The 144179-nt window shown below is 45.6% G+C and overlaps 1 protein-coding gene and 1 pseudogene across 1 annotated transcript; both read left to right on the forward strand.

The window, feature by feature from the left end:
• Positions 1–20515: 20515 nt before the first annotated feature.
• SLC45A4 (solute carrier family 45 member 4) lies at positions 20516–74628 on the forward strand. Its single transcript, XM_077493858.1, has 7 exons — positions 20516–20540; positions 24733–24921; positions 31287–31466; positions 41596–42659; positions 47302–47401; positions 53180–53391; positions 55743–74628. Exons 1-7 carry the CDS (start codon positions 20516–20518, stop codon positions 56100–56102), a joined length of 2130 nt encoding a protein of 709 aa, XP_077349984.1. The 3' UTR covers positions 56103–74628.
• Positions 47430–47532, forward strand: LOC143999809 (U2 spliceosomal RNA; annotated as a pseudogene).
• Positions 74629–144179: the final 69551 nt, after the last annotated feature.

The following is a 144179-nucleotide window of genomic DNA, read 5'->3' on the forward strand; positions in this document are numbered from 1 at the left end:
AATAACCCCAGCATTTATATCAGTGGACGCGATAACCCCAAAGATTGGTGTCAGTAGACAAAATAATAACCCCCAGTATTGGTGTCAGTGGACGCAATAATAACCCCCAGCATTTGTGTCAGTGGACACAATAATAAACCCCAAGATTGGTGTCAGTAGACAAAATAATAACCCCCAGCATTGGTGTCAGTGAACGTGATAATAACCCCCAAGATTGGTGTCAGTAGCCGAAATAATAACCCCCGGCATTGGTCTCAACACCGTTAAAGCCCTCCTCACACTGGTGGCATTGAAATGTAACCCTTTCCCCCATGACCACCAAACCGCATTAGCGTGTTACCAATTAATGGCACCTCCATGTGTCTGCTAAAAAGCAGCGCTTTGTTTTGTGCATGTCAGGAAAGCACACGATTTTGCTCATTCCTGACACGGGAAGGTGTGAATAAGGTAGTTTTGTTAATTCGTGAAAGGGAACTCCCATAAAGGAGACGGAACTTTCCCACATCAAATTAGGAATAGCATCGGCAAGAGTACTGCGGAAACACAGAACCTTTTTCTCGATGTCTAGTTTTCAGTTTTATCTGTAGTACTTCGTATTGGTGAGCGCGCGCCTCTTCCTTTACACACAATCGGCTTCAGTGAGAGGAAAATAAAATGAATGTCATCCAGATAAGAGAAGAGGACGCGGGGGGAGCGAGCAGCCACAATATCACAGTCATGTTACATTTAATAAAGGACAAATCATAAAATCCCACAATTACATTTTCTTCTAAATTGAGATTTATCTACAAGAAAACCAGAAGTGCGCACATTTACCAGAATGTCTCACAATGCATTACAATGTTTTGCTTCCTAAATAGATTTAAGTCCATAGTTAATGACACTTAAGTTTGCTTTTTTCGATTGTGTCTCAAGCATTTGCACAGCTGTCATGAATAGTCCCCATAAGTCGCCTATTATGGTTATTTCCTGTAATCGTTAGCTCCATCTTGTGGCTGCAATGTTGTATTTTCCTGAAATACTTCAATCCAGAAAATACTCCATTATGAGCACTAGATGGAGCTGAATATCATAGAACCATAAACGTATTGGGCAATTTACGGGATTATCCATGACGGCTGTGTAAATGTTCAAGACATTCACACAGCAATAGGCCTCCTTCACACGTGCGTACTTCAGCGTACTCCATTCGAGGGCTGCGTTTTCCTGCACTTGGATACACTGGTGTTCTGTGCATCCCTGTGCAGGAAGTCTCATTCATATCGATTGGGGTGCATCAGCTGCACAGACACAGCTGCGGCTCCCAATTTGGTGTCAAGCGCAGGCAGTGTGCGTTCAGGGCCGTGCACGTGCATGGATGTCCAATTAGGGGCAGCGGCTGTGTCTGCGCAGCTGCTGCATCCCAGTTGACCTGAATGGGACTACGTGCACTGGGATGCATGGAATACCTGTGCATGCCCATGCAAGTAAACACGACCCTCGCACGGGTGTAGGCTCTAGTCGTTTTCAGTGCTGCTGATCTCCTTCAGCCTCTTTCAACTGTTTTCTGCCTATCTTTGCTGTGGAATGGTTAAGTCTAAGCCCTTGAACACGCGGTCGGACATTCCGACAACCAAATCCGTCGGATTTTGTCCGAAACTGGTGTTGCATACACACGGTCAGACAAAGTTGTCGGAAAATCCGATCGTTCAGAACGTGATGACGTTATTTCGTTACGACGGGACTAAGTTCAGGCTAGTAGCCAATAGCTTTGGTCTAGGAATTTGATCTGAGCATGCGTGGCACTTTGTCCGACCGGAATTCTCTACCAACGATCAAAGTCCGATTGGATCATGTTGTCGGGAAATGTTATAGCCCAGCTCTAAAACTTTGTCGGTCGGATATTCCGACGGAAACAGTCCGATGGAGCCCACACACGGTCGGATTATCCGACAACAAGGTCCGATCGGACATTTTCCGACGGAATGTCCAACCATGTATACAAGGGCTAAGTCTAGTCATTCATTATGCAATTTTCTTTCCTTCATCCACTGGTGAAAGGAAAGAAAATCACTTGTTTTCCCCATCAGCACAGTTAGACCCCTTTCACGCTAAAGCGCCGGTCGTTTTTGCGGTGCTTTAGCTGTGCTGTTGCAGAGCTTTTCAGGCGCTAGCAGGTGCAGGTGCCGCCCATTCCACACTATTGATGTCTACCTGTCAACCCTGAATGAGTCATTCATGCAGTGGCGGTGAGCGTGTGCAAGAGCCATACATGAATTACTGCAAAGGTCTTTCTGCACATGCATCATTGCTTTATAAATCTCAGCCACCCTCGTCCCAGAAATCAAGAAATCTCATTGGCAAGGGCCCCCTACATGCTGCAACCAATAGGGTATATGCATGCTGGACGCATGTAAAGGTCAGCATGAATGTTTACATGCATACAGCATAAAATACGGCCTTGTGTGCAGTTGTGTTTTCTTTTTTTTTCCCCCCCCACTTCTGCATGCAGTGGATCATTATGCTGCTGGATGCAAGTGCCTGAATATGCCCATAGACCCTAATATTACTGCCTACATATGCATGCAAAACCTGTACAAATCTGCATGCAGCATTATTTGCACCTGTGTGAATGAACCCTTAGCTCGCTTTCACTCTTGCAAATAAGGGGCCGTTTGCAATTACCCGCAGGAGACTCAGCAGGGATCCCTGCGATACTGTAGGCAGGAAGCCCCATTCAAAGCAATAGAAGGCTGGCCATGCCTGCAACTATTTGTGGCCATTTGCATGTAATCAGTTATGTAGTGATTACCTGCAAATAATCATCCACCAGTAATCGTTGCATGACTGCAGCTGTTCATGGCTGTTCGCATTGGTTTGAATGGGTCTTCCAATGAATGGGGAGATGACAGCGCCCAAAGCTATTCATGGCTGTTTGCATGGGTCTTCCAATCAATGGGGAGATGACAGTGCCCGCAGCTATTCATAGCTGTTCGCATTGCTTTGAATGGGACTCCAAACAATCGGGAGGATGACAGTGCCTGCAGCTATTTGTGGCTGTTCACATTGCTTTGAATGGGTCTTCCAAGCAATGGGGAGATGACAGTGCCTGCAGCTTTTCATGACTGTTCACATTGCTTTGAATGGGTCTTCCAAGCAATGGGGAGATGACAGTGCCTGCAGCTTTTCATGACAGTTCACATTGCTTTGAATGGGGGCTTCCAAGCAATAGGGAGATGATAGTGTCCGCAGCTATTCACAGCTGTTCGTATTGCTTTGAATGGGGCTTCCAAGCAAAGGGGGGATGACGGTGCCCGCAGCTCTTTACGGCTGGTCACATTGCTTTGAATGGGGCTTCCAAGAAAAGGGGATGGCAGTGCCCACAGGTGTTCGCATTGCTTTGAAAGGGGCTTCCAAGCAAAGGGGGGATGACGGTGCCCGCAGCTGTTCGCATTGCTTTGAATGGGGCTTCTGCCCACAGCTAACCACAGAGAACTCCAAAGTCTCCCAAAGGTGATTGCAAACAGCCCCTTTCACAAGTGCAAATAAGCACTAAAACATCCATCGTATCCATATATGTATGCATTATATGTAATTCAGCGGTGTATTTGTTTTATCCAGCTTTAATTAAGCTGCACCTAAAATAAATTGATGATTTCAGGTCTATTTTTAGGTAAGTTTCCTTTTTTTAGCCTCATTTTCTGGTGTGCGCAAATTCAATCCCAGTGTCAGTCCATCTCCCTCTTGTCCTCTACCGCCGTGACCTGCATTCTGTATTCACAGCTCAATCTCCCAATAGACAAGACAATCATTCAGCCTTGTCCTACGGACCGCTCATTAATATTCCTTCCAGGCAGGGGGACCGATTGGCTGAAAGCTCCTTTAATATCCTATAAGACCTTGTGTGAGTGTATTGACCCTGTCCCTGTCATGCACAAGCCCTGCTAACAGCTGGAATGTATAGTGTGGTATAATCCATCATTGTCAGAGGGTTTTATCTGCTGCGCACTGCGTTATCCATACTAAAAATATGACTGCAGAGGCGGGATGTAATGCACACATCACTGGAAAAATACAGGGCGATCTTACAGTAAAAGCTGCAGCGCGACTATATTACAGGACACATTCACTGGGATAGGCTCTGTCCTACAGTTGGGGGAACGATATAGTACCCCGAAATGGGTTTTAGGACCCTTTTTACCAACAACTATTCAGCATGACATTTTTTTACTATTGGCTTTTTGTTTGTGTATATGACCTGAGCTCAGAGGAAGTAGGCTGAATGATGCGGGCCATTAGAATGAGAACATCTAGTGGCAGAACAAAGTACTGCAGTGGAAATTTCTGGACCAAAGTTGAAAATTACAGCACAAGTTGACTTCATCTTTTAATGGGCTTTTTTTTTTTATCCTGTTGTTTTTGGTTGTTTTTAGTCCTTTAACTACTTCAATACCGAGCACTTATACACCCCCTTCCTGCCCAGGCCAATTTTCAGCTTTCAGCGATGTCGCTGTTTAAATGACAATTGCTCGGTCATGCTACACTGTACCCAAACAAAATTGTTATCATTTTGTTCCCACAAGTAGAGCTTTCTTTTGGTGGTATTTGATCACCTCTGCGGTTTTTATTTTTTGCTAAACAAATAAAAAAAGACCTAAAATTTTGAAAAAAAAAATGTTTTTATTTTGTTTCTGTTATAAAATTTTCAAAATAAGTAAGGTTTCTCCTACACTGATGGGCACTGGTAGGCGGCACTGATGGGCATTGATAGGCAGCACTGATGAGCACTCATTGGTGGCACTGATGGGCACTGATAGGTGACACTGATGGGTACTAATGGGTGACACTGATAGGCGGCACTGATAGATGGCATTGATAGCCATCACTGATGCCACTGGCACTGTCAGGCATTGGGGATGGACACTGATTGGCAGCTGTCTGGACACTGATTGGCATTTCCCTGGAGGTCTAGGGTGGCATTATACATGGTGGTCCAGTGTGGTGGCATCCCTGGTGGTCCTGGATGGGCATCCGAGGGAGGGCTTCTCTGATAAGCAGTCAGCACAGACCCCTCCCCCCCCCCCCACAGAGCAGCCCGGATCCTCCTCTTCTCAGCTACCTCTTCTGTGATCCTGGTTCCTCCCTCCTGTTGGGTGCACCCACAGCAAGCAGCTTACTATGGGGGCATCTGAGCTGAGTCACAGTTCCCTGACCATCTTCTGTACCATGTCCCCAGTCTCTGACCATCTCCTGTACCATGTCCCCAGTCTCTGACCATCTCCTATACCATGTCCCCAGTCTGACCATCTCCTGTACCCTATCTCCTGTCTCTGACCATCTCCTGTACCATGTCCCCAGTCTCTGACCACCTCCTGTACCATGTCGCCAGTCTCTGACCATCTCCTGTACCATGCATGCAGTCTCTGACCATCTCCTGTACCATGTCGCCAGTCTCTGACCACCTCCTGATCCATGCCAGCAGTCTCTGACCACCTCCTGCACCATGTCCCTAGTCTCTGACCACCTCCTGAACCATGCATGCAGTCTCTGACCACCTCCTGAACCATGCATGCAGTCTCTGACCACCTCCTGAACCATGCATGCATTCTCTGACCACCTCCTGAACCATGCCGCCAGTCTCTGACCACCTCCTGTACCATGTCCCCAGTCTCTGACCACCTCCTGTACCATGTCCCCAGTCTCTGACCACCTCCTGTACCATGTCCCCAGTCTCTGACCACCTCCTGTACCATGTCCCCAGTCTCCGACCACCTCCTGTACCATGTCCCCAGTCTCTGACCACCTCCTGTACCATGTCCCCAGTCTCCGACCACCTCCTGTATAAAAATATTTTTTAAAAACAGTCATTTTCGGTATCGGTGTTGTTTCGGTAACGGTTTCGGTTTTCGGCCTAGTGTATTTTTCATTTTCGGTATCGGTTTCGGCACCAAAAAACCCATTCGGTGCATCCCTAGTCTCTACCAAGATTGACCCCCCCCCCCCCCCCCCCCACCTCCCTCCACACAGAGACATGGTGCAGGACAAGGCATGGTAAGTCTGTATTTGGGAAAAGCTCAGCTACAGGAACACCATAGGCAATACTGGTGACCAGTCCTTTGTTCTCTGCCCGTTTTTGTTTGATCAGAGCTTCCAGAGTTCGGTTTTTTAACCCCTTTTTTTTTTATAGCGCAAAATATAAAAAACGCAGAGGTGATCAAATACCACCAAAAGAAAGCTCTATTTGTGGAGAAAAAAAGGACATACATTTTGTTTGGCTACAGAGTTGCACAACCGCGCAATTGTCAGTTAAATCGACGCAGTGCCGTATTGCAAAAAAATGACTTGGTCAGAAAGGGGGTAAATCCTTTCAGGGCTGAAGTGGTTAATGTGGAGTCCTGCCACTGTTAAGGATTTCCACAAAATTTTGAATGTCTCCAGTGTAATTTGTGCCCATTTAACCAAAGAACATTTGGGGTGTCAGGTACGGATGTTGGATGAGAAGACCGGCCTTGCAATCAGCGTTCTAACCCATCTTTTACTGTCTGCGTATATGGGTGCAGTGACCCCGGAATCCCCTTGTTGATCAGAGTCTTCATAATCAGCGATGATGTTGTCATTCTCCAAGGACGTACAGTTAATCTCATTTCACAGGGCTGTCAATTCAGATTCCTACCGCATCTTGCTGTCTTGTATATCATGAAGGAGCCAGAAGGAATGTGTGAGTGGATCATATAACTGGATTTATTTGCTAGCTGGGGAGTGTGATCCTGGAGGTCTAGGCCTCTCGATACGTCCCCACACATTTCTGTTTTGTATTTTTTGCTTTTAAAGAGAGGAAAGTGAAGATGTTTCTCCAACCCAAAACAAAAATGTGTATATGCACAGTATATTATGTCTAGAGAACGGTAATATAATGGATATGTTTCACCTCTGTTCATATCCCTTTGCAATTACTGGTTGGTCCTGCCAGTTTACACCTGCGCATGAGATTCCCACTGATGGGCCAATATCACTTTCTGGCTGCTATTGAAATTGTCTCTTCTTTGTGAGTGCTTCCTCCAGCATACAAGCTCCATCAGTAAAGGCTCAGGGTTGTTGGTGCTTCCACTGGTGCACAAACTGACAGGAAAGGCTTGACATTGTTGGTGCTTCCTTTGGCGCTCAAGCTCCAACAGTATAGACTCAACATTGTTGGAGCTCCCACCAGGGTATAAGCTCCGACAGTAAAGGCTCAACATTGTTTGTGCTTCTTCTGGTGCACAAGCTCCAACAGTAAAGGCTTGACGTTGTTGACGCTTCTTCTAGTGCACAAACCCTGACAGAACAGGCTTGAATTTGTTGGTGCTGGCGCTCAAGATTCAACAGTATAGACTCAACATTGTTGGAGCTTCCACCAAGGTATAAGCTCGGACAGTAACGTCTCAGCATTGTTTGTGCTTCTTCTGGTGCACAAGCTCCGACAGTAAAGGCATGAGGTTGTTGACGCTTCTTCTGGGGCACAAACTCTGACAGTAAAAGCTCCACATTGTTGGCACTTCCACCAGCGCTCAAGCTCCGACAGTAAAGGCTCAGCATTGTTGGCACTTCCACCAGCGCACAAGCTCCGACAGTTATGGCTCAGCATTGTTAGGCCGCGTACACACGGGCGGACTGTTCGCCCAACTTTGTCCGTCCAACAGTTTCGGCAAACAGTCCGCTCAAAATTAGCATGGACGGACATGGCCACACACGACGAACGAACAGTCCGCTGAAACCGTGCGCGATGACGTGAACGGCACGTACGACGGGACGAAAAATACGACGTCCTATACACTGCATTATAACTTTCGGCGTGTAAATCCTTTCTGAGCATGCGCCAAACTTAGTCTGTCGAACAAGCCTACACACGGGCGGACTGTTCGCTGAAACAAGGTTTCAGCGGACAGTTTTTCGGAATTTCCGAAAAACCTTGTTCGTCCAACTGTCCGCTGAAACTGTCCGCTGAAAGCCCACACACGAGCGGACTGTCCGCCCAAACACTGTTCAGCGGACAAGGTTGGGCGAACAGTCCGCCCGTGTGTACGCGGCCTTAGTGTTTCCTCTGGTATAAAAGCTCTGACAGTAAAGGCTTGACGTTCTTGAGGCTTCTTTTGGCTCACAAGTTACGACAATAAAGGCACTGGGTTGTTGGCACTTCCTCTGGTGCACAAGCTCTGACAGTAAAGGCTTGACTTTGTTGTTGCTTCCTCCGGCACATAAGTTCCAACAGTATAGGTTGAACTTTGTTGGCGCTCCCGCCAGCACAGAAGCTCTCATAGTAAAGGCTCAGCGTTGGTGCTTCCTCTGGTCCACAATCTCTTGACAGTAAAGGCTTGACATTGTTGGGGCTTCCTTTGGCGCTCAAGCTCCAACAGTATAGACTCAACGTTGTTGGAGCTTCCACCAGGGTACAAGCTCTGCCAGTAAAGGCTCAGCATTGTTTGTGCTACTTCTGGTGCACAAAAATCTTGACGTTGTTGACGCTTCTTCTGGTGCACAAACTCTGACAGTAAAAGCTCAACATTGTTGGCACTTCCACCAGAACTCAAGCTCAGACAGTAAAGGCTCAGCATTGTTGGCACTTCCACCAGCGCTCAAGCTCCAACTGTAACGGCTCAGCATTGTTGGCACTTCCACCAGCGCTCACGCTACTCTGGTGTACAAGCTCCGACAGTAAAGGCTTGACGTTGTTGAGGCTTCTTTTGGCACACAAGTTACAACAGTAAAGGCACAGGGTTGTTGGCACTTCCTCACAAGCTCTGACATTAAAGGCCTGACTTTGTTGTTGCTTCCTCCGGCACATAAGTTCCAACAGTATAGGTTCAACTTTGTTGGTGCTCCCGCCAGCACAGAAGCTCTGATAGTGAAGGCCAAATCTCACAAAGCTCCTCCGCTTCCAATTTTGGGAGTGGTAGAGGGCTGTTATTTGAATGCACCACTGTTCCCTCAGTATGTCACTTCCTACCATGATGTCAGCCCCTGAAAGATCATGCCCACCACCCAGAGAGAAAGGATGGGTAACCATAGATACGTTTAAAAAGGCATTTACACAATGATTTTAATATATTAAGTTAACAGACAGACAAATCAATGCTAGTGGATGCTATTGGGCCTGTCTTTTATATAGCATTTCTAGCTACTTCTAGTCATATGGTGGGGGGCAGGCTTGCAGTACTAAAGATATATGTTTTGCTGGTTGGCCTGAGTGGAGATGCTTAATCCATAAATCGATCCGAGCAGAACCCCCCAAGCAATAAACCCATGGTAGACATAATATAGAACTACCCATTCCCCATGCCAACCTGTGATCACAGCGCCTGAAAGTCCTCCAGCACCAACTTCCATTACTGACTTGAAATGTTATGTGATCGCATACCAAGAGTTACAAAGAAAGCTGATGCCGAAAGGTGTGCCCCAGTTAGCCATGTCCTCTAGGGACACCCACCTTTCAGCATGCCCGTTAGATATATTTTTCCTTACCAAAGAGGTTTCAGTTCTGTTCAGCAAATCTTGTGATCCAGATCCAGGCACCTCTTCCAGACATGTTGGTGACCCAACATTTCTCTACCAGAAGTAGGGAACACAACTGTATTACCGTCAATAGCCTGCTAACAAATGGGCTGACAACACAACATAATGTTAGCAAAATGAACATGCAACATTTTTAGCAATGCAGGGCACCACAACACAACACAATGTAGTGTGTAGCTTGCATTGTGGTGTACTGCAACATATCAAGTCGTGTGCCTTAGTGCATTGGGGTACCATTCAAAATCAGTGACACTGCAATGTACTAACACAATTAACATTGTGGTGACAATCACGACAAGACAATCATGACAAGACAACTCTCCACACTGGAAAGGTTGGGAAAGTTTACATAACCGGATTCATTGGCGTTTTTGTAAATTTGTAGTATGGCCTTATCACCTCATCTTTTATCCCATCTTCAATAGGCGTGAATGGCAGATGGAGATTAACCGCGCCATAGTCGTTCTTTCATGAGGTTGTCGGGTCGTTTTTTTTTTTTGCTCTGTTTACGTATACCCGGCAAGATTAATCTTCTGATCTCTCAGCGGTCACCCGGTAATCTCCTGCTGTACCATGAACTGGGGACTTAATCTCTGGCAGATTTTTGGAATCTTCGAGATTAAAATTCACATGTGCCGGGCCTGTGTTGTGTGATTGTATGAGACTTGGGTATGCAAGATCTAGTGTGTGTGTTTGTATTGATCTATATATGATTATGTGTGAGGTATTGATCTGTGTTGATATGTATTGTACTGTGTTGATATGTGAGGTATTGATATGTGTGGGATGAAAGGGGGGGGGGGATGGGGTATTGCACTATATGTGTGTGCGTGTATGGGATGGTGAGGGGGAGGTATTGATCTATGATGTGTTTTATGTGTGAAGTATTAGTCTATGATGCTTGTGTTTGTGGTGTTGATCTATGAATGATATGCTTGTGTTTATTGATATACCATATTTATCGGGGTATAACACGCACCCCAAGTTTAGGAGGGAAGTTTAAGGGAAAAAAAACTTACATTTAAATGCCCGTCAATGCAGCCTTATCAATGTGCATCTGCAGCCTTGTCCATCATTGCAGAATGATCAGTGTCATTTGCAGCTTGCCCAGCATCATTTGCAGCTTGCCCAGCGCTGTTTGCAGCCTTGCAGAGTGTCATTTGCAGCTTGCCATGTTTACATTTCCCGCCGCCGAGACAGACCGAGCGCGCGCCGCCGAAAAAGACCGAGTGCCGCCGAAAAAGACGGAGCCGACTGCTCGGATCCGCTCGTAGTCCCGCCTCCCTGCTGTTTCTGGAGCGAGCGCTGCCGAAAAGGACCGAGCCGACTGTACTGTGTATTCGGCTTGGCTCCGCTCGCAGTCCCGCCCAGTATGTCTTGTTCGGCGGCGCTCTGTATTTTTCGCTTGCAGTCCCGCCCAGTATGTCTTGTTCGGTGGCGCTCTGTATTTTTCGCTTGCAGTCCCGCCCAGTATGTCTTGTTCAGCGGCGCTCGGTATTTCGGCGGCGCTCAGTATTTTAGAGTCGTAGACAGTGGGGATCGGCGTATAACACGCACCCACGACTTTCCCCCGATTTTAAGGGAGAAAAAGTGTGTGTTATACGCCGATAAATACGGTATATTGAATGTGTGATGCTCTTTGATATACACTATATTGTCAAAAATATTAAGACCCTGCCTTTACAAACACATGAACTTTAATGACATCCCAGTCTTACTCCGTAGGGTTCAATATTGAGTTGGCCCACCCTTTGCGGCTATAACAGCTTCAACTCTTCTGGGAAGACCATCGACAAGGTTTAGTAGTGTGTCTATGGGAATGCTGGTGAACCTTGGCACACCAGATGTTTTAGAACTACATTTCCCATGATGCTCAAATATACACTGCAGAGTGGATGAGCATCATGGGAAATGTAGTTCCAAAACATCTGGGGTGCCAAGGTTGAGGGGCCGCTGCTGTCAATCAAATCCAGTGACGTGGGAGTCGGGGGGTGAGTCCTGCTGTCTGTGTCAATGGACGCAGCAGTAGGACTCGGGAGCACGCCCGCATGAGTGCCCCCCCATGGAAAGTGGCCATCCGTGGGGGCACCCGATGAAGAGAATGAGCCAGGAGCGCCACCGGGGCACCCCAGAAGAGGGAGATAAGGGCTGCTGTGTGCAAAACCCTTGGGCAGAGCAGGTAAGTGTAACATGTTTGTTATAAAAAAAAAGATATATGAACCTTTATGCCGCGTACACACGACCGTTTTTTCCATCACACGCGATCACACCAAAGTCCGACAGTCTAGAACGCGGTGATGTACAACACGTATGACGGGATTAGAAAAAGGAAGTTCAATAACCAGTAGCCAATAGCTGCCCTTTTGTCGTTTTTGGTCCGTTGGAACAGCATGCAGACGAACGGTTTTCCGGATAGTAATTGATTCCATCGGAAAGATTTAAAACATGTTCTATTTCTAGGTGCGTCAGAATTTTCGAAAAAAAAAAAAAAGTCCACACACGATCGGACTATCCGATGAAATGATTCCGTCTGACTTTTTCTGCGGGAAAGTCCGACCGCGTGTACGCGGCATTACAGTCACTTTATTTTTGTAAACAGTGCCAGTGTTCACACTTGCCATGACTGTGATTGCTTCACAGTGATTACCAGATACAGAGCCACCCTGATTAGCTCTGTACATTATGCATGTAGTCTACGCTGTTCCAATGACCTCTCGATAACAAGTGTTCAGTGGGTATACCGGCCACACGTGTGTTTCCAGCAGCGCAGTTTATAAACAAAGCCACTTACCTGATGATTTTCTACAATACGGCAGTAGTGCGGTGGTTATCCTAAAATAATTTACGTACGGTAAATAACTTCAAAGACAAATGATTCCCTTAAAAATTTGATTGCGGTAGTTATCAGCCTGGCTCCTATTGCTGACCTCTATGTAGTCTATCATAGGAAAAGGATTAAAAAATTTAACAAGAGAGTAAAAAAAGGGGGGGAAAAAAAGTAGTATTACATTAAAACAAAAAAAAAATAAAACAAAAAAAATAACTAGTTTTACATTAAAACATAAAAAAAAAAGAAAAAAAAAGTAGTATTACATTAAAACATTAAAAAAACAAGAAAAGAAAAAGAAAAAGGTAGTATTACATTAAAACATAAAAAAAAAAAAAGTAGTATTACATTAAAGCGGTAGTAAACCCGCTATTTTTTTATTTTTTTTTAACACCTGCAAAGCAAAAGGCATAATGAGCTAGTATGCACCGCATACTAGCTCATTATGAAATACTTACCTTAGAACGAGGCCCCGACATCTGGCACGATCCACGCCGAGGGAGCTGACATGCTCCCTCGGCGTTTCTTCCGGGTATCGCGGCTCCGGCGCTGTGAGTGGCCGGAGCCGCGATATCGTCACTCCCGCGCATGCGCGCGGGAGATTTCTTTCCGGCCGCCGGTCACTGCCGGATTTTCAGGCCGAGAATCCCCTCGTGCGCATGCGCCGCTGCAGTCAGCGGCGCATACCGAGGGGAATATCTCCTAAACCGTACAGGTTTAGGAGATATTTTTTTTTACCTACAGGTAAGCCTTATTATAGGCTTTCCTGTAGGTAAAAGTTACAAAAAAGGGTATACAACCACTTTAAAACATAAAAAAGAAAAAAAAAGTAGTATTACATTAAAACATAAAAAAAAAAAGAAGAGAAAAAAAAAGTAGTATTACATTAAAACATAAAAAAAAGTAGTATTACATTAAAACATGAAAAATAATAGTAATAAAAAAAAAATATTATGTATATATGTGTATATATATATATATATATATATATATATATATATATATATATTATATATATTTATTTATTTTTTAATTTATTAAATAGTAAAAAAAGGTAAAAAAAAATAGTAAAGTAAATAGTAAAACAATTTTTAGTAACATTTTTTAAAAATTGGTCTTTTTTTCTGCTGACTTTTTTCTATGTTTTTATCAGCCTATATAAATCATTTTTTTTCCTGCTGACATCCCTGTAAACTCGTACCTTCAAGATATTATTGTAGTTATAGAATCTTCTAAGATTTTATTTTATTTATTTTTTCTCCCCTCCGTACCCCCTGACCTCAGGCAACCCTCAGATTGGCTGTGACACAGTTTGCATTTCCTGTGAAATGCGGCTCGACCAGCTCTCACTATTGTTAGCCGACGTTTAACTGGAGGAAAAATAAAAATAAAAATGAAAAGGAATTATTTACTACGCGCAGTGTCCTGTTTGTTTAGAAGTTGCTGGGAATCGCCTCACCGGTCCAGTCTCAGTGGCAGCCGGGACCTCCTACATAATAACCACGGGCTGTATTCTTCATTTTTTTTTTTTTTCTCACCGCGTTTTGAATGAATTGTGTCGTAACAGGGGAAGTGTGACTGGAGAACCAGGTAAACAGGATCGGCGGTGCCAGAGGATCGCTCCGCGATATTTGTTTCCAACGCGGCCTGATAAGTCTCTAAATAATAGCGTTTCCTATGGAATGTTGTCAACAACAGCTGAAATGAGGCCGTTTTGTTTGTTCCTGTGCTGCCCTGGTTCCGTTTTCTCACTGGAAAGGTGAAGGCTCCGCCGCTGCCCTTTCAATGGAGGCCAGACTTGGCCGGGAATTAAAAAAAAAAAAAAAAACTTAGCGGCATCACAGCAGACCTGGGAAAAAAAAAAACGTTGTGTTCCCTGACGGCAGGAATTCTAATTTTGTTTTGAGATAAAATATATTGCTTGATCTGATCGAGATTAATAGAGCGGTTATTGTTAATGGAACTAAACGGAAGTCCATCGGAGAAAAACAATTTCAACTGTTTGATGGGAAGAATTACAGAAGACTTTTAATGCCGCGTACGCACGATCGGAAATTCGGCCAGCAAAAGACCGATGAGAGCTTTTGGTTCGGAAAATGCGATCGCGTGTATGCTCCATCGGATGGTCGAATTTTGGCCAGCAAAAGATTGAGAGCATGTTCTCAATTTTTCGATCGGAAAAAGTTCCTTTCCGAAAATGCGTTCCTGTGTATGCAATTCCGACGCGCAAAAGCTCACGCATGCTCAGATTCAACTACGAGACGGAAGCTATTGGCTACCGGCTATTGAACTTCCCCTTTCTAGTCCCGTCATACGTGTTGTACGTCAGTGTGTTCTTGGCGGTTGGAATTTGGTGCAACCGTGTTTATGCAAGATAGCTTGAGCGAAATCCCATCTGAATTCCCTCGGGAAAACCATCAGAGCTTTTTCCGACCAAAATTCCGATCGTGTGTTTGCGGCATTAGTGTATGTAAAGCCAAAACTTGTTTTTTAGGTTTGGTAGAGGTACCGTAACAGCCATTGATCGATCGATTAATTAATTAATTAATTGATTGATAACTCCAAGTTGAGAATGATTAATGAGTTATTGGCTAACATAAAGAGTAACTTCACTCTTGTTAAAAAAAATAAAAATTAAAAGTCAGCGACTACATATACTAATAGTGACTATACAGGAAAGAATTAAAAAAATAAATAAAATCACATTGCTTCTTCAAGTTTTATACAGTTTTTATATCAGGGTATAAGTTTAGCGCAAACAAAACAGTCAAAAAAGTTGATAAACCAACAAGTCCCAGAATGTATTTTGTAATGCCCCGTACACACGATCAGAAATTCTGTCAGAAAAAACTTGGATGGTTTTTCTGACGGAATTCCACTCAAGCTTGGCTTGCATACACACGGTCACACAAAAGTTCTCAAAAGTTGAACTTTTGACCATCAAGAACGCGGTGAAGTACAACACTACAGCGAGCCAAGAAAATTAAGTTCCATGCTTCCGAGCATGCGTCGAATTGTTTCCGAGCATGCGTGATTTTTTTACGCGTCCAAAAAAAACACATTTTCAGACCCGAAAAATAGAGAACCTGCTCTCAATCTTTTGCCGGCTGGAATTCTGACAGCAAAAGTCCGATGGACACGGTCGGAATTTCTGACCAAAAGCTCACATCGGACTTTTGCTGGCAGAATTTCTGATCGTGTGTATGAGTATGGGGCATTAGTCCAGAGAGTTGATGGACAACAGGTCCCAGAAAACCTTCACCGTTGATGATATAATCCACAATAGATGACAGTCCCTCCACCTCCGGTCTTATTTTCTACTCTCACCCTTAAAGCATGGACTAGTGAACAAACAGGTAGTCATGCAAGAAGATCCCAATAATCATTAGGTTGAAACAGATCACATACTCCTTTCCAGACTCCTCAAAGCTCAATACGGACACCGGACCATAAATGATAAAAAGAAGAAGATCTAAGTACTCACTGTATGATAATAAAATGTAATTATGTCCACACATGGACGTAATTAAATGTTATTATCATACAGTGAGCACTTAGATCTTAGAACTCTTAGATCTTCTCTTTTTTATCATTTATGGTCCGGTGTCCGTATTGAGCTTTGAGGAGTCTGGAAAGGAGTATGCGATCCATTTCAACCCATTGATTATTGGGATCTTCTTGCGTGACTACCTGTTTGTTCACTAGTCCATGCTTTAAGGTGAGAGTAAAAAATAAGGCCGGAGGTGGAGGGACTGTCACCTATTGAGGATTATATCATCACTGGTGAAGGTTTTCTGGGATCTGTTGTCCATCAACTCTCTGGACTTACTCTCATTACTGCACTGAAAATACATTCTGGGACTTGTTGATTTATCAACTTTTTGGACTATTTTGTTTTCACTGCACTTATAACCTGATATAACATTTGCTATTTTGGATTTTTCTGAAAATTCTTTAGTGTTCAGCTTGCATGAGGGGGGGTTGTTTATATTATTTCTTTTATATATATTTTTGCTCTGATTGCTCCCTCTGCTTTTTATACAGTTTTTAAAATAATATTTCTAAAACCTACATTTTTTGTACACAGGGAGGAGCAATGGAACATATATTTTTAAAAAGATACAGCACTTATTTACATTTTTTGGGGTAAAGGCCATTGTAAGGGGTTAAAGAGAAGTACACACACATATAAAAAAAACTCTTAAACCCCCCCCCAGGGGACCAGGTATATTGAACATTTATCCCTGATCTGTGCAGTTGTTCCTGAGCTAGTGTGGTTGACAGGTTGACCTCCTACCCCTCCCATCCACGGCTGTCCAACCACACTGCTTACAAGATTGACAGTACTTGTCTTGGGCAATAGGTGCATGCTGGAGATGAGTGCTGTCATTCAGCACAGCTCTATTCACAACACAAGTGCTAGAAAATAAAAACTTCCAGGGCTGCCAGTGCAGTGTATGTTTACTACAAACCAACAAATATATCATACAGCCCCGCAGACCTGACTGATTTTTGCTATTGCCAGTGCTGGCGGGTCTGTATGATCTATCTGCCGGTGCTTACAAATGTAAGCTGTGGCAGCAGATCATACAGCCCTGCAATGAGTTATCCTTTACTAGTGCTTGTATTGTCAATGATCAGTCAGCACTGGCAGGGGAGGCTGGGGCACTACACAAAACCCTTTTCACAGATAGAAGGGACAGTGGCCATAGTGCTGCCTGTACCTCCATAATTGGAACACCCACAAATTGGGCTTCAGTCTAGAGAGGAGCTACAACCAGAACAGCCAAATAAAATTGGGCTTTTAATACATAACAGGATCTCGGAAACATGCACTTGGTCCCATGGTGGATTCAATAAAGATCTGTGGTTATGCTTCTATAAGGCACCCATAAACAGCTCGAAATTTGACCAATTTCTTCAAGCACCACAAATATTTGGGCGAACATTGATGGCACTGTTCAGCAGCTGGGGGTGGTGTGGCTGCCTGAGTATAACTAAGATTCCACCACCCCATTAGCATGCATTGGGAAATCGATAGATTTTCTTCCATTTCATTCAGTCCTGTCGGCTGAGCAGCCGAAGTTGAAGTCTGAGTCGTCTTTGGGAGCCTTAAAGAAGTAGTAAAGTCCACTTTGTGATTTTTACCTACAGGTAAGCTTATAATAAGACTTACCTATAGGTAAAATGAATATCTCCTAAATGTGCACCGTTCAGGAGATATTCACCCTGCATGCAGCCGCTGACGTTACCGGCGCATGTGCTCTGATACTGCTGGAAACCAAGGGCTCTCCCCTATGAGTGACGTCATCGCGGCTCTGGCCACTCACAGTGCCGGAACCCGCGAACCCAGAAGAAAGGTCAGAGGAAGATGTTCTCTCAGCGGTGAGTGTGTGCCTCTGGAAGGACTTTGTTCTAAGGTAAGTATTTCATAATGTGCTAGTATGCCATTGTCTTGCAGGTTTTTTTTTTATTTTTTATTTTTTTTATTCTGCAGCGGTTTACTACTGCTTTAAGGTTATAAAGATATAAATCAGAGTTATATGGTTAATTGAGTGTTTATAGGGTAATTGACTCCCTTTGCAAGTCATACAAGGTGAAGAATGTACCTGGACTTCTTATCTTTGACCCCAATAACACTTCTAAACTAGGAGTTTTTTTTATCTTTCTAGCCTGACCTTTTCACCATAGTCTTCACTATGTGTATAATCCTTTTAAATAATCATATTTCTTGAAATATAGAACTCTGTGTATAAATATGCAAGTTTTCTGAACTTTTTTCAGAAGTGGATCCAAGACATCCCGGAAGTTTGCATCTTTAATAAATTAAGTGAACCAATAAAGGGTACCATTTAAACTCCAAACTTTGTGCCCCCATTTGGGAAATCCACCCTTCTCTTTTAGTCCTGGTGACCATTATCTCCAGATGAAGAAAGTAGCAGGAAATCCAAAATCTTAAGCTGACCATAGGTTGCCATTTGGCTGGTTCAGCAGGGTCCGGCCAAATTTCGATCCATGTGTGGTCGCCCCTACTTGACATCAGTCGTTTGGGCTTGTTGAAAAATATTTCTCGATCGGCCAGCTGATGGGAAAAGAAGAATTCATCTATGGTCAGCTTTAGAGTTGTCACCAAATATTAAAGTGGTTCTAAAGGCTCAAGGATTTTTACCCTAATGCATTCTCTGCATTAAGACAAAAAACCTTTTAGCTGCAATCCCCCCCCAATACTTACCTGATCCTGATCTTAATCCAGCATTGTGCCCAAGAGCAGATGCAATGCTCTCTCTCTCCTCACAGAACTCAGTGAGAGTAGCAGGAGCCATTGGCATCTGCTGCTGTCATTCAAATCCAGTGACAAGGAAGCTGTGGGTGGGGGTGGTATCAAGCCTGCACAAGTACCCCCCCAGCAAGCGGCTTGCTAGGGGGGGGTGCTTGTAAGACAGAGCCAGTTGCACTAGCAGAGTACCCCAGAAGTGGAGAATCGGGGTTGCTCTCCAAAATAATTAGACACCTGTTACAGAAGCGGTTCCCAACCTTTTTGGTACCAAAGAACACTTTTGGTGTAGCTAAATTTTCCAGCGACTGTGGGGCGGGAGGGCCCTCTATTGGTTTGTATTGTAACTGTACTGCCTTGCCCCCATGTTGTAAAGTGCAGCGTAAACTGTGACGCTACATAAATCCTGAATAATAATAATTAGGGCTGTGGAAATTAAAGATTAATTCCTCGATTAATTTTTTTGATCGATCAAAATTCTTTTGATCGGTACTCACCTCTCCGCCGACTTCCGGGACTTCAGGGAGTTCCGTCGGAGATCCGGTGACGTCACGGACAGCGACGTCACTGGACTCCTCCCCCCTTCCCCATGTGCCTCTTTGAACACAAAAATGAAATCTTATACTTAAGCGGTGAGCACTTGGATCTTGTTCTACCCATGACCTGCCGTCCTTGCTGAGATCTAAGGAGACGTGAGTGAAGTTTATGGTCCGTGTTAACCCTTTTGATACCCGCTTGCAAGACCACCTGCTTGCACAGGGGTCCATGCCATAAGGTGAGAGTGATTAGTTAAACCAGAGGTGGAGGGATGGTCACGCTACTGTGGAAAAAAATGTAAAATTTATTTGTGTGAACTGTGAAGTTAAGTCATGGATTGTGGAAACAAACTAGTGATTGTATATAGTGTATACCACATTTACCACTGACTAATGCAGAGTTGCAATGCAAGGAGATCAGCTAAAAGTAGTTGGATCTGTAAGTGCATTATAATTAATCAAAAGTCGATTAATCGTTTAAAAAAAAAAACGATGAATCGAACACGAAAATTGTAATCCATAACAGCCCTAATAATAATACATAGGGTACCGCAGTTTGTCGCTGCTTCACAGGCGCATGCAATTTTAAGGCTTGACGTGTTTGGTGTCTATTTACTCAGCTCAACCTTATCTTTTGTATTTTATTAAAATATGTTGCTTTTCTGTGCCCTAAAACTAACTTTATTGAAATTTTGCAATTCATGAACCATTGTGCTAATATTGTGTAATATAAAAAAAATAAAATTGGAACTACCAAAACTTTACTTTCTAGAATGCCGGTTTTCAGAAAATATAGAATGTTTTAGGAGTTTTATGTAGTCTTTAGGCCTAAAATGATTTTTAAAGAGGAAGTAAACCCTGATGAGTTTACTTCCTCTTTCATTCCCTGCAAAGGTAAAGCATAATGGACTACTATGCATCGCATCGCATAGTAGTCCATTATGTGTCACTTACCTGGCACAGGAGCCAGCGAAGTCACCGCTGTCCCCTGTAGTCCGGCGCATCCATCTTCTCGGTGGGTCTCACTGCTCCACCGCTGTCATTCGGCGAAGCCGCGATGACGTCACTCCCGCGCATGCGCACGGGAGCCACCACATGCGGTATATCGCGGTCGACGGCGGCCCGCTCACTGTGACTGCGCGCTGCTGTCTACAGCGCATGCGCCGTAGACAGCGGTGCCTGTCTTTCGGCAAATATCTCCTAAACCGTGTAGGTTTAGGAGATATTTCTTGGACCTACAGGTAAGCCTTAATCTAGGCTTACCTGTAGGTCAAAGTGTGTTGTAAGGGTTTACAACCACTTTAAATGTGTGCACAAAATGCAAAAACGGCTCTGGCAGCGAAAGGGTTCATGGTAAATCTTAACAGACCAAATGGTAATGGTTGCAAACACTTAAAAAAAAAAAAAATAGTTGGAGTGTTTAGTGTCATGGTACTGGTAGTGAATGGGTTAACACATCCTGGCAGTGATTAGTGTACTGGAATTACCTTGGAATACCTACGGCCCAGGTCATCGGGATTTGCACAATGTGATGACACTCTGCATAGCAGTGAGTTGAGGCAGCGCTGGAACGCAGGGAGCGATTCAGGGAGTGACTCCGGCCAGCTGATCAGTACATTCTCCGAGTCCATTCATCTATCTCTACCCGTGTTCATTCACACTCATACAATGAAAGGACTTTATTATTTTATTTATCTCTGCATCCTTTAACTACCAAATAAATCCGGATGATCCCGGACCTGTTGATGTCGAATTTCCTGGAAGCGGCACACAATCGGGAGCCTCATTCCAATGTAGGATGTTGGGCTTTGTGCATTCAGGCCAGGTTTAGTGTATTGTGAGAAGTATACACTGCCGGCTTATCCTCTGAATGGCTTCCTGCGAGGAGATCACTCTCACGCTTGTTTACACCAACTATCATCGGCCGCGTGTCCGTCGTGTCACATCTATTCTGACAACCAGGATTTAGACCCCCTAGGTTTAATAGGGTATAGAATTGGGGGGAAAAAAAAAAAAATATATATATATATATATATATATATATATATATACAGTATGTCACAAAAGTGAGTACACCCCTCACATTTTTGTGAGAAGAAATTACGCTTTACTACAATGTAAAGTAATGACAGTACAGCTTGTATAACAGTGTAAATTTTCTGTCCCCTCAAAATAACTCAACACACAGCCATTAATGTCTTAACCGCTGGCAACAAAAGTGAGTACACCCCTAAGTGTAAATGTCCAAATTGGGCCCAATTAGCCATTTTTCCTCCCCGGTGTCATGTGACTCATTAGTGTTATAAGGTCTCAGGTGTGCAGGTGTGTTACATTTTGGTGTTATCGCTCTCACTCTCTCATACTGGTCACTGTAAGATCAACATGGCACCTCATGGCAAAGAACTCTTTGATGATCTGAAAAAAAAGAATTGTTGCTCTACATAGAGATGGCCTAGGCCAGTGATGGCGAACCTTGGCACTCCAGATGTTTTGGAACTACATTTCCCATGATGCTCATGCACTCTGCGGTGTAGTGGAGCATCATGGGAAATGTAGTTCCAAAACATCTGGGGTGCCAAGGTTCGCCATCACTGGCCTAGGCTATAAGAAGATTTCCAAGACCCTGAAACTGAGCTGCAGCATGGTGGCCAAGACCATACAGCGGTTTAACAGGACAGGTTCCACTCAGAACAGGCTTTGACATGGTCAACCTAAGAAGTTGAGTGCACGCGCTCAGCGTCATATCCAGAGGTTGTCTTTGGGAAATAGACGTATGAGTGCTGCCAGCATTGCTACAGAGGTTGAAGGGGTGGGGGGTCAGCCTGTCAGTGCTCAGACCATAGGCCGCACACTGCATCAAATTGGTCTGCATGGCTGTCGTCCCAGAAGGAAGCTTCTTCTAAAGATGATACACAAGAAAGCCAGCAAACAGTTTACTGAAGAAAAGCAGACTAAGGACATGGATTACTGGAATCATGTCCTGTGGTCTGATGAGACCAAGATAAATTTATTTGGTTCAGATGGTGACAAGCGTGTGTGGTGGGGCAACCAGGTGAGGAGGACAAAGACAAGTGTGTCTTGCCTACAGTCAGGCATGGTGGTGGGGGTGTCATGGTCTGGGGCTGCATGAGTGCTGCCGGCACTGGGGGGCTACAGATCATTGAGGGAACCATGAATGCCAACATGTACTGTGACATACTGAAGCTGAGCATGATCCCCTCCCTTCAGAGACTGGGCCGCAGGGCAGTATTCCAACATGATAACGACCCCAAACACACCTCCAAGATGACCACTGCCTTGCTAAAGAAGCTGAGGGTAAAGGTGATGGACTGGCCAAGCATGTCTCCAGACCTAAACCCTATTGAACATCTGTGGGGCATCCTCAAACGGAAGGTGGAGGAGTGCCAGGTCTCTAACATCTCTGTGATGTCATCATGGAGGAGGGGAAAAGGACTCCAGTGGCAACCTTTGAAGCTCTGGTGACCTCCATGCCCAAGTGGGTTAAGGCAGTGCTGTAAAATAATGGTGGCCACACAAAATATTGACACTTTGGGACCAATTTGGAAATTTTCACTTAGGGGTGTACTCACTTTTTTTGCCAGCTGTGTAGACATTAATGGCTGTGTGTTGAGTTATTTTGAGGGGACGGCAAATTTACACAATGTTGTATCTATAAACTCTGTAACTGAAGGTCCTTTAAGAACTATGTAGGTATGCTTCTCTACAAGAAGTAACTTCAATTATGTATCAGATAAGCAAATGTGTCTGCGCGTGTGTGTGTGTGTGTGTGTGTGTGTGTGTGTCTGCGCGTATGTATGTGTGTGTGTGTGTGTGTGTGTTGCAGAACCCTAGATTTTTGTATTGAAGGATCACCTGCAAATTATCCAGAACTTCAGATTCACATATGTAGTCATAGGATAGAAGTTTCGGGCTTAGCCTTCTTTAAGTCTGACACATATATAACAATTGTTACAAAGCATCTACTTTAATTACCAGAAACTGGTAATGACAAAAGAGGAAGAGTTAACCATTTCATCAAGTAAAGATTAATAACTGTCAGAAACCAGGGTGGTCCATAGATGGAGTGACTACTGTGTTGATGGGGAAATCCTTCCCGCCATTGTGTTCTCCCAGTGGGGACAGCCTTCCTTCGGTCCTTCACCTTGTGATCAGATGATCACATGTAAACAGTCTTGCTGGTTAATCGGCAGTCCTTTCTCTCCACACTTTATGTGAGTAAAGGAGAGCCGTTAACCAGCAACACTGTCAGTACATTGTTTACACATCAGTGCCACCTATCAGTGCTCATCAATGCCGCTATCAGTGCCACCTATCTGTGCCTCCTCAGCAGGGCTCTGAGCTGTGAGCATGTCTCTCATACAGCCCAGAGCCTGCACTGACAGTTTCCCCTCCCTCCTCCCGGATGGGAGAGGAGAGAGCCTATCTGCTCCTTCTCCTCCCGCCTCTCTCCATCTGCGTGCACCACGAGAAGTATGAAACCCAGCAACTGAATGATCAAATTCTGCTTCTTAGCTTCACACATCCTGCAGTGCACACACAGGGGGAGTGCCACCTATCAGTGCTTATCAATGCCGCTATCAGTGCCACCTATCAGTGCCCCCTCAGCAGGGCTCTGAGCTGTGAGCATGTCTCTCATACAGCCCAGAGCCTGCACTGACAGTTTCCCCTCCCTCCTCCCGGATGGGAGAGGAGAGAGCCTATCTGCTCCTTCTCCTCCCGCCTCTCTCCATCTGCGTGCACCGCGAGAAGTGTGAAACCCAGCAGCTGAATGATCAAATTCCGCTGCTTAGCTTCACACATCCTGCAGTGCACACACAGGGGGAGAGGGGCAGGAGGAGAAGAAGGAGATCGGGTCTTTCCTCTCCCATGCGGGAGGAGGGAGGGGAAACTGTCAGTGCAGGCTCTGGGCTGTATGAGAGAGACGCTCTCAGCTCAGAGTCCTGCGGCAAGCAACCCCACTGGGGTTTCCGACAATGGCGGAACTCCTGGGCCCGGTCGCAAGTGCGACCTTTGCGAGCCTGGTAGTTCCGCCACTGGTCTGTTCACAGACCTCTAGGGGGCTTTTTGAAAAAAAAAAATCAATAAAAATATCTTTGAAAAAATAACTGCATTGTAATTGTCTATAATAATCCACAGATGATGGATGTAAATTGTATATAAAGGATGTGGCACAGGTACTTTCTTTTATTCTGTTAAATCTAGTTAGTTCTGGAGTTCCAGTGTATATAGATTTATTTAAAAAAGAAAGTGCAAGTATACGTATACGTGTGTGTGTGTGTGTGTGTGTGTGCGTGCGTGCGTGCGTGCGTGTTTAATATACGGTATATTTATATATGCACTCAGAAATATACGATTGTTTCGTTATTGGTGTACAGAATGATTGCACGCAATTTGGAACCTGGTGTCCTCCGGCTGTCTGTGTGTCTGGTCACCTTCCTCCTCTGCTCCCCCTCGTATCTGATATGAAATAACATTATTAGGTTCTGTTTTATCTCCACATCCTCTCCGACTGTCTGTAATACCGGTAAATGTCTCTCTTCCCGCAGGTCTTCCTGAACAGTACTACAGCCTGACTTGGTTTCTGAGCCCCATCCTCGGTTTGATATTCACTCCTCTCATTGGCTCGGCCAGTGACCGCTGCACACTTAAATGGGGCCGCCGGCGGCCTTTCATCCTCGCCCTGTGTGTTGGGGTTCTCCTGGGAGTTGCACTTTTCCTCAATGGCTCCGTTATTGGTAAGCAAATGTTTTATTCCTTTTATACACTCATAGTAATAAGGCCTGAACAGCATTGTGTATAGATACATTTAAAGGAGATTGTAAATTGATTGCAGAATCGGATTGTAATATATGTGGTCAGCTTAACATTTTTGAGACTTCCTGTGGCATCTTAACACAAGTCTGTCGACAATCTTAATCATTTAACCACTTAAGGACCGGAAGATTTTCCCCTTTATTGACCAGGCCATTTTTTTTTTGCGATTCGGCACTGCGTCGCTTTAGCTGGCAGTTGCGCGGTTGTGCGATGTTACACCCAAACAAAATTGGCGTCCTTTTTTTCCCACAAATAGAGCTTTCTTTTGGTGGCATTTGATCACCTCTGCGGTTTTTATTTTTTGTGCTATAAACAAAAAAAGACAGCCATTTTTGAAAAAAATAAATATTTTTTTGCTATAATAAATATCCCCCCAAAAAAAAATATAAAAAAAAAAAATGTCTTCATCAGTTTAGGCCAATATGTATTGTACATATTTTTGGTAAAAAAAATCGCAATAAGCTTATATCGATTGTTTTGCGTTTAAGTTATAGAATCTAAAAAATAGGGGATAGATTTATGTCATTTTTATTATTCTTTTTTTTTTTACTAGTAATAGTGGTGATCAGCGATTTTTTTTTTTTGCGGTGATCAGCGATTTTTAGCGGGACTGTAATATTGCGGCGGACAAATCACACTTTTTAGGACCAATGACATTTATACAGTGATCAATGCTATAAAAATGCACTGATCGTAATTTAATCTCAATATAAAGACAGCTGTTCTGTGAAGTCCTCAGAGTTTTGTTAGGGAACCTTAGTGAACAAACAGCACCATGAAGGCCAAGAAACACACCAGACAGGTCAGGGATAAAGTTGTGGAGAGGTTTAAAGCATACTTAGGTTATAAAAGAAAAAAAAAGTCCCAAGCTTTGAACATCTCATGGAGCACTGATCAGTCCATCATCCGAAAATGGAAAGAGTATGGCACAGCTACAAACCTACCAAGACATGGCCGTCCACCTAAACTGACCGGCCGGGCAAGGAGAGCATTCATCAGAGAAGCAGCCAAGAGGTCCATGGTAACTCTGAAGGAGCTGCAGAGATCCACAGCTCAGGGGGGAGAATCTGTCCACAGGACAACTATTAGTCGTCTCTCCACAAATCTGACCTTTATAGAGGAGTGACAAGAAGAAAGACATTGGTGAAAGAAAGTCATAAGAAGTCCTGTTTGCAGTTTGTGAGAAGCCATGTGGGGGAGGGGGCAGCAAACATGTGGAAGAAGGTGATCTGGTCAGATAAGACCAAAATTTAACTTTTTGACCCAAAAGCCAAACGCTATGTGTGGCGGAAAACGAACACACTGCACATCACCCTGAACACACCATCCCCACTGTGAAACATGGTGGTGGCAGCATCGTGTGGTGGGGATGCTTTTGTTCAGCAGGGACAGGGGAGCTGGTCAGAGTTGCTGGGAAGATGGATGGAGCCAAATACAGGGAAATTTTAGAAGAAAACCTGTTAGAGTCTGTAAAAGACTTGAGACCGGGGAGGAGGTTCACCTTCCAGCAGGACAACGACCCGAAACATCCAGCCAGAGCTACAATGGAACGGTTTAGATCAAAGCATATTCATGTGTTAGAATGACCCGGTCACAGTCCAGACCTAAATCCAATTGAGAATCTGTGGCAAGACATGAAAATTGCTGTTCACAGATGTTCTGTTGTTCCGTCCAATCTGACAGAGCTTGAGCTGTTTTGCAAAGAAGAATGGTAAAGAAGAATGGACAAAAATGTCCCTCTCTACAAAGCTGGTAGAGACACCCCCAAAAAGACTTGCGGCTGTAATTGCAGCGAAAGGAGGTTCTACAAAGTATTACATAGTTAGGTTGAAAAAAGACACAAGTCCACCTAGTTCAACCATAAAAAAAATATAAAAAAATAATTAAATAAAATAAAAAATATCATCCCCGCAGTTGATCCAGAGCCCCCGGAGTATCGACTCAGCGGATCTGAATACAAAAGCCTCCCACACTTTTCACATATTTGTTTATTAAAAAAAAAAAATGAAAACCATTTACCATTTTTCTTCCACTTCACAATTTTGTGCCACTTTGTGTCGGTCTATCTATAAAATCCCAATAAAATACATTTACGTTTTTGGTTGTAACATGACAAAATGTGGACAATTTCGAGGGGTATGAATACTTTTTCAAGGCACTGTATAATCTATTGGAATTTTTTTCCCCTGCCGGGGAACTACAAGTCCCATCATGTCCTGCAGTACCTGGATGGCGGGTGGCCCGGGCTGGCTTGCACGGTGTGCTCCGTGTCTTGCTGAGCACAGGAAGTTTTGCCAGCGCTTGGCATGAGAACTCTCTAGGAGCTCGTTCACAGGGAGACATTTCCTGTTGTGAGCCATTTTTCCTTTTAATGCATATCTCACAATACTTCCTGTTTCCAGTATTATTTCAAATATTATCTCCTTTCACATTCTCTGTTCTTCAATAAGACCTGAATCCAGCCTGGTGTGGGAAGAAATCTTTTTTTTTTTTTTTTTTTTCCAACAAATAACCGACACGGTGTGACAGATCGACATCTCTTCCTGCTACTAGTGACACTCTGTACACACCGTATGGAGACACACGCTAAGACACTGGTTGTAGTACCTGAGCGTTTACATCAATCCACACATGAATGTACTGCATGGAACCAAGTCGTTTTTTGAAAATACGTTTTTTTTTATTGTCCTTTAACCAGTTCGCAACCCATGACAATTCTGGCATTTCTCCCCTACATGTAAAAATCTGTATTGGTTTGCTATAAAATTACTTAGAACCCCCGAAATATTATATAGATATTTTTTCACAGAGACCCTAGAGAATAAAATGGTAGTTGTTGCAATTTTTTTTTATGACACAGGGTATTTGTGCAGCGATTTTTCGAATGCATTTTTTTTTTGTAAATACACTAATGAATTGTAATGCAAAAAAAACACAATATGTAGCCCATTTTTCGATACAGTATAAAAGAATGATATTATGGCGGGTAAATAAATACCTAACATGTCGTACTTTAAAATTGCACACGCTCATGGAATGGCGCCAAACTACGGTAGTTAAACATCTCCGTAGGCGACAATTTACAGGTTACCAGTTTAGAGTTACAGAGGAGGTCTAGCACTAGAGTTGTTGCTCTTGTTGTAACGTTTGCAAAGATACTTCACATGTGTGGTGTAAGCACTGTTTTCATATGCAGGTGGAATTTGCTTATGCGTTCACACGATGGGGTGGGGGCACCAGATCCACCAGACTCACTCACCCAACATTGTCTCTCCCCTTGACTAGGCCCACTAACCCAACATTCTTTCCCCTCCACTAGCCCACTAACCCAACATTCTCTCCCCTCCACTAGCCCACTTACCCAACATTCTCTCCCCTCCACTAGCCCACTAACCCAACATTCTCTCCCCTCCACTAGCCCACTAACCCAACATTCTCTCCCCTCCACTAGCCCACTTACGCAACATTCTCTCCCCTCCACTAGCCCACTTACGCAACATTCTCTCCCCTCCACTAGCCCACTTACCCAACATTCTCTCCCCTCCACTAGCCCACTTACCCAACATTCTCTCCCCTCCACTAGCCCACTTACCCAACATTCTCTCTCCTCCACTAGCCCACTTACCCAACATTCTCTCCCCTCCACTAGCCCACTTACCCAACATTCTCTCCCCTCCACTAGCCCACTTACCCAACATTCTCTCCCCTCCACTAGCCCACTTACCCAACATTCTCTCCCCTCCACTAGCCCACTTACGCAACATTCTCTCCCCTCCACTAGCCCACTTAAGCAACATTCTCTCCCCTCCACTAGGCCCACTCAACATAGTCACCATTCACGCCAGCCCCCCCCCCCCCACACTAGGTACACTCTCCCAATAATATTGGTTCTCTCCTCTGCTAGGCACACTCACCCAACATTACCTCTTCCATTCTCTCGACCCACTCGCTAATATTGCTCCTTACACCAGGCTCACTCACCCAAAATTGTCTCCCCCCCCCCGCTAGGTCTACTCATCCAGCATTGTCTCTCCCCACTGCCAGGTTCACCTACCCAACTTTCTATCCCCTCCACTAGGTCCACTTACCCAACATTCTCTCCCCTCCTCTGGGCCCATTCACCCAACATTGCCCCTCCTCTCCACTAGACCCACTCATCCAACATTGCCTCTCCCCTATGCTAGGCCCACTTACCCAACATTGTCTCTCCCCTCAGCTAGGCACCCTTCCGAACATTCTTCACCAGGTTCGCTCACCCAACATTGTCTCTTCCCTCAGCTAGGCACCCTTCCGAACATTCTTCACCAGGTTCGCTCATCCAACATTGTCTCTTCCCTCAGCTAGGCACACTCCCGAACATTCTTCACCAGGCTCGCTCACCCAACATTGTCTCTGCCCTCAGCTAGGTTCACTTCTGAACATTCTTCTCCAGACTTGCTCAACCAACATTGTATCTTCCCTCTGCTAAACCCACTTGCCCAGCAATGTCTCTCCCCTCCGGTAGACCCTCTCACCCAACATTGCCTCCTTCCTCAGCTAGGTCCACTCACCTAACATGGTCTCTCCCCTCTGCTAGGTCCACAAACCCAGCATTCTCTCCCCTCTACTAGGCTCGCTCACCCAACACTGCCCCTCCCCTCCACTAGACCCGCTCATCCAACATTGCCTCTCCCCTACCCTAGTCTCAATCGCTCAACATTGTCTCTCCCCTACACTAGGCCCACTCATGAACATTGTTACCCTCACCAGGCTTGCTCACCCAACATTGTCTCTTCCCTCTGCTAGGCCCACTCGCCCAGCAATGTCTCTCCCCTGCGGTAAACCCACTCACCCAGCATTGCCTCCTTGCTCAGCTAGGTCAACTCACCTAACATAGTCTCCCCCCTCTTCTAGGTCCACTCACCCAGCATTCTGTCCTCTCCGCTAGACCCACTCACCCACCATTGCCTTCATGTTCAACTAGGTCCACACACCTAACATAGTGTCTTCCCTCTGCTAGGTCCACTCACCCAGAATTCTGTCCTATCCGCTAGACCCACTCACCCAACATTGTCTCTCGTTGTTCAGCTAGGTCCACTCACCTAACATAGTGTCTTCCCTCTGCTAGGTCCACTCACCCAGAATTCTGTCCTCTCTGCTAGACCCACTCACCCAACATTGCCTCCTTGTTCAGCTAGGTCCACTCACCTAACATAGTGTCTTCCCTCCGCTAGGTCCACTCACCCAGCATTCTGTCCTCTCCACTAGACCCACTCACCCAATATTGCCTCTCATCTCCCCTAGGCCCACTCACTAATATTGCTTTCTATACCAGGCTCACTCACCCAATATTGCCAGTCCACTCACTCAACCTTGCCTCTTCCCTTTGGTTGGCCAGCTCGCTAACATTGAATCCCTTTGGCAGGCCCACATTCCACTGGCATGTCTGCTAAAATATTGACTAGAGCCTCATTGGCCCTAATCATGTTACCACAACCAGTATACCCCTTAATCCAGTTTTCAAAAAGGTAGGTAGAAATTTAGAAATCTCATAGTAGCATTTACTTGAATGTCATGTCTGACATTCTTCTTATAATTCCATACATTAACCATTCTTACATATATGGTTTTGTAAATGCCCCTTCTAGTGGTTCCTTGGGTAAAATATAATAATGACTGCAGAGATAAACTTGGTCGATTTTAGAGATTTTCTTTGTTAGAGATGAGCTTGGGTGTCTGTAGAACTTCTCTCTAGTGCTCCTTTTTTTTTTTTTTTTGCTCTAATGAGTTGCGGTCCAGATCATTTTCACCCCACAGCTCACCTTTTTGTTTACGTGAGCTGTGGGGTGGGAATGGCCCAGCCTGTAGGTCATTTGAGTAAACAAAAGTGTGCAAATTTGCAGTTTGCTTAGAGAACAGTTTGGAGGATGCCTAAGCTCACCTCTACTCTTTACCTAATGAAGTAAGCCCCATGTAGTCTCTTAGTCAATCTAGGTGGACCCTCTCCCCACCCCTATGTGACCACACTAGGCAAAGCCCTGATTACCATCACCATCCTCTCAGAGAAAGGTAAGTGAATCTCATGTTCTCACATTGAAGTGCAGGGTGGTGATTTCACTCCTGGTGGGCGGTGCAGTGGAGGAGTGAAGAAAAGGTATTTTCTGCTTGGAATGGGGTACTAACTGAACCTTTTGGTTGCTCTGTATAGCCAAAGCACAGGTTTACTATCATGGACTGTGTGCATGGGTGCATTGGGTTCATTGATGCCTACAAAACTGTGATCACCTTGTACTCTTGTCTCCTGCAGGTTTGGCCATTGGGGATGTTCCTGATAAACAGCCTATCGGCATCGTTCTCACAGTGCTGGGTGTTGTGGTGTTAGATTTTTGTGCCGATGCCACCGAAGGGCCAATCCGTGCTTACCTGCTGGATGTGGCAGACAACGAAGAGCAGGACATGGCACTTAATATTCACGCCTTCTCAGCTGGTACGTACCTCACTCGTTATAGGCTTCTTGGCGTTGGACAAGGAGAACGTTTGTATAGCGAGGAAACATGTAAAACATTGCATTATAATTGTGTGCATGGAGGTTTTTCCCATTAGCTAAGGTGCAACTCCACATTTTGTCAGGCAGAAAAACAAAACCAAAGTGTCTGGTGTCGCAGAGACACCTGTGGGAAGGTTGTGTAGTGATGTGGTGGACTGTAAAGCAAGAAATGTCCCAACCGGTCATGTCATGATGAAGAGGTGTAGATGTGTTTGGTGATAACACCAGTAATGTCTTTCGTGCAACGTGTGAGATACCAGATGTAAAACACAGATTGGCTGTAGACAGAGCTGTGGATGGTGAATGTAGCTGGATGCGGAGATGTCTACATGGACACGCTTACCACTGCTAGCTCTTCATCCAAAGGAAGTGTCACGTTCTCACAAAATGCGTCATCGGTGTTATCAATAAATACTACTTTACCATGAAGAGATTGGTCGGGACCATTTCTTCTTTCATGGTCCACCACATAAGTACACTACCTTTCCATGGACGGCTCTGTGACACCAGACACTTTCAGGTTTCTTTCCAACAACATTGAATCCACATTGTCATCCTGATATCCCTCAGGTGGATCTAGGATTGGGCATTGAGCATTGAGCCTAAGCATGCGTGGAAACGGACGCAAGTGCTGAGTACGGGTTGCATCTACCATTACTAGTTAGTCACACGGATCCTCAACAGACGGAACTCATATTTCCATTTTTTTAAATGATCTCTCCTCTTGTACCATAATAAATACTACACTAGACGGGTTCTCCTGTCAACCTTCTTCTTTTCTCCCGTGATTTCTCCGTAAACCACATGATCGTGTCAAAACCTTTTTTTTTTTATCTTTTCCAAATAGAGTCAGGAAGGGTGAAATTGTGTGTTGAGTTTGCATTGCTGCCGGTGTCTCTGTTGGGGAGATAACAATCCATATTCCCGTCGCACAAGTTCCTGAGAATGAGTGCTAAGAAGTACCGTGTGCTGCAGTGTCCACCAGCTGGATACTGGAGCATGCGCAATACAATGTACTTTAACTGGTTCCCGACCGACTCACGCAGATATACTGCAGCTCCCCTGGGTGAAATCCCATATGGGTAGGTCCTTCCCCTTTTCGGCCACCAGAAGGCATGCCCGCTGCATGGCGGGGGACCCGATGCACGTGGACGACGGGCAGGATCGCTGCCAGCCACGCACGATCGTGTGCAGGAGCGCCAGCACAGGGATTTGTGTGTGTAAACACACAAATCCCTGTGCTGTCAGGGAAGAGGAAAGATGTTGTTTGTTCCTACTAAGTAGGAAAAACGATATGTCTCCTTTCCTAGTGACTCCCATCACCACACAGTTAGAACATACTGAGGGAACACAAACTTAGCCCCTTGATCGCCCCCTAGTGTTAACGCCTTCCCTGCCAGTGACATTTATACAGTAATCAGTGCATTTTATAGCACTGATGATGGTCCCTAAATAGTGTCAAAAGTATTTGATCTGTCTGTCGCAGTACCGCCAAAAATCGCAGATCACCGCCATTACTAGTAAAAAAAATAAAAAAAATAAATAAAAATGCCATAAATCTTTCCCATAGTTTGTAGAAGCTATAACTTCTGTGCAAACCAATCAATAAACACTTATTGCGATTTTGTTTTTTTTTTTACCAAAAATATGTAGAAGAATATATATTGGCCTAAACTGATGAGAAATGTATTTTTTATAAAAAAATGTTGGGGATATTTATTACAGCAAAAAGTAAAAAATATTTTTTTTTTTCAAAATTGTCGCTCTTCTTTTTTTGTTTATAGCGCAAAAAAAAAAAAAAAATAGATCAAATATCACCAAAAGAAAGCTCTATTTGTGGGGAGAAAAGGATGCAAATTTCATTTGGGTACAAACGTCGCACGACCGCGCAATTCTCAGTTACAGCGACGCAGGGCCAAATTGTAAAAAGTGCTCTGGTCAGGAAGGGGGGTAAAATCTTCCTGGGTCTGAAGTGGTTAAAGCCTAGTACACACGATCAGAAAAATCGTATACAAAAAAATACCACTTTTGAAGCGATCATACGATAATTGATGATTGCTACACAGCTTTCGAGAGCCGATCAGGACAGGTCATGAAAAATTATCTGATTGGACAAGCATGGACATTTTTCTGGGATGATACCAGATCATAGGATTTGAGAATTTTCGTAACTTTAGTAACCTTCAATTTCAATATAAAATTAACATGCAAAAAACCCCCCCAAAAAAGCACGACCATTCGTTCGATAATCTTATCGTGTGTACCGGGCTTAAGTCCCAGAGCACCGGAGTTGAATTCTGCAACAGTCTATGGTGACAGGTTCTCCTAAAAGAAGATAAAGTCATACAAGTGGCTCCGGGGTCTGAACATGCAAAATCAGATTTAGATAAACATTCTGGTGTTCTCGCCGCAGTATCATTTCCTCTTGGCAGACGCGACTGTTTATATGTAATGTCTGCGACACTTCTTCTTCTATTGTCTTTTTGGCAGCACATTTCTTTGCAGACCTGCTCTGTGATTTATCAGATGCACCTGCTGCATCGCCTCTTCCCTTTCCCTGTAGTAGCTTGGTGTCTGCACCAATGTCTGCACCCAATGTCTGCACCCAATGTCTGCTCCCAATGTCTGCACCCAATGTCTGCACCCAATGTCTGCTCCCAATGTCTGCTCCAGTGTCTGCTCCAATGTCTGCACCAATGTCTGCTCCCAATGTCTGCTCCCAATGTCTGCTCCCAATGTCTGCTCCCAATGTCTGCACCCAATGTCTGCACCCAATGTCTGCACCCAATGTCTGCTCCCAATGTCTGCTCCCAATGTCTGCTCCAGTGTCTGCTCCAATGTCTGCACCAATGTCTGCTCCCAATGTCTGCTCCCAATGTCTGCTCCCAATGTCTGCTCCAATGTCTGCACCAATGTCTGCTCCCAATGTCTGCTCCCAATGTCTGCACCAATGTCTGCTCCCAATGTCTGCACCCAATGTCTGCTCCCAATGTCTGCACCCAATGTCTGCACCCAATGTCTGCACCCAATGTCTGCTCCCAATGTCTGCTCCCAATGTCTGCTCCAGTGTCTGCTCCAATGTCTGCACCAATGTCTGCTCCCAATGTCTGCTCCCAATGTCTGCTCCCAATGTCTGCTCCAATGTCTGCACCAATGTCTGCTCCCAATGTCTGCTCCCAATGTCTGCACCAATGTCTGCTCCCAATGTCTGCACCCAATGTCTGCACCCAATGTCTGCTCCCAATGTCTGCTCCCAATGTCTGCTCCCAATGTCTGCTCCAGTGTCTGCTCCAATGTCTGCTCCCAATGTCTGCTCCCAATGTCTGCACCAATGTCTGCTCCCAATGTCTGCTCCCAATGTCTGCTCCCAATGTCTGCTCCCAATGTCTGCTCCCAATGTCTGCTCCCAATGTCTGCTCCCAATGTCTGAACCCAATGTCTGCTCCCAATGTCTGCTCCCAATGCCTGCACCCAATGCCTGCTCCCAATGTCTGCTCCCAATGCCTGCACCCAATGCCTGCTCCCAATGCCTGCACCCAATGTCTGCACCCAATGTCTGCTCCCAATGTCTCCTCCCAATGTCTGCACCCAATGTCTGCACCCAATGTCTGCACCAATATCTGCACCCAATGTCTGCTCCCAATGTCTGCACCCAATGTCTGCTCCCAATGTCTGCTCCCAATGCCTGCTCCCAATGCCTGCACCCAATGTCTGCTCCCAATGTCTGCTCCCAATGTCTGCACCCAATGTCTGCACCCAATGTCTGCACCCAATGTCTGCTCCCAATGTCTGCACCCAATGTCTGAACCCAATGTCTGAACCCAATGTCTGCTCCCAATGTCTGCTCCCAATGTCTGCTCCCAATGTCTGCTCCCAATGTCTGCACCCAATGTCTGCACCCAATGTCTGCACCCAATGTCTGCACCCAATGTCTGCTCCCAATGTCTGCTCCCAATGTCTGCACTCAATGTCTGCTCCCAATGTCTGCCCCTAATGTCCCCCATCAAAGCACACCCACCTACGAGAAATAAAGTACAAATAAATAAAAAAAAACTTTATTTTTTATTTTTTTTTAAGCCTTGTTTGGTTGCTTCAATAAAGCTGCACCCCAGACACAAAACAACAAATATACAAATTACTGCAGCTCTGTAATTATTAATACATCATTAAATGCAATTCTTAATACAAGCAGTTTAAGTACATGGTTCTTGACCTGGTATAAGCCCCTGTACAGCAGGGCTGTAGGGTCAGAGGGAGAAGCAGCACAAAGAGCTAGTCCGTGTGCTACCAAGAAGCATACTGACAGGAGGAGAGAGCGGAGTATCATGGGAGTGCGCTCATCACTGTATCACTTACCTTTGAACTGTTCCTTTACTCGCTGGGGTGGGTCCAGGACATGGGTCCAGAGGAAGTGGGTTAAATAACACTGGTCATTAGACTGAGGGCATCTAGTGGCAGAACAGAAGTACTGCAACGGGCAGCTCTGGATTTAAATAAATATTGCAACGAAAGTTGCTTTATTTTATGTGGTTACTTTTGGCTGGAGTTCTGCTTTAAGGGCTCGGGCACACAGTTCTGTCTCCTGTAGATGGGGGGGGGGACCGTAGGCAGAAATCAGAATAGCGTCGCAGAGAATAGCAGATCTTTATGCATCAGTGAATCCCCGAATATCTGACTCATCCATCTCTTTTTTGGGGAAAAAAATAAATAAAAGCAAAAACCTTTGCTGGAGGAGAGAGCTAAAAAAAAACTGCGGTGTGTATTTATATTGTATTTTATGCACAGGATATGTTTTACATACAAAGGCAAAGCTAGCATTTATATACTGCACACTTCTAAATTATTAAAGGCTAATAACATTTCTCTATGCAGTATTCTTCTGAGCCTGTAGGTATGAATGGTTGAAGTGCAATTCCCATCATAACTGCCCATTCATCATTGCCCTTTATACATTGTGCTCAGGCTGTAAGATAATGAACAGCAATGTAAAGCATGCCTGGTTTACAGCTTATAAGTTTCATAAATTATTTCTTATGATCAGAAAATATTTAGCAAAAGCCGTGCTGTGTGGAAACTAGACTCGTGAAAAATGTAAAAGTGAAAAGTTAGGCCGCGTACACACGCGCGGACTGTTCGCCCAACTTTGTCCGTCCAACAGTTTCGGCAAACAGTCCGCTCAAACTTAGCATGGACGGACATGGCCACACACGACGGACGAACAGTTTGCTGAAACCGTGCGCGATGACGTGAACGGCACGTACGACGGGACGAAAAATACGACGTCCTATACACTGCAATGCAACCTTCCGACGTGGAAATCCTTTCTGAGCATGCGCGAGACTTAGTTGGCCGAACAAGCCTACACACGAGCGAACAGTCCGCTGAAACCTTGTTTCAGCGGACAGTTTTTCGGAATTTCCGTAAGACCTTGTTCGGCCAACTGTCCGCTGAAACTGTCTGCTGAAGCCCCACACACAAGCGGACTGTCCGCCCAAACACTGTTCAGCGGACAAGGTTGGGCGAACAGTCCGCGCGTGTGTACGCGGCCTCAATTTTGGATAGAGTGGAAGAAGGGACGAAACCGGGGTCATGAGCATTTTCCACATTAGCTCCAATTCCTGCACCTTCACACCTCGGATCAGCCCGGTTCCTGCACCTTTACACCCCAGAATCACCCCAATTCCAGCACCTTCACACCTCAGATCACCACGTTTCCTGCACACTTACACCTCAGATCACCCCTAATTTCTGCACCTTCATATTTCAGATCAGCCCAATTTCTGCTCCTTCATACCTCAGATCACCCCAAATTCCTGCACCTTCACACCTCAGATCAGCCCCATTTCCTGCACCTTTAAGACTCGGATCACCCCAATATCTGCACCTTCACACCTCAGATCACCCTAACTCCTGCACCTTTATACCCCAGGATCGCCCCATTTCCAGCACCTTCACACCTCAGATCACCCCCGATTCCTGCACACTTACACCTCAGACCAGCCCTAATTTCTGCACTTTCATACCCGAGATCATCCCCGATTCCTGCACCTTCACACCTCAGACCACCATTCATTTCTGCACTTTCATACCTGAGATCATCCCCGATTCCTGCACCTTCTCATCTCAAATCAGCCCCAATTCCTGCACACTTACACCTTGGATCAGCCCAATTCCTACACCTTCACACTTTCGATCAGCCCCAATTCCTGCACATTTATACCTCAGATCACCCCAAATTCCTGCACCTTTATACCTCAGATCAGCCCAGTTCCTGCACTTTTAAGCCTCAGATCACCCCAATATCTGCACCTTCACACCTAAGATCACCCCAATTCTTGCACCTTTACACATCAGATCAGCCCTATTTCCTGCATCTTACACCTCAGATCAACCCCAATTCCTGCACACTTACACCTCAGATTATCCTTGATTCCTGCACCTTTACACCTCAGACCACCCCTAATCTCTGCACCTTCACACCTCAGATCACCCCCAATTCCTGCACCTTCACACCTCAGATCACCCCAACTCCTGTACTTCACACCTCAGTCCCAATTTCTGCACCTTTATACCTCAGATCGCCCCAATTGCTACAACTTCACACCTCAGATCTCCCCAAGTCCTGTACTTTCCCACCACAGACCACCCCCAATTTCTTCACCTTTATATCTCAGATCGTTCCCACACCTCCACATTTCCAATCACCTTGATTCCTGCATCTTTACACCTCAAATCACCCCAATTGCTACACCTTCACACCTCAGATCGCACCAATTACTACACCTTCACACTTCAAATCAATGCCAATTGCTACACCTTCACACCTCGGATGGCACCAATTGCTACACCTTCACACCTCGGATGGCACCAATTGCTACACCTTCACACCTCGGATCGCACCAATTGCTACACCTTCACACCTCGGATCGCACCAATTGCTACACCTTCACACCTCGGATGGCACCAATTGCTACACCTTCACACCTCGGATCGCACCAATTGCTACACCTTCACACCTCAGATCGCACCAATTGCTACACCTTCACACCTCGGATCGCACCAATTGCTACACCTTCACACCTCGGATGGCACCAATTGCTACACCTTCACACCTCGGATCGCACCAATTGCTACACCTTCACACCTCGGATCGCACCAATTGCTACACCTTCACACCTCGGATCGCACCAATTGCTACACCTTCACACCTCGGATCGCACCAATTGCTACACCTTCACACCTCAGATCGCACCAATTACTACACCTTCACACCTCAGATCGCACCCATTGCTACACCTTCACACTTCAAATCAATGCCAATTGCTACACCTTCACACTTCAAATCAATGCCAATTGCTACACCTTCACACTTCAGATCAATGCCAATTGCTACACCTTCACACCTCGGATCGCACCAATTGCTACACCTTCACACCTCGGATCGCACCAATTGCTACACCTTCACACCTCGGATCGCACCAATTGCTACACCTTCACACCTCGGATCGCACCAATTGCTATACCTTCACACCTCGGATCGCACCAATTGCTACACCTTCACACCTCGGATCGCACCAATTGCTACACCTTCACACCTCGGATCGCACCAATTGCTACACCTTCACACCTCGGACCGCACCAATTGCTACACCTTCACACCTCGGATCGCACCAATTGCTACACCTTCACACCTCGGACCGCACCAATTGCTACACCTTCACACCTCGGATCGCACCAATTGCTACACCTTCACACCTCAGATCGCACCAATTACTACACCTTCACACTTCAAATCAATGCCAATTGCTACACCTTCAAACCTCGGATCGCACCAATTGCTACACCTTCACACCTCGGACCGCACCAATTGCTACACCTTCACACCTCGGATCGCACCAATTGCTACACCTTCACACCTCAGATCGCACCAATTACTACACCTTCACACTTCAAATCAATGCCAATTGCTACACCTTCACACTTCAGATCAATGCCAATTGCTACACCTTCACACCTCGGATCGCACCAATTGCTACACCTTCACACCTCGGATCGCACCAATTGCTACACCTTCACACCTCAGATCGCACCAATTGCTACACCTTCACACCTCGGATCGCACCAATTGCTACACCTTCACACCTCGGATCGCACCAATTGCTACACCTTCACACCTCGGATCGCACCAATTGCTACACCTTCACACCTCGGATCGCACCAATTGCTACACCTTCACACCTCGGATCGCACCAATTGCTACACCTTCACACCTCGGATCGCACCAATTGCTACACCTTCACACCTCGGATCGCACCAATTGCTACACCTTCACACCTCAGATCGCACCAATTACTACACCTTCACACTTCAAATCAACGCCAATTGCTACACCTTCACACTTCAGATCAAGTGCTGCTTTTTCACACCTCAGATCAATACCAAATTCTGCACCATCACACCTCAGATCACCCCCAATTCCTGCACCTTCACACCTCAGATCACCCCAACTCCTGTACTTCACACCTCAGTCCCAATTTCTGCACCTTTATACCTCAGATCGCCCCAATTGCTACAACTTCACACCTTAGATCTCCCCAAGTCCTGTACTTTCCCACCACAGACCACCCCCAATTTCTTCACCTTTATATCTCAGATCGTTCCCACACCTCCACATTTCCAATCACCTTGATTCCTGCATCTTTACACCTCAAATCACCCCAATTGCTACACCTTCACACCTCAGATCGCACCAATTACTACACCTTCACACTTCAAATCAATGCCAATTGCTACACCTTCACACCTCGGATCGCACCAATTGCTACACCTTCACACCTCGGATGGCACCAATTGCTACACCTTCACACCTCGGATCGCACCAATTGCTACACCTTCACACTTCAAATCAATGCCAATTGCTACACCTTCACACTTCAGATCAAGTGCTGCTTTTTCACACCTCAGATCAATACCAAATTCTGCACCATCACACCTCAGATCAGCATCAATTCATGCACCTTCATGAATGAAAGGGTTTTATGTTCATTCCTGCTGCAGCTGGCGGTTCCGCTAGATGAAGAAAGAGGGTATGTGGATGGTCTTCTTCACATAACGGTAGCAGGGGGCCTTATGCTGGTTGGTCCATGATTTTGGGCAGACCTCCCTAAAACAAGGGAGTTGTCAACTACAGCTTATGACAAAGGTTGCATTTGTAGGGAACAGGGGCCCCACCAGTCTTCCTGCTGGCCAGTCCCAGCCTGCAAACATGCCACGTGATAAACTTCTGGGTGCCACTGAAAATGACACAATGTACTTGCCCTTACACATGTGCCTTACTGTAGGTTGCCTGTCCCTGGGATAGAACCTATGTTGGATTTGTAATGCATTTTCCCCATTAGGTAGGATTTCCACACGCTTCTTGCCTAGGTGGTCACCAAGACTGCAAGTGAAAAGAAATGTCTTCCAGCAGAGTCACATACAGCAGAGTCACATACAGAGTCTTCCAGCAGAGTCACATACAGCAGAGACACATACCCAGCCTCAGGGCCTAGGCTGGTGATGGCGAACCTTGGCACCCCAGATGTTTTGGAACTACATTTCCCATGATGCTCGACTACACTGCAGAGTGCATGAGCATCATGGGAAATGTAGTTCCAAAACATCTCGGGTGCCAAGGTTCACCATCACTGGTATAGAACATGGAAAACCTTGCATAAGGACATCCCCATATAGTATTGTAAAAGAGGAAACCCAACGCATTTCAACTTGTATGTCTTCTTCAGGGGGTTTTCTCACTAGAGAAACAGGAAATGGCAATTTCCCCAAATGGAGGAACATCCTTCCTTTGACCATTATCACATAAACAAGTGTCAATGGTAGTTGTAACATTTTGCATCCCTCTCACATTCCCCCCAGCAAGGGTAGGTCCCCCCCAGCGGGATGCAGACCACCAGAAAACATAACCCCTATCTAAAATAAAAAAAATAAAAAAAGTTTAGACTGTAGTACCTTAAGATTCATTAGTTTTGTAGTTTATTGTTTCTATTTTATTTTATTTTTTTACTCCTAGGTCTTGGTGGAGCAATTGGCTATATGCTTGGTGGGCTGGACTGGACTCAAACGTTCCTTGGAACTATGTTTAAATCTCAGCAGCAAGTCCTTTTCTTTTTCGCAGCCATTATATTCACTGTGTCCGTTGGCCTCCACCTTTTCAGTATTGAGGAAGACCAGTATAGCCCCCAACAGGACCGCCTAGAGGACGAAGTGGACACCATGTCAAGCGGAAGATTAAACAGCACGCTCGCCCCAATGTCTCGGTTAAACGTCATTAATGAAGAGGAACCCTACACCAACTTTCATGATGAAGTGCAGTCAGAAAATGATCTCAACCTCGACTTCCTTGAGGTGGACATCGTAAGAAGTAAAAGCGATTCGGTCTTGCATATGGCGGAAGCCACATTGGATTATGAATCTGAGTTTCTTCATTACATTGAACCCTCCATTTTCCAAGATTGTTCATACCCCAACACCCCGCGCAGCACCAGCCAGGAGCTTATGCAGTCCAAATTTAACCGTCTTTCGGCGTTCCTCAGGGAGAACGAACGAGAAGAGGAGATGTTGCTTGATAATCACATTAATGAAGCCAAAGTTCCGAACGGCGGTGACGCACTACAGAATGAGAACATGAACGGGCACACCAGAATTGGCATGAAACAGTCCTGCACCGCGAGCTCCATGCGTCGGAGAAGGCACATGTTCTATCGTCAGCCTTCGTACACCTTCTCGTATTATGGCAAGGTAGGATCCCACAAGTACCGCTTCAGGAGAGCCAACGCCATCTTGCTTATAAAATCCTCGCGCAGCATGAACGACATTTACGACATGCAGAAGAGGCAGCGTCAGAAACAGAGGCACAGAAATCAGAGCGGGGCCACCAACTCCAGCGGTGACACCGAGAGCGAGGAAGGAGAGACTGAGACAACTGTCAGGCTGCTCTGGCTGTCCATGCTGAAGATGCCGAAAGAGCTGATGCGTCTTTGCGTTTGTCACTTGCTGACCTGGTTTTCTATTATTGCTGAAGCAGTGTTCTATACCGATTTCATGGGTCAGGTCATCTTTGAAGGCGACCCCAAGGTAAGTGCAATATAATACAGGAGAGCTTTACACCTTTACGACCTTTCCCTTATTGATGCCTAGACCAAATTTAGCGCCTTCAATATGCACCAGTTGATTTGGTAATAACTCTCACTAATTTGCCCACCTTTAAAATTTTTAAATTTTTTGAGGATGTATAAGGTTTTTATTTTATACAATGTTTTATTTAATACCCTGCTTCCATTTTTTTTACTATATAGTGACAATCACAATTGTGTCCATTTTTTTTTTTTAAAGCAGAGCTCCAGATTTATAAAAAAATATATAAATCATTTTCCCAGCAGTACTCGCTCTCTGCACTTACATAAAACGATTGATGTAGCTCAATGAAAACAGAAAACATACAATGAGCACATAAAAATAAAGTAATATACATCTAGTTCACAAACAAAGTGAATCCACCACCAATATGATATGAACTCTTATGCCCCATACACACGACCGGCCTTTCCGGAAGACTAGGTCCGACTGAATCAGTCCGTCGGACAATCCGATCGTGTGTGGGCTAATCCGATCGTTTTTCATCTAAAAAATCAGACGGACCAAGAAATAGAACATGTTTCAAATCTGTCCGCCGGACTCAATTCCTATCGGGCAAAACCGTTCGTCTGTGTGCTGGTCCGACGGACCAAATACGACGCAAGGGCAGCTATTGGCTACTGGCTATTGAACTTCCTTGTTTAGACCCGTCTTACGTCATCACGTTCAAAAACGAACGGACTTAGCCCTTGTACACACGGTCGGAGAATCCGTCGGAATGTGTCCTATCGGACCGTGTTGTCGAATAATCCGACTGTGTGTGGTCTGCTTTGGACTGATTCTGTCGGAATATCCGTCAGACCCAATTTTCCAACATGTTGGAAATATTTCCCGACCAACTGGTTGGATCGGACATACTCCGATCATGCGTAGAGAATTTTGATCGGACCAAGTGCCACGCATGCTCAGATCAAATTCCTACATCAAAGCTATTGGCTACTAGCCTGAACGTAGTCCCATCGTAACAAAATTACGTCATCACGTTCTGAAAGATCGGATTTTCCAACAACTTAGTCCGACCGTGTGTATGCAACAGTTTCGGACAAGATTTGACGGGCAAAATCCGACGGATTTGGTTGTGGAAATCTCCGACCGTGCGTACAGGGGCTTAGACCGTTTGTGTGTGGCCAAGTCCGTTAGTTCGGAAAGTCCGTCGGACCTCCGCCGAAAGTCCCGTCGGGAAGACTGTTGGACCTAGTCTGCCAGAAAGTCCGGTCGCGTGTACGGGGCATTAGGGGTTGATTTACTAAAACTGGAGAGTGCAAAATCTGGTGCAGCTGTGCGTAGACAACAATCGGCTTCCAAGTTTTATTGTCAAAGCTTAAAGCGGAGTTCCACCCAGAAATGGAACTTCCGCTGATCGGATTCCTTCCCCCCCCTACAGTGACACACAGGTCACAGAAGACAGCGGAACCATTGTGCATGCGCAGTAGGGAACTAGGAGTGAAGCCGAAAGTCTTCACCGCCTGGTTCCCTTACCAGGAATGGCGGCGGCAGCACCCGTGAGTCGATCCGAAGATTGGCCTTCGGGTGCTGGCATTGCAGACTCCCTGGACAGGTAAGTGTTCATATATTAAAAGTGAGCAGCTACAGTATTTGTAGCTGCTCACGTTTAATTTTTTTTTACTAGGCGGAACTCCGCTTTAATTGAACAAGCTGAAGTTAGAAGCTGATTGGCTACCATGCACAGCTGCACCAGATTTTACACTCTCCAGTTTCAGTAAATCAACCCCCGAATTGCCGTCATGTTACATTGCACCCTCTGGTGGCAGTTCACCCCTGCAGCCGATGCGATCAAGACCGCCGGGCTCCTGCGACCGCTCGTAACACGGCTAGAACCCGGGATCTCTGTGTGTAAACACACAGTTTCCGGTTCTCTGAGGGGACACAATTAACCCCTTGATCACCCCCTAGAGTTAACTCCTTCCCTGCCAGTGACATTTTTACAGTAATCAGTGCATTTTTATTGCACCGCCCACTGTATTAATGCCAATGGTCCCAAAAATGTGTCAAAATTGTCCGATGTGTCCGCCATAATGTCGCTGTCATGATAAAAATCGCAGATCGCTGCCATTACTGGTAAAAAAAAAAATAATAATAATAAAGATGCCATAAATCTATCCCCTGTTTTGTAGACACTATAACTTTTGCGCAAACCAATCAATATACGCTTATTGTGATTACTTTTACCAAAAATATGTAGAAGAATACATATCGGCCTAAACTGAGGAAAAAAATGTTTTTTTTTCTATATTTTTGAGGGATATTTATTATAACAAAAATTAAAAAATAATGCGTTTTTTTTTTTTTTTTTCAAATTTGTCGCTCTTTTTTTGTTTATAGCGCAAAAAATAAAAAACGCAGAGGTGATCAAATACCACCAAAAGAAATCTCTATTTGTGGGGAAAAAGGGACATTAATTTTGTTTGGGTGTAACGTCGCACGGCCGCGCAATTGTCAGTTAAAGCGACACAGTGCCGAATCGCTAAAAGTGCTCTGGTCAGGAAGGGGGTAAAATCTTCTGGGGCTGAAGCGGTTAAATGCTGTCCATGTTGTGCCTGCAGCCACCACATGCTATTATGAAATGCTCACCTCTCTGTATCGGCCCCAATACAAAATCAAGGTCTAGCAAGCACCCTCCCTTGGCTATGTAATCCAATGCTGCAGGTATATGCTTGGGAATATAACAAAGGTATGTGGTCTGTGATCAGCACTGTTGGGAAAATCCAGGCTGTCTCTCAGGGTGGGCTGGGAACCCAAACGCTGCAAAAGAAGAGGGTAGTGGGAAAGAGAGGCACCAATCCACCAATAGTGTATTATGTTTTTATTGTGTAACAAAATGTAAATCCAATAAAAAGATGCACTCACAATCGTCCGTAAGGAACAAGCCCAGAGCAAACATCAGTGGTGAATCTGTGCGGGGCTGGAGCCTCCGACATGAAAGGTCTGCTACAGCGATCTATGGAGAGATCACCGCGAGCAGCTGGGAAGCAGAGGAGTTGTCGGATGCCTGTGACTAAGGAGCCAATCAGGAACGCGTTTCGGAGGCTAGGTATCGTCTCCTTTATCAGCATGAAATATGTATATTTACATTGGTCCAAGCTGGACCAAGGTAAACTATACAGCACAAAACCATACCTGTAGTTCAGCTTTAAAATGCCCCTAAAAAAAATAAAAGTCAGCAGCTACAAATACTGCAGCTGCTTACTTTTAATAATCGGACACTTACCTGTCCCAGGGTCCAGCGATCCGGGGGGAACGAAGCCCCCCCCTCGTTCCCCGCTACGCTCGCGGCGCCGTCATGCGTACTGTGGGCACCCGGCTGTGGCTTCACAGCCGGGCACCCACTGAGCATGCGCGAGCGGCGTGGGGCGCCGTGATACGCTGTACAGTCACCTGGGACACGTGACCGGTCCCAGGTGAATGTGCGGCGCGAGGGGAAGTGATGTCACCAGCCTGGGCAAGGAAGAAGGCAGACTACGAGGGTCCCCCTAGCAACAGGTATTTAGAGGTGATTAAAAAAATTTTGCCAATTATTTATTTTTATTTTTTTTAAGAATTTTAAGCAACTTTTTATTCTTTGGTGGCAACACCACTTTAAGTCAGAAGTTTTTTTTTTATCTTAATGCATTAAGGTGAAAAGTCTTCTGTGTGCAGCACCCCCCTCTGCCCCCCTAATACTTACCTGAGCCCCATCTATATCCAGAACTGTCCACGAGTCTCTCGACCGTCCTGCACTGTCCCTCCTGATTGGCTGAGACACAGCAGCAGCGCCACTGGCTCCCAATGCTGTCAATCAAATGCAATTAGCCAACCAGGAGAGAGAGGCGGTGGAACCAAAGCGCAGCTTCGTGTGTGAATGGATAAACGGAGCTGCATCTCAGCTCGGGTGCCCCCATAGCAAGCTGCTTGCTGTGGGGGCACTCAGCAGGAGGGAAGGGCCAGGAGCTACAGCCAGGGACCCGAGAAGAGGAGGATCAGGGCTGCTCTGTTTAAAACTAACTGCACAGAGCAGGTAAGTATAACATGTTTGTTATTTTAATAGAAAGAAAATCCTATCTTCCCTATCGCCAGGCAACACATAAGCAAGTGCCTTGGCTTTTGGTCACGTGACTATTCCAGGATGGAGCCTGTAGTAGCGTCTGCTTCTCACAACAATTCAACTCGTCTGTTATTCTTTATTTTATGTACCCCAGAAAGGCTTTTATCACCACCTTTCAGGATAACGGTCAAGTAAACTAGTCATTTTTTTATCGTTATTGGGCCAACTTCAATGCTCTGAGCATTTTTTATAGCAGGGCATTTATACTGGTGCGTTTGATGCTTTCTTCTGAGGATCTTTAGTGTATGGTCTGACTGGTTCTCCTCAGCCTTTCTTTCACTATCCTACTACCTGGCCAGGGCACTCCATGCAAATACACAGCTTGAATTCCATCCACTTTGTTGGAAAGCCCACCATACACTGTTAGCCGATTGATGCGCCTTCTGGTGAACGGAGTTTGGGATTCTTGTGCGGGATATGATAATTATCAATCTCAGTTGTGTTAATGAACTGACTTGACACTGATTGTTCTTCCTCTAGGCTCTCACCAACTCTACGGAACTCCACAACTACAACACCGGTGTGCAGATGGGCTGCTGGGGACTGGTCATATACGCTGCTACTGCTGCCGTCTGCTCAGGTAACTGGCTCTGCTCTACTTCGCTTCTATCGCTTCTTGGCCTTTTTGGCTAAGATCAAGTCTAGTATCTGTTGTTATCTGCTACTATCCTGACCTGACCATGGTTGGGTTGGTGCCAATGCAAATCTGCTGGAGTGATGGGGACCTGGAAGGTTAGTATCGGCAGGAACTCAAATCAGCGCCCCTGAACATAATTGGGGGCTGGTAGTGAGTTCTCCCCCTGAAAAAGCTGGAAGGGTCCATTACCTCCTAGTTTGAGCGGTCTACCTGGTCTGGCCACGGGCTGGGAAGACAGATGATCCGTGGTGTCTGTGCCCCCTGGGAGTTGTCACCGGAAGGTTGCTCTTAGTAACAGTTGGGTGTGGGACCCCCACTGTGTGAAAAAAAACTCACAGTCACCAAAGCTTTTAGGGCCTGGCCTTTTAGCTAAGTCCAGGGGCATTTTTGTTTACCCAGCCTCAGGGCCTAGGCCGGTGATAGCAAACCTTGGCATCCCAGATGTTTTGGAACTACATTTCCCATGATGCTCAACAACACTGCAGAATGTGTGAGCATCATGGGAAATGTAGTTCTAGGCCAATGCACAATTTGGGCACGGGTACTTTTTTATTTTTACTATTTGTCACTTTTACTTTTGTGTGTGTTTTTCACTGTATGAAGGATATGAGTCCTCGGGCTTACCCTGAAGTCCAGGGGGAGAATGTGTGGCCTTCTGCTTCCTTCCTCCCCTGCCTCTGGGGGGGTCTCTCTTCGGGAGAGCTCCCCTGACTTAGGGTGGCTTTCGGCTGTCCTAGAAGAACGGTGGTCTGCCAGGCCTTCTGGCTAGGCAGACCATGTTGAACCTATGTCCCCATCAGGAGCCTTGCACCCCAGGGGTCAGGGTACGAGTCCTACTCCTTCGGGGGGTGGACACCAGCACACCCTTGAATGCACTTTCTTGTGTGGTTTTTTTTTTGTACACTTACGGGTTTTTTCGTTATAGAATTTTTGCACCACCGCAGATCTAAGAAAAAAAACTGTCCTTACTCTACTGATGTCTGACAGCTTCTATTCTGAGAATACGTTTTTATTATGTAATCCATCTGTGAGGCTTCCATCCAAGCCCACATTGTAACATGTCTAGCCATGGAAGTGTACCTGCCTGTGCGCCTTATCAGTTCCCAGGCGCTCAGTGTGACATCAGAATTGAATCTACCAATAGTGTAAGATCCTGGTTTAGCGACCATAAACAGTTTTTGTATTTGTATGAAAGGATATTATATGTGTTTTAAATAAAGATTTACACTACTTTTTTATATTATACAGGATTTATATAGTACCCACAGCGCTTCTCAGTATAAAGGGAGACAGTACAGTTACAATACAATTTAAGACAAAATTATTAGGAGTAGGATCCTGCTCATCAGAGCGTACAATCTAAAGAGGGTGTGGGGGGCAAGTCATGCAAAAGGGTAATAAGTGTGAGGGGTGAGCTGGAAAGCAGCTACCAACAGCTCCTTGGAGTGTCTTTTCTTTGGAAAGTAGTGTAATAATATTGACCACCATTGATCTGAGCTAGCGAGCTTGTGAAGTTTCTCCCAAGGGCAGTATGCGCACATTTATCCTGAGCTCCTGCGTTGAAGATGACATGACTTTCCACATCATGAGAAGCGGTCATTCTATCAAGACAGATCTACTTGAATGAGCCTTGATATTTATTGTGAAGAACACCTGCTTTGGTCCAGTTCATATAAAATGTTCATTGTAAGCCCCTACGAAGGAGGTGTGATGAGCCATTAACAGGCATTGGTCATCCATGCGATATTTGTTATGATCTATAAAGACTTACTGGACTTGAAGTAACCTTGTGGCGCTATCATCTTTCTACCTAATGCTGACATTCTGAAGACTTCTCTAGTCCAGTGTTTATTAGCCTTTTATCGGTCAAGGCACCCTTTAAAATTATGGACAGTCTCAAGACACCCTTTACAATTATGGACAGTCTCAAAGCACCCCATTCTAAAATGTAAAAAACGATTCTAATAGTTGTACATAATGCGGCAGCATCGACACACGTAGGACACTCAACATTAGAGATGAATTATTCTTACAAAGCAAATACACTTTTGCACACTAGAACCGACTAGTATTCCAGTGTTTCTCTTCGCCCTCAGTTTCTCACCATCACTCTGCTAATGTGACCCCGGTGTTGACTGAGAGGGTCAAACAAGAATGCTATGCAGCGTGAAGAACACCTGCTTTGGTCCAGTTCATACATTCACATGTAAGCCCTGAAGAAGGAGGTGTGATGAGCCCCCAAAAGGCATTGGCCATCCATGCAATATTTATTATGATCAATAAAGGCTTACTGGAATTGAAGCAACCTTGTGGCGCTGTCATCTTTCTACCTAATGCTGACATTCTGAAGACTTCTCTAGTCCAGGGTTTCTTAAAATTTTATCGGTCAAAGCACCCTTTAAAATCACGGACAGTCTCAAGGCACCCTTTAAAATCATGGACAGTCTCAAGGCACCCTTTAAAATTATGGACAGTCTCCAGGCACCCTTTAAAATTATGGACAGTCTCAAGGCACCCTTTAAAATTATGGACAGTCTCAAGGCACCCTTTAAAATTATGGACAGTCTCAATGCACCCTTTAAAATCATGGACAGTCTCAAGGCACCCTTTAAAATTATGGACAGTCTCCAGGCACCCTTTAAAATTATGGACAGTCTCCAGGCACCCTTTAAAATTATGGACAGTCTCAAGGCACCCTTTAAAATTATGGACAGTCTCAAGGCACCCTTTAAAATTATGGACAGTCTCAAGGCACCCTTTAAAATTATGGACAGTCTCAATGCACCCTTTAAAATCATGGACAGTCTCAAGGCACCCTTTAAAATTATGGACAGTCTCCAGGCACCCTTTAAAATTATGGACAGTCTCAAGGCACCCTTTAAAATTATGGACAGTCTCAAGGCACCCTTTAAAATTATGGACAGTCTCAAGGCACCCTTTAAAATCGTGGACAGTCTCAAGGCATCCTTTAAAGTGGTTGTAAACCCTTACAACCACCTTTGACCTACAGGTAAGCCTAGATTAAGGCTTACCTGTAAGTCCAAGAAATATCTCGTAAACCTACATGGTTTAGGAGATATTTGCCGAAAGACAGGCACCGCTGTCTACGGGACATGCGCCGTAGACAGCGGCGCACTGAGCGCGACGCGGTCAACGGCGATATGCAGCGAGTGGCGGCTCCCGTGTGACAGCGGCGGAGCAGCGAGACCCATCGAGAAGATGGATGCTCCGGACTACAGGGGACAGCGGTGACATCGCTGGCTCCTGTGTCAGGTAAGTGACACATAATGGACTACTATGCAATGCATAGTAGTCCATTATGCTTTACCTTTGCAGGGAATCAAAGAGGAAGTAAACTCATCAGGGTTTACTTCCTCTTTAAAATCATGGACAGTCTCAAGGCACCCTTTAAAATTATGGACAGTCTCAAAGCACCCCATTCTAAAATGTAAAAAAAACATTCTAATAGTTTTACATAATGTGGCAGCATTGGCACACATAGGACACCCAACATTAGAGGTGAATTATTCTTACAAAGCAAATACACTTTTGCACACTAGAACCGACTAGTATTCCAGTGTTTCTCCTCGCCCTCAGTTTCTCACCATCACTCAACTAATGTGACCCCGGTGTTGACAGAGAGGGTCAAACAAGAATGCTATGCAGGCGATCAACATCCTTCTTTTCATTACTGATGACATCACTGGTTGTTAGAATGTCGGTGGCTGGAAGGTTGTAATGGTGCACAATGAAAACCTGCGGCTTTTTGTGACTAAAAAGCAGGCTTGATCCACCTGCTGACTTCGATGTCTAAAGCTTGCTGCTTCAACCTCCGCAACATCTCCAAGATACACCCTTCCTAACCAATGTCCCCACAAAGCTTCTAATCCACTCCCTGGACATCTCTCTCCTTGACTACTGCAACTCCCTACTCATTGTCTTACCTCTAAATAGACTATCCCCCCTTCAGTCCATCATGAATGCTGCTGCCAGGTTCATCCACCTTACAAACCGCTCAGCATCTTCTACCCCTCTCTGCCAATTCTTACATTGGCTACCACTCAACCAACAAATTAGTTTCTAGGTACTAACAGTAACTTACAAAGCCTTCCACAACTTGGCCCCCAGCTACATCTCTAACCTGGTCTAAAATACCAACCAAATCGTCCTTTTTGCTCCTCCCAAGACCTCCTGCCCTCTAGCTCCCTTGTCACCTCATCCCATGCTCTCCTCCAGAGCCTCTCCCATCCTCTGGAATGCTGTACCCCAATCTGTCCGACTTTCTCCTACTTTGTCCACTTTCAGACAATCCATGAAAACTCATCTCTTCAGGAAAGCCTATCTGCCCCCCTACAGTTATTACCTCCTTGTATCTCTTGATCCTTCCTCTTAGATTGTAAGCTCTTAACGAGCAGGGCCCTCTGATTCCTACTGTATTAAAGTATATTGTATTTGTACTGTCTACCCTCAAGTTATAAAGCACTGCGTAAACTGTCTGCACTATATAAATCCTGTATAATAATAATAATAATAATAAATTTGCATGCCCACCGTACCGGTTATACTTGCCTTACCAGTGCTCCATCATCAACAATCCTTCCTCTGTCACGTCTTGTGATGGTAAACAACGCCTCCAGGCATGGGGGAGCTTGTGATATGACCCAATATGTGTTTGGGGTCTAGCAGCCAATTGCTAGGCCTGAGCATTGACCGGAAGAGTGATGTTACCACTCCCTATAGTGAAGGAAGGAGCCGAGAGGGAGTGCAATATTACTAGTGCAGGGGACCTTTAGAAAAACACTGTCACTCATGCCACGTACACACGATCAGACTATCCGGCGGACCAGAGTCCGCCAGACAATCCGCCTGTGTGTGAAAGAAGTTTTGACTCAAAATTCGGCCGCCTGTGTGCAAGTCCGCCGGACTTTTGAAATGAACGGACTTGCCCACACACGGAGAAAAGTCTATTTATTTTGAACGCGGCTCCAGGTAGACGGGACTAGCAAAGGAGGTCAATGTCGCCGCCTCCATCGGTGACATTGACACCTCGCTAGCCTCGTCACCTGGTATGGACTTAAAGGGGAAGCCCTACGCCAAAAAAATGGCATGGGGGTCCTCCCCAAGTCCATATCAGACCCTTATCCGAGCACGCAGCCCGGTCGGTCAGGAAAGGGGGTAGGGACGAGCCGTGTGCCCTCAACATGGGGGGTGCACCTTGTCCCCATGTTGATGAGGACAAGGGCCTCTTCCCAACAACCCTGGCCCGTTGGTTGTCATGGTCTGCGGGCGGGGGGCTTATCGGAATCCGGGAGCCCCCTTTTAATAAGGGGCCCTCAGATACCGCCCCCCCCCGTCCTAAGTGAATGAGTATTGGGGTACCATGTACCCCTACCCATTCACCTGGTGAAAAAAAGTGTAAAGAAAAAAACACAACACGTTTTTAAAATAATTTATTGGACAGCTCCGGTGCTCTTCCGTCTTGGGGGGGTCTTCTCGCTCGTTCGAAAAGTCCGGCGGACCTCCGCTACAAAGTCCGGCGGTTTGTCCACCAGACTAAGTCCGCAGGATAGTCCGATCGTGTGTACGCGGCATGAATGGGAGAGTGTCTCTTTGAACCAGCTTCAAAATACATGTTCCAGTATGTGTACAAGCCACGCAGCATTGTCGCAGTGCCTCTGCAAGTATGATTCCTGACACGCTGTTTACCTGTGCTCTTTGCAGCCTTGTTACAGAAGTACCTGGATAACTATGACCTCAGCATCAGAATCATCTACATCCTAGGAACGCTTGGCTTCACCATTGGCACAACGGTGATGTTCATCTTCCCCAATGTCTACGTCTCTATGATTATGATCAGCACCATGGGGATAGTGTCGATGAGTATTTCATACTGCCCGTATGCCCTGCTGGGACAGTACCACGAAATGAAAGAGGTAAGTGGCCTTTCTCAGTTCCTTAGTAAAGTTTTCAAAGGATGGGAACCCCATACCAGCTTGTATAGTCCTTTAGAAGATTGAATAGTGAGGGAAAAATAGACTTTGACGGCATGTATAAAAAAATAGAAAATATTTTAATAGATAACATAAATTCCAGACATACAGTACACATTTATAACACAAAACATAAACATTTGCCTAGGAAGTAACTGAAAAAATGTGAAAGAAAAAAGTTTAAAACAAGTAAATATTATATACTTTCTTATCTATTTACTATGCTAGCAACTTGAAGATTAAAAATAATCAATGTCGATTGGGAGAGTGAAGTTTCACTTTAAATGCTTAAGGACCACCTCACGATATACGTCGGCAGAATGGCACGGCTGGGCACAATCACGTGCCTGTACGTTCCCTTTAAGTGCCCAGCCGACTGGTCCTGAGCTCCATGGCTGCGGGACCCGCGGACCTGATCGCCGCCGGGTCACAGAACTGAAGAATGGGGAGAGGTAAGTGTAAACAAACCTCTCCTCGTGCTTCCTACTGAGGCTGTCACTGATCGTCTGTTTCCCTGTTATAGGGAAAGACGATCAGTGACGTCAGACGCCAAGCCACGCCCCCCCTACAGTTAAAAAAACACACACTTAACTCCTACACTGCCCCCTAGTGGTTAACCCCTTCACTGCCAGTGACATTTTTTTACAGTAATCAGTCCATTTTTAATTGCACTGATTGCTGTATTCATGCCAATGGTTCCAAAAATGTGTCAAAATTGTCCGACCTGTCCTCCATAATGTCGCAGTCACAATAAAAATCGCTGATCGCTGCCATTACTAGTAAAAAAAAAAAATTATTAATAAAAATACCATATAACTATCTCCTATTTTGCAGAAGCTATAACTTTTGCGCAAACCAATTAATAAACGCTTATTGTGATTTTTTTTTTACCAAAAATATGTAGAAGAATACTTATCGGCCTAAACTGAGGAAAAAAAAAGTTTTTTTTATATATTTTTGGGGGATATTTATTATAGCAAAAAGTAAAAAATATTGCATTTTTTTCGAAATCGTTGTTCTATTTTTGTTTATAGCGCAAAAAATAAAAACCACAGAGGTGATCAAATACCACCAAAGGAAAGCTCTATTTGTGGGAAAAAAAGGACGCCCATTTTGTTTGGGAGCAACGCCGCACAACCGCGCAATTGTCAGTTAAAGCGACGCAGTGCCGAATCGCAAAAAAGGGGCTTGGTCCTTTAGCTGGAAAATGGTCCGGGGCTTAAGTGGTTAAGGAAAGCTTTAAATTGTGGAATCTGTGCCCAAAAAAGGCAGGCAGAGAACAAAGGACTTGTCACCGGCAGTGTCTGTAGTCCTTGCAGCTGATCTTTTTTCCATTATTGATGTGCCATGCCTTCTTACATGCAATGTGGAGGCAGCCATCTTAGTAGAGCAGTAGGGCTTTGCTTCCTCATGATCTGGTGGGGGACTATTCATGAACCAGCGGGTGAAGTATAGAAAGCACAGAAATTAATTTGGCAGAAGCAGGGAGATCCTTGCACTGCAGGTGCTAAGGTACAGCGTCCTTTCCAGCAAGCAGCACAGTAGTGAGATCACCAAATTCACCAAATCTCACTCCAAGTCTGGCGAGACTATCAGAGGCAGCATTGCCATAATCAGATCTCACACTGCAGATACGGTATACAGCTATGAAATTTTAAGGCACACGAGTGCCGAGGCACAGAGTGTGCTGCTATTTTTCAAGAGGGATTTAAGGTGGAAGGTAATTTTTTCAGGGATTTAAGGTGGAAGGTAATTTTTTCAGGAGATTACTTAAGTGCAATTACAGTTTCTAGATGTTCCGAAATGCAGATCTTTAATTTCTGAGTTCAGGTCTACTTTAAATATAACTAAAGGCAAAACTTTTTTTTGTTTTGGATAGAGTGGAGAGAGATTAGAGCAGATGTCAGTGTTTATTGCTGTCTGTGCCCCCTGGTAGGGAGATTCATCCTCTCTATTTGTCCATTTTACCATTATCAAGTGAAAGTAAAAGAAAATCCCAAAGTTTGGGTTTTCCCCAAAAAAGTAAATATTACAGCGGGGACACTAGTTCTTAAGAGCTGGCGGTTCCCAAGGAATTCCCTTAATTTGCATGGATTTCCTCTCACTTCCTGCTTGGCTATGAGACAGGAAGTGAAAGGAAATCCCCACAATTGGGCACAGATGGTGCAGAAAAAATCTGACAGGGGTCCCTTACTCTATCTAAATTGGGGGAAAAAGGTTTGCCTATAGTTCTACTTTAGTACTGTAGAGTTAATTTAAATTGCTTACCAGTTCTTCATTCTGTTTGTCTGCAGTACATCCACCACAGCCCTGGGAACTCGAAGAGAGGCTTTGGCATAGACTGCGCCATCTTGTCCTGCCAGGTTTACATCTCCCAGATTTTGGTGGCCTCAGCTTTGGGAGCCGTGGTTGATGTTGTGGGTTCAGTCCGAGTAATTCCTCTGGTGGCCTCCGTAGGCTCCTTCTTAGGATTTCTCACAGCTACGTTCTTAGTAATATACCCAGACCTCGCAGAAGAGAACAAGGAGGAGCCAAAACGTCCAGCAAATGGAGCCATCGCTAATGGGGTGGATCCAGAAAAACCACTTGTGTTGCAGCTCTCTCCGAAAGGATCTACGGTTCCTCCAGAAGCAGAGAGCGAGTCGGCAGTCTGAGCAGGTGACGTGTTCAACCCGCAACATTCCTGCCCGCGCAGACACCTCTGTAGCGGCAATTTAATCAGGTGCACATCTGGACTGGAAACCAATCGCAATACGATGCCCCGCTATTCTCCTGTGTTGCCAGGGGAAGGGCATTTCCAGTTTCTAAGTGAAAATTAAAAAAAAAATAAAAGGAAATTAAATGGAAGCTCCTTTAATTTGCCCTTTCTAGAATCTTTCGATTAGATGATGCTTTTTCTGCATGATCCTTAAAACCTAATGCTATATGAAGTTTAGCCAGCTACATCTAAGTTTGAAGTTTTTGTAATGACACTGCTATAAACCTTTTTCTACTGTTTCACTTGTCGAAAAGTATGCAGTTGCTGTGTTAATGAAACATTAAAGTGCATACAGGGATGGCCACAGTTTGGGCTGGGCTAGTATTCCAGAGAAAAGCGTTTATGTGGCTCAGAGCTGGCAATGTGAGAAAACGATCGTGGGAGTCTTATCTTCCAATCTACTGTTTGAATACAGCCTATAATGCCTGCTAAGAAGAGTCCTACAATATTGCTGACCCTTCCTGGCCCAGCCCAACAAAAATGGCTTCCGCTTGCCCAGGTAACAGTTGCACTTTAAAAAAAAAGCCTTGCTGGGTGGTTCTCAAGCTTGGTAATGCCAGACTTCTTGGCAACTCTTTTGAGGTGGTTAAAAGTATAGTTTGTTATATTTTTTTCTTTTGTTTTTACAAACTGCAGGACACTGCTATAATTTATTTCATAGACCAGAATATTGTGGGCTCGTTGAATTCGAGTAAAGAGATCATTCACAAAAAAAGTTTTAAGTTGGATTTATATCCGAGTGGGAGACTGAGGACAGGTGGCTTTAGAGCCATTGAAATTAGGCCAGAGGTTGCGAACCATCACCTTAGACTAGTGTTCCCCAAACCGTGGGTCATGTACTACTGACAATAACACTTCTTCTATGTGGGTTGTAGTTTTTTTTTCTTTTTTTTTTTTTACAAGGCTATCCTATAGGAGCGTTTACTTACTCTGGAGGTGGCCAAGAGCAGACACTAAGTAGGTGTAACCTCATGTTTATAAGAGTGCTTCTGAAGAGGGTGTATCGTTACATATGGCAACCCATCACATTTGGCTACCCGCTAGAGTGTGCATGTGCAACGCCGCCATATGCGTTCCAACACTTTTACGACTATGTGGCTCCACCCCTAAGCTCAAGCCCCACCATCCAAGTAGAATTAGAGTTAGAATATAATTATGCAGAGGAAAGCAAGGCCGTGCCCGAAGCGAGGCGAGCGAAGCGAGGCCGTGCCCGAAGTGTGGCGAGGGGCCCTGTTACAAACTGGTGTCTTACAATCAATAATTATACAGAAGAACAGCTTGTCTGTAACGTCACTTCTGTGACAGAACGTCACTTCCGTAGCAGAATGTGATGGGAAGCCAAATGTGACGTGACAAGGGCAGTGCTCTGTTTGGACACTGACTCATTAGGTGGGTAGAAGCCTTTAAGTTGGTGCTCCAAGCAAAGTAAAATTCCTTATTTGAAATCCATGCTAGCCAGCAGTACTAAATTGGTACAATTTTGGTAATGGTGGTGATCTGCCTCCTTCCTTAAAGGTACTCAGCTTGAGTTTTTGTAATATATGTCATACCAACCGAGTTTGCAGTTATGTTTTCTACTGGTTTCTTTTATGTTCAGTACAGGTCATTGCTTCAAACCCCTCTTTGACTCTCAGAGTCCATTAAATTGCGGAAACATATCCATGTTGCATACCTGTGACATAGGGCTGTATTTTATATTTTTGCAATGCACCATTGGAGGTGGCAGCATGGGAAAAAAATTTACTATGTGGCCAGATGTATGGGGACACCTCTCCAAATTTTTGAATTCAGTTGTTTCTAGTGAAGTATACACAGCAAAGACGTTTTAGATAACTGTGTGCTTTCAGCCTTTGTGGCAACAGTTTTGGGAAGGTCCTTTTCTGTTCCAGCATGACTGTGCACCTGTGGGCAATGCCATCTCCATAAAGGCATGAAGGTTGATTTACTAAAACTGGAGGGTGCAAAATCTGGAAACCAGTCAGCTTCTGGGTTTTTTTTTTTGTTTGTCAAAGCTTAATTGAACGAGCTGAAGTTAGACGCCGATTGGCTACCATGCATAGTTGCACCAGATTTTGCGCTCTCCAGTTTTAGTAAACCAACCCCACTGTCTGAAGTGTTTAGTATGAAGGAGTCCTGAACTCAACCTTACTGAACACATTGTAAGATGAATTGGAAAATTGGTTATGATCAGGTCTTCCAACATGAATAACTGAGCTCACAAACGCTTTCTTGGTTGAATGGACATTCCAAACTCTTATGGGAAGCCTTCCCAGACGAATTGGCAGTTAGCCCTGCAAAGTAGGGAGGCTAATCCATATAGATGGTCATGATTTTGGTAATGAAATGTCCAACAATCTCATACAGGTGTAAACAGTCTGCTGTCCACAAACGTTTGGCCGTATAGTGCATTAAGGAAAAATTGTAAAGATGGTGGCTGTGGTACATGACCAACCAAACTTTGGGAAACCCTGGCCTAATGAATCTAGTCACAACCTATCCTCAGAATCTACATTAGCGGGCCTTTTCTATTCTAGCTCTGTGTCACCAAGCTAAAAAGGCCCATATAGAGGACTTTTCTTTATTTTTGTTATTTTTTGGAATTCTTAATTTGGAATGTAGAAAAACGTTGGTTTTGTTTTAAATGCCCGACGGATCCATCCGATGGCAGGACAATGTAAGAGTATGTTTAGCAGTTTTTACTTAGTCTGTCTAAAATCTGGATTTTCTTTCACTTGACATCAGGGGTCCTAAGCAATATTGCCCTCTTGTTTCTCTGCAAAAAAAAAATAAAAAAATCGACCGGGAGCAGCTTGAGAAATAAATACTGGGGCTATTTTTTATATTGCAGAAAAAAAAATCTGCTTTCTTTTAAAGCAGCGGTTGTAGAGTTGTGTTTTTTTTTTTTTCCTTTTTTTTGTTCTTGCAGCCAGTTTCCGATTAGTATATTGGTTGTTAAGATTGTTAAGATTCTGCTGTATAGATAGGTTTTTGTTATTTGAGAACACATTTTCGTAGGTGATCACTGTTGTAATGCTTGCCTAAGAAACTCGTTCGCACAGCTATAGAAGCAGTGTTACTGTTGACACGCTCGTGTTTATGCATCTTCGGGCTTGCACTGCGATCTTTTACCGTTATGATGTCACTGGTGGATTGGTGCAGAGATTTGCTTGTTTTACCACCAACAGCCGGTGAGAATCTACTTTCCTGCCTTGTGTCTGACCTAAAACAAGTATACAGATAAGAACCTCTGAACCATGGACTTCAAGATTGGGTCAGTCTTGAAGTCTGTGGGTTAACATGAGAGCAAGCCAACAAAGCATTGTTAGTAATGTGACTTAGCATCTATGCATTAGGTCTTCTGAGATTAACCTTTTTCGAGAGTCAAACCGGGCCTATAGAGAGGAGCAGTAAGGCACAAACACTGTGCACTACAATTAATCAGGAGGCCTACATACACAGTGAGAAAATATGGCTGCTTCCCTAAGGTTTTAGGAACCATACATTTACAAATGTTTTAAAACCGTAACACTAATTGATAAGATTATTGGGGTCTGTTGACATGCCTTAATGATCTGCAATGACATCAGTTTGAGTAATTTCTGACTTAATTTAGAATTCATTGGCAGGTGCTTTTTACCTGCAATTTGAGCTACTCCTCCTAACCCGCATCTGACTTACTTTAGATGCATCTGACTTGTATTGGGAGAAAAACATTTCTGATGTGAACCAAAGCCCATTGACACAGGCCCATAGGCTGATACCATTCACGGATACATCGAAAAAACTGTAACACAACTATAATTTCCCTTTAAAATAAGGCCGTCATGAGACAAAATCCCTGTATGAGAAGCCTCATATGGAAATTTTTTATTCTTTACTAGTTAAGTAGCATTGAATCTGTTCAGCTGGCCTCCAAGCAACATCACTATTTATGTGTAAGTTTGGTCTTTCTCAGGGTTCCATATAACCCTAAGGTTCCTCCAGCATATCCTAGGGGTCCCATGAAAGACGATTTCCACCCCTCAGATAAATTGCCACTGACACTAACGATCTTCTAAACTATGTATTTCTTTCTCCCAATATTCACCAATATAAAAACTATGGAGGTCTTTCTCCCAATAGTCACCAATGTAAAGAGACCCTTTTCCCAATGGCCAACAGTGTAAGGAGACCCTTTTCCAAATTGCCACCAGTGTAAGGAGACTATTCTCCCAATGGTAACCAATGTAAGGAGGCCCTTCTTCCAGTGGCCATCAACATAAGGAGGCCCTTCTCTCAATTACCCTTTTCCCAATGGCCACCAGTGTAAGGAGACCCTTTTCCAAATTGCCACCAGTGTAAGGAGACTATTCTCCCAATGGTAACCAATGTAAGGAGGCCCTTCTTCCAGTGGCCATCAACATAAGGAGGGCCTTCTCTCAATGACCACCAATGTAAGAAGGCCCTTGTCCCAATGAACATCAATGAAAGGAGGCTCTTGTCCCAGTGACCACCAACATAAGGTGGCTCTTGTCCCAGTGACCATTATTATAAGGAGGCCTTTGTTCCAATGACCACTAATGTAAGGAGACCCTTCTTCCAGTAACCACTAATGTAAGGAGACCCTTCTTCCAGTAACCACAAATGTAAGGAGGCCCTTCTCCCAATGAACACCAATGTATGGAGGCCCTTCTTCCAATGACTACCCATGTAAGGTTGCACTTCTCTGGGTGACCATAAACAAAAGGGGGTCCTTCTCCCACTAACCAACAATCTATGGGAGCTTGTCATTGACCACCAGTTAAAAAGGTCATTTCATTGGCCATACTGTAAATGTAAAGGGGCACTTTTCCACAGACCATCTATGTGGGAGAACACTACTATTTTCAGTGCCTGCATATCTCGTTTTGGCATTTTATGTATTAGTTTCATTTAAATGGTATTACTGAAAATAATTTTGGTATATAGAGCAGCTCTACTAGTCAAATACTATAATTATGCCACATTCCTTATTCTTTTTTTTTATTCTTGCACCTTACTGTTCATGACAATGTATCATGAGCTGTAGATATAGTAATCATAGCAGAGGTTCCTTGAGACCCCAAAATTATTTTAATGGTTCTTAAAATAATGGTTAATGGTTAGAACCTTAGAGCCCGGGGGGGGGGGGGGGGGGGGGGACTTCCACCTTTTTATTTATCTTTTGTTAAAAGTCAAAGGTAATGATAGATGTGGAAGTATGGGCAGATGTAGTGATCATATTATAACCCTTAATTATATACTTCTCTCCTTTCCTACATAGCCAGCAGACCAATACCCTGATGGTCATCTGACTGACCTAAACCCTGATGGTGGTCTGTATGATGTCCAATGTTCTGGAGCAATGATGGCAGATATGAGTCATTGGGCATCGTCTGTGGAAACCGCAAATGACTAAAGCTCAGTGGCCCTTAGCAAATCTGTTTTTCAGTTTTGCTGTAACCAGATTCATTATTTCATCCTGATATATGGACAGAGCTTCATGAAGCTGTTTGTGATGACCTGTAAAAGCAGGCAATCTAAAGCCTCCCTAGCTACTTAAAGCTAATCTCCGAGATGAACCTCCACCCCAAAATGTTTTACCTTGCTTCCCCCAACCCAAATGAACCACTAGATTAACAAAAAATAAACTAAAAGCCATGCCTTAAAATTATGGTAAGACACGGGTCTTGATTCTTCTTCTGGGCTGTAGTGTGGGAGAGTCTTCTAGTGTCCATTTCAATCCCCGGTGATATGGAAGCTTCTTATTAGCTGAAAGAAGAGTCTTATCCAAAGGGTTCTCACAGGGCAGAAGACGTAATATGCTCACCTTCCCTGCGCTCCCCCACTGCCTTGTTTGCCCGTACAGCTTTGTGTCAGTACGTGTCAAAGCATACCCAGGGTGAAAGTGAGCCTGTGCCCAGACTATGGACATTACACTATTTACATATTTCTAACCAGCAGTAGAAGAGCTTTAAATCAATGAAACTTATATTTTTTCCACAATGCTTATAGATACAGAGATGAATAAGGGCTTGTTTTAAAGCACTTTTACTGCTTTGTTCAGAATATGAACATATTTCTAACCAGCAGGACAAGAGCTTTAAATCAATGAAAATTATATATTTTTCCCACAATGCTTATAGATACAGAGATGAATGAGGGCTTGTTTTAAAGCACTTTTACTGCTTTGTGTACATAATCTGGGCACAGGTTCTGTTAAATGACTTCTTCCCTCCCCAACATGACAGTGTTCAGGCCTAGCAATTGACCAATCAAGCTTGTATTTAGGAAGAAAGGGGAGACAATCAGAGGCTCCCCCATTCCCTGAAAAAGCTGGGTATTACCAAAGGCTTCAGCAGATCAACAGTACAGCAGGTGAGCGCAGGAAAAGTAGGTATCAGTGGGTGTGGGATGAGAACCCTATAAAGAGAACCTGTCACGTGGCTTATTTAGGGTTCTTTTAAGTCCCACCATTTCCGGCTAGACAAGCAGTGCCTGTGGGTTTCTCACAGAGCCTTCAGTACCTTACAGAACATCGCACCATTAAGGTGCCACCATCACTTTATTACTTACTGTTCAGCCATGTTTTCTCCGTTATTATCCATTGTCATCGAAGCGGAGCCAGTTTGATTATGAGGAATATTGACTGATAAGTGCCTCGACTGATGTCACGGTTCCTCGTGGCTTAGTTAGCCTCATCTGTCCACGCTATTGACTCAGCCATAGAAAAGCGATAGGATCTCATGGTAATACACCGCCAAGTCCTGCATTTCTACAATAAATGTACAGTTGACAATTGAAGATGGATGTGCAATCCCGGTCCATGCTGCAATGTTGGTCCTAGGTTATATTTAGAGACATAAATTATAAAACAGATTTTGTTTAGGTCAGAGTGTTTTTTTTTGTTCTTTTTTTATGCTTTACTCCACATCAATCACAATACATAGTGGAGTTTGTCTGCGCTATAGTGTCACTGTGTCCTTATGGAGGCTTCCTTTATTTCTGAGCTGCTTGTTTTATTTCAGCGGTTGGAGAATATTCTGCGCTTTTCAGTGCTGTAGGTGTTTTTAAAATCGCTTTCGTGTAGGAGGTCCCAGACTTTGTCAGACATTGCATGGGGACCCTTCTGGCTGCAAGCACCAAACTTCTTTCGCTCTGCTTTGCACTTTTACAAAAAAAAATAATATTCTGAATCTTCAGTAATTATATTGAAATGCATGGTATAATATGTGTATAGTACATAAATGGCATGTATTAAAATAAGAAATGTTGCCTTAATAGGATCTATTTGAGACATGACAGGTGTACCGGAGCTGGCTTGAAGGTCGTGGCCTTGATTTCTATGACACTTGAAGGGGGTAAGCTATGCTTAAAGCCCAAATGAAGTCACAGAAAAGGCTATGCGGTCAGGTAGACTGTACTATGTCTTGCCTCCATTTTCCTTTAACAGCAGTTGCTCAAGGCATGTTTGCAATATAAGTCTGTGATGAGGGGTGTGGCTGTTATTCACCTCTGCCAGCACAGACCACTGCAGTGTGAGGGCGGAAAGCAGCTGTGCATGGAGTTAAAAAGGTATTCTAAAGTATTCCTTAGCAAAAAAATCAGCCTCAAATCATTACATACAGTATGGAGGTACAGGACTACAATGTGATAAAACATTGTAAGACTTCAATTGGGCTTTAATGGGCATATCTTAGCTGAAAGACATAATTCCATCATCCTGGCAAATAAGTCAGTTTTGCAAACAGTAGTTGATATCATCTTGTCCTGATATTCTTGTACAGATTGTACATTTTATACAGGGACTTCGGTTCCATATCTGCATAGCAGTGTAACCCCCCCAATGTTTGGTGTAAATTGATATTAAGCCTTCAGTTTTTAAGCACTTTCAGCAGCTGATGTGATCACTTAGGCTCCATTCACACTTGTACGACTCCAAAGTTCCACCAACTTGGGTATGACTTTGGCTTTGACCAGTGATAATGGACAACAGTTGCATGTTCCAACATTCAGGTACAACTTTCATGCATCTTTTGAAGGTTAAAATTGAAGTCTGTGGCCCTTAAGTTGCATGAAAGTCAGACCAAATTAGTGCATGAACTACTTGGAAGTTGCTGCAACTTTAGGTCGCACGTCTATGAATGCTTATCTTTGGAAAACATGGTGTCTAAAGTTGCATGGCAAGTCGTACGGGTGTGACTGGAGCCTTACTGAGTATGCAGCTTCTTATCGTCTCTAAAATCCAGTTTAAGCTGGTGCTATGACCGCTGCTCCAGGTTTACTGTTCCAGGGTGGCTCCTTTCTCTTGCCAGCATCCTATGGAGCCACCCTTGCATACAGAGACTAGAGTTGCCTCCCCTGCATTCACAATAGACCCATAGTCTAGGATGGCAAGACACTTCCCTGCTCCAGCCCCTCTCCCTTCTCCAAGCTAAGAGACTGGCTTAAAGACTGCACTGTCCACTGCTAATTCTTTCCTGTTTAGCCTGGTAGTTCATGGACGCAGCACTCAAACAGCACTAGACAGCAGCGTAGAATGCGTTATGTAGAGCTCTAGGGAGGGGAAGGTTGAAGGACTAAGGGAGTGCCTTGCCATTCTAGGCTATGGGGCTTCTATGATTGTTTTAGGGCAGTGGTTCTCAACGCCCGTCCTAAGGACCCACTAACAGGCCAGATTTGAAGTATTCCCTTGGAGAGATGCAGACTAGAATACTGCAAACACCGAGCAGCAAATGATATCCCCTGGGATGTATTTCAGCTATCTTGCAGACCTGGCTTGTTAGTGGGTGCTGAGGACAGGAGTTGAGAACCCCTGTTTTAGGGAGACAACTCCAGTCCCTGCATGCAAGAGTGGGTCTATTGGATGCTGCAAGAGACAGGAGCCACTCCAAAACAGGAAACCTGGGGCAGCAATTAGACAATCCCAGCAGAGAAGACTGCCATGACATACAAGAGGGAGGAGACTGTCCTAAATTCATAAGAAATTGACACGCAACTTAAACCATGTTTACTTCAGAATCCTATGTAAGGCTTGGAGGAACAAGATACTGATACTGTTTACAAAGCTGATTATTTTGCTGCCCTGATTTCAGGCATGGTAATTCAATGATGGGGTTGGACTTCAGAACAGGTTTGGGCGGCCTTGGTCCATCACGTGGGGAAGAAAGTTCCAGCATGCACTGGGGCTTGTACTGCTTTAACAGCTGAAGGGCCATCAGCAGCCTGATAGAGTAAACCTGATTCTTGTGTGCTGCAATAATAATGTTTATGCAGATTATAGATATATTATAGATTCTTAATTATGCTAGCTGTAGAAGCCTGACGGCTACGCTCTTCTGAGGTCATCAGGCGGTAAAGATTTTTTTGGTGGCAATACGAATTCTTAATTTAGTTACTTGAACAATTGTCCGAACTGCATCTCCGCGGCTAGCTGTAAACCGTTTTTTTCTTTCTTTTTTTAAGATTTATTTCAAAGCAGTTGGATAAGCCTGTTGCGATGATATAACACTTGAAATCAAACAATCGTTTAGCTGCTGACAATGCATTGCATAGAGACGAGCTGCGGCTGTAAGCTTTGTGGAAAAGGACTTTCACATTGCCAATATAGTGACCAGCTGGCCACTAATAATCTGCAGTTACATCAGTTTGAGAAATTTCTGACTTCATTTAGAATTCATTTTTTTTACCTGTAGTTGACCTACTCCTCCTAACTTGCATTTGACTTACTTCAGATGCTTTGCATTCTCCACAGTCTTTTATGGGAATAAAAACATTTCTGATGTGAACCAAAGCCCGTTGACACAGGCTCGTATGCTGATACCATGGAAATTGGAAAACCATGGAAAAATATGGAAATTTTTATTCTGTGACTTTACTAGTCCTAGTGAAGTAGCATTGAATCTGTTCAGCTGGATTTGAAGCCGAATCACTATTCATGTGTAAGTTTAGAGCAGTCTTTCTCAGGGTCAATATAACCCTAAAGTTCCTCCAGCATATCCTAGGGGTTCCATGAAAGATGAGCATTTTCTGCCCCTCAGATAAATTGCCACTGACACCAACAATCTTTTAAACTGTGGAAGTCTTTCTCCCTAAAGTCATCAATATAAAGAGACCCTTTTCCCAATGACCACTATTTTATAAAGAGGCCCTTCTCCCAATGGCCACCGTTGTAAGGAGGGCCTTCTCCCAATGGCCACCAGTGTAAAGAGGCCCTTCTCCCAATGGCCAACAGTGTAAGGAGGCCCTTCTCCCAATGGCCACCAGTGTAAAGAGGCCTTTCTCCCAATGGCCACCAGTGTAAGGAGGCCCTTCTCCCAATGGCCACCAGTGTAAGGAGGCCCTTCTCCCAATGGTCACCAGTGTAAGGAGGCTCTTCTCCCAATGGTCACCAGTGTAAGGAGGCCCTTCTCCCAATGCTCACCAGTGTAAGGGGGCCCTTCTCCCAATGGCCACCAGTGTAAAGAGGCTCTCCTCCCAATGGTCGCCAGTGTAAGGAAGCCCTTCTCCCAATGGCCACCAGTGTAAAGAGGCCCTTCTCCCAATGGCCACCGTTGTAAGGAGGCCCTTCTCCCAATGGCCACCAGTGTAAGGAGGCCCTTTTCCCAATGGCCACCAGTGTAAGGAGGCCCTTCTCCCAATGGCCACCAGTGTAAGGAGGCCCTTCTCCCAATGGTCACCAGTGTAAGGAGGCCCTTCTCCCAATGGCCACCAGTGTAAAGAGGCCCTTCTCCCAATGGCCACCAGTGTAAAGAGGCCCTTCTCCCACTGGCCACCAGTGTAAGGAGGCTCTTCTTCCAGTGGCCATCAACATAAGGAGGCCCTTCTTCCTGTGACCATCAACATAAGGAGGCTCTTGTCCCAATGGCCACCAACATAAGGTTGCTCTTATCCCACTGACCCCCATTATAAGGAGGCCCTTGCTCCAATGAACAATAATGTAAGGAGACCCTTCCAGTAACCACCAATGTAAAGAGGCACGTCTCCTAATGAACACCAATGTAAAAGTGCACTTCTCCCATAGGCAAAATAAACAAAATGAGGTCATTCTCCCACTAACCAACAATGTATGGGAGCTCTTCATTGACCACCAGTTAAAGAGGGCATTTCATCGGCCATACTTTCACATTGCTAATATAGTGACCAGCTGGCCACAGATCTTCCATGTTAGACTTTGATAGACCGGCCATAGAATAGGATGGGGTGATGCACTTGGTTACATCACTGCAGAATAAACTAGAATCTTTAGAACTGGCTCACCACTAACCTTTTCTGGTCAATCTATATGGAACTGGCCAATCAAAATCCATGTGTGTTCAGTCTTGTGGGGTCAGGATAGAGCTAATCTTTTAGGATAGAGGTCTTGCTATCCTAAAAAAAACATCAGTTCTCACTCGTTTTATTTTAGGTGTGTAAAATTAAGCAAAAACATGCAGGTTTTCAATAGCTATATCAGCCATAATTGGGGTGCAGACAGTTTTCTTGCACTGGGGTCACAAGGGGAAATCTTTTTCAATCATTTGAACAATCTGTGTGCCTGGAATCATCCATTTACTATATTAAAACAAAATGGGATATAGTACCAAGGCTTTGGAGCATGAATATTTCAAGGTCAGGTCAATCTTGTAGTTCACAAGAACCACTCAGTTTTGTTTGGACTAAGAATGGAAATACGGCAAGGGTCGGTTTTACATTTAGGGCCTATACATCTATGTGTTACATTGTAGGCTTTGATGCATTGTGGTGTCATTCATTTTGAATGTCACCCCAACGCATGAAGGCAACACACCTGAATCCTTTGCTACTTGTATACTGCGTGTTTGACCAAAGAGTCAGGCTGTCCTTATAGAAAGTCTGAGTTGTCTGGGAGTGATGGGCAACAGTTGAGATGGGGAGAAGTTAAGAACACATCACATGCTCCATTCTGATGCCTGTGCTTAAGAGGCTTTAGGTGTAATTCTGTCCATAGCTTAGATTTCCATGAACTCCCTTTAGCTCACTCCCTCAATGGCCACTAGTTGAAGACTCCCCTGGACATCTTTGGCCTTCCAACGTCTGATGAAGCCTTATTTAGCCTGATGTGGAACAGTATGGTCATGGTCAATTGTTCTAATCAAAACACTATATACCCTGAGTTGCAGGTTCACAGTACTCAACAGGCAGTTTCTGCCTAAGGTGTCAAGGAGTCATGGGTGGAAGTTGGGATGGGAAAGAGTTAGGCCGACCATAAATGGTTCGAATCTCAGCCGGTTTCTGCTGAACCGTGATTCCAACCATGTATGGGCAGGCTGAATGTACCCAAGTTGATCGATCGATCAACTTGGGTACAACCAGCATGCAGGATTTTACATGCTATTATTGCAAGCCTAGTGGAGGGAGATGGAAGTGGAGGCCACAGGTCCTAGAAGTCACTATGTACAAGATATTCAAGTGGCTGACTGGAGGACTTGGGGGAACAGATGTTAGTGTCATTAATAAACAACTATCGGGCATTTAGACCCCTTTCACACCACACCGCTGATAGCGTCGGCGGTAAAACGCCGCTATTTTTAGCGGCGTTTTACCGGCGGATTTGCGGCGCATTTCGGCCGCTAGCGGGGCGCTTTTACCCCCCCGCTAGTGGCCGCGAAAGGGTTAAAACCGCCGGCAATACGCCGCAATAGCGGCGTTTTGCCGGCGGCATTACAGCGCTGCCCCATTGATTTCAATGGGGAGCAGCGGTGGAGGAGCGGTAAACACACCGCTCCTTCACCGCTCCAAAGAAGCTGCTGGCAGGACTTTTTTCTCACGTCCTGCCAGCGCACCGCTGTAGTGTGAAAGCCCTCGGGGCTTTCACACTACACACAATGGTGCAGCTTCTTTAGGGCGGATTGCAGGCGCTATTTCTAATGCTATAGCGCCTGCAAAACGCCCTGGTGTGAAAGGGGTCTTACTGTCTTTGCTTACCTCAAATAACTGGAGGAAAGCGAAGAGTCAAAGTTGAAAATTGTGATATCATTGAAGATAATGTCCATACCTGATGTGTGAACACTGCAGACAAGATGTACAATAGCCAGCTGTTGTCTACAGCTTGCAAACAATTGCACAATTTATGTTGTAGGAAAGACATTACTGTGTTAGATAGAAAAGGAGGGTTTATCTGTTGCACAACCCATAGAAAATATTATTCTGTCACAAGATTATATGTGTATGTATTGTATTTTAGGCGTGTTATTTACCTTTAGAGGCCTCCTTGTGTAGATATCTAAAAGGCCTGAGATTGCTGCTGGGCACCACCACCTTGGATTTGATGTCAGCAGACTCATAGCTGTCACTTAAGTGACACCCTATAGTATTCTTCAGCAGCTACATATAAAAGGTTATGTAGGAAGGGGAGGGGCAGAGGAGCTGTGCCAGTACAGACAGTAAGTAGACACTCTCAGAAGAGTAGAGGCCTATGATGTGCAAGGAGGGAGAGGGTTGTGCTAGGGATATGACTCTTTCTGAAGTTCAGAGGCACATTGCAGACCCATAAAAACTTTCTATAAAAACACTGTAAGCGAGCATTTAAAATACTTTATTTTTCTCTCAAATTTACCAGATTTTTTTTTTTTATTTGCTGCCAGGGGTCTCTTTAAGGTTTAGTAGCGTTCACTGTATTTCTAAGAAAATATAGAGAGAGAAGCCACTACTGAATCATAGATTGTACTGGCGATATCTGACCAGTGAATGTTTATGTTGGGTTCAGGTAGGCGGACAATCAGATCCCAGTGTGTATGGTCTATAAGGCATGTATGGTCTACAAGGCACACAATTTTTTTTTTTTTTGGTGTCATCTTTGACAGTGTGAGTAGTGCAGTTTATAAGATGAAAATAAAAAGAAAATGCAAAAAAAAAAAAAGGAAAACTAGCAATAATATTTTTAAAGGAGGAATTTCCAGCCTGCACGTCCCCTTTAAGAGCATATACATAAGGTTTGTCTGTTGTAGGCTTCTCCCACCAGTATTTCTCTTTTATGCCCAATTAAAAATGTAAAGGCTTCTTCCCTGATAGCGCCCCACCGCCCAAACAAAATTATCTGGAACAAAACCTTAATAATAAATATCTAACAAAAAAAAAAATCGTGCTTTGATCCCGTCTTTCGGGAGGCACAGGTATCATCCTATCTTACCTTGTTCATTGTGGGAGTCTATTCTCGCGGGTTTTCGAGGTAGCAATGAGGGGGGCAGTGACATCACCTGCATCTCCCAGAAGCCAAGATGAGTAATTTAAAAAAAAATATTTCGCAAGAAATAATATTACGAAAAAGTTTTATTTATAGCTTATTTATTTGGGCGGGGACTGGCAGGGAAGCAGACCTTTGATTTGCATAAAAGGCATGCTTAGAATTTGTCTGGGTGGGGTCATCATCTAGCTTTTCATCTGGTGGACATGTCGGAAGCATTGTGGAGGTGGGTGGACACAGTGTGGCAGGCCAGGCACTATATTTTGACAGTCTAGGAAGCTGTAATTTACAGGCAGCAGGCTGTAGGGAACGGGGCCTTACCAGAGCATCCCCCGGTAGGCTGGTCTGAGCAATGCAGACTTGCCACATTATGATCTGCCGGGGGCCACTGAAAATGACATTGCATGCCCAACTTGGGACACGTACCGTAGGTTGCCTATGTTAGATTGAAGATCTAGGTTAAATGGATAACTAAATGTATACTGCAAGCTTGCACCAAGTACAGCTAAGAAAACAAATTTAAATGTATATTTTAACACTAATGTTCACAGAATATATATGTGTGTCCCCCAAAATGCAACACATACAATCAATAGAACATATAATGTCATTATTTCATCAGTTTAAATCGGTGGTAAACCATTTGGGGGTTGCAGTCACAGGGAATTTCCGTCATTGTACAAGCCTTAAGTGTGTGTATGGATAAAATATAGTGATGGTTTAAATAAGAGGAATACTAAAACACCAAAAATAAATAGCTTGTATTGGGATGTCTGGGTTTCCTGAGTTAAGAGTGGATGTACGGTTTATAAGCCTATATATGTATAATCATTTGGTGGAGACTTGGAGGTTCAGCTGCAACCTGAGGACCTAAAGTGCCCGGATTGTAAAAAGGGAAACTCTAGGCCTGTTAAAAAGAATTTCCCTTAAGGTTCGTTATATATATATTACATAGATTTTTAGAAAACATTCTTTGCTGCTTTTGCTTTGGTAGATTTTGAGATTGACAATCCCAGTGCACTTGATGCAAGACTGAAGAGCGGCGCATCATATAATCTTCTGCGCTGGACCTACATGTGTGGGATTCTATTCTTCAGCTTGTGTACTCTACCAAAAAAAAAAAAATCGAACAAATTTCACCATCCACACCAACTATTGTATTTCCAAACAGAATACTCAAACAGTAGCTGAAGCCGATTGGCTGCGGTCACTGTTCAGTCAACAGTTTTCCGTTTGGCTCCTGCAAACTTTAGATCAAATTCTGTCAAGCCAGATGGTGCTGGCAGGACCACCAATGGATTGAACTTCAGCAGCAAAAGGGACTAAATTTCATCCATGTTTGGCCAGTCCTAGATGTTCAGTTAACCTAAGGATGCCTTTAATTTGAACTCAAACCCATGGGCTCACCTTAGCTAGTAAGATAACCCCGGGACTTTGCTTAGCTTGTGCCTGGGGTTCCACAAAGCCTTGGCCTTCTAGTAAGCAATTATTGACAATATAACTACTAGTAGGTAACTGACCTGCCTCCTCTTGCTGGCCAAGCCTTTCTATTCCCTGCCAAATTCAGGGGAATGCCTTACTGGCCAACAGGAAGGCTTGTACCGGGAGGAGGTTCGCAGTAACTGACCAAGAAGTGGTGTGCTCCATTGTTGCTAAAATCTGGTGAAGCCTGTTTTAGGAACCTGGAGCTGAACTAAGTGCAAAGATTTTCTTTAACAAAGCTGAAGTTTCTTGTGGCATCCAGAATCCTTGCAAAATCGATAAAATGAGGAGATCAAACTTTCATATGGCATTGCTGTAGGTGACATTACACATATAGGCAAAAACAAGAAACAGAGGGTGGACCAGCCTAGTGCCCTACCTTTTGAGATAACTTTAATTAATAAAAACAAGTTCAGATGTATATTCACAAATGGCAACATCAAAAAAGGAACATCAAAGTCCAAACATGAGATGTTGTTCCAAAAGGTTGATGCATTTCGAGCGGAGATCCCCTCTTCCTCAGAGCCAAATGCGTCAGCCTTTTGGAACATCTTCTCATGTTTGGGACTTGTCCAGTGGATCAGGCTGTTTGGAGTATTTTTCGGACTTTGATGTGCCTATTTGATATTGTCGTTTGTGAGTATACATCTGAACTTGTTTATATTAATAAAGTTATCTCGAAGGTAATGTGCTAGGCTAAAGGGGTTGGGAGCCTGGTCCCTAGCCAGGTACTCGCTAGCTAGCTAGGAGATAGGGAGCAGTTGGACTGGCTCCCAACCCCTTTATCTCAAAAAAATTCTGGATAATGCTAGAAACTTCTAATTGACCATATCTATTTATTAATATTGTTCCCTGAGGCCATTCATAAATTCCAGTTCTAATGTGCTAGGCTGGTGCGCCCTTTGTTTCTTGTTTTTGCAGTTATCCCTCTGGGTTTTCCCAGCCCTTTCTTTGGGGGGGACAGCAAAGCCGGTGCTAAATTTTCATCAGTCGAAGATTGCATATTGATCCTTGCCAACACATCTCTCTGGAGTGCAGATGTCTTTTTTTTGTCTGCATTACTCGTATAGGGATAGTTGGGGAAGAAGCGAGGCATTAGCGTTCCGTCGTCCAGACTCCTCCGTTGCCTGAGGGAGTGCATTTAGCGCAGTCACATGTCGTCGATCTCCATATAACCCAAAATCTGCAACAAATCCGATCAGCTGCTTGTCCTACCATCATCCTTCAGTCTGATCCTTGTGAACATGTAGAGGGTCCTGGTCGTCTTCAAGAGTATGGAATGATCTTTTTCGACCCTTTTTTTTAGATTTCTCACGGACCGCAGCGTTCATTACGTGCCTGCTTCCCTTTTAGCATATTGTCTTTTTTTTTACGTAGATAGATCAATTATAGTACCTGCTGCACACCGTAAAGGAAACGCTTTGCGTGTTTGCTATTTTTATATGCTCCTCCAGAATGAAGCTGCCCTTGACTCTTCAGCTGTTTGCGGTTGCCGACCACGTCCTTTATGACGTGTAGTTCCCTACATCGGCTGACGAGCCCAAGGGCCCCCAATATCTGGCCCTCTGAATCTCCTTTCGGAGATCTTTGGAGTAGAGAATCCCATACACCATGTATAATCCCCTATATCACATATAACTGTCAGAAAATATGCTTTATGAAGAGTTTAAATATTTTGCTAAGCGGCATTTAATATAAAGAATGCGTGTAACACATGTAGGAACTCTAAATACAGAAATGCACACTTAAAGGAGAACTCCTGAATTTTTGGAAGACGTTATGTAAATAGCCATTAACCTGCGTCAGTTTGTTTTTTGCTTGAAAAAAAGAGAAAAAAAAAAAAAGAAAAAATGTATTAAAATTATATATGAAAGGAAAATCGGTCCTGTAGGATTGAACAACAAACCAATGACACCATATGGGTTATTGCATGCATTTGATGCTGTAGTAGCTCCGCTCACCTCAGGACATGTAGACTAGATAGAAGCTGTTTTTAAGCTTGAGTGCCAGGATTATTACAGCTCCCAATAAATTCTAAAAAGACACCAGATCCATATATCTTGATGATTTATTGATTTAATGGAAGTTTTCGATATTCTGAAGGACGTTCTCCTTTAAGCACTCATAAGTTACATGTGTGCAAGCGCTCTATCCGAAGTAACACAACTATGGAAAGCTGTACAGAGTTTTTTTGGAATGCCTAAAGTGCTGCACGGTAGGCATCTCAACATGAATATGTTTAATGATCTGGTTCCATAGTGAACTGCCCATATGACAAGTACTTTTTTTTATCAACTTATTAAGTTGACCACTATGGTAGCTCTTGCTGAGTTTAGTAAACTTTTATAGATGATGTGTGTTAAACACATGAAAAATGTTATAAAGAGGAAAAAGGGATTAAGAGTGACGTCACACGTGATTGATCTTTGAATGATTTGGTTATGCTGTATAACTTTTTTTTTTTTTTTTGATTTGTACACTGTTTTGCTTGTTTATTTTTTTCCTGTTTTTGGAGTATGATCATTTGCATGACAATTTTTTTTTTCTGTATTTTTTTTTTTTCAAAGCCATGTTCTGTAATTTTCTGTTTTATTTGTATGATCTGGTTTAATTTAAAAATTGATTTTAAAGTTAAATAAAAAACAGTTTTGGATTGTCAAATCCTGCACACCGTATACAGTGAATTTCGATACGTTGTTCAACAGTTCGATCTTAATAAACATTTCAATAACAGGTTGAATTCTGTGTGTACGCGTATTTTTTTTTTTTTTTTCTTTTCAACCAAAACAAATGAATGATATTTTCTATTAGGAAAACAGAATTTTCTACAGCAGCCATTCTCAACTAGGATTCTATGGAACCCTAAGCCCTTGTACACATGGTCGGACATTCCGACGGAAAATGTCTGATCGGACCGTGTTGTCGGATAATCCGACCGTGTGTGGGCTCTATCAGACTGTTTCCATTAGAATATCCGACCGACAAAGTTTTAGAGATTGGCTGTAAAATTTTCCGACAACATGATCCGATCGGACTTTGTCCGATCGCTTGTAGAGAATTCCAATCGGACAAAGTGCCACGCATGCTCAGATCAAATTCCTAGACCAAAGCTATTGGCTACTAGCCTGAACGTAGTCCCGTCGTAACGAAATAACGTCACCACGTTACGAACGATCGGATTTTCCGACAACTTTGTCCGACTGTGTGTATGCAACACCAGTTTCGGACAAAATCCGACAGATTTTGTTGTCGGAATGTCTGACCGTGTGTACAAGGGCTAAGGTTTCTTCAGAGGTTAGGCTGGGGATTCTTTGAGCTTTGGCTGACTGATCTCCCATTTGATGGTGCCTACATAGTTTGAGACCAATAGCAGTTGGCAGAAACAGCAGAAAGACACCAACTTTTTAGCTGTTAGCCCTTGTACACACGGTCGGACATTCGCACGGAAAATGTCCGATCGGACCGTGTTGTCGGATAATCCGACCATGTGTGGGCTCCATCGGACTGTTTCCGTCAGAATATCCGACCGACAAAGTTTTAGAGATGGGCTGTAAAATTTTCCGACAACATGATCCGATCGGACTTTGTCTGATCGTTTGTAGAGAATTCCGATCGGACAAAGTGCCACGCATGATCAGATCAAATTCCTAGACCAAAGCTATTGGCTACTAGCCTGAACGTAGTCCTGTCGTAACGAAATAACGACATCACGTTCTGAACGATCGGATTTTCCGACAACTTTGTCCGACCGTGTGTATGCAACACCAGTTTCGGACAAAATCCGATGGATTTGGTTGTCGGAATGTCCGACTGTGTGTACAAGGGCTAAGGGTATCAATCTGATGACCACGGTTGTATTCTTCCCACTGACCAAAAAGCCAAAAAGGGGCATTCTTCCCCCTGACCAACAATGTAAGAAGCATTCTTCCCTCTGAGCAACAATGTAAGAGACGTTCTTCTCACTCACCACCAATGTAAGGGACATGCTTCCCACTGATCACTAATGTAAGGAACAATCTTTCCACTGACCACCAATGTAAGGGACATGCTTCCCACTGATCACTAATGTAAGGAACATTCTTCCTTCTAACCACCAATGTAAGGAGAATTCTTTCCACTGACCACCAGTGTAATACAATAATACAGAATACAATAGCTCAGTGGAGAGGATGCCCCCATCCAAATCAAATGGGTGAATCAAGTCAGTATTTTTCATCCAGCTTGCTGGTTGAAGGAAAAAGAACCGACTGAGGGGGCAACCCACTGACCTCTGATGAGTTGGTTTAGGCAGGAGTTCCTTGAAAGCTGAAACTTATTTTAGGAGTTCCTCCGGGTGGAAAAGGAATGCAATACTAATAATAGGTTAGCATAGCAGCATAACAATTGATCTACTACAAGAAGTAGTACAACAGTACATAACATCTGTGATAAATGTCCGCACATGAATTATGAATTGCAACCCTCAATAAACACAAACATCGAAAACAACATAGCAATAACTACTTCTCATCTATTATACAGTACGTGGGTGAGAGGAGAGGATGAAGACCACAGCACTGGTGGAGACCGCACCCATACGTCATGTAATATGTAAGAACCACTAGGAAATGTTGAAGGTTTTAGTCAACCAAGGATTCCAATTTTTCATAGAAAGCTGGACATTCTCTATGTGTACACTGGCTTTTTAAAGCCTAGAAATTTGTTCAAGAGCTTCACCCATTGGGTTGCCTGGGAGTGGTTGGAGGACCACGACTTTTCAGGCTTGAAACAGAAGCTCATGTGTGAGTGAAACTGGGGTTAATGTTAAGATCTGTAGGATTCCTAGTAGGCAAATCTGAGGGGTGGTGGGAACCAGGCACCCCATCAGGTCCAAAAATTTGAGCGTTTGAACCCAAAATGTGTTTACAATTGGGCAAATCCATATCAGGTGGAAGAAAGATGTTCATGGGGTTTGACATCTGGGGCAATTTGAGGCTATGTCAGAAAGTCTGACCAGTCTATGCAGTGTAAAATACTCCCAGTGAATAAATAAAGTTTTGATTGTGCTCCGTCTTGTACATGGGGATACCTTGCAGCCTAAATCCAGGTTTCATTTCACTTAAAAATAGTTTGGGGCAAGCTGACCCAAACAAACTAATTAAAATGACAAATACATGCTTCCCCTCTCAGCACTGAATAAGCTATATATAGAATTGGTTACATACAGAATACAACACTTTGGTATGAAACAAAACCAAGTTGGGCTGAGTGCTGCTCAGACATTTACAAGAAGCTTTATATCTTATGAATGAATACAAAGCTTCATATGCTTGGCAAAGCTGTAGATCATGACATCATCCACCCACCTCTCGACCTCAACCAGAGGAAGTCTTATGTTCAGGGGTGTTACTAGGTGGGAAAAAGGCCAGGGGCTTGAGCCCAAAGTCCGAGCCCGGCATGGGGGCTCACTTGCTGGTTGCTGCCTGGCTTACCAGTGCCCATGCTGACCACTAAAAACTGACCTACCTGACACACACTGACCTACCTGACACATAATGACCTACCTGACCCACACTGACCATTACACTGACCTACCTGACCATTGACACTGACCTACATGACCCACACAGACCTACCTGACCCACACTGATCTATAGAGATGGACGAACTTCCGACGGGACGTTTTGCGAACGTGAACCGCGAACGCGTCCGAAAGTTCGCAAACCGCAAAGTTCGCGGCGGGCCCCATTGACTTCAATGGCAGGCGAACTTTAAAAATAATTACTAGCTGTGCACACATAGTCCCACCACATGGCCACTGACATAACACATGTATGAAGTGAATCTGGGATCAACAACTACAAGCATTCTTTTTTTATATGTGAAATTTTGACAATTCAGGACTCGGGAGCGCATGAAGGCAATGGAGGAGAGGGAAGGTCAGGGTAGGCTATGACGAGGGTGCAGGAGATGATCACCAGCACGGTGATATAGAGCACTGACACCAGCACCGTGATAGAGTGCACTGACACCAGCACCGTGATAGAGTGTATGTGGAAGAAGGTATATAACACCCCGCTTCAATCTGTTGGCCACTGGTCTATCACACCAGTTATAATACTTTTTTTTTATTGCATTTGTCGCTTTCTGTAGTATTGCTGCAGAACCGCTCAGCAGTCACAATGCTGCACAGTGGAAATGCACTATACTATGCTTTCTCTATGTGCAAGTATTTTATACGTGTATTACACACCTATATACTGCACACCAAATAGTACACCTATACCAGTCCTTACAAGGACCTTTGTGGACCAAGTAGCTAGTGATTTGCAGACTGTACCTCAGTCCCTACACTGGTAAAGGACTGCTGCAGAATAGGGCAGTAATCTGCAGCAGTGCACCACAACCCTATATATTGTACACCTATACCAGTCCTTACAAAGACCTTTGTGGACCAAGTAGCTAGTGATTTGCAGACTGTACCTCAGTCCCTAAACTGATAAAGGACTGCTGCAGAATAGGGCAGCAATCTGCATCAGTGCACCACAACCCTCCAAATAGTACCCCTATACCAGTCCTTACAAGGACTTTTGTGGACCAAGTAGCTAGTGATTTGCAGACTGTACCTCAGTCCCTACACTGATAAAGGACTGCTGCAGAATAGGGCAGCAATCTGCATCAGTGCACCACAACCCTTCAAATAGTACCCCTATACCAGTCCTTACAAGGACTTTTGTGGACCAAGTAGCTAGTGATTTGCAGACTGTACCTCAGTCCCTACACTGATAAAGGACTGCTGCAGAATAGGGCAGCAGTCAAGTATAATATTCTTTCTATATTTGGAAGAAAGTATATTATACGTGTACAACCCTATATACTGTACACCTATACCAGTCCTTAAAAGGACCTTTGTGGACCTAATAGTAATAGCTAGCTAGTGATTAAACTGACTGTCCCTGCTGCAGACAGCGTCCTGTCCCTCCCTGCACTGATAAAAGACAGGCTGCTGCAATCACCAACACAGCAGTGCACTGAACCCTATATACTGTACACCTATACCAGTCCTTAAAAGGACCTTTGTGGACCTAATAGTAATAGCTAGTGATTAAACTGACTGTCCCTGCTGCACACAGTGTCCTGTCCCTCCCTGCACTGACAAAAGACTGCTGCAATGCAGTGCACTCAGTGCACTCAACCCTATAAACTGTACTACACCTATACCATACCAGTCCTTAAAAGGACTTTTGTGGACCTAATAGCTAGCGATTTGTGTCACTACAGTCTCTCCCTGCTCCACACAGCGTCCTGTCCCTACACTCAAATAAGACAGAATGTAAAATGGCCGCCAGATCAGGTCTATTTATAAGGTAGGGGGAATGTCCAATTGTCCATGTGCTGAAATGTCTCAATTGGCTGTCATGTACCCCATGATGGATGTGCCATCATGGGTCAAAGTTCTTTCACACTGTAAACACATATGTCCGCCGGGCGAACAGCGGCAATAGTCCGCCGATCAGGCAAATCGCGAACACGGAAAATCTGCCGCAAAACGACCGCCGGGCGAACACTTCGGCCATCCCTACTGATCTACCTGGCGCACACTGACCATTACACTGACCTACCCGACACACACTGATCTACCTGACCATTACACGTCAGACTTCAGGCAACCTCCTCCTGCAGCTCAACCATAGTGTGCGGCACGCTCCTCCCAGTAGACAGCAGACAGCCAGACACAGGAGAGGCGAGCCGCCAAGCAGGGATCTCATAGTGCTCGACGTGGCCGCACTGTAATTCCCGCCTTCTGGAGCCTGCAGAAGGGACTGTGGTCATCACCCGTCCCACAGTCCCTGCATTGGAAAAATGGGGCGTCCATCATAGGCGCTGCAGATTCCAGAAGGTGGAACCTGTCACTCGGCCGTGCTTTGGAGTCAGATCGGTCCCCGCTCAGGCTCGTGGGCTGATAATAGAATTGTGAATGCCCGGGGCTTTTTGGGGGCCCACTCGGGACTCCAGCCCCCCTCCCAACGCCACTGCTTATGTTCATTCATAAAATGCAAAACATCCCGTGAATGAATAAGCGGCTCTCAGGCTGACTCAATTTTGTCCCTGGAACAGGACGGGGAGTCCCTGTATCTCTTCTAGAACACAGCGCTATATACTGTATGTAGCTGATTCCACATTCAGTTTGTAAAGTATTGACAGCGGGTGCATGTATTAGTAATTTGAAATAGTTTGTTTAGGCCAGATGGGCCCAAACTAACTATTTTATGTGAAATTAAACCTGAAGTTAGGTTTTACCAGGGGTCTCCAAGCAGTCTTCCCATTCATGTGTATGTGTCTTTATTTACCACTTCTAGGTCAGCAGTCCCTTTTCCTGATGGGATTCAGTGTACCTTCCAAAAATAGCAGACCAGTAACGCTATCCTGTAAGTTTTTATTTTCCTTATGGTTACTTGCAGGTCAATTACCTTCATTAAAACACATGACCATTTTAAACATACTGGCGCACGGGGAAATATAACTTGATTACCACTTAAAGCAGAACCTAATTTTCCACATGCATTGTATGTCCTCGCCATAAGCAGGACATCTTCCTGCAAGGCATTCTTGACTATCAATCTAAAAAAAGAGACAGACACTTTACAAGGAGCGTTCAACGCACCCCTTGATAGAAGTGCTTTGAAAAGAGCTCTACTTCTAATTGACACGACTTCATAGAGGAGCCATGGAGAGATCCCTACTTCCAATAGGCACCCCTTAATAGAGGAGTAATAAAGAGATTCGTACTTCCAATAGAAAGCCCTTGTTAAAAGGAGCTGTATAGAGATCTATACTTCTAAAAGACACCACTGTATACGGGTGCATTGGAGACATCCCTTCTTTCAATAAATACCTCTTGATAGAGGAACCATTACAGAGATCCCTAATACACCTCTTGATAAAGGAGCCATGGAGAGATCCCTACCTCCAATAGACTTCCATTGATAGAGGGGCCATGGAGAGATCCCTATTTTCAATAAACACCCTTTGATAAGGGAGCCATGGAGAGATCTCTGCTTCTAGCAGCCATTCCTTGCTAGAGAAGCCATGGAGAGATCCCTACTTCCAACAGATTCCCCTTGATATAGGCACCATGAGCAGACCCTTACCATCAATAAACACCCCTTGATAGAGGAGCCATGGAATGATGCTTACATCCAATAACAAGCCACTTGATATAGGCAATATAGAGAGATACTTTCAATAACCCTTTTAATAGAGATGCCATGGAGAGATCCCTACTTCCAATAGAAACCTCTAGGTAGAGGAGCTATGGAGAGATACTTTACTTCCAATAGACAGCCTTTAATAAAGCACCATGGAGAGATCCCTAATTCCAATAAACACCTCTTGATAGAGGCACCATGGAGAGAACCCTACTTCCAATAAACACCCATTAATAGTGGGGCCATGGAGAGATCCCTACTTCAAATAGATACCCCTTGATAGAGGAGCCACAGAGAGATCCCTATCTTCAATAGACACAACTTTATAGAGGAGCCATGGAGATCTCCCTGCTTCCAATAGACACCCCAATAGAGGACCCATGGTAAGGTCTGTACTTCCAACGCAGTGCCTTGAAAATGTATTCATACCACTTGAAATTTTCCACATTTTGTCATGTTACAACCAAAAATTGTAATGTGCTTTATTTGGATTTTATGTGATAAACCAACACAAAGTGGCACATAATTGTGAAGTGGAAAAAAATGATTATTTTTTAAATTTTTTTTTTACAAATTAAATATTTGAAAAGTGTGGTGTGCATTTGTATTCATTCTCCTTTACTCTGATACCCCTAACTAAAATCTAGTGGAAACAATTGCCTTCAGCAGTCACCTAATTAGTAAATAGAGTCCACCTGTGTGTAATCTACTCTCAGTATAAATACATGTTCTGTGAAGCCCTCAGAGGTTTGTTAGAGAACCTTAGTGAACAAACAGCATCATGGAGGCCAAGGAACACACCAGACAGGTCAGAGATAACGTTGTGAAGACGTTTAAAGCAGGGTTAGCTTATAAAAAAAAAAACCCAAGCTTTAAACATCTCTCGGTGCCCTGATCAATCCATCATCCAAAAATGGAAAGAGTATGGCACAACTGCAAATCTACCAAGACATGGCCGTCCACCTAAACTGACCGGCCGGGCAAGGAGAACATTCATCAGAGAAGCAGCCAAGAGGTCCTTGGTAACTCTGGAAGAGCTGCAGAGATCCACAGCACAAGTAGGGGAATCTGTCCACAGGACAACTTAGCTGTGCTCTCCACAAATCTGGCCTTTATGGAAGAGTGGCAGAAAGAATGTCATTGTTGAAGGAAAGCCATAATAAGTCCCGTTTTTAGTTTGCGAGAAGCCATGTGGGGGACACAGCAAACATGTGGAAGAAGGTGCTCTGGTCAGATGAGACCAAAATTTTACTTTTTGGTCTAAAAGCAAAACGCTATGTGTGGCAGAAAACTAACACTGCACATCACCCTGAACACACCATCCCCACCGTGAAACATGGTGGTGGCAGCATCATGTTGTGGGGATGCTTTTCTTCAGCAGGGGGAAGCTGGTCAGAGTTGATGGGAAGATGGATGGAGCCAAATACAGGGCAACCTTAGGAGAAAACCTCCTAGAGACTTGAGACCGGGGCGGAGGTTCACCTTCCAGCAGGACAATGACCCTAAACATACAATGGAATGGTTTATATCAAAGCATATTTATGTGTTAGAATGGCCCAGTCAAAGTCAAGAACAAAGTCAAATTGAGAATCTGTGGATAGACTTGAAAATTGCTGTTCACAGACGCTCTCCATCCCATCTGACAGAGCTTGAGCTATTTTGCAAAGAATGGGCTCACTAGATGTGCAAACTGGTAGAGGCCTCCCCAAAAAGACTTGCAGCTGTTATTTCATGCCACACTTTCAGATATTTATTTGTAAAATATTTTGAAAATCATTCATCATTTTCCTTCCACTTCACAATTATATGCCACTTTGTGTTGGTCTATCACAGTGATGGTGAACCTTGGCACTCCAGATGTTTTGGAACTACATTTCCCATGATGCTCTGGTACCTTGCATTGTAGTGGAGCATCATGGGAAATGTAGTTCCAAAACATCTGGGGTGCCAAGGTTCGCCATCACTGGTCTATCACATAAAATCCCAATAAAATACATTTACATTTTTGGTTGTAACATGAAAAAATTTGGAAAATGTCAAGGGGTATGAATACTTTTTCAAGGCACTGTAGACACCCTTTAATAGAAAAGCTGTGGAGAGCTCCTTACTTCCAATAGACACCCCTTGATAGAGGTGCCATGGAGAGATCTGTACTTCCAATAGACACCCCTTGATAGAGGATCTATGGAAAGGTCCCTACTTCTAATAGATGCTTCTTGCAGAGGAGCCAAGGAAAGATCCCTACTTCCAACTGACACTCCTTGATGAAGGCACCACAAAGAGATCCCTACTTCCAACAGACATCCCTTGATAGGGAAGAATGGAGAGATCCCTACCTCCAATAGACACATAATAGTGCACCCATGGAGATATCCCTACTTCTAATAGACACCCCTCAATAGAGGAGCCATAGAAACTCTATGATACTCCTTGATGGAGGCACCATGGAGAGAGCCCTACTTACATTTGACACTGCTTGATAGAGGAACCATAAAGAGATCCCTACCTTCAATGGACACCTCTTGATATATGTAGGGATCCTTATTCCAATAGTCACCTCCTACTTGCAGAGGAGCCATGGAAAGATCCCTACGTCCAACTGATACTCCTTGATGGAGGCACCACGGAGAGATCCCTACTTCAAATTTATACCCCTTTATAGGGGAGCCATAGAGAGATCTCTACCTCCAATAGACACCTCTTGATATATGGAGGGATCCTTATTCTAATAGTCACCTCCTTATTGCAGATGAGCCATGGAAAGATCCTTACTTCAAACTGATACTCCTTGATGGAGGCACCACGGAGAGATCCCTACTTCCAAATGGCATTCTCTGATAGAGGAGTCATGGAGAGATCTGTACTTCCAATAGACACCCCTTGATAGAGTCACCACATAGAGATCCCTACTTCCAATTGACATTCCTTGATAGAGGAGCTATAGAGAGATCCCTAACTCCAATAGACACTTCTTTTAGAGGAGCCATGGAGAGATCCTCAATTCCAATAGACATGTCTTGATAGGGGCATCATGAAGAGTCCCTAGTATCAATAGACACTCCTTGATAGAGGAGCCAAAGAGAGATTCCTACTTGCCATGGCCCTCGTCTGCTATTGCTCCTATTATTTGCAAAAAGAAAAACAACCAAATTATTGTGTAATATTAAGAAGTAGTGTGATGTACAGAATGCCTCTAAGTTGCCATATTGCAAGAAGTATATATTTTAAAATATTTTGAGAGTTTTAGAAAAAAAGAGAGCTGCTGCAGATTGGCGATGTCATTCTTAATGCCATTAAAGAGGACCTGTACTGTTGAAGCTGTGCCCCCCTTCCCTGATGACTGGTGATCTGGTTGGGGAAATTGAAGAAAAAGCAACAAAGGTGGCATAAACACAGATCCAATGAATATAATAGATGCAGGGAGATCCTTGGATTTCTAGCCTCAGGTACAGCTTCCCCTCCAGCAGAGAGAACAGCAAGAAACACATTAGGGACCTCACCAAATCTAACTCCAAATGTGAGACACAATTTTGTGACATTACCAAATATGATTTCAATAGAGTGACTTTGTCCAGGCTAAGACGATGCCATCTCTATACTGCAAGCAGGAGGAAGCATTTCCACGGTCCAATATTCAGACTGCAAACTGTAACCTTGTACTAAGTCATAAGGTGAGAGGTTGCAGAAGGGACTGATCTATATTGGTGAACACAGCCAAGAACTGCACAGGCACCAGGATTCACATGCTTGTGTCATCTCTGAGCCGGTATCTCAGTCCAGAGAGTAGAAGGTGACTCCTGATGATGCCAGAACAAAGATGGCTCCGTTATTCTGGAGAGAAAAGCAGGTGAAGGGATTGTCAGGGGGGAGTACTGTGATCTCTATGACAGGAAATCAATTCTGACATTACCTTGCATGTACTGAACATAATATATCTGATGCTAGGTTCACTTTAAATGCACCGCTCTGTTTGCACACATACACCCTGGTCATCTGCTGCAGACAATCCCGAAGTGTTGGGTATGTACACGCTCCTAGCCGGCCCGACCTTCACTCCCGCTAATCTGCTTTTGTTCTGCAAATTAGGAAGCAAACACTTCAGTGTGTTATTCAGACTTCCAATGCGCTCCGCCTATAAGAAACCATAAGGGATGGCGGCTGGCCAGGATCTTCCCGTAACACTGAATAGATGTTTACCCTAATAAAGAGAATCTGTCACCCCTGGGAGTTCTTTTAATACTGAAGTTTATTCTGTTTATGTTTTACCCTCCGTTATTTCCTCCTTCATCTACATACTAATGATAAAGACTCTCCTTTTTCATGACATACTTTCTTTTAGATCTAGAGACATGACGTCTCGCTGTGCTTCTCTATGCAATGCAGGCAGATCATGGCTAGTGGGAGGGGCCGGCAGGGTGCTGTACATAGCTTGGTGGGAGGGGCCAGCAGGGGGCTGTACATAGCTTGGTGGGAGGGGCCGACAGGGTGCTCTACATAGCTTGGTGGGAGGGGCCAGCAGGGTGCTGTACATAACTTGGTGGGAGGTGCCGACAGGGTGCTTTACATAGGTTGGTGGGAGGGGCCGGCAGGGCACTGTACATAGCTTGGTGGGAGGGGCCGGCATGGGACTGTACATAGCTTGGTGGGATGGGACCAGCAGGGGGCTGTACATAGCTTGGTGGGAGGGGCCGGCAGGGGGCTGTACATATCTTGGAGGGAGGGGCCAGCAGGGTACTGTACACAGCTTGCTGGGAGGGGCCAGCAGGGGACTGTACATAGCTTGCTGGGGGGCCCCGGCAGGGTGCTGTTCATTGAGGGAACCATGAATGCCAACATGACTGTGGCATACTGAAGCAGAGCATGATCCCCTCCCTTCAGAGACTGGGCCACAGGGCAGTATTCCGACACGACCCCAAACACACCTCCAAGACAACCACTGCCTTGCTAAAGAAGCTGAGGGTAAAGTTGATGGACTGGCCAAACATGTCTCCAGACCTAAACTCTATTGAGCATTTGTGGGGCATCTTCAAAATGGAAGGTGGAGGAGCGCCAGGTCTCTAACATCCACCAGCCCCGTGATGTCGTCATGGAGGAGTGGAAGAGGACTCCAGTGACAACCTGTGAAGCTCTGGTGACCTCCATGCCCAAGAGGGTTAAGGCAGTGCTGGAAAATAATGGTGGCCACACAAAATATTGACACTTTGGGCTTTTCACTGGAGATTTTCACTTAGGGGTGTACTAACTTTTGTTGCCAGCGGTTTAGACATTAATGGCTGTGTGTTGAGTTATTTTGAGGGGACAGCAAATTTACACTGTTATACAAGCTGTACACTCACTACTTTACATTGTAGACAAGTGTCATTTCTTCAGTGTTGTCACATTAAAAATGTGATCTACTGGGATTCTCACACACAGCCATCTCTCGGGTTTAGACAGAATGATGGTAAAAAGAGAAAATGTCCAGTGAGCGGCAGTTGTGTGGAGGAAAATGCCTTGTTGATGTCAGAGGTCAGAGAAGAATGGGCAGACTGGTTCCAGATGATAGAAAGGCAACAGTAACTCAAATAACCTCTCGTTACCATCAAGGTATGCAGAATATCATCTCTGAACGCACAACACATCAAAGCTTGAAACAGATGGGTTACAGACCACACCGGGTGCCACTCCTGTCAGCTAAGAACAGGAAACTGAGGCTACAATTGGCACAGGATCACCAAAATTGGACAATAGAAGATTGGAAAAACGTTGTCTGGTCTGATGAGTCTTGATTTCAGCTGAGACATTCAAATGGTAGGATCAGAATTTGGCGTAAACAACATGAAAGCATGGATCCATCCTACCTTGTATCACCGGTTCAGGCTGGTGGTGGTGGTGTAATGGTGTGGGGGGTATTTTCTAGGCACACTTTGGGCCCCTTACTACCAACTGAGCATCGTTTAAACCCCACGACCTACCTGAGTATTGTTGCTGACCATGTCCATCCCTTTATGACTACAGTGTCCCCCCATCTTCTGATGGCTCCTTCCAGCAGGACAATGCCCCATGTCACAAAGAACCAATCATCTCACCACTGGTTTCTTGGTTTAATAAATTTTTATTGTTGTTGGAAAATGTGGCGGTTATAACATCATCCGTTCTATTTATTGTCATTACCTCTACTTAAGGCTACACGTCAAACCTAAGAATTTCAGCATGTCATCATGTCATGCATCAACTATCAACATAAAATTTTACAATTACAATGTGATGCAATATTTGCTATCAAAGCCATCTTCTCCAACAAATTCAGAAGGGTGGGGGGGGGGGGGAATCTAAATTATCGGGGGAAAAAGAAGAGGTAGGAGTTGTTTAATATGGAGAATGGCCTGGCCACGCTTCCAAGTCTGTTAAATAAGAAAGGGACCTATATACAGTATATGAATATATACATACATGTAAATGTCTGTAAGTATGCATTTGTCTAATACTTCAAAGTATCTGACCCAAAAGGTCAAACAGATATACCTACTCAAAAAGGGGTGCCATTGCCAATTAACTCATAAAAGGCAAAAATATAGGAGATTCAAGAGACTGCGCCCATGGGGTCCAGACCTGGGAATCGTTTTCGTTGACTGAAGCTACCAGCTCTTCCAAGCGCATGCAACACATTCCCGTACATTCCCGAATTACTGGCGTTGGGTAGCAAAGCTCTACCTGCCATCAATAAAAATCTAAATATTTCCTTTTTAATGAATGTGATTGAGCCCGGGATCAGAGATAAAAGAGCAACCTCCTGGGTCTCCGGCCAGATCTTGCCCATGATCAACTGGCTTAGGCAGAATATGGCAGACCGGTATGGTTTTATTGCCGGGCAAGACCACCACATATTTAGATGTGTCCCACTAGGCCCACCACATCTCTAGCATTGGTCTGGTAAGGCCGGTGGATTTTATTTAATAGGGTCGGACAGCGATACCACCTAGATATGATTTTATCGTTTCTCTCTCGTGAATTGGAGGCTTAGGATTTAAATGTAAGAAAGAAGACTTTATCCCATTCCTCAGGAGCGAATTCACGGCCTAGTTCTTGCTCCCTGTCTCGGATATAGAAAGGGCGATGGGGGGAAATGCGTGAGATAAAAGAATTCCATACATTTTAGAGAGGGTATGTGTACATTTTTGATCAGAAAGACACAGCTTATTAATCTTAGTCAGATCCCTACAAAGCCGCTCCTTGCCCAATCCATCATAAAGATGACGTAATTGGAAATATTGAAGCCAATCCCTTCACCTAACGCAGGGAATAGAGATAAACTCACTCAGGGGTTTCAGACCCTTTGAGGTGAGTGCATGTTGTATAGGAAATAGGTGTGGTGGTTGCCAACAAAGAAAGCCCTTGTCTGATCTTCCGGGTAAAAACCTTGGATTACCCAAAATGGGGGTGAGAGGCCCCGGGCACGAAGATATATTCTAAGTATATAAGTATGTGCCAAGATGTACCTACCCCAAATTGAGTAATTTTGTTTGTTTATCTTAACCAAACAAATCAACATGAGAACTCGCCCTTGTCTTTTTGTTATTCCTAGCATAATTTACCTCTTACCAGAAACTCCTGAAGAAGCTCCAAAAGTGAAACACGTTGAGTGGTATTGGTGTTATTTATGCCACAAAGTGGAATTCATAACCTTGTCATGGATGGTTACATTTCCTCATGTCTTTTATTTGTATAATAAAATATTCAACTTTTATTGATGCTATTGTGTCCTTATCTTGTCCTTATATTGAACACCCCTACAAAGCCGCTCCTTGCCCAATCCATCATAAAGATGACGTAATTGGAAATATTGAAGCCAATCCCTTCATCTAACGCAAGGAATAGAGCTCAACTCACTCAGCGGTTTCAGACCCTTTGAGGTGAGTGCATGTTGAATAGGAGATGGGTGTGGTGGTTGCCAAAAAAGAAAGCCCTTATCTGATCTTTCGGGTAAAAAACTTGGATTACCCAGAATGGGGGTGAGAGGCCCCGGGGCATGAAGATATATTCTAAGTATATAAGTATGTGCCAAAATGTACCTACACCAAATTGAGTAATTTTGGTTATCTTAACCAAACAAATCAACATGAGAACTCATCCTTGTCTTTTTGTTATTCCTAGCATAATTTACCTCTTACCAGAAACTTCTGAAGAAGCTCCAAAGGTGAAACACGTTGAGTGGTATTGGTGTTATTTATGCCACGAAGTGGAATTCATAACCTTGTCATGGATGGTTACATTTCCTCATGTCTTTTATTTGTATAATAAAACATTAAACTTTTATTGATGCTATTGTGTCCTTATCTTGTCCTTATATTGAACACCCCTACAAAGCCGCTCCTTGCCCAATCCATCATAAAGATGACGTAATTGGAAATATTGAAGCCAATCCCTTCATCTAATGCAAGGAATAGAGCTCAACTCACTCAGCGGTTTCAGACCCTTTGAGGTGAGTGCATGTTGAATAGGAGATGGGTGTGGTGGTTGCCAAAAAAGAAAGCCCTTATCTGATCTTTCGGGTAAAAAACTTGGATTACCCAGAATGGGGGTAAGAGGCCCCGGGGCACGAAGATATATTCTGAGTATATAAGTATGTGCCAAGATGTACCTACACCAGTATGTGCCAAGATGTACCTACCCCAAATTGAGTAATTTTGTTTGTTTATCTTAACCAAACAATTCAACATGAGAACTTGCCTTTGTCTTTTTGTTATTCCTAGCATAATTTACCTCTTACCAGAAACTCCTGAAGAAGCTCCAAAAGTGAAACACGTTGAGTGGTATTGGTGTTATTTATGCCACAAAGTGGAATTCATAACCTTGTCATGGATGGTTACATTTCCTCATGTCTTTTATTTGTATAATAAAACATTCAACTTTTATTGATGCTATTGTGTCCTTATCTTGTCCTTATACTGAACACCCCTACAAAGCCGCTCCTTGCCCAATCCATCATAAAGATGACGTAATTGGAAATATTGAAGCCAATCCCTTCATCTAACGCAAGGAATAGAGCTCAACTCACTCAGCGGTTTCAGACCCTTTAAGGTGAGTGCATGTTGAATAAGAGATGGGTGTGGTGGTTGCTAAAAAAGAAAGCCCTTATCTGATCTTTCGGGTAAAAAACTTGGATTACCCAGAATGGGGGTAAGAGGCCCCGGGGCACGAAGATATATTCTAAGTATATAAGTATATGCCAAGATGTACCTACACCAAATTGAGTAATTTTGTTTATCTTTACCAAACAAATCAACATCCTTGTCTTTTTGTTATTCCTAGCATCATTTACCTCTTACCAGAAACTCCTGAAGAAGCTCCAAAGGCGAAACATGTTGAGTGATATTGGTGTTATTTATGCCACAAAGTGGAATTCATAACCCTGTCATGGATGGTTACATTTCCTCATGTCTTTTATTTGTATAATAAAACATTCAACTTTTATTGATGCTATCGTGTCCTTATCTTGTCCTTATACTGAACGCTGTTAAAGTCCCGGGGCTTGTTACCCCTCCTCCCCCTCATTTCATTATATATATTATAAGTAGTAATAGCCTTGTCCCTGACGTATAAAAACAAAGAGAGCCGGAGTGTTAGCTGTGAAAGAGGAGGACGGTCCGTTGAGAGCAGCCATGGAAGAGACGTCAGTGGTACTGACGATAAGTCAGACTCCAGAGTAACCCACTGCTTAAAAGGGCCGTGGTGGAACCAGTCTAATAATCTGCTAAGTAGAAATCACCGGTTTCTTAAATATGACGGTTTAATGAGGTCACTGTACTCCAATGGCCTCCACGGTCACCAGATCTCAATCCACAAGAGCACCTTTGGGATGTGGTGGAACGGGAGATTCGTATCATGGATGCGCAACCGACAAATCTGCAGCAACTGTGTGATGTTATCATGTCACTATGTAGCAAAATCTCTGAGGAAGGTTTCCAACACCTAGTTGAATTTATGCCACGAAGAATGAAGCCAAAAGTGGTCCAACTAGCAAGGTGTACCTAATAAAGTGGCCAGTGAGTGTATATTACCTTCTATTGGTTAATTAAAAAAAAAAAAAAATGGGGCTTTACATAAACTTTAAGGCCTAATCTATACTTGGTGGTTGAGCCATGTTTTATTTACCACCCCCCCACCCCAAGCTATATCAGGGTATACACAAGCTAAAATGATCCCCCCCATTGCATTCGTTGGCATTGCGCATGCCGAACGTGACCTATTTAAGTTAGTTTGAATGGGCCCACGCTACTACCACCTTGCATCCGCGTACAATGCACATGGTTGCAGAATAGTGGTGTGGGCTTTTAGGGGTTAAAACGAGCAGCAAGGAGGCGACATAATACAAAGTCATCCACTGCAGAATAACGCTCTTTAGAGGGCTAAGGCAAGTATAACTGAGCGCTAAAGTCCTGTGTGACTAGATCACCATCTAGTGGTCAATTTAATCATTGCCGTCCAATGCTGTCCGGTCGGGATTATTGGCTCTCCTTTTTCTGACATTTGTTATTCACAAGTAAAAATCTGTATTTTTTGCTAGAAAATTACTTAGAACCCCCAAACATTATATATATATATATATATATATATATATATATATATATATATATTCAGCAGAGACCCTATTGAATAAAATGGCGGTTGTTGCAAAATTTTATGTGACACTGTATTTACGCCATTTTTTTGGGGGGAAAAATTTAATTAATTAAAAAAAAAACAGTAACGTTAGCCCATTTTTTTTTTGTATAATGTGAAAAATGATGTTTCACTGTTGTAAATAGATACTGTATTTTTCGCTCCTTAACCACTTTCAGCCCCGGACCATTTTGCTGGTCAAAGACCAGACCACTTTTTGCGATTCGGCACTGCGTCGATTTAACTGACAATTGCGCGGTCGTGCGACGTGGCTCCCAAACAAAGTTGACATCCTTTTTTTTTACCACAAATAGAGCTTTCTTTTGGTGGTGTTTGATCGCCCCTGCGGTTTTTATTTTTTGCGCTATAAACAAAAATAGAGCGACAATTTTGAAAAAAACACATTATTTTTTACTTTTTGTTATAATAAATATCCCCCAAAAATATATAAAAAAAAATTTTCCCTCAGTTTAGGCCGATACGTATTCTTCTACATATTTTTGGTACAAAAAATCGCAATAAGCGATTATTGATTGGTTTGCGCAAAAGTTATAGCGTTTACAAAATAGGGGAATAGTTTTATGGCATTTTTATTAATAATTTTTTTTTTTACTATCAGCGATTTTTTTTGTGACTGTGACATTATGGCGGACACATCGCACATTTTTGACAGATTTTTGGGATCATTGTCATTTATACAGCAATCGCTGCTATATAAATGCACTGATTCCTGTGTAAATGACACTGGCAGTGAAGGGGTTAACCAGTGGGTGGCAGTGTAGGGGTTAAGTGTTCCTAGGGGTGTGTTACTAACTGTTGGGGGCTGGGCTTTCATTTAGTGAACACTGATCTCTGCTCCAATCACATGGAGCAGAGATCAGCGTCACTAGTTGCTAGGCAGAACAGGGAGTTGCTGTTTACAACGGCATCTCTCCGTTCAGCCGCCCCGTGAGTCAAAAAGACCCCAGATCTCTCATTTACCTTTAAAAGCAAAAAAAAAAATGTAATTTTGAATTTAACAAAAAAAAAAAGCCAGAGACGTTAGAGGTTGTTCCAGTCCTCCAAGGGCATAGAGCGAAGTGGGGGGCTATATTGCCCAAACATCAGAAGGAATGCAACTCCACATTTAGCTTGGAGAAGACCAGGAAGCGTCAGAAGGGGGTCACCTCTCCCGCTGCCTATAAAAGTGATCTTGCTGCAAATCTGCTGCTGGGACCACTTTTATATGAAAGTCAGCCGGCCGCCTGACTAAAAAAAAAAAGAAAAAAAAAGAAGAAAAAAGCAGGGTCTGCCATAACCCCGGTGTTTAACGTCAAAGTCATGATCTGACCGATCACAATATATAAACCCTCCTGTTGTATCCAAATTATTTTCTGCTTGTTTCATTCTTAAAGCTAAACCTTGGTATACGTCAATCTTGTCTACTTACATCCATCATGTGCATTCTTCTGGAATTTGTGTATTTCCTCCAGATCCGAGCAGTAATCCATTGTGAGCCTTCCTGTAATAAAGACCGCTCACTGCTGCCCCCTCTCCTTGTGCAGGGGGACTGGTCTTGTCTCCGCCTCCTACTGTTGTTTTTTTGCAGGCGGCCTGTAGTGGGCGGACCTGCCGGGCTCCTCCCACAGCTCTGCTCCCCGTACAGGCTGTGTACAGCACCGCGATGATGCTGCTTCTAATTTTACAAGGTGATATTGGACTCTGCAAAGGCATTTGGTGTTCATTAAAGTGATTGTAAAGATAAATAATAATAATAATAATAATAAAAAAATAAAAAATAACGTACATATCATACTTGAGCGCTGTACCATCTGTTTGATATATTGTATTTTGGGATTTGGTAATTGATCCTTGGTGTTCAGCAGCTTTTCGTAAAGGGGTTGTACTGCGCTGATTTTTTCTGTATTTATATCATACTTACCTCCACTGTGCAGCTCGTTTCGCACAGACAGACCCTGAACCTCCTCTTCTGGGGTCCGCCCGGCAGCTCTCGTGGCTCCTCCCCACATCTGATAACCCCCTCTGAGAAGCGCTTCCCTGAGGGGGTTACCTCAGCTATGAGTAAGCACTGAACACGGTGCGAAACGCGTCAGTATTTTTCCGTACCCCGTTATTTTCTTGCTGTGGATTATCTGATTTTGTTTTGATGTGACCCACGTTGTTTTAATAAAAGACGGGACTTCAAGGCTTTCTCCAGTGTGAGGCTATCCAGAGTTTTTTCTGCTTGCTTGCTCGGGGGTTACCTTGCGGGCGTGCTCCCGAGCTCAGCATTCGGCGTCCATAGAGGCCGAATGACGGACTTGACCCCGCCCCCCCATCGCTCATGTCATTGGATTTGATTGACAGCAGCGGGAGCCAATGGCTGCGCTGCTATCAATCTATCCAATCAAGAGCCGAGAACCCCGGGCAGAGAGACAGAGCGTCCCCACCCGGTCAAGTTCAGGGGTTCATGTAAAACGGGGGAGGGGGGGCTGGTGGCGGGACACTGATGGGTGTTTTTTCACCTTAATGCATAGGATAAGGTGAAAAAACACAAAGGTTTACGACTCCTTTAAGTAGATTTATACTGTATTGTTTCTGGCTATTTAAATATATTTTAGGATTTAGGTTTATTCATTTGAGAGACATTGCTGGAAGAGGCAGCAGAGAAGATTTTACACGATGGAAGCTTTTATTTCTTTATGGGGATCAACTGGCAATACGTGGCTTTGAAGGATAATACCTGGGAAGACGCTGGGATTAGCGCTCCATTTCTCAAAGGCCGGGGCTGGGTATTAAGCCACCAGCGAGTGTGATCTGCTGTAATAGGAGATGATTTGGAGTCGGTAAGCGGCAGTGTGTGTAGAGGTGGAGGTTATATCTTTCTCAACCACGACTCTTGGGTGCTCCGTGTGTCAGTTTCACATCTGAAAATCATCTTAACACGTTGGACTAGTCATAATACGATACAATGTGATAATTAATCAATTCATTTTATATTTTTGCACGGAGTCACTTTATATACAAAAATTCAACACTATCAAATTCACTTTATATGAAGGTTTGGCGCAAATTAATATAGAAAATATAAATTTCCTGACAGACTCCATGGCAGCAACGTGTGGGTTAAGTCCCGCCTCCACTACCCTATAGGACACTACTCCCATAAATCTTTGCTCCCTGCCCATGGCCGTGTTCTTTTTTTGTCCTCCTCCGTAGGACCAGACGTATGGTCTTTCTACCTGAAGATTGCTCCCACACGGTTCCGTCGTTGGTTTGGCCGAAAAGCGACTGTGGACGAAGTTGTCGCATATCTCCGTTAAGCCCTAGCTACTAGCGGGGTATGGAGGGGGCAGTTGGATATAAGCGCTGGAGGAAAGCCAGGAGCCTAGCCACTGGCAGGCAGGCTGCGCATTTGGTCGGATAGCCCAGCTAAATAGCAGGTGACCTATTGTGCCCTAAGAAGTCCGGTATGTATTGTGCTTACCTTCGGCCTGGAGACGTTCGTGTGGGAGCGGTAAGATTGTTCCTCTTTTTTCATGGCAGCAGTTTGTGTTTGTTCTTTGCCTTCTTCCCTTCTTTTCTGTTCGTTTTTTCCTGTGTATAGGTATATGGGTTTAGACATTGCGGTCGGATTAGCCTGCGTTCCAGCCGTCGCTCACTTCCTGGTTTTCGTTAATACGTTCGTTCTGCGCATGCGCGAGTACGACTCAGGATCGAGGCTTGGTTCGCGCATGCGCGATAGCGGCAAAGTGACGCTATTCGCGCATGCGCGGTAGCGGCGCACGGGACGCGGTGATGACGTCATTTAGGCGCCTTATTTAAACATGGGATATAGCCTGCAAGCCTTGGGAATGCTTGCAGGTTATTTCGTGACTTCCCCTTGTCCAGGTTCTCTGCTGTGGAGGTAGGTGGCCTTCTGGGAAGATGGGGGTGGGCATGTGTGTGTGTTTATAGCATCCTCAGCCTTACTTATATGTCTTTGCAGCAGTTATGGAGACCCTTAGAGATACGGATTCACCTCCGCCTGTATGTGGCCAGCCCTCTCATAATAGGTACTGTCTGGGGGGGAAGTAAGGGGGGGGGAGGGGTCCGGTATTAGTCAGTCTGTTATCTTTCCTTATCTGTATGTCTCTTCTATCTCTGTCTTAGCCCATCTAGATCAGAACAGCAACGCAGCTCAACGCACAGAGGAAGCGATTCTTCTAAATCTTACCACCGGCACTCATATTCCAAGTCTAAGCATCACGGCTCACCCTCTAGATCTGGGCGCCGTAGCGAGGATCGATCTCGCTCCTCCAGGGCTCATTCCAGCCACTCAGTTATCAACTCTTGCTGGGGATGCAGATCACAAGTTCCCATTGGAAAATCCCTGTGTGACCTCTGCTTTTCCAAAGCCTCTAGTGAGAGAGGGGGTACGGACCAGCAACTAAGATCCCTTGTGGAAAAAGTGGTGAAGGAGTCCCTCAAGGGGATCGGGGCCAATCAGACCCCTGTACCTCAATCAGAGTCACCTCAGTCACCAGTCAGGGAGTCGCATGCTCAAGAGCTCTGGGAATCCTCTTTAACCAGCCATCATTCAGCTGCTGCTTCAGACAGTGAATCTGAGGAAGATAGTCCCTGTGTGGGTTTTGATTTTGCTTTACTTTCCCCCTTGGTGAAGGCCATCAGAGAGGCTTTGAACTGGGAAGATGAGGTGGCTAATCCTTCCAAGCAAAGGAAGTATTTTAAGCAACTTAAAAGGGAGCGTCTTAACTTTCCATTTCTGTCTGAACTTGGTGAGGTCATCACGGATGAATGGAGTAAAGTGGAGAAAAAGAATAGTATGCTCTCAAAAGTCCTAAGGTTATATCCCTTTAAGGAGGATGAGGTCAAGCATCTGGAATCGGCTCCTCTTGTGGATGCAGCGGTGATGAGACTAGTAAAACATGTGACCCTTCCTTTGGAGGATACAGTTTCATTTAAGGATGCTTTAGATAGACGGATTGATTCCGATTTAAAGAGAGTCTACCTCACTGCCGGTATGGCATGCAAGCCAGCATTGGCTTTAGCGGCAATGTCCAAAGCCATGGAAGTCTGGACGGACGGTGTGGATGATACCCTCAGAAACATTTCGGAGGAAGTCGCTAAAAGTTCTCCTGTTCAGGAGTTACGGCTTGCTTCGGCTTTTCTGGGGGAGGCTTCGATTGACATCATCCGCCTAGTGTCCCGGGTTATGCTTTCGGCTGTAACCGCAAAGCGGGCCCTATGGCTCCGTCCCTGGCTGGCTGATCCAGCTTCAAAACAGGTGTGGTGCCGTATCCCTTTCGAAGGTTCTTCCCTTTTTGGGAATAAATTGGATAGCGCCATATCCCGGGCCACTGGTGGTAAATCGGGGTTTCTTCCTCAGGACAGACGTCTAAAAAGCCAGAAGAGATTTTTTCCTAAAAAACAGTATCAGGAGCAAGCCAGGGAGGCCCGTAGCTATAGACCAGGTCGGGAATATTCTAGATCATGGAAATCAAGGCAGTCATCCTTCAAGAAATCTGCCAAGAGCAGTGCGACAGGAGAGAGGGAACCAACCAAATCTTTTTGAGATTGGGCCCGCTCAGATAGGCCAGGTGGGGGCTCGCCTTCTACATTTTCGGCATGTCTGGGCGGCCTCAATCAAGGACTTCTGGACCGTCAGAACGGTCTCTTCAGGCCATTCTTGGACCTTCAGCAGGTCCCCAAGACTAAAGTTTGTTCCCACCTCCCTTCCAGCCTCAGAAGAAAAAAGGCAGATCTTGTTGGCCTACGTGAAATCTTTATTGGCTCAAGGCGCTGCCGTACCCGTGCCAGACGATCAACGAGGGAGAGGAATTTATTCTCCTCTTTTTATGGTCCAAAAGAAAAACGGTTCTTGGAGACCAGTCATAGACCTTACACATCTGAATCATTTTATCAGAAAGGAAAGGTTCAAGATGGAAACCTTGTCGACAATACAACAGTCAGTCCAGTCAGGCGACTGGATGATTTCAATAGATCTAAAGGACGCGTACTTTCATGTCCCTGTGGCAGAAGATTTTCAGCAGTTTCTGCGATTCTCAGTAGGAAAACTACATCTCCAGTTCGTTTGTCTCCCGTTCGGACTTTCAACATCCCCCCGAGTGTTTTCAAAAGTGTTGTTGGCCGTAGTGGCTCTATTGAGAACCAAGGGAATTCGTCTTCACCACTATTTAGACGATCTTCTGCTGCTAGCCCAGGACAGAGAACGTCTGTTAGTGCACAAGGAGCAGGTCATCTCCACTCTTCAAGAATTCGGTTGGATCCTGAATCTAGAAAAGAGTCAGTTAATTCCTTCCCAGTCTCTGGTATTCCTAGGCGCACTCTTCAATACAGTGAGGGGTACCATCTCATTACCCGAGGAGAAAGTAGTGGTAATTCGGGACAGAATCCGTCCGGCCCTCTCAGCCTCCCATCTTCCGGCTCTTCAGTGCTTGAGAATTATTGGCACCATGGTGGCAACGATTCCGATGGTGAAGTGGGCCCAATGGAAGATGAGACCGTTTCAAAAAGGTTTTCTTCACCAATGGCTAGGTGACAAGACTCAACCTATCCGGATCACATCTTCAATGAGAATCTCTCTGCCCTGGTGGCTTCAGAAGGTGAACCTATTCAATTGTCATTCCATTCTCCCCATCTCGTGGATAACAATAACTTCGGATGCCAGCAACAGGGGCTGGGGCGCCCACTGTTTGTCGGAAGTAGCACAAGGCACCTGGGACTTCCCTTCCAGGGGGACGGTGTCGAATATTCTAGAATTGAGGGCAGCCTTTCAGGCACTCCTGGCCTTTCGTCATCTGGTCTCAGGAACCTCGGTCCTACTCAGACTAGACAACACAACAGCAGTGGCATATATAAGGAGACAAGGAGGTACTCGGAGTCTCTCCCTTCTTCAGGAGGTAGAGCCAATCATGTCTTGGGCTCAGAAGAACCTGGTCAACATTACAGCAACTTATGTTCCAGGAACACAGAATGTCCAGGCGGACTTTCTGTCTCGAGTCAGTCTGGACAACAACGAATGGTCCCTTCACGTAGAAGTTTTCAGGTGGATTCTAACATTGTGGTTCGTCCCAGAGGTCGACCTATTTGCCTCCCCTTGCAACAAGAAACTGGCAAGATACTATTCCAGGTTTCGGGATCCTCAGGCCTACGGAGTGGATGCTCTGACGGATCGATGGTGGTTCAACAAAGCCTACGCCTTTCCTCCAACTCCTATTATCCTACAGTTCCTGCGGAGACTCAAATCAGAAGCAGTAGAGGTGATAGCTGTAATACCTTATTGGCCCAACAGGCCATGGTTTCCGCTTCTAATGCTCCTCAGTGTCAGGGATCCGATTCCCTTACCTCTCAGATCTGATCTTCTGTCCCAGGGCTCGAAGCTCCATCCCTGCCCGGCCCATCTATGTCTGAGGGTCTGGTTTTTGAGAGGGGAAGGTTAGAGGCTCTGGGTTGTCCAAAGGAAGCCATCCCTACTCTCATGAGTGCTAGAAGGAAAAGTACCAACCAGGTGTATGAGAGGATTTGGTCTAGATTCACAAATCACTTATCTTCCAGGTCTTGCTCCAATGGTAATTTGACGGTTCAGGATGTTCTAAGTTTCTTACAGTCCGGACTAGACATTCCCCTATCTGTCAGCGCTCTTCGTGTGCAAGTCTCGGCAATTTCAGCCTTTTCTGGAGTATCTTGGGCTAAACATCCTTTGGTTCAGCAATTTTTTAAAGGAGCAATTAGACTTAGACCACAGAGGAAACCCAGATTCCTCAAGTGGGATTTACCCTTAGTTCTCGACTTCTTCTCTCAACTGGACAGATCACTTTCAGTCAAAGAATTGTCCCTAATGACATCTTTTTTGGTAGCCATATCCTCAGCGAAGAGAGTCTCTGAGATTCAGTCTTTAGGATCAAAGGAACCTTTCCTCACATTCTTCCCTGACAGAGTGGTCCTAGTGCCAATGCTGGGTTCAAACCCAAAGGTTACCTCGGTCTTCCACGAAAATCAGGACATTACTCTTCCTACCTTTAATTCTACTGGGAGTCAGGATCTTCATCCTCTCGACATGGGAATTATTCTGAAACGGTACCTGGAGGCGACAGCTTCTTTCCGGCAATCGGATTACCTTTTTGTTCTTTTTCATGGCAAAAACAAAGGCCTTAGGGCTTCGGTCAGATCCATCTCCACGTGGGTGGTTCAGGCGATCCAGTGGGCTTATAAAGAGAAGGGCTTGGCTCCTCCTGAGGCGGTTACGGCACATTCCACGAGAAGTCTCTCTACTTCTTGGGCAGCTTCACGTCATGTGGCTCCTGAGGTTATCTGCAAGGCTGCCTCTTGGTCGTCCATTCATACATTTATGGCTCACTATTGTGTCGAACCTGCCAGTTTATCTTCTGTTGATTTTGGTTTAAAGGTGCTGTCAGTGGACAGTGTTAAATAAATCTTGGTTCAGCATTTTTGCCCACCCGAGTGTGTTTGGCGAGTTATTTCCCACACGTTGCTGCCATGGAGTCTGTCAGGAAAACGGAAAATTCCTATCAAAATACTTACCGTAATTTTCCTTTCCTGATGGACTCCATGGCAGCAGGAGTTCCCTCCCAAAATGGCTGGAGTAGGCTAGTTATCGAACACGGCCATGGGCAGGGAGCAAAGATTTATGGGAGTAGTGTCCTATAGGGTAGTGGAGGCGGGACTTAACCCACACGTTGCTGCCATGGAGTCCATCAGGAAAGGAAAATTACGGTAAGTATTTTGATAGGAATTTTCCGTTTTATTGACATTCAGTGCTTGAATAGAATTTTCTTTTTTTTTTTAACCAAGCAGCTGAAGACACAAGACACAATAGTAAATTGTGACACCGGGGCTGGGTCAAGGGGTGGGCAGGAGGGACAGTTACCCTTGGGGCAATGGTTTATTGCAGGGACGTGGGCGCCCTGGACCTAACCCTAAGGGAATGGAAGGGAATGGAAGGGAATTGGGGGGGGGGGATTTGACATTTTTGCCCTGAGCACTGGATAGCCTTATCCCGGCACTGGCTGATGCCCAAATCCTTTGAGACTGCATTACGTAAAATATGCTGAAACACAGTGTCATGGATATGCAGTAATGTTTGTCTGTCAGCTTACCTCTCCGTGTGTTCACTTAAGAGGCTAGCCACTCTCACCTGGCTGCTTAACCACTTGCCACCCGCCATATAGCAGAATGATGGTGGAAAAGTGGTTTCAATATCCTGACTGGGCGTCATATGATGTCCTCAGGACATTAAGCTCCCCGGGGCATGGATTGCGGCGATCGTTGTTGCGGGGTGTCAGTCTGACACCCCGCAACACCAATCTAGGTAAAGAGTCTCTGTCAGAGACTGTGACCAATCACAGCTGATCACGATGTAAATAGGAAGAGCTGGTGATCCGCTTTTCCTCACTCGCATCTGACAGACGCGAGTAGAGGAGAGCCGATTGGTGGCTCTCCTGACAGGGGGGGTCTGTGCTGATTATTTATCAGCAGAGCTCCCCTCAGATCCCGCCCAGGACTACCATAATGCCACCCAGGACCACCAGGGATGCCCCCCTAGACCCCCAGGGAAATGCACATCTGTGCCCAGGCAGCTGCCAATCAATGCCCAGGCATTTGCCAATCAGTGCCCACTGACAATGCCTACCACTGCCAGTGCCACCAGGGATGCCCATCAGTGCCTCATATCAGTGCCGTGTATCAGGGCCCATCAATGCCATGTATCAATGCCCAGCAGTGCCGCCTATCAGTGCCCATCAGTGCCCATCTTTTCATCCTTTCAGTGCATATCAGTGTCACCTATCACTGCCCACCTGTGCTACCCATGAGTGCCCCCCAGTGCCACCTATCAATGCCCATCAGTGCCACCCATCAGTGCCGGCTACCAGTGCCCATCAGTGCCGTACATCAGTGCCCATCATTGGTGCCCGTCAGTGCCTGCTAATTGGTGCCACCTCATCGGTACCACCTTATCAGTGCCTGTCAGTGCCGCCTTATCAGTGCCCATCAGTGAAAGAGAAAACGTACTTATTTATAAAATTTTATAACAGAAACAAAACCAAAACTTTTATTTTTTTCAAAATTTTCGATCTTGTTTTATTAGTTTAGCAAAAAATAAAAACCACAGAGGTGATCAAATACCACCAAAAGTAAGCTCTATTTGTGGGGGAAAAAATGATAAAAATGGCGCAGTCATACCTTTGGCTTGCAGTACTGGTGTCCACCAGCGGGTGTCTCCTGGCAGTCTGGAACTGTCAGGAAAGGTTTCACTTGCTTGTGGCACTGTCTGATCCTTGGGCCGCAGTACTGGTGTCCACCAGAGGGTGTCTGCCAGCAGTGTGGAGCCGACATTATCTTACTGTCAGGAAAGGTTTCACCTGCTGGTGGCGCTGTCACACCTTTGGCTTGCAGTACTGGTGTCCACCAGCGGGTGTCTCCCGGCAGTGTGGAGCCGACATTATCTCCTGCCATCAGGCGTCACCTGAGGCTGATTGCAGGAGATGTGTATTAATACCCGGCAACCACTGACACACTTCCCTTGGCATTGTCCTTGAGCCCTGACCTGTACCTGTGATCCTCTGTACCTGAATCTGTCCCTCCTGTGTCCATGTTACCTTGTACCCTTGCCCTGCAGCCTGATCCCATCCACCTTCTTCCTGTCCTGTTTACTCCTTGCCCCCATCTGCTGATCTCCCGTTGATGACCCTGGCCTGGCTACGTTTACGATTCTGGTATTCCCCATCTATTGTATATACCTGTACCTGTTTGATTGTTGTTATTTGTGGGTCTCTGTCTGGTAATTGGATTGTTGTGCACTGTGTTGTATTATAGGTGTTTGTATTCACTTACTTTAATAAATTACTTCACTTTACATGCGTTTGGTTCCTTCTGTTGCTGTCCACGCAGTTCTGGTCACACCTGTTCATGACACAGGGTCTCTGTCCATACACCAATTCAAAGGATGGGAACCCAGTGGAGACCTGAAGCACCTCACATATGTCAAACAGCAGTGCTGACAATATGGCACTCCTAGACTTCCTCATCCTTTTGTACCATCCGCTTAAGCATGGTTATTAGGGTCTTGTTGAAAAGTTCAACTGGGCCATCCATCTGCGGGTGACAGAATGATGTGATCAGCTGCTTAATCTAATCTAACTTGCACACAACTTTGGAAAAGCCTGTCCTAGTGCCTGCTTTAACCCCTAGGTCTCTGTACTACAAAAGGCTGCAAGGCTTTTGGGGAGCGACTACATTGACTTGAAAGGGTAACGCTTGGCAGGCGCTAAACCTACCAAGTGTGACAGGGTGTATAATAGCCAATTCAGTTAGAGGGGGTGCAGTTGGTAAAAACGGGGCTCAACTATGGGGATTTTCCACCCCAATCTGCAGATGTTAACAAGCCCATACTGTCCTGAGCCCCCATCACAGTTGCTTTATAGGGGGACCCTGGGATGAGGACAAGGAGGGGTCCTGGCTTGAGGAGAACCCCTGGGATGAGGACAGAGAGGAACTCTTCTCACATGTCTCATGCCCATTGCACCCCTGTGGCAGGTGGCATCTCTTTGATTTATGGAGAGGGGGTAAGAGGGCATGTGCAGGGAGGTGCTTTAGGAGAAGGTAGATCTTGTGCTAGTATGGGGGGGTCACATTTGAAATCCCACCACCCCACCTTCCAGCACAAGTCCTCTGCCCTCCAAAAGCACCCCCCTCCAAGGACATATCTGTGCTTACCCACCCCTCTTCCATCTCTCCTCCATGTGTGCATCCTTGTTACATGCCCCCCTTTTCCGGTTATTGTGTCCCCCTCCTCCATCCATCCCTTAACGATACGCAGACAATGATTTAAAGTGTTCACCAATGCCAGAAGTCTGCCAAGCAAAATAGGTGAGTTGGAAGCTTTGGTGCATGAGGAGAACTATGATTTAATTGGTATTACTGAATCTTGGCTTCATTCTTCCCATGACTGAGCTATTAATATTCCTGGCTATGTAAAACGGAGGGGTGGTGGTGTCTGTCTCTATGTGAGAAGTGATCTCAAAGCGAGTGTGAAAGAGGACCTAATTGATCGAGAGTGTGATTAGTCAGAAGCATTATGGGTGGAACTGTACATAGGTGTGTGTTCTACAAAAGTAATCATTGGAGTTTGTTATAGACCTCCCAGCGTTAAAGAGAAGCACGGATTAAGAATGAAATGATATAAGGAGTGCTGGACATGACAGTGTGGATGAGGGACACAGAGGGTTAAGCTTTATGGGTGGAGTTGAGGAAAAGGTTTGCAGGAAACAAGTTCAGTGTAGGGGAGGGGTCATATAAAAGGGAGGGGTGTGGCTTTAAGGGATCATTCGGAGCCCAGTGTGACACAGAGGAGGCAGTTTTTCGCTGCTCCTCTGCTATGGCGGATCTCGAGGGACTCTTCGCGCGGCTGCGACGGGCGGCGGAGGTGCACGGAGCGGACTGGCTGCGGGAACGCGTGGATGACCTGGCGGACGGCGAGGTGGACGGCGGCGGGACAGGTGAGGTTCCACTGCGCGCGCGGAGGTCTCGGCCTCCGGCGCGTTTTTCTCCTGGGCCTACTCCTCGGCCGCCTCGTGACTCCCGGAGCCCGGGGGAGGACCGATCGGTCCCCCCGGCGAAACGAAAGGTTCTCGGTTCCCCCCGGTCCGGGCGGTCGTTGCGCCGCCGATCGGAGGGGGGCGGGGCTTCGCGGCCGCATGGCAATGGCGCCGGGACTGCACGGGGCCCGGTGGAGGTGGGGGGGGGGTGCGGATGGTTCTGGGTTTGTGGACCAGGGGGGGGGTGCACGTGGCGGGGGATCCGCGGCATGCTGGGTCAGGGGCCAGCATCCGCGCGGTGGGGGGGAGGGGGGCGCAACGGGGGGTCGCATGCTGGAGGGGGGGGAGGGAGGGTCGCAGAAGGCCGCCAAGGTGCCTGGCAGGGCTGGTTTTACACGCCGGCATGCCGGGGGCGGAGGGGGGAGGAGGACATTGCCTGCAGTCCCGGATCGCAGGGACCGGACGGACCGCTCGGAGCACAGGGGGATGGCTGCGTCCCCGGTGCATGCTGGTGAGGTCGGTTCGGAGAGCGAGCTGTCCCAGGAGGAGGAGGTGTCCTTTTCTGCACCCGGACCGGTACCGGTCGCCGAGGCCCCAGGGGGGCCGGGTAAGTTGCGGGAGTCTACATTGCTGGCGGATGCTTTGCGGGATCTGATGGGGGTGGCGCAGGGGGGTGTGGTGCCCACGGGATCCCGGGATGTCGTAGGGGGGGTTTCGGCTGGTTCGTCGCAGGGGGCGGGGCCAGTGGCCCCGGGGGGGCCGTCAGGTCCGTTGCAGGAGCTGTTGGAGGGGCTGCAGGCCCTGGTTGGTAAGTTCGCTGGGGGCTCGGGGTCGCCGCAGGTGGCCCCCTGGTTGGGTACTGGGGGGGGGGCCGGGGGGGCGGAGGCTATGCCTGCGCGGGATGCACCGCCTGCTGCGGTGTCAGGGGGCCTGGATGCGGGGGCTGTGGGCTCGGGGGTCCCCCCGGTGCCCGCGGACCCGGGGGCGCGGTCTGACCTGGTTAGGATCGCGGATGCTGCCCGGTGCGAGGTCTATGTTTGTTTTGAAGGCCCGTTGGGGGCGCATTTGAAGCAGGAAGTGCGGGACAAGATAGTCAAGGGTGAGTATGTGGAGATTTTCTCTTTGCTCCCCCTCGAGAAATTTAATTTGGACAGGGTCAAGCCGGACAGTTCCAAGAAGGACGACGAGGAGAAGCGTAGGTATCGGCTGATCCCCCGCACATTTGCGAATTGGCTTCAGGCGTTCGCTATCTTGGCTAGCGTGATAGGGGAAAAGAACCCCGAGCATTGCTCGGCGTTATTTTGTTACCTGGACGCTATTGGGGAGGCTCATCGGGTGTACAGAGGGCTGGCGTGGCTGCGCTATGATGAGCAGTTCCGTCAGCGTAAGGCAGTGCGGGCTGACCTGCGCTGGGATCACAAGGACATAAGCCTCTGGATGAGGCTTATGTCTGCCCCGCGGACGCCCACTCCGTTTCTTCAGGGGGGGGCCGGGAGTGCGTCTTCCTCGGGGCTGCCGGCCGGAAAGAAGTGGGGGGTGTGCTGGCCCTTTAATGAAGGGGCTTGTAAATTCGGGGGCGCGTGCCGTTTCAAGCATGAGTGCTCCGGGTGCGGCGGCACCCACCCCCTGTCCCGCTGTTTCAAAAAAGGTCAGCGCGCCGGTGCCGCCGGTCACAAAAGGGATGACACCAGTGAACCTGGGAAGGATGCTTCCTTTCCTAAATAGGTATCCGGATGGTGAGGCGGCGCGGGGGTTGATTTCGGGTTTTCGGGACGGTTTTAGGATTCCCTGTTCTTTGGGAGGGGTGCCGCCGTTGGCCAAGAATTTGCGATCGGCTTTAGATCACCCGGGGGTTGTGGATGAAAAATTGGGTAGGGAGGTGGCGATGGGCCGGATGGGCGGGCCTTTCGAAGTGCAGCCGTGGGGGGACCTGGTGGTCTCCCCGTTGGGTGTGGTTCCTAAGAAGGAACCGGGGAAGTTTTGCTTGATTCATCACCTATCTTTTCCGAAAGGGGGGTCGGTCAATGATTTCATTGACCCGGAGGCGTGTACGGTTTCCTACACGTCTTTTGACGCGGCGGTACGGTGGGTCAGGCGGTATGGTCGTGGGGCTCTCATGGCCAAGGCGGACGTGGAATCGGCGTTTCGTCTTCTGCCGGTCCACCCGGACAGCTTCCGGCTGTTGGGATGCCATTGGCGGGGCAAGTTTTATGTAGACTTGTGCCTGCCCATGGGTTGTTCCATTTCATGCGCCTATTTTGAAGCTTTTAGCTCATTTTTGGAATGGGTGGTGAGAGATGTTTCGGGCCTGGAGTCGGTCATCCACTATTTGGATGATTTTCTGTGCGTGGGCCCGCCGGCCTCCAATGTGTGTGCGATTCTTCTGTCCACGTTGCAGCACATTGCGGGCAGGTTCGGGGTGCCATTGGCGGGGGATAAGACGGAAGGCCCGGTGACGGAATTGAGTTTTTTGGGGATCGTGATTGATTCTCTGGCAATGGAGTGTCGCTTGCCAGAGAATAAATTACGGGATCTGCAGGCGGAGTTGGCAGGTATGCAGGGCCGGCCGAAGGTTCAGCTTCGGGCCCTGCAGTCCCTGTTGGGCAAGCTGAATTTCGCTTGCCGGATCATCCCTATGGGCCGTGTGTTCTGCCGACGGCTGTCGGGGGCCACCGCCGGGGTAACCGCCCCTACCCATTTTGTGCGGTTGCGAAGGGAACACCGGGAGGACCTGCGGGCTTGGCATGAATTTTTGGAGTCGTATAATGGGCGGGCTATGTGGATGTCGGGGCCAGTGAGCAACTTCGATGTGGAGTTGGTTACTGACGCGGCTGGCTCTACGGGTTATGGGGCATTTTTCCGGGGCCGGTGGAGTGCGGAACCTTGGCCACGCTCATGGGAGGTTGCGGGGTTGTTGGGTAATTTGGTTTTGCTAGAATTGTTCCCGATAGTGTTGGCATTGGAGCTGTGGGGGCAGGAGTTTCGTAATTTGAAGTTGCGCATCAATTGCGATAACATGGGGGTGGTTCAGGTCATCAATCGGATGACTGCTTCCTCCCCCCCGGTCATCCGGCTGCTGCGACAGCTGGTCTTTCGCTGTTTGCGGCTCAATGTTTACGTTTATGCTGTGCACATACCTGGGGTGGAGAATTCTTTGGCTGACTCGCTCTCTCGTTTTCAGTGGGACAAGTTCCGGCAGCTGGCGCCGGGAGCGGAAGAGTCGGGGGCGCCCTGCCCCGGGTGGATGTGGGAGCTTCCCTTGGAATCGCCGCAGGTTGGTTAAAAAGGTCGTTGAGTGAGGCTACATGGTCCGCCTATTCTAGAGTGTGGGCGGAATGGTGGGCGTTCCTGCGGGAGGTTGGAGTGGCTGGTCGGGGATCCGACCGGCGCTGGGTGGTATTGTACTGGGTGGCCCGGAACATTGAGACGGGCTTGTCTCCCGCGTCGATCGAGCGGAAGCTGGCGGGGTTGGCCTTTTTGTTCAAACTGTGGGGGGAGCCGGACGGGACTAAGGATTTTTGGGTGCGGCAAACGTTGAAGGGGTACAGGAGGGATTGGAAGGGTCGGGATGCGCGCCGGCCGGTGTCTTTTGACAATTTGGTGGCAATTTGTTCTCGGCTGGTGGACGTTTGCTCGTCTGCTTACGAGACCGTTCTGTTTACGGCAGCGTTTTCGTTGGCGTTTTATGGGGCGTTTAGGATAGGGGAGTTGGTGAGTCGCTCAAAACGGGTGGCTGGGGGTCTGTTGGATCAGGATGTGCAGGTGGTTGCGGATCGGGTGAGTATACGGTTGCGTAGGTCCAAGACTGATCAACGGGGCAAGGGAGTAGCAATTACGCTGCTCGCCCTTCCGGGCTCGGTAGTGTGCCCGGTGGCGGCGGTACGGGCTTTCCGGGCGGTACGGCCCGCGGGGGCGGGCCCCTTTTTGGTGCACGCGGAGGGCTCTTTTTTATCCCGGTTTCAGTTTGTGTCGGTCTTTCGGCACTGCCTGAGGGCGGTGGGTTTGGATGAGCGGGAATACGCGTCCCACTCTTTTCGGATTGGGGCGGCTACGGAAGCGGCTCGATGTGGGCTGGAGGAGGCGGTGGTTCGCCGGATTGGTAGATGGGAGTCCCGGAGGTTCTGGTCCTATGTCCGGCCGCAGTTGCTACTGGGGTAAGGTGGGTGCGGCTGGGGGTGTTGTTTGCTGTTGGTTTTATGGGGGGGAGGACTGTGCTTGTAACATTCCTTTGGTTGTTGTGTTATTTCTCTTGTTTTCATTCCAGATGGAGGTTCTCAACGCCTCGTTTGGATCCTGGGGCACTCGTACGTCTGCTGGGGGGCCAGGAGAGGTGATTCTCTACCAGCAGGCAGGCAATTGGGTATCCCCAGGCGGGTAGCTAGGGTGATGTGGTTAGGTTTCCCGGGCATGAGGTGGGAGCGTGTCATGAGGGAGGTGGAGCGCTTCGCTTTTAGGGATAGGCCCCCGGATGTGCTGGTTGTTCATGCGGGGGGCAATGACCTGGGAGTTCGGAAGGTTAAGGACATTTTGGCGGATATTAAGGCTGATGTGTTGCGCATGCGAGTCCTTTTCCCGGGCACCATTTTGGTGTGGTCGGACATTGTGGCCAGAACGGTGTGGCGGGGGGCTAGGTCTTTAGCCAGCCTTGAAAAAACTAGGATTAGGGTTAATAAGGTAGTTGGGCGGTTTGTAGTGCATTGTGGTTAGACATCGGGAATTGGAGGTGAATGTGGGGCTTTATCTTCGGCAGGATGGCGTTCACCTATCAGATGTGGGGATTGACCTCTGGTCCTTTGGCTTACAGGAGGGGATACAGAAAGCTCTTCGGGTGTGGGGTGGCCCTCAAGGTTGAGGGGGTCACCCTTTCGGGCTGTGGCGGTGTGTTTTCTGGTGGTTTCTGACGGTAGACAGGTACTCAGAAGGGATCTGAGGGTGTGGGGGGCTCATCTAACGATCGGCCCCTCTGGGTATTCCTGAACGTTGGAGGGAATACGGTTATGTTCACTGGTGGAAGTTGTCTCCGACCGGTCACAGGTGGAGGCCTTTGGGAAGTTGGTCAGGTGTACCGCAGTGATTTGGTATTGGCTTAAGTGGGGTCACCGTCAGAGATCACCAGAATGGGCAGTTAATGTTATTTAATGTGGTTTAATGTTAATAAAGTTATTTATATTTATATATTTATATATATTTATATATTTTCATATTTACAAGTTATTGGAGTGAATTTTGAGTTATGTTTAATAAAGGCTGTTGTGGCCAGTTTACTCCAACCTATGGTGTGGTCTCGTTTCTAATAGGTAAGGAATAGTATAAGGGGAACATTCAGACTACACTAGTCATGAGGAGGTGGAGACTAAGCTCCTTGCACAGACTGAAAGGGCTGCAAGGGCTGGGACAGTGATGATAATCGGGGAATTTAACTACCCAGAAATTAACTGAAATAATGACACCGCTGGGACAGTTAAAGGGCTAATATTTATAAACCTATTTCATGACAATTTTATGGTCCCTTTTATTAAGGCCCCAACTAGGAATGATGTTCTGCTGAACTTGGTAATCTCAAACCATGCAGAGCTTATTACCAATATTCATAAAAAAAACATCTGGGTAGCAGTAACCATAACATGATATCATTTAATGTTAGCTGTAAGTAACAAACACATACTGTAAATAAAAATAAACTTAAATCGGACCTTCAGTAATTTTTTAACATTAGTCATTTAGCATTCCATCTAATAAACCTAGGCTTATGACACAATGCACGACTCTCTCTCTCTCACTCTCGTGACAGTTTGCCATGGTGAGTCATAAGAGGGCCAATGAGAGCTGCAGAGCTGGAGGTGTGTGTCCTTGTAAATCCAGATTCAGCTGCCCACAGTTAAAATGGATGCTGCCAGACTAATTGGAGGGAGATTTTTTGCAGCATATTTCGCAAGTACAGATTCACAGTATATATATAAAATAATATGCAAAGTGGTTGTAAGGAAGCTTCAGAATGGCAAAGTTGTTTTTTATTACAAATTATGTGAGCAGACTTCAGTTCCTCTTTATCTTTCAGAGCAAATTTTCCAAGGATGAGGGCTGCTCACCAAGGCTTAGACTGAGAGGGAATATTGGCATCGATAGACACAAAACAGAAATACAAATTCTTCAAAAAGACTGTATGCAAACTCACTGCAAGGTATATTCCCATGGGCGATATGTTTAAAAGGCTAAAAATAAAACATACGTGGCTCATTGCCAAAGTTAAAAAAAGCTATAAAAAAGAAAAGAGCTTTTAAAAAATATACAGATAAAATGACGATCAACGATAAACATGAACTTGGCCTAGCAGAACTAACATTGAGGAATTGATCTGTCCTTGTTTTTAATGCAAATATTGTTATAGTGAATATGAATATGTTTCAGGGTAATGATTGGGACCTGTTGATGTCAGGGTACGAAAACAGAATGTGAAAAAAGTGATCGGGTTGATACAGAGATCATTACTCTGACCTCTAAATTAATGAGAATACTTGAAAAGAAATCAGCACTATCTTGGCATATCAAATCATTCGAGAGATATAAGAATGAAAAGATCAACCCTTTAGGTCTCCGGGTTTAAATTTTTCCAAACATAAACCTAATTAGTAATGAATGTAAAACAGAATGGGAGGCCAATCTAAATGCTTGTTCTCAGTAAATGATGACTATCCTTGTCAGGGAGTACACAATGGGGTTTTCTCCTCTCCCCCACCGAGGCCTTTCTTCTTATTATCACATCTCAAATGTCTTTTTTCGTGTCCGCCAATAGGCCAGTCAGGATTGTTTTGCAATGCAATGTATCCTTACACTACTAATTACCCAGAAAAACCATGTGTCTAACTGTCATGTGTTTTAATTGATGTATATTTTGCTATAGTTTACATATCTGCTTTGTTCAAGCTCCTGATAGAGACATGCATTTACATGATAATAGACGCATATCAAACCATGTGAAGTATTATACAATTACATAATTTGATTGGTGAATTCTATTTGGCTTCTCGTGATGTTGTGCCCCGACCTGCCACCTGCCTCCCCTTTTCCCCTACCGTCTCAGTTTTTTTTTTTTTTTTTTTTTGTTTTGTTTTGTTTTTGTTTTTGTTTTTTGTTTTTTTCTTTCTCCCACTCCCCCACCCCCAAACCCCCCCTCCCCTATGTTCCTCACTCTCACACCCCCCATCCTTTTATTAGCCCCGAAGATCCCCGGTGGGCATTCGGGAGGGATCTGGCTAGTCTGGGCATTAGACATCGCCTAATTTTTATAATATAATTTTTCCTTTCATTGAGCATATGTCTCTCTTTCCTCGCAATCTAAAATGGTCCTTCGCCCAATCACAGTCCAGAGGTGAGGAGGAGAGAACTGTGTCTGCCCCCTGCCTTGACTCCCCGGCAAGGGTAGGAGTGGTTTCTGTCTGGTTATTACGGACAAACCTCTCCGTTGGTTCCCCCCCCCCTGCTGAAGGGGTGGATGGTCCCGCCCAGGGATGGGGGACACATAGTCCCTTGCCGGCGGCATCCTCGGACACTTCCGGGCGCACATCTCACGCACGTCCGCTCGTTTTAGCGAACGTGTGTGACGCATACTTCACGCACGTCCGCTCGTTTTAGCGGACGTCCGTGACACTGTGACGCCACGCGATTGCGACGGAAGTGACGTTATTTCGGGGCCGTTTTCCGGCCTTCCAGGACGCCGGGGCGGCCACACGAGGCTGATCCTGTTTAGGCAGCCAATGCGTCCGGGTTATACCGGTTGATTGATGGGCGTATGCACCTGCAGCCAATTTTCAGGCTTTAAATACAAACCTTCCTTCACAGGAAGTGCACATTTACCCAGGGGGAAAGAAACCTGCACCTGTTGTTTGGTGAGCATGATTTTTCCTTTGTATTTGACCTGCATTTTGGTGATATATTGCACCAAAATAAGTTTCTTTATTAGTTGTTTGGTATGAGGACTGATCTAACTAACTTATAGATCGGACTTTAGAAAATATGAGTCAGGGACTGCGCCAGTTACCCCTTGTGGACTAACGCTTAAGTAGCCGTCCCTTCCTCATTACCTTCTGGAATAGTCTTCCACCAGGTCTTATAACCCAGGTAATAACCTCACTACTGGTCTGGCTGTTCTAATGAGGCTAATATATCTGCTTGGTACTTTTTCACACTATCATTACACACATATATTTTTTCACGCATGTACATGCGTCTATGCACTTGATATTTCTATTGGTTATGTCTCCTATTGCTGTCACCTACTTCAAGGCATTTTTGTCTTGTATATTTTCACATGTGGTTTTTCTTGTTGCACGTTTCATATTTTCGTTACTTTTTTCACCATTTTCTAGCGCAATTTTTTTTTTTTTTTTTTCCTCGTTCTCTTCTTTTCTTTTCTTCTTCTGTTTTAGTGCCTACACTTTCACTGTTTCCACCAGTCCACTGTTCATCACTCCTTTTTCTTTTTCTTTTTCCCCATCCCCCTCCTTCCTTGTTGTTATGGCTTACACAGCAGCACTCATCAACACATTCACTCATTTTTGCCTTTCCCTTCCCCCTCTCCCCTTTTTCCTAGGCACTTTAGATACTTCCAGGCATGGTCCCCTTTTTTCTCCTTCCTTTCTTTTTTAGAAAGCACCCTACATGGATATTTGGATAATTGGGGGTGCACATATATACATATATATAATTCTTGGTATACATAATGAGGTTATGATAGTATTAACCTCATACCACATATGCACCCCATGTTTCCAATATTAAATAATCCTTGTTTTTAATCTTTTGCCTGTTGTTGGGATTTTGCTGCAGGTGTTACCCACCGTATCATCGCCATACCCTTACTCGCACCTACCCCCCGGATTCTTCTTTTTTCTGGGGGGCAAGGCATTTGTGTGACCTCCCGCGAGTCACGTCAGTGGGCTTGTGACGCTGTCTCCTCTTCCTCCTGACGGTCTGGTGACACATATGGACCAGGTACCACTCCAGTTGCGTAAAGGAAATTGGGACATTGCCCTCTGGGGGAATTCTATCCGAAGTACTATAATCCACCCTACCTACCTGGAAGTACATCATCGGGTAAACCATATTAAATCAATATTGGGTATCCCCAACATGCATAACACCGGATTTATTTATTCAGTGTAACCTTGTCTTTCTTTTTCATCTCTGAAGAAGACCCCTTTTGGGGTTGAAACGCGTCAGATTCATGCTTTCACTGTTATTAACCTATACAGTGTAACATATAGCTAGATTCATGTTTTCACTGCTACTAACCCATACAGTGTAACATATAGCTGTGTCTGTTAATATACTTCCATGTGACATTATATGTACCTTATACACATGATTTTGTCTGTTATACAAATGTTCAGGTGAAGCTCATGTTTGTTTTTACCAAATAATATTAAAATACCTTTTATACTACTTCTATTGGCTTCCATTACTGTCTCTTGCTGCCTAAAAACCCCGTTTGTGGGGGAACTGGTTTTATACAGATAAAATGAAGGAACACTATCATCGTTTAAATGTTACGAAGAATATAACAAAATATGTAAAAGGGAAATCAAGGATGCAAAAATTCAAAACAAATGACAGATTGCAAAAGATAGGATGACCCCTCAAAAATTGTTTAAATAATAATAGTAAAAAGGTCAGGTCTGAGCATGTAGGCCTTTTACAAAGTAATCTGGAGTAGGTGACTGGGGACAAAAGGAAAGCTAATTTATTAAGTTCTTTCTTCAGCTCTGTGTATACAAAGGAGCATGGGGATGCTCATGTCCACAATGAGGGTGACACAGCCCCAAATGATCCACAATGGTTGAAAAGTGATATGATCCATAAATATTTAGACAGAATAAAGGCGAATAAAGCACCTGGACCAAATGGCATCCACCCACAGATCCTAAAAGAATTGAGCTCTGTCAGTTAAAAGCCATTGTTTCTAATTTTTTAGGGACTCGTTAATGACTGGAATTTTTCCGGGTGACCTCTCAATCTACAGGGACTGTTAATCCTTCAATTTTACAGGAGGACTCTTTGTATGTACTGAGACACTTAAATGTCCCACTGTTCACAACCCCCATTGGCAGTTGCCATGTTTCTTTTTGGGAAGTTGACACGCCGTAATTCGGGGGGTTGTTCCAGGTGGGGAGGGGGGGGGCTGGGGTCACTGTTGGAGTGACTGTTCTTACTCCAAGGTGGATTTAAATTTTTTTTTGTTTCCCTTTTTCTATGTTTTTTTAAGCAAATTGTGTAGCGCTGATCTTCTTGCACTAGATGGCATAGGAGATCTTTCTAACCATGCTCTCATACTAGTGATTATTGCTATGTTATTTATATGGATGCTCTCTGTCTATATGTTACTATTACTGATCCGCTGCTCCCAAGTTCTTGATCCATGACTCTGACGACTCCCCTTACCATTTTATCTCGGAATGTACGAGGCTTGAACTCCAGGATCAAATGCTCTTTGGCATTTAACTACTTAGGAGGCTCACTTAGTGGGGAGCAGGGCACTGGCCCTCAGGAAGCCCTGGGTGGAATCGTACTACCACTCAACCTTTTCGTCATACTCTAGAGGTGTCAGTGTCCTGGTCCACATTTCTCTCCTCTTTACCTTGTTAGATCTACATCTTGACCCAGAAGGGAGATATATGACCCTTCATGCAATGTGTGATAGACTGAAACTTTTGATTGCGGGACTCTACATTCCCCCTCCAGCCACCCTAGATATTCTTTGTAAACTTACCATGCTGACAGCCAAATAACCCTCAGCTGGTGTAATATTGGCCGGGGATTTTAATATGACTTTAGACAGGTTTAATTCAGGCCGCCCTGGTGATCCCCCCTTGTCCCAATGGGCAGAGGTCTATGGTTTTAACAATGTCTGGAGGCTGAAACATCCAGGGAAGAAATAGTTCACCTGTCACTGTGCCACTTACGCCTCCTTTTCTAGAATTTTCTTGATTTATGCCGGTGACTCCCTGCGCTCCCATGTTCAGGAGGCGGAGATCTTGCCCCATGGCATCTCGGATCGTGCACCTCTACTATTGAAGTTACAAACTGATTTACCGGCTGGATCTGTACTTTGGCGACTCTCTGGTCTGTGGAGCACTGATGAACAGGTGGCCCCTTAGGTAGCGGGAGAGCTGGGAATTTACTGGGTGCACAATAGGGGCATGGCCCCCCCTCCAATGCTCTGGGATGCCTACAAGGCTTATACTCGGGAGCAATACAAAACGGTTATTGGTAGGTTTAGGAGGGACACGGGACTCGCACTTGAGGAGGCCAAAAGAAAGGTTCTGTTTTTGGAATCTAATTATGAGCCCAATAAAGATACGCCAACATATGACGCTATGCAGTCCCTCTATAAAGAAATCTCACTGTTAAGAGCTGCCACTACAGGAAGCTGCTACTTTCTCAGTCACAGAGGATTTTTGGGCAGGGGGAGAGAACAGGTATACTACTGGTGTGGTTGGCTAGGGAATGCTCCACCACATCACACACTGTTAATCTTAAAGGTGACAATAGGGAATTACAATCTGACCCCCTCCGGATTAATGCCCAATTTGCTAGATATTACAAACACCTCTATACTTCCAGAGCTGAGATGTTTCTAGACCAAATAGAATTTCTGACACTTTCAGGTGAGGCCTGCACTGGCCTGGATGCCCCCATTACTGTTAAAGAGGTACAAATGGCAGTGGCCGCACTTCAATTGGCCAAAACCCCCGGCACTGATGGATTAGCGGCAGAATTTGCCAAAATTTGAAAAAAATAATAGCGAGCTCCTTGTCCCCCAATTTCATGTCCTGCTGTTAACAATGCTAGAGGAGGGATGCCTCCCACCCTCTATGTCAGAAGAGGTGATTGTGGTAGTACTCAAACCTAATAAAAATCCTGAACTATGCGGTTCCTATCGCCCCATATCACTTCTGAATATTGACGCCAAAATAGTCACTAAAATCCTGTCAAACAGACTTAATTTGGTCACTCTCTCCCTAATTCATGGTGATCAAAGGGGTTTATGCCGGGCAAAGGTATGTTGTAATTATGAAGAAGAAATAATATGTGTAAGCCCTTGTACACCCGGTCGGAGATTCAGACGGAGTGTGTCCTATCGGACCGTTTTGTCAGATAATCCGACTGTGTGTGGTCTCCATCGGACTGTTTCCATTGGAGTATCCGACGGACCAAGTTTTCCAACTTGTCCATAAAATTTTCCGACAAAATGCTCCGTTTCGGACATACTCCGATCATGTGTAGCCTACTCCGACAGATAAAGTGCCACGCATGCTCAGATCAAATCCCTAGACCAAAGCTATTGGCTACTAGCCTGAACGTAGTCCCGTCGTAACGAAATAACGTCAACACATTATGTACAATCGGATTTTCCAACAGCTTTGTCTGACCGTGTGTATGCAACAGTTTCGGACAAAATCCATCGGACAAAATCCAACAGATTTGGTTGTCAGAATGTACGACCGTGTGTACAAGGGCTTATACTATTCTGATGGAGATGTTAAAATTCAAATAGACAAGACAGGTGAACTTAAAAAGGTCTTTGTGAGTTCAGATGTTTTCCAAGTTTTCAATGGATCAAATATTTGGAGATTCTACAAACTTTGTGATGAAAAAGAATTGCGGGAACAATAAGGTTCCATTTCACAAAACAAAGAAGATGCGTACCTTTCTGTGGTTTGTAAATAACAGCGAGAAACACCGCCATTGAAAAAAAAGTTACACAAATACGTGACTAGAGTGTTATCACATAGAAATCACTTGTGTCCAACAAAACCTATTGTGTGAAATTTTAGGAATTGTGTACACAGCTAAACCATCTATAAATATCCATGAGTATGTCCAAAGTTCACTCCAAATGTGCAGTCAGTATTATATTTTAAAATAGTTATAGTTATAAAGTAAAAATATAAAGGTTGTGACTTAGGACAAATTATAAGTAGAATTTAGAAGAGAGAAGCTGCGCTAAAAAAATCAGTCAAGTCGAGGCATATAAAAGTCCATAATCACTATTTCTTCTTAATGGCACCGCAGTGATTAAAGTAAAAAGTGTACTAAAGTGCTGATATGAACTAATAAATAAATAAATAAATAAGTGACAAATACTAGAAGATGACCAAATAATATAGCTGTGTAGCGCCACTGTTGGGTTTTAGGGCTAATTTTGCTAAATTATGGTTTCAGTACCAGTCTGGCCGGATTGCACTGAGTCCTCCTTGACCGCAGGTGTCGCTGTCACCGCCGGTAAGTGGTAGAACGTTGTCTAGCTGGGTGTATTGAGTGCCATGTTTTCTCTGAACCAGCCCAGTGGGTGTTCTCCTGCTGTGCACTCTGGGAGGTGCTATTTAAGGTACTGACATCACGTGTTACGGGGTTCCGGTCCAGAAGATATTTTCTGTCTGATTGGCCCTGGTCCTCCTGACCAGCCCCCATGGCCCTCCTGGCCTGGGGTGCAGATCCATGCAATTCCAAGTCTCGGGGCTGGATAGCCCGAGGCAAAATAACTGCAGGGACAGGCCTGAACGGATGTCGAGGCCTGAGGATTCAAAGGTGGTCCGGTGCCGTCTCATCTAAGGAGAGGCCCAGCAACTGGAGAAGCATCCAGGGGAGGACTCTTCAGGAGGAGGCCATTCACAAGGCTGGTTTCTCTGAAGGAGCCTGGAGGCTCAGTTGAAGGACGCTTCATGGACAATCTTACGGTATCGCCGGACCGGTTGAGAGATACTGGTACCGTATGATTGTTCTCTAAATTTGTCTATGACCCTTGATTACATTCAAGTCTGTGGCAGAGACTTTTCTCAAGTAATTCACATTCAAGTCTTTGGCAGAGACTTTGCTTTACTTAAAGCAGGATTCCACCCCACAATTGACACCTTTCAGGGGGGAGGGGGGTGGAGATACCTGTCAAAGACAGGTATTTTCACCCACTTCCCGGGCATAGACTCCCACGGGAGTCTACGCCATTTCCTGCCCTGCCGCGCTGTCTGCTGGGACACACACGGGTCCCAGTGACAGCGCGGAGATTTCCTATTGCGCGGCGCCGCTCGCGCATGCGCAGTAGGGAACCGGGAAGTGAAGCCGATTCGCTTTACTTCCTGATCCCCTCACCTCGAATGGCGGCGGCAGCAGCCGAGGCCCGAGCGGTCGATCGGCCTCGGCTGCCGGCATCGCTGGAACCCGGGACAGGTGAGTGTCCATTTATTAAAAGTCAGCAGCTGTGAAGGAATAGCACCCAATTAAAAAGGTTAATTCAAAATTTGAATAAAAACCAACTAGTTGATGTATGGAGGGCACAACACCCCAAAATAAGGGACTACACATTCTTCTCCCCAGTACACGGGTCGTACTCAAGGATTGATTATATTCTTGTGGAACACAGAGCCCTAGAGATGGTACTAGAAACAAGTATAGAAATAACAACACAGTCAGATCACGCGCCTTTAAAAATGAAAATGCAGATTCCCGGACAAAGTAAATGTTTCTCTAGGTGGCGACTAAATGACACGTTGATTCTTGATAAGGAGGGGGGGGAAGTAGTGAGTAAGGAATTAGAGAAGTACTTTCTGATGAATGAGACCGAAGGAATCTCTGGGCAGGCCCTGTGGGACGCCCATAAGGCGTATATTCGGGGGATCTTGATTGCACGAGGCTCGCAGAAAAAAAAAGAACGTATAGAGAGGGGCAATAAACTCAGAGAGGAAATCCTCAGAATAGAACAACAACATAAAATGGGGCTTACAGATAAAAAGCTATATCAAAAATTAACGTCCAGGAGAGAAGAACTACGTGGGTTAATGGAACAAGAAACTAAAAAATTTTATAATCAACTTAATAAAGTGAGGTATCAAGAAGAAAACAAACCCACTAAATATTTAGCCAGGATGCTCCAAAAGAAAAAAGCTACGAACTACATAGAGAAAATTCAAACAGAAACCGGGGACATGGTATACTCTTCAAAAGAAATAGCCGAATCATTCAAAACATACTACGGGAAATTATATGCGGTAAAAAACAACTCGATAGATAAAGAAGGTAAACTAAAAGAAACTGATAAATATTTAAATAAGGCGAGACTCCCCAGGATCAGTGAAATGGATAAAGAATATTTAGAAAACCCCATAACGGAAGCAGAAATAAATGAGGTATTAGCGGAATCAGCTCCTGGGAAAAGCCCGGGACCAGACGGTCTGACAATTAGTTACTACAAGAGGTTTAAGAATATACTAGTACCGAAACTCTGTAAGTATATGAACGGGATTGGGACAGAATACGCCATGAGTAAAGAGGCGCTATCTGCCTCAATAACGATCATACGGAAAGAAGGAAAAGACGAGACCAAGTGCGCAAGTTACAGACCAATATCACTCCTTAATGAGGATACTAAACTATTTGCTAAGGTGTTAGCAAATAGAATGAAAAAAGTAATGAATATACTAGTACATCCAGATCAGACTGGGTTTATCCCCGGGAGAGAGGGAAAGGACAATGGGGTAAGAACTTTATTGATTCTATCTCAAAGGAAGAAGACGGAACCCCCGGCGCTACTATTATCAACAGATGCCCAAAAGGCCTTTGATAGAGTCGATTGGGGATTCATGTTCCAGACAATGGATAAAATGGGCATAGGCCCTAGGATGGCCAAATGGATTAAAATGATGTATGACCACCCGACAGCGACTGTAAACATCAACGGGTTGCCCTCCTCTTCCTTTGAGATGGAAAATGGGACCAGACAGGGATGCCCACTGTCACCTCTTCTTTTTGTGCTCTCGTTGGAACCCCTACTCGCGACAATCAGAAACAACCCGGAAATAAGCGGAATTAAGGCTGAGCAAGAGGAACATAAACTCGCAGCATATGCAGACGACGTGTTGTTTTATATAAGTAACCCAGTAGATTCTCTGCCCAAGATAACAAAGGCCCTGGATGAGTACGGGAAATTATCAAACTTCAAAATTAACCAAATAAAATCTGAAATCCTTAATATAAATGTAGGTGCGACGGAAGTACAACTAATCCAAGAACAAAGTAAATTTAAATGGACAAAAGATCTGAAATACCTGGGAGTAAAATTGGCAAACACTCTGGATAAGATATACCGCCTAAATTATATCCCTTTATTGAATGAAATAAAAACTGAACTCAGAAGAGCAAGTAATAGATCGATCTCGTGGATAGGTCGAATAAACGTGTATAAAATGTTTATTCTTCCAAAAATTGTATATAAATTCCAGATGTTGCCAGTTGAAATCCCACCCAGCTATTTCAAAAAATTAAAAGCAATAATGAGCAAATTTATATGGAATAATAAAAAACCTAGGGTCTCCCATGGAGTATTAAAACAAGAAAAAGGGAGGGGAGGATTAGCGGTCCCTGATTTACAATATTACTATCAGGCGGTGGTCTTATCAAGAATTGTGGAATGGGTAAAAGGGAAAAAAAAAGAGGAAAAAAGATGGGTTAATTTAGAATATACATACAGTAAAGCACAATTAAATAAGATAATATGGAATCCCCCAAAATACAGGGTACTAGATATAGACACAAATAAGTTAACACAGATTGCACTGAAGATATGGGATAAGGAGTATAAAAGATTAAATGGACACTATAATTCGCCACTGATAACCTTAAAAGACAACGAATATTTCCCACCGGGTAGAGGGGTGATAGGAGGGAACTGGATAAGATTAGAGGGGTCACAAATAAAAGATATAATTAAAAAAGGGAAACTTCTTTCACATGAAGAGTTAGTGCACATGGGATTTATGAGAAGGGATAGGTGGCGATATCTCCAGCTGACCCGTTTCATAGAAAAACTACCCCAGCCGATTAGATCTGAAAAGGATTTGACAGGGGTGGAACAACTTTGTACGGCTGACAGTGCAAAGGGTATAATATCAAAGCTATACGGACTATTGATGCGGACCAGCTGGAAAGATACGCCGCCATATATAAACAAATGGGAAAGGGAATTGGGATCACAAAAAGGTAAAGAAACAATAAATAAAATATTGAAAATGACACACCGCTCGGCAAGGGATAATAAAACAGCTGAGATGAACTACAAACTTATCTCCCGATGGTATAACACCCCGGATAAGGTATCTAAATTCCAGCTAGGCGGGACCGCCGAGTGCTGGCGGGGCTGTGGGAAAACAGGTACCATGACACACATCTGGTGGGAGTGTGCCAAAATTAAACTATACTGGGAAAAGATCCTTCAAATGATTAAGGAAATAACTCAAACAGCATTGAAACCAGACCCCTGGGTAGTACTCTTTCATGGCACGGAGGTTGGGGTTAAACAATACCAGGACACAATCATCCCGCATCTATTAAACGCTGCGAAAAAACTGATCCCTAAAAAATGGCGAGAGGTAGAGTGCCCAACAACATGGGAGTGGGTAGATGCGGTAGAAGAAATATATAATATGGAAAGCCTGTGTTTGAGAGAAGAAGAGGAAAGGGTAATATTTCTAAAAAAATGGAGAGGTTGGAAACAATTTAAGCGAGACTGGAGTTTCTCCGCACAACTAAGACCATAAAGACCAGGATATCAGGAGCAGGGACACTACTGACAAGGGGAAAGGGGAGGGGGGGGGGGTAGTATAACTTTAATATAATTTCAGTGACATATTGGGAGTAAGATATAAGAACAGTTTTAAGAAATATGAAATAAAAGTTGGATAAATGTTTTACATTTAATTATACAAGTAAGTAACAAGAAAATAGCCACAATGATGAGAAGATTAATTCTAAGAGACAACAATGAACGTTAAGTTGATTTATAGTCTCAGGTAAAGATTCGCTGATGTGGCAAAAAAAAAAAAAAAAAAAAAGAAAAAAAAAGAAAAAAAAAAAAAAAATAAAAGAAAAAAAAAAAAAAAAAAAAAAAGAAAAAAAAAAAAAAAAAAAGAAAAAAAAAAAGTCAGCAGCTGTAGTATTTATAGCTGCTGGCTTTTAATATTTTTTTTTTGGGCGGAATCCCTCTTTAACAACCAACCGACTGCTAGGCCTAGTGAGAGGAAGTCTATTCGGAGGTTATCAGATTCCAGCTGTAAAACGGTTATTCTCTGGATTTCTTCTATAAGAGACTTTCTATTTTTGCAGTCCAGGGGTACCTGAACTTTCTCCTAACCCTCTACCCTTCATTAAGAGACTGTTTTACCTTCTAAATAAATAACCCAAAAGAGGATCCAGTGTCAGTTTCTGCATTTCTTTGGGCCATCTACCACGGGAAACCCTAGACAGAGACGAGGTCAAGAAGGTAACGGCCCAATAAAACCAGCAGCTCCTTCGGGGGTCAGCGCTACAGCTGCAATTATTGTGTATGTGAACTGATATCACACAAGAAATGTTGTTTATATTTAGAATGTATAATGTGCTAATATTAACCTCCCAATATAACACGGTGTAACCTCCTAATGGTTAATCAGTGAATCATGTGCAAAATAAGCAAATGGAGCCTATTATAAATAACATAACATCCTTCACCAAAACAAAATCCTAAAACTAAATATCAATGTGATGATAAATTATTAAACACAATAAAAAAGAAATAAAAATGAGACATAATAATGTGATGAACCACAGTACACAAATATCTCAATAGGACAGCATACAGCTGTGAAGAAGTGTAAGGGCTTTAGTGATTGATGAGTTTAGACAGGTTTCAACGCGTAACCCCAATGATAGAAATGCCTTGCTCATATATTCAGCCGCTCTTTAGCATGAACACTGAAGAAATCAGTTGTTTGGATGCTCTTTAGCATGGACTGGCTTTTGGCTTTCAAAGAACTTCCGCAGTATGAAACAACAAAAGAAAACGACCATTGCGCAGATACCATTGCGCAGATAGTATATTGAATATTCCCTATCAGTGCGCACACAGCACTGCTCGTCATTGGCTCCTCCCTAGGGAGGGGCCAGTGACGAGCAGTGCTGTGTATGCACTGTTGGTGTATGAGGAGATCCCAGCTGTTAGCTGTATGCAACTGACCTTACCATACGCGATTCATTCTGCTGGAAAGTGTGAGTGAAGTTTACCCTTAGTTTATAGGGAATATTCAATATACTATCTGCGCAATGGTCGTTTTCTTTTGTTGTTTCATACTGCGGAAGTTCTTTGAAAGCCAGAAGCCGCTTATCTCCCTGCCCAACCTGCAACTAGTATTAGACCGATTTTCAGCCTTCTCGGGTCTTCAAATTAACCCAGCCAAGACCACAGCGCTGAACGTTACCCTCCCTCTGGAACTGGTGCAGCGTCTCCAGGACCATTTTCCATACCGTTGGGCATCCCACTAGATTGATTATTTGGGTGTCAAATTAACACCGTCTTATTCTTCCCTTTTCTCGACCAATTATTATCCCCTGTTGCGAACGGTGTCCACCCTTATGCAAGCCTGGCAATTCTCCACTCTCTCATGGGTAGGCAAGATCTCGGCGGTGAAGATGACGATTCTTCCTAAAGTCCTTTATTATTTTCGTACTTTGCCTGTCCGGGTACCCACTTTTTTCCTTAGACTCTTGCAGAATAAAATCCTCCAATTTATATGGGCGCGCAAACGCCCCAGGGTACCTAGAGCGACCCTTTATACCCATAGGCTCCGGGGAGGCTTGGGGGTCCCCAATATCTCTAAATATTACACAGCAGCCCAGATCTCTCCGTTGACTATGCTTCATGCAACCGCGGATGTCCCTCTGTGGGTGCTCCTGGAGGTGCCTGGCTGTGACCCTTGTGCACTTCAGGCACTCCTCTGGCTCCCCAGGAATCTGCGCCCTCCCTCCCTAAGCCCCATGCTGCTCCATGGTCTGCGGATGTGGGACTCAGTTCGCTTTTCCAGTAATCTGATGTCCCCCTTTCTACCCCTACTCCCCATCACTCATAACCCTCTTTTCCCCCCGGGTCTGGAGGAGCCCCAGGCATTCTCCTGGTGGTCCTCACATGGCTACCCACGAGTCCAAAATGTTCTTTCCTCACGCTTACTCCTCTCCTGGGAGAGTATCCGGGAAACACATGGGGCGCCGGCTAACGAGCATTATCACTTTATCCAATTAAAGCACTGGATTGCAACGTTGCGCCGCATGTCCACCTACCCCTTCCAAAAAACTTTTTTTGAACATTCATGCCAGCACTCCCCAGGGTCCCCAGGTCTTATTTCGGCCATTTATGCCTCTCTGAATGGTCGCCCACCATCAGCACCCCTCTCTTATATGACCCAATGGGAAAAGGACCTTCAGGCCCCAGTAGACCCAGAGGACTGGCGCAGGGCCTGGAAAACGGTCGCCAAATGCTCGTTCAACACAAATACCCTAGAGGCTGCATATAAAGTAACGTTCCGATGGTATTGGGTACCTGCCCGCACAGCTCGGGCTTTCCCTGGGAGTACTGACAGATGCTTCTGCAACTGTGGACAGCGAGGTGATGTTCTGCACACATGGTGGGCTTGCCCAAGGTTGGTGGGATTCTGGTCTAGGATTTTTGGTTTGCTGCAGACACTCTTCCACCTTACGATCCGAAGGGACGCTAAGCTAACTCTTCTACATTGCCCGGTACCTGGTTTGCGAGGCCCTCAACAGAAGCTGGCTACTTATTTATTTATAGCGGCCAAGCGGACCATTGCCCAAGCCTGGAAGTCCCAACGGGTAGATTTTCAAGGGGTTAAAACCCGCATGACTGCTATGTTACTTCAGGAACGTATGTCCAGTATTGTCCATAATTCTCATGCTAAGTTTCTAAAAATCTGGGAGCCGTGGATCTCCTATGAGTTCCCCGGGCTCCAAGCTGCATGCCTGGGCTTGGTCTAACTCCTCTTGGCGAGGCGTCCACACCCGAACTTTCCCCCTCCTTTCTTCCCCCTCTTTTCTCCCTACCTTTCCTTCTTCTGTTCCCTATCTCTTTTCACTCTTCTTTGTAATCTCTCTCATTGCTAACAAATACTGCTGCCCCCCGTAGGAGGCGGTAGTGGGAGAAGGGCTTGCCCTCCGGAAACGATAAAGGAACGAGTTGCTTGGTACTGGAGCCAGTCTCGATACCATTCCCTACACTTTTTCCTTCCCTTCTTGTGTTTTTATAAGTATAATGTGATGGTTTGCCCTTCGGTTTCATATTCATGCTTTGTAGCCCCTGCGAGGGCGCACAAGGAGCAGATTGTAGTCTCTTGTTTATTCCTGTTTATTCAAAATTTTCAATAAACATATTGAAACAGAAAGCCAGAAGCCAGTCCATGCTAAAGAGCATCCAAACAACTGATTTCTTCAGTGTTCATAGTTTCATAGTTAGTAAGGTTGAGTAAAGACACCAGTCCATCCAGTTCAACCTGATTGAGTGTCTACAATTGACCCTATCCTTGTACATTGCACACTTAAATTGGTCCCTACCCTCGAAGAGCCCACAATCCAAGGTCCTCATTCATATACTAGGGTCAATTTTGGACAGAAACCAATTAACCAACCTGCATGTCTTTGGAGTGTGGGAGGAAACCGGAGTACCCGGAGGAAACCCACGCAGGCACAGGGAGAACATGCAAACTCCAGGCAGGTGGTGTTGTGGTTCATGCTAAAGAGCGGCTGAATATATGAGCAAGGCATTTCTATCATTGGGGTTACTCATTGAAACCTGTCTAAACTCAATCAATCACTAAAGCCCTTACACTTCCTCACAGCTGTATGCTGTCCTATTGAGATATATGTGTACTGTGGTTCATCACATTATTATGTCTCATTTTTATTTCTTTTTTTATTGTGTTTAATCATTTATCATCACATTGATATTTAGTTTTAGGATTTTGTTATGGTGAAGGATGTTATGTTATTTATAATAGGCTCCATTTGCTTATTTTGCACATGATTCACTGATTAACCATTAGGAGGTTACACCGTGTTATATTGGCAGGTTAATATTAGGGCATTATACATTCTAAATAAAAATACCACAGTGATTACACACAAAAAGGAGAGTGCCCAACCCCCCTAATAAAGACCAGCTTACCAGGTGGCAAGCATAAAGGGCAGATGGCTATAACCCAGCCGCGGCCTTTAGCTTGCAGATGTCAATCAAACCGGTTCCAGCAGACTGGATGGTTCCAAGTCTCTCCCTCTCACCATCTATGGAGTCCATATTGCTTAGGTAAATGCCCCAAAAAGAGAAGACTGACCATAGCGTAATACAGTCTATATTGTTTTATTTAGAAAAAAGGTAATACACTTACATCTGTATGATGAATATCGCATATGTTTAAAAGCAATGCCGGCCGGCAACAAACGGATCCCATCCTCCTAGTGAAGGCGGATAGTGACGTCAGTACGTACCCTCGTTCAGACGCGTTTCGTCATACGTGACATTGTCAATGGGGAACCAGTAGAATTGTTTAAGATGCCAATCAGTATTATGAAAGACATTTGAATCATGATTATAACTGTATAAAAATTTACACATAGCATGTGTCTTTAGATAAACAAATATTCATGGATATACCAGAATTATACATTTATCTATATCGATAATCATTTTTTGTGATTTTGATTAATATACATAACATGTGTCTTTCCTAGACAGACTAGTCTTCATAGGATATACATTTTATATATATATATATATATATATATATATTGTACAGGACGCCAAGGTTGGGTCCTGGACGGGTACTATGTATCGCCTATATTTGGGATGTGGTCCCTTTAAGGGAATCATGGTAGGCTCAGGGGGTCACCCAAAATGGGTGACAGATTCCGGGTGTAGTTTGCGGGAGTGGACTGATTCGCGGTCCTCTCTGTATTTTAAGAGAGGTAGTTGGGACCCGGAATTTGGGAGGCTCTAAAGTGTCATTTGGGTGGAAAAGAGCCTCCCTCCCTGACCACAGGGGGTTAACGGCCTCCAGGAGGACACACAGCCTATAAAGACAGGAAGTAGTCAGAGAGGTGTGGTGAGGAGGAGAAGGAGTTGAACACCTGTCTGAGGAGCTGTCTGGCTGTGCTGTTATATTGGCTGTTTGCTGTTTGCTGTTTTGGAGGCTGCATAAAGATCTCTACAAGGACTCTTTTGGTGAAGACCTTTTCTACAGAACTGTAGGTGCTTTTCCTTTTTGTATTATTTTTGTGCTGAAGACAAGCGGACTTTGATTTATGGTTTTACATGCTGAAGAAAAGCTTTATTTTTGATTTATTGATAAATAAATATATTTTGGTTTCACCTGACAACGGTTTATGCACTTAATCCCGCGGAGCTAGTATCCCCAAACTTCACAACTGGTGGAGAATGCGGGCAAAAGTGCATTTGCAGCCGCAAAAACCGTTTAAAAACTGACATTTAAAAGAGACTGTGTACAAATTGCATGTCTTGGGTGAAGCCAGCCCAGACACTGCAAGCGGCAGGCAAAGACATGGAGGAGGTCATCAGGGCTTTGGCACAAGCCACCATGACCCAGCAGCAAGCTTCAGCAGACGCAAACCATCGCCATGAGGAAGCGATGGCTCAGCAGCAGCAGGCCCTGGCACAGGCCATAGCTGCACAACAGGAAAGCACACGGCTGCTAGCCGCCCAGTTTACTGCTCAGCAGGAGTCCACTCAAGCACAGGTGGCTGCCTTGCAGGAGACAGTACAGCGGCTGGCTCAGGGACGTGAACAAGTGGCTGTTGCCACTGGCAACCAGGTGTCTGTGAGGGCCAGCCATTTTTTACAAAAAATTAACGCCCAGCGATGATGTAGAGGCCTTTCTCACCACCTTTGAGAGGATAGCGGAGAGAGAGGGGTGGCCCCGTGACCAATGGGCCGGCATTATCTCCCCTTTCCTCACCGGTGACCCGCAAAAGGCCTATTTTGACCTCCCAGCAGAACATATCAGCGACTATGAGCGTCTTAAGGCAGAGATCCTGGCCCGCCTAGGAGTGACCACAGCTGTCCGGGCTCAGAGGGTGCATCGCTGGCGGTACAAGCCTGACCGACCACCCAGGTCACAAATGCATGAACTGGTTCAGCTGGTTAAAAAATGGCTGCAGCCAGAAAAACTGTCAGGCCCACAGATGGTGGAACGAATAGTGATGGACTGGTACCTGCGGTCCCTGCCAGATGACCTACAGCGATGGGTAAGCCATGGAGACCCCGTAACCACTGACCAGCTGGTGGAGTTGGTGGAAAGGTACACCATGGTGGAGGACCTGCTTGGGCCTGCCAGGCGTAGGGAACCCACACCAAGGGCAACCAGACCAGCCATAGCGCCTAGGAAAGAAGCCCTGCCAGATGCTGGGATCCGCAGAACCGCATCATCTGCTACAGAACCTCGAAGGGTGGTTCCTGTCCCAAGAACAGGAGACCTACAGTGTTGGCGATGTCGGTCCTGGGGACATACCCGGGCGCAATGCCCACTTCAGGAGGAGCCTATGGACTGCAGAATTGGTCGGAGAAGCTCCTTCTACGTGCAAAGAGTCTACACCATTCATCTGGATCCAATCGCAGGACAGTTCGAGTGTGAAGTGCGGGTGAACCACCTTCCTGCCAGGGCGCTACTGGACTCGGGTAGCATGGTAACATTGGTACATGCCAGGGTGATTGGGAGACTTGGCCCTGTAAGGAAAACCCTACGGGTAGTGTGCATCCATGGGGACACCAAGGAATACCCCATGGTTTCAGTGACTGTGTCATATGGCCATATCTCAGTGACCCAAGAGGTCGGGGTAGTGAGAAGTCTAATACATGACATTATAGTGGGGTGGGACTGTCCACTATTTTTCGAACTGTGGAGCCAGGTACAGATGGGGCTGCCAGGACAGCCCGGAGAGTCTGAGGAACATGGGCCTGAAACCCCCACAACCCACCCCACTGATACAGAGATACCCATTGTTGATAAAGATACTGTAGAGAATATTAAGTTAAAGGATGTGTCTGTTTCAGGTTGCAAAACCGAGTTAAACTCTGAGGGGGGGGGGGGAAGTCTTCCCGTTACAGATTATGCTGGGGGAGGATGACGAGGACCTCTTTCCATTGCAGTCCCCGGTTGAGGAAAGTGAAGGGGAAACGTCCTCAAGGCCAGTACACCCAGATCTAGATGTACCCAGGGGTGCGTTTGGCACCGCCCGGCTGCGGGATCCTACCTTGGTCAATGCCCGAGAGCAGATTTCTGTTGTGGATGGGGTCTCACAAATGCCAGGAGCAGACCAGAGGTTTCCTCATTTTGCCTTAAAGGGGGACTTGCTTTATCGAGTGGCTGAAAGCCGTGGGGAAACTATAGAGCAGTTGCTGGTTCCCCAACCGTATAGGCGGATGCTACTCGATCTAGCCCATAACGACGCACTGGGAAGACACTTGGGGGCAGAGAAAACAGAGGCCAGGATAACTGACTGGTTTTACTGGCCAGGGGTGAAAGTTGAGGTTAAAAGATATTGTGCATCTTGTCCCGTTTGCCAGTTAACTGCCCCAGTGCCCCACTATAGAAGCCCTCTGGTACCCTTGCCAATTATTGAGGTTCCATTCGAGCGGATCGCTATGGATCTCGTGGGACCCCTGGTAAAATCGGCAAGAGGGCACCAGTATATATTAGTCATCCTAGACTATGCAACCAGGTACCCAGAAGCAGTTCCTTTGAGGAAAACTTTCTCTAAAGCCATTTCCCGAGAACTATTTCAGATGTTTTCGCAAACCGGTTTTCCTAAAGAGATATTAACGGACCAGGGCACCCCTTTTATGTCAAAGGTGATGGCGGACCTGTGCAAACTGTTCCAAATTAAGCAGTTACGGACGTCCGTCTATCACCCGCAGACTGATGGCCTAGTGGAGAGGTTTAATAAAACTTTGAAGACCATGCTAAAAAGAGTCGTCCAGAAGGACGGGAAGGATTGGGATATGTTACTCCCTGCCCTTTTGTTTGCCATCCGGGAGGTTCCACAAGCATCCACGGGCTTCTCCCCATTTGAGCTAGTGTATGGGCGACGGCCGCGGGGGTTGCTGGATCTGGTAAAGGAAACATGGGAAAGTGAGTCCTCACCACACAAAACCATAGTGGAGCATATCTCTCAAATGCGAGAGAGGGTGGCTAAGGTGATGCCGCTGGTGAGGGAGCACATGCAGAGGGCTCAGGAAGCCCAAAGAAGGGTGTATAACCGGTCTGCGAAAGTCAGACAGTTTCAAGTAGGAGACCGGGTGGCTGTCCTAATACCCACAGTGGAGAGCAAGTTCTTGGCCAAGTGGCAAGGTCCATTCGAGATAGTGGAAAAAGTGGGGGAAGTAAACTACAAGGTACACCAGCCAGGGAAAAGGAAACCATACCAGATCTACCACGTGAATTTGTTGAAACCCTGGAGAGACAGAGACCAGGTATCCGCGGTGGTAGCGGTACAGTCAGGAGATCATGCAGGGATCGACCTGGTTCTGGTGCCTACTACCTTAACCACTACAATACAGGGCACTTTCACCCCCTTCCTTCCCAGCCCAATTTTCAGCTTTCATCGCTCTAGCGCTTTCAATGACAATTGCGCGGTCATGCTACACTGTACCCAAATGAAATGGTTATCATTTTGTTCGCATAAATAGAGCTTTATTTTGGTGTTATTTATTCACGACTCCGTTTTTTATTTTTTGCGATATAAGCGCAAAAAAAGCGGAAATTTTGAAAAAAAACAATATTTTCTTTTTTCTATTTGAAAAGAAATCCAATAAAATCAAATTTTGTCATAAATTTAAGCCAAAATGTATTCTGCTACATGTTTTTGGTAAAAAAAATTCCATTAAGTGTATAATAATTGGTTTGTGGGATCAGGGACATATGTACGCAAATGATCATGTACATATGTGTGCAGGTGATCACGTACATATGTGTGCAGATAATCATTGGGACATGTGATTTTAGTGGGACATATGTGGGGGACATGTTTTTATTATTGGGGACATGTGTTTTTATTATTTGGGGACATGTATGTTTTGGGGACATGTGTATTTTGGGGACATATGTGGGGACTGTGTTTGTACTGTGTGGTGTGTTGTGTGTTGACACTAGACTGGTGATCAGTGAGTAAAAAGCTGTAAAAAACAGCTCATACTCACTGATCATCAGCCGACTGCAGCGATCTGCTCTCCTCTCCTCAGCGATGACTTCCGTGTGAGGAGAGGAGAGCCGATTGCCTAGCAACCGGCTGTTTGTTTACATCTGTCAGGAACGGTGTTGTTGCTGGGATCGCCTGCTGGTGTCACTGTTTATTTTGCCATCAAAGGTTGCAGTTCTGGTGGTCACCAGCGGGTGTCTCCCAGCAAACAGACATTCTAATAATCCAGCTGCACCTGAAGTGGTATGGCTTGGAAGTATATAAGCCCGCCCTTCACTGAGGCTCATGGCTTCAGAATCCTTCCTGCTAGCCTTGTCCCTGCCTGACCTGTTGCCTGAGACCTGTTCCTGATTTGCTTCCTGTCCTAGACTCTGTTCCCTATACCTGTGACTTGTCCCCTGATCCCTGCCTTGGCTCCGCTTCCTCCACCTGGCCTCCTGTTCCCCTTGTCCCTCATCCCTGCCTTGTTATATATGTGTTCCCTTTCCATGTATATAGTTAGTTAGTTAGTTAGTTTAGGGTTTTGGGGTTTGCTGTGTATTATTTGTGTTCTTGCTTGTTTATGGTTTGCTGTGTATTATTTGTGTTCTTGCTTGTTTATGGTTTGCTGTGTTTGTTTGGTTTGCAGGTGTGCCTTTTTCCTTAATAAATATTTATATTTTCACTTACCTTTCGAGCCTCATTCCTCAGTGCAGCCCATTGATCTGTTTATTCTGTGCTGGATGCCTGTGTTAGGCATCCCTTCCGTGACAGAATTCTGAAGCCATACTAACAGATCGGCTGCACTTGGGAATAGGATCTGGACACTTGCTATTGCCAAGAAAAATGCATCTGGATGATATCCTGTATCTTTCGCTTCTGGCAACAGATGACAGAGATTTTTGTCGTCAGACATTAGGTGAATACACTAGAGAGCAACTGCTGGAATGTATCCGTATAGCCCATGTTTTTGTTGATCAGGGCAGTTTTCTGTTTGAGGATGTGCAACCATTGATTTGGATCTGTACAGAGTTGGCTCTGTCTGATGCCTCTAGTGGAGGTGATGACTATACACCCCCTTTTAGTGCAGCTCAGGTAGAGTCTTTGGTGTGGCTGTTGGAAGATGACTCGGCCTTTTTCTTTGAGCAATACTCAGCTTGTCCTCAACAGGTGCTTGCAGCATGTATTGATTCAGTGCAGTCTCTGGTCAGACAAACCATGTGCAAACCAGATTTTGTGCAACCATTATTACAGGCCTGGTCAAGCTTGTTGTACTCAGCTTCTGTCAGCTCCCAACCACCCATTTCTGTGTCCAGATACCAGCCTGCTGGGATATCTTCCTCTCTATTACCCCCAACAACCACAATTTCTGACCCATACACCCTGCTACCAATGAAGTACCAGTACCCTGTTTCCTCCTGCTGTACCTACCCAGCCTTTAACCCCTCTGCTACTTCTCAGCTGCCTTCATCAGTTCCATTGAATCTCCCCTCAAGTTCTGCTCCCTCTGTTTTACCATCCTTCCACTCTTCGCTCTTACCAGCTGCATCCACTACCTACAGCCCTGTACCCACATACAAATCTTCAGTTGCTAAAACCAAAAAGAAACGGAAGTTTTTCCCAACCCATACCATTCTGTCATCCCCCACTTCTGCCTCCGCGCCTGATGTTCCAATGCCTGCTGTTCAGCCTGTTGTGCCAGTGTCTCTGCCTGTTGTCCAGCCTGCTGCCCCGGCCTTCCAGCCTGACGCCTTCCAGCCTGCTGCCCCGGCCTTCCAGCCTGACGCCTTCCAGCCTGCTGCCCCGGCCTTCCAGCCTGACGCCTTCCAGCCTGCTGCCCCGGCCTTCCAGCCTGACGCCTTCCAGCCTGCTGCCCCGGCCTTCCAGCCTGACGCCTTCCAGCCTGCTGCCCCGGCCTTCCAGCCTGACGCCTTCCAGCCTGCTGCCCCGGCCTTCCAGCCTGACGCCTTCCAGCCTGCTGCCCCGGCCTTCCAGCCTGCTGCCCCGGCCTTCCAGCCTGACGCCTTCCAGCCTGCTGCCCCGGCCTTCCGGCCTGACGCCTTCCAGCCTGCTGCCCCGGCCTTCCGGCCTGACGCCTTCCAGCCTGCTGCCCCGGCCTTCCAGCCTGACGCCTTCCAGCCTGCTGCCCCGGCCTTCCAGCCTGACGCCTTCCAGCCTGCTGCCCCGGCCTTCCAGCCTGACGCCTTCCAGCCTGCTGCCCCGGCCTTCCAGCCTGACGCCTTCCAGCCTGCTGCCCCGGCCTTCCAGCCTGACGCCTTCCAGCCTGCTGCCCCGGCCTTCCAGCCTGACGCCTTCCAGCCTGCTGCCCCGGCCTTCCAGCCTGACGCCTTCCAGCCTGCTGCCCCGGCCTTCCAGCCTGACGCCTTCCAGCCTGCTGCCCCGGCCTTCCAGCCTGACGCCTTCCAGCCTGCTGCCCCGGCCTTCCAGCCTGACGCCTTCCAGCCTGCTGCCCCGGCCTTCCAGCCTGACGCCTTCCAGCCTGCTGCCCCGGCCTTCCAGCCTGACGCCTTCCAGCCTGCTGCCCCGGCCTTCCAGCCTGACGCCTTCCAGCCTGCTGCCCCGGCCTTCCAGCCTGACGCCTTCCAGCCTGCTGCCTTGCAGTCTGATGTCCCGGCCTTCCAGTCTGATGCCTTGCAGTCTGATGTCCCGGCCTTCCAGTCTGTTGCCTTGCAGTCTGATGTCCCGGCCTTCCAGTCTGATGCCTTGCAGTCTGATGTCCCGGCCTTCCAGTCTGATGCCTTGCAGTCTGATGTCCCGGCCTTCCAGTCTGATGCCTTGCAGTCTGATGTCCCGGCCTTGCAGTCTGATGCCTTGCAGTCTGATGTCCCGGCCTTCCAGTCTGATGCCTTGCAGTCTGATGTCCCGGCCTTCCAGTCTGATGCCTTGCAGTCTGATGTCCCGGCCTTCCAGTCTGATGCCTTGCAGTCTGATGTCCCGGCCTTCCAGTCTGATGCCTTGCAGTCTGATGTCCCGGCCTTCCAGTCTGATGCCTTGCAGTCTGATGTCCCGGCCTTCCAGTCTGATGCCTTGCAGTCTGATGTCCCGGCCTTCCAGTCTGATGCCTTGCAGTCTGATGTCCCGGCCTTCCAGTCTGATGTCCTGGCCTTCCAGTCTGATGTCCCGGCCTTCCAGTCTGATGCCTTCCAGTCTGATGTCCCGGCCTTCCAGTCTGATGCCTTGCAGTCTGATGTCCCGGCCTTCCAGTCTGATGCCTTGCAGTCTGATGTCCCGGCCTTCCAGTCTGATGCCTTGCAGTCTGATGTCCCGGCCTTCCAGTCTGATGCCTTGCAGTCTGATGTCCCGGCCTTCCAGTCTGATGCCTTGCAGTCTGATGTCCCGGCCTTCCAGTCTGATGCCTTGCAGTCTGATGTCCCGGCCTTCCAGTCTGATGCCTTGCAGTCTGATGTCCCGGCCTTCCAGTCCGATGCCTTGCAGTCTGATGTCCCGGCCTTCCAGTCTGATGACCCGGAGCTCGCTGCCCAGCCTGATGACCCGGAGCTCGCTGCCCAGCCTGATGACCCGGAGCTCGCTGCCAAGCCTACTGCCCAGGCTGATGACCCAGTGCTTGCTGCCCAGCCTGTTGATCCGATGCTTGCTGCCCAGCCTGATGATCCGATGCTTGCTGCCCAGCCTGATGATCCGATGCTTGCTGCCCAGCCTGATGATCCGATGCTTGCTGCCAAGCCTGATGATCCGATGCTTGCTGCCCAGCCTGATGATCCGATGCTTGCTGCCCAGCCTGATGATCCGATGCTTGCTGCCCAGCCTGATGATCCGATGCTTGCTGCCCAGCCTGATGATCCGATGCTTGCTGCCCAGCCTGATGATCCGATGCTTGCTGCCCAGCCTGATGATCCGATGCTTGCTGCCCAGCCTGATGATCCGATGCTTGCTGCCCAGCCTGATGACCCGATGCTTGCTGCCCAGCCTGATGACCCGATGCTTGCTGCCCAGCCTGATGACCCGATGCTTGCTGCCCAGCCTGATGACCCGATGCTGGCTGCCCAGCCTGATGACCCGATGCTGGCTGCCCAGCCTGATGACCCGATGCTTGCTGCCCAGCCTGATGACCCGATGCTTGCTGCCCAGCCTGATGACCCGATGCTTGCTGCCCAGCCCGATGACCCGAAGCACGTTGCCCAGCCTGTTTTTATTTCCAGATCTAAACTTCCAGACCCTGGTGGTGGGATACATGTTCCATTGTCGGACTTGGGTGGCATGCCTCCCAGTTGGTTAAGAGACTCTGGCCGGAGAGCGCAAGGAAGTCCGCAGTCACAGGGGAGACTTTTCTGGACTTTTCCCCATTTACATGTACTGTCAGGTCAAGGGCAGAATGGAGTGTCCGGAGGCCACTCCTTAGGGGGGGGGAACTGTCAGGAACGGTGTTGTTGCTGGGATCGCCTGCTGGTGTCACTGTTTATTTTGCCATCAAAGGTTGCAGTTCTGGTGGTCACCAGCGGGTGTCTCCCAGCAAACAGACATTCTAATAATCCAGCTGCACCTGAAGTGGTATGGCTTGGAAGTATATAAGCCCGCCCTTCACTGAGGCTCATGGCTTCAGAATCCTTCCTGCTAGCCTTGTCCCTGCCTGACCTGTTGCCTGAGACCTGTTCCTGATTTGCTTCCTGTCCTAGACTCTGTTCCCTATACCTGTGACTTGTCCCCTGATCCCTGCCTTGGCTCCGCTTCCTCCACCTGGCCTCCTGTTCCCCTTGTCCCTCATCCCTGCCTTGTTATATATGTGTTCCCTTTCCATGTATATAGTTAGTTAGTTAGTTAGTTTAGGGTTTTGGGGTTTGCTGTGTATTATTTGTGTTCTTGCTTGTTTATGGTTTGCTGTGTATTATTTGTGTTCTTGCTTGTTTATGGTTTGCTGTGTTTGTTTGGTTTGCAGGTGTGCCTTTTTCCTTAATAAATATTTATATTTTCACTTACCTTTCGAGCCTCATTCCTCAGTGCAGCCCATTGATCTGTTTATTCTGTGCTGGATGCCTGTGTTAGGCATCCCTTCCGTGACAACATCACATGACGGCCGTGATTGGACACGGCCATCATGTGATCAGGAGGGCCAATCACAGAGCCCTCCTGCCGATCTGAGATGTGCCGTGTCCGGGTGACACGAGCACATCGGGATCGCGCCGCTGCGCGGGCACGCGCAGGGGCAATCCCGCTACTTCCGAAGGACGTTCCTGAACGGCCTATCAGGAGTAGACGGCTCCCACCCGGCCATATATATGCATTGGCCGGGTGGGAAGTGGTTAACTAGACCCCAAACCCAGCAAGCAAAGGAATTTCTTCAAAGAAATAGGGACATGTTTTCAGGGTTGCCAGGACTCACCAATGTCATCGAGCACGACATTGTAACTGACCCCAAGGTAAAAGTGCAGTTAAAGCCTTACCGTATCCCAGAAGCTCATAGAGTGGCAGTGTCTGAAGAGGTGAAAAGAATGCTCGAGCTTGATGTCATTGAGGAATCGCAGAGCGAGTGGTCGAGTCCAATCGTGTTGGTACCCAAACCCAACGGCACTCTTCGCTTCTGTAATGATTTTAGAAAACTGAATGAAATCTCCAAGTTTGACGCTTATCCCATGCCACGGGTAGATGAGCTCATTGAGAGGTTGGGGCCTGCCAGGTATATTACCACGCTGGACCTCACGAAAGGGTACTGGCAGATTCCCCTGACGAAGGAAGCTAGGGAGAAAACGGCCTTCTCTACCCCGGAAGGCCACTTCCAGTACAAACGAATGCCGTTTGGGTTACACTCTGCCCCGCTACGTTCCAAAGGGCCATGGACAAAACTTTGCGTCCACATCATCGGTACGCTTCGGTGTATTTGGATGACATCGTCATCTTCAGCCCTGATTGGGAGTCACATCTTCCCCGAGTTCAGGCAGTCGTAGACTCCCTGAGAAGAGCAGGATTCACCATAAACCCAGAAAAATGTGCAGTTGGGGTGGAGGAATCCAAGTACTTTGGGTACATCGTGGGTAGAGGGTTGGTAAAGCCCCAAATGAGCAAGGTGAAAGCCATACAGGACTGGCCCCGTCCCCTAACCAAGAAGCAGGTCAGAGCGTTTTTGGGCATAGTTGGCTACTACCGGAGGTTTATACCCAACTTTGCCACCATTGCTGCTCCCTTGACTGACCTGACCAAAAGCGGAAAGTCAGTGATGATAAAATGGAATAACGATGCCGAAAAAGCTTTTCAGAAGCTTAAGACGGCATTGTGCCAGGATCCGGTGTTGGTTGCTCCAGACTTTAATAAGGATTTTGTAGTACAGACAGACGCTTCAAATGAGGGGTTAGGAGCAGTCCTGTCGCAGGTAATCAACGGGGAAGAGCACCCCGTCGTTTTCCTGAGTAGAAAGCTGACGGCAGCGGAGAAAAACTACGCGGTGGTAGAGCGGGAGTGTCTTGCCATTAAGTGGGCCTTGGATTCCTTGCGGTATTTCCTTCTAGGCAGAAGGTTTCGCCTGGTATCCGACCACGCTCCGCTGACCTGGATGAGGCAAAATAAACACACGAATGCTAGAGTAACGAGGTGGTTCCTGTCTCTCCAGGAGTTCAATTTTGTGGTGGAGCACAGACCTGGGAGACTACACCAGAATGCTGATGCCCTCTCCCGAGTCCACTGTATGGTGTCAAATGGTGCCTCCAACACCTCCGCGTTGAGGCAGAGGGGGGGGATATGTACAGGACGCCAATGTTGGGTCCTGGACGGGTACTATGTATCGCCTATATTTGGGATGTGGTCCCTTTAAGGGAATCATGGTAGGCTCAGGGGGTCACCCAAAATGGGTGACAGATTCCGGGTGTAGTTTGCGGGAGTGGACTGATTCGCGGTCCTCTCTGTATTTTAAGAGAGGTAGTTGGGACCCGGAATTTGGGAGGCTCTAAAGTGTCATTTGGGTGGGAAAGAGCCTCCCTCCCTGACCACAGGGGGTTAACGGCCTCCAGGAGGACACACAGCCTATAAAGACAGGAAGTAGTCAGAGAGGTGTGGTGAGGAGGAGAAGGAGTTGAACACCTGTCTGAGGAGCTGTCTGGCTGTGCTGTTATATTGGCTGTTGGCTGTTTGCTGTTTGCTGTTTTGGATAAAGATCTCTACAAGGACTCTTTTGGTGAAGACCTTTTCTACAGAACTGTAGGTGCTTTTCCTTTTTGTATTATTTTTGTGCTGAAGACAAGCGGACTTTGATTTATGGTTTTACATGCTGAAGAAAAGCTTTATTTTTGATTTATTGATAAATAAATATATTTTGGTTTCACCTGACAACGGTTTATGCACTTAATCCCGCGGAGCTAGTATCCCCAAACTTCACAATATATATATATATATATATATATATATATATATATATATATATATATATATATATATATATATATATATTAGGGCTGTGGAAATTAAAGATTAATTCCTCGATTAATCAATTCATTTTTTGATCAATCAAAATTCTTTTGATTGGTACTTACCTCTCTGGCAGCTTCAGGGAGTTCCGTCGGAGATCCGGTGACGTCACTGGGCTCCTCCCCCCTTCCCCAAGTGCCTCCGTCTGCTAACGAAGGGAAGGGGGAGGAGTCCAGTGATGTTGAAGTTCTGATTGAACGCAACGCGTACAGGGGAGGAGCTACGCATGACGTCACCCGCTGCTGCCTTATGGAACTAACACGATTTTCGGCTTTACATGCTGTGTTTTTATCATCTGTGAGTAGTTTGTGTTTGAACACAAAAATTAAATCTTATACTTAAGCGGTGAGCACTTAGATCTTTTCTTTCTACCCATGACCTGGCATTCTTGCTGAGATCTAAGGAGGAGATGTGAGAGAAGTTTATGGTCCGTGTTAACCCTTTTAATACCCGCTTACATGACCACCTGTTTGCACAGGGGTCCATGCCATAAGGTGAGAGTGATAAGTTAGACCGGAGGTGGAGGGATTGTCACGCTACTGTGGGAAAAAAATGACTTACATCAGTGCTACAGTTTGAATTTAAAATGTATTTGTGTGAATTGTGAAGTTAATTTATGGATTGTGGAAACTAACTGGTGTGTATATATATATATATATATATATATATATATATATATATATATATATGTATGTGTGTGTGTGTGTGTGTGTGTGTGTGTGTGTGTGGCGGCGGGTCCTGAAGAGCACGCGCTATGCGTTTTTCTAAAGTTAAAGTTCCCTAAACCGCAGTTTGGTTTGGGTACAATTGTCTAAATTGGGCCTCGGCATCAGTCTGACTGGACTGTGAGGTGTTCAGCCTGGCCACAGGGGGCACTGTCTTCTCTGGCAGACATGGAACTATAGTCTGGTTAGGTGCTTAAGTTACTCTCTCTCGGAGCCTGCCCAGTGGGAGTGGCGCTCTCGCTGCGCTTTCTGGGAGAGGGTATTTAAGATGCGGACGTCATGTGGTTCGGGGTTCCGGTCCAGAATGATGTGCTGACTTCATGGTCCTGGTCATCCTGACCAGCCCCCAGGAAGGCTATGGCCTGGGGTGCGGATCCACCCAACTTTAATGTCTCGGGGGTGGCTACCCTGAGGCAAGGAAACTAAAGGAAGGATTCTGAGGTGGTTGGGTGCCATCTCCGCTTCGGGAGAGACCCAGTGTACTTCAAGCATTCCAGGGGAGGACTCTTCAGAAGAATACCACGTACGGGTTGGTTTTCTTAGCAAGAGCCAGAAGGGCTGAAGTAACTGAGAGAATCCGGTCTTGTGGATATCGACAAGCAGGCTGAGAGATCCAGGTATCCCACAAGGGTCCTCAAGTTTAGTTTCCTACCGGTTCTACAACAACGTCTGTGGCAGAGACATTATCTTGTACATTTCTACAATGTCTGTTCCTGAGTAAGCACCTTGTTGGCTGCTAGGCCTTGTGAGAGAGGGACTGTCCAACCTGGGTGATCATCCAGTTGCGAATGGCTGTTCTCTGGATGCAGTCAAAGTAAGCAAGTTCTTCAACGTTTTTTTGACTTTGACACCAAGAGTACCTGAACTTTCCTTTCCAACCCTCTGATCCCAAGTTGAACGACTGTTCAATTGTCTTTTTTTTTTTGCAAATAAAATGCATTCAAGTGGATCTATTGTCAGTCTCAAGTTACTGGGCCATCTACCACAGGACATCCCCTAGACGTGCAACAAGGAGAACGGAAGGTAACGGTAAGCCCAAAAATAACCAGCAGCTCCTTCGGGGGTTAGTTTCCTACATATATATAGAACCATTGTATGTAATAGTGATTAATCAAAATTATACTGAGCATATTTTATATTAGACCAGTTACCAGAATACTTAAAGATAGACAGTATATCTCAAAAGTGAGTACACCCCTCACATTTTTGTAAAAATGTTATTATATCTTTTCATGTGACAACCAGGGACGTTGCTAGGTGGCAAAAAAACCAGGGGTCTCAGCCCGAAGTCCAAGGCCGAAAACAGGGGGGAGTGCACGTGACGCAGGATTTTTTTTAGGCTGGGCCGTGACCTACCTGACCTACATATACTGACCTACCCGACCTAAATACACTGACCTACCTACACTGACCTGCCTGACCCACATACACTGACATTTACATACACTGTCTGACCTACCACAGCTCAGCTGTGGTGTGCGGTGTCACAGCAGCCAGGCAGGTCAGAGGAGGACAGGAGAGCGGCCCGCCCGAGCCCCGAGCGGGGATGTTGGCAGCTGCATTGTAATTCTCGCCTTCTGGAGCCTGCAGCACCTATGATGGACGTCACACGTCCCGCGGTCCCAGCATTGGACCAGTGGGATGTCCATCATAGGCGTTGCAGGCTCCAGAAGGCAGGACCTGCTATGGCACTCAGCTTCACTCGGCCACACTCGGCAGCGCTCGGAATCAGATCGGCCCTGGCACTTGCTGCTCAGGGCTAACAATGTAAAGCTGCAAGCCTGAGACTCTGGGCTATTCTGGGTCACATTCAGGGCTTCAGGCCTCCCTAGACACCCCCCCCCCCCCAGATGCCCCTGATGACAACACTGAAGAAATGACACTTTGCTGCAATGTAAAGTAGTGAGTGTACAGCTTGTATAACAGTGTACATTTGCTGTCCCCTCAAAATAAGTCAAGACACAGCCATTAATGTCTAAACCGCTGGCAACAAAAGTAAGTACACCCCTAAGTGAAAATGTCCAAATTGGGCCCAATTAGCCATTTTCCCTCCCCGGTGTCATGTGACTTGTTAGTGTTACAAGGTCTCAGGTGTGAATGGTGAGCAGGTGTGTTAAATTTGGTGTTATCACTATTGGTGTTTTATCATATTTTATCATATCATATGGTGGTTATTGGTGTTATATCATATTGTTAGAAATATAGTTCCGCCAGCTCATTGACATTCCTCGGTAGGTATGTCGATGTTGAGTTAGATTTTACTAGTGTTTTATTGGTATTAGCATCAAAGCTACCTCTCTCTCTCTTATTCAGTTTTAGATCGCTCTGAGGGCGATCGGATCTCTTCCTGTATTATCATCTCAGACCGAGGCTTGATAGACATATTGAAAATAGCAAAAGGGTATTCCTGCACCAACACAAATGGTAGAACCTGGCGTACTGCCGCACACACTGAGGGGAATATCTGAGCCTGAGAGAAAAATAGGTAAAAGGAGTAGTGGTGCGCTGTACTAAAAAATAAATATGCTGCTGAAGGCAGTCACACAAAAGTGTACAGTATACACGGCAGAGAAAGGTACTAAAATGGTAGTGACAAATGAGGGGTTATGATGAATAATTGTCAACTCATATAGTCAAAAGTGTGGTTTAAAAAAAAAAAAAAAAAAAAAAAGTAGAAATATCACATCAATAAAATAAATACAAAATAGAGGTGTCCATAAACATTACATATTGCGTGTAAGCTTTAAAAGTATACAATGAACCCAAAATTTAAGTGCAAATGGCGCAACTAATGATAGCTGCCAAATATTAGTGCATAAAAACCATGTGCTCGTCTCCCAAGTGAAAATACAAAATAAAAAATATATGTAGAAAATGTCGCACCGTGCTAGATGTTGTATGCACAAAAGAGTGTCCACAAATGTTCTTTCAACACCAAGAAATACTAATGGTGCAATATAACACGATCCTGTGGATCCGGAAAATAAAGTGCGGGTGCTGGTAAACACAATTCCGTAAAGTGCTACTAGGTGATAGATGAACCGTGCGTTCCTCCGTGCTGGTTAAATATATGGGCGTCCCGTTACCTTCAGGGCAGGACTTACCATTGGGCTTGACTGGGCTCAGGGCCATGGGCCCCACCCAATAGGGGGCCCCTGCCGAGATACATAGCCGAGTGTACTCAGCTCGGCTCCGCTCACAGTCACGCCCAGTCCTACCCTATGATGGACATAACACAGGGACTGGGTGTGATTGTGAGCCGAGCTGAGTACACTCGGCTACTGCACTCGGCTCCTCTCAGCTCCGCTCGGGACTGCGAGAGGACCCGAGAACTGCCAAGATACATAGGACTCTATCTCGGCAGCGCCATTTTTAAAATTTAAGACTGCAATGACAAGGCTGCAAATGACACTGGGGCAGGGCTGCAGATGGATGGGCAAGGCTGCAGATGGACACTGATAATGCTGCATTAATGGGCATTTAAATGTAAGTTTTTTTCCTTAAACTTCCTTCCTAAAAGTTTTTTTTCCTTAATTCCCTCCTATATTTGGAGTGTGTGTTATACGCCGATGCGTGTTATACGCCGATAAACACGGTAATGTATGGAAGGTAGGGCCCGAAAGTGACTCAAGCCCAGGGGCCCCCACCACCCTAAGTCCTTCCCTGCTTACCTTACTGCTGTAAGGTAACAGCATATAATTATATGTCTTTGGGGTCCTTGGTGACCCTTCCTATCGTGGTGGCCCGGGTCCTATCCTGCCTATAGTCAGCGATGGCATCTCCTTTAAGGTGTCCAGAGTAAGGGACCTCACCAGTGTACCATAGGTTAGAGAGAGGAAGGATGCCTCCTAGTGTAGTATTATACAACTTTTTATTAAAAAAAGTTCAACAACAGGTACTCACATTGACAAATAACAGTGGGGCAGTGTAAAAACGAGCTCGATCAGCGTCACTTCCGTTGTGTCAAAGTCCCGACGCGTGTTCATCGCGAACGCGTGCCTTCATCATTCAACCCCTAATGAAGTCACGTGATCATGACGAACACGCGTCGGGACCTACACCGGAAGTGATGCTGATCGAACTCGCTGCTCGTTCATACACTGCCCCACTGTTATTTGTCAATGTGAGCACCTTGACTATATGAGTTGACAATTATGCCGCGTACACACGATCGGAATTCCGGCCAGAAAAAGACCGACGAGAGCTTTTCATCAGAAAATGTGACTGTGTGTATGCTCCATCGGAATTTAGCTGTCCGAATTTCCACGAGCCAAAAATTTATAGCATATTCTCAATTTTCCCGATGGAAAAACTTACGATCTGTAATTTCGATCGTGTGTATGCAATTCCGACACGCCAAAAAATCACGCATGCTCAGATTCAACTACGAGACAGAAGCTATTGGCTACTGGCTATTGAACTTCCTTTTTCTAGTCACGTCGTACGCGTTGTACGTCACCGCGTTATAAATGATCAGAATTTGATGTGACCGTGTGTAGGCAGGACAGCTTGAGCCGAATTCCGTCGGAATTCCGTCAGGAAAACCATCAGAGCTTTTTCCGACGAGAATTCCGATCGTGTGTACGCGGCATAAGTCATCATAACCCCTCATTTGTCACTACCATTTTAGTACCTTTCTGGCACTTTTGCACAGCATTTATTCCTCTCTGCCGTGTAAACTGTACACTTTTGTGTGAC

This window comes from Lithobates pipiens, unplaced genomic scaffold, assembly GCF_037356315.1.
Source record: "Lithobates pipiens isolate NorthernLeopardFrog02 unplaced genomic scaffold, aLitPip1_a1.2 Scaffold_19, whole genome shotgun sequence".
NCBI lineage: Eukaryota > Metazoa > Chordata > Amphibia > Anura > Ranidae > Lithobates > Lithobates pipiens.

Excerpts from the sequence above, each read along its gene's own strand:
- SLC45A4 (XM_077493858.1), top strand. The coding sequence starts at position 20,516 with ATGGTAAATCTTAACAGACCAAATG. Across the intron at positions 24,922-31,286 it reads CCTCAATGGCTCCGTTATTG|GTTTGGCCATTGGGGATGTT; the intron begins GTAAGCAAATGT and ends TGTCTCCTGCAG. Across the intron at positions 42,660-47,301 it reads TCTTTGAAGGCGACCCCAAG|GCTCTCACCAACTCTACGGA; the intron begins GTAAGTGCAATA and ends TTCTTCCTCTAG.